Source organism: Cupressus sempervirens, chromosome 1 (genome assembly GCF_028749045.1).
Source record: "Cupressus sempervirens isolate cs-2001-9-10 chromosome 1, ASM2874904v1, whole genome shotgun sequence".
Lineage (NCBI taxonomy): Eukaryota > Viridiplantae > Streptophyta > Pinopsida > Cupressales > Cupressaceae > Cupressus > Cupressus sempervirens.
In genome coordinates this window covers 139566566-139710744 of record NC_143118.1, presented here as the reverse complement: position 1 = coordinate 139710744, position 144179 = coordinate 139566566, and the positions used below count along the sequence as shown (strand labels likewise).

At 34.9% G+C, this 144179-nt stretch overlaps 1 protein-coding gene across 1 annotated transcript; it reads left to right on the top strand.

The window, feature by feature from the left end:
• Positions 1-24515: 24515 nt before the first annotated feature.
• On the top strand, positions 24516-100666 carry LOC149576574 (two-component response regulator ORR21-like). Its single transcript, XM_089817922.1, has 6 exons — positions 24516-25153; positions 66383-66535; positions 66659-67060; positions 67385-67461; positions 98115-99512; positions 99981-100666. The coding sequence occupies exons 1-6, from the start codon at positions 24916-24918 to the stop codon at positions 100056-100058; spliced, it is 2346 nt and encodes a 781-aa protein (XP_089674048.1). The 5' UTR covers positions 24516-24915; the 3' UTR covers positions 100059-100666.
• The last annotated feature ends 43513 nt before the right edge of the window (positions 100667-144179 follow it).

The window sequence follows — 144179 nt, the reverse complement described above, 5'->3', positions numbered from 1 at the left end:
AGAGTCTACAACTTCTTAGGATGAGGATAAATTAGATTTTAGGAAATAAATAAAGTTTTATTTATTTCAAGGGTTTGGGTTGAGGAGATATTTATTAAAACTTTTTTAATAAACATGAGGATTAATATTTAATCTTAATTAAATATTTTGAGTTGGGATTAGGGGTAAGAAATGATGGGATTAGCCTCTAATCAAAATGAAAAAAGGATTAGAAGATTTTGGAAGAGGTTAGTGGTCTTAAGGAAATTGGCCAAGTTTTGGGCAAAAAATAAATTTTTTATTTATTTTGGATTTTTTGGTCATTGTATTAATTAAATAATTAAGAAATAAGGAAATAATGTTTAAATAAGATTTAAACATTTTTGGAAGGGATTCCTTAATTAAATATTTTAAATTAAGATAAAGGGATTTAATGTCATAAAAATAAATAAATTAATTAATTAATAAATGATGATGTCATCAGGAATTTTTTCAGAAAATAAAAATACTTTATTTTCTAAAGGATTTAGGTGTCTACATAGATTATTTCTCAGTTCGATCTTGGATCACATAATAGCTTCACAAACTTCACATATATCGCTTTCACAAAAGTTTGCATACAATTGATCAACATAATTTCTCCAAGATAGCACACTTAAATTCACAAGATGTCCTTTGCATAAATACCATGCCTTTACATAAATTTGTTACAAGGTTGGCTAAGACCACAATATACTTTTCCAAATTAGAGTAAACATCTAGGACGTTGATCCTAATTGGACAAGTAATTATTTTGTAAACAAAATAATTCCTTTCCTTTAGTTTCACTATCTTGTTTTATTGGTAAAACATGAATATCTCTTTTTCGTACAGTCTGTACTAACTTTTTAGGTTATACACATCGTCATCAACATGTATACTATCTCCATCTAACTTAGCTAGTCATAATATGACATCAGCAACAAGTTACAAACAAAACAATACATTGTTGTATACCAAATTCATACTTAGACAATTTCTGAGTACCAAAAGCTAAGCATCTTTATTTTTGAGCTTTCCTGTAAGAGTGTACATCATGTGTTGCCATAAATGACAACAATTACATATCCTCATTAGCCAATTTTCAACAATTTTAATAAATCTTTTACTATTATGAGCTAGAGAATCCTCTTTTATTGCAGGAGCTTGAGGGGCTATAGAATATGAGGTGAGGAATACCTCTACAACTAGAGTTTGAGGAGAAAAATGAGAAATAAAAATATCAATTCTAGATACAACAATATGATTCACCACTAGATCTATTAAATTTATTTTCGGAGTAGGCTTTATATCCTCACAGAGCATTGCTTGCGGAGTAGAGGGAGTCACCTCCTTTATCTCCTAGTTTTTAACAACTTTCCCTTCCTCAACGATGGGCTCTAAAAGATCTCCCGCCACACCTCCTCTAGGAGAGGATGACCTATTTGAAATAATAAAACCTCCTCCCTCTAGGTTAATGGAGATATCAAAATCCAAACAAGAAAAGGGCAACCCATGTGATTTTAGAGATGTAAAGTCTTTGCAATTAATTACATTTCATTCAGCGGGGCGGTTGCCATGTGATTTTATCATAAATCCTACAAGAGAAGATCTTTGGGTCTAGGTAGCATAGAGAATTATTTTTGATAATGCTTATCTTTTTTAAATTAATTTTAGAGAATATCATTTCTATTAAGAGTTTATCATTGTTGGTTGAGATGAAATCATCCTCAAACCCTTTAAATATACCCAAGGAATTACCAATTTATCTGATAAAGGAGCTTTGTATTAATTCAATCAGAACATCTTTTCACATCACCCATTAAATTACTTTAATATGATCAAAAAACACAAGGATCAAAATTTGGTTCCCACCTTATGCATTTTAAATGATAACCTTCCAAAAAAATTGGATCTCCATGCAATAGTTTTTTACTTAGTTTGATTAAGAAATCTAAGAAAACATTGTTTTTAAGGAAATAAATTCTAACTTAGTTCTTGAAGGTGGATTTGAGCCAATCCTGAACTAGGGTTCCAAAGGAGTCTTAATCACTCCATTTGGAAAGAAGACCATTGGATTGAAAGTAATCCCATAATCCATTAATAGAAATGTCATTGATAATTAAGGTTTCAGGTTCTTCAGGGGACATCCCAGAAACCCTAGTGGGATTAATTCTAATATCAGCCTCCAAAACTATTGAAGGGCTCTAAAGATCTGTAATCATATGTTGTAGAGGGGGAGTTGATGGAGAGCCATGATAAAACCTAGGGGGGGCAAGAGGAACTGTATTTGCACCTGAAGCTATGTAAGATGAACTAATTGGGAGAACCCAGATTCATTTATTAGAAGAAAATCCCTTAGGTTTTTCAAAATAGGTTGTCATTCGCTTGATCCTTCTCCCTTTTGTGATGAGATTCATTAAATCCATGGCCAACATATTTAGATGAAGAGTAGGGGAAGCTTCGCTCCATTAACATAGCAAAAGGATTCACGGTTTCAAAATGAATCGAGGATCCAAAATTTAAGGCCATAGACCTAGGAAATGGAAGACAACCATTCGAAGGAACCAAAAAGGCATCAACCCTAACCGCATAAGCTCTTTGAAATCGCATGTCAGAAGTAGAGGATCTTCACCGAGCAGAGGATCTTCGCCAAGCCATTAGTAATACCAAATAGATTATTAATATAAGACAATAAAATTATATATATAATATATATTCTATTTATTAAAATTTATTATAAATAAATATTAAATGATATAATATTATTTAAATAAAAATTGAATTAAATAATTATATTTGAAAAGTTATAATATTAAACTATTTTAAAAGTAATAATGAAATAAAATCTTATAATTCTTGTATGATGGTAATGAAACGTTTAAGCAATATAGTTTAAAATAATAAGAAATATCATTATTTCTTATTTTAAATATTAATTAAATTGAGCAAATAAATATGAGCTATTATTATTATTATTATAGATATAACAATACAAACCTAGAGCATTTAGAATATTCTAGACCCTATGCTTTGAACCCAATTTGCATCTCTCTCTCACACACACACACCATTACCCACACACATATAGACTCTCTCTCTCTCTCTCTCTCTCTCTACATCCTCTCTCTCTCTCTCTCTCTCTCTCTCTCTCTCTCTCTCTCTCTCTCTACATCCTTACTCTCCCTCACTATATATTTATCTCTTCTATCTATATCCATCCATCCATCCTCCTCTCCCTCTTTATCTCTATGTCTCATTTTCTTCTCATAATTTTAAGGTATTTTTCTAATAATGTTTGGATCCCTATAAGTGGACGCATAGTTGATTTGAAACCATCAATTTTAAATTAATAATTTAGCTACATAAATAATACCATTTTCTTAATGATCTATTAATTTTCCTCGAGTATTCACAAATATCACGTCTAAAAATAGACCACAATTTCCCTAATTGACCTTCCATACCTCTTTCGGATACCCATTTCACCATGGTATGATTGCTAGTTATATAAAATCCTCTCTTTTTACTTTCCAAAGAGTTATGTGAAAGACAACAAAGCCTCACTTTATGATGAATTTGTGGTGTATAATCCTCATTGTGAGGCCTCGCCCCGACCCATCCTAGCATCAATGGTACATTATTATTTTGATACTCATGACTCGATATGTTAGAACATTATTTGATGCACTGAACATTATTATGCTATTTATGATGTGTGATGCTTTACTTTTAGATATTTGATTTCGTCATTTAATGCTTTATGAACATGTGCGATGATGAAGTGAATGAATGCAAAACTAACATTTTAATTATGCAATTGTAACAGTCGAAAATATGAGTAGAATTATATAAATAATTGATTATTAGAAAAATGGATGTTTTAATTTATATGATTTTTCTGATACGTAAATTACATCATGCATGTGATTTCTTGAACCTACTGATGTGTGCAATGAGTGTGTAGCATATGTAGCCGGGAAATCTAATGGAAAGATGAAACTAAAACCCCTTGTTAATTGGTGCTATTTTTGCATTGTTTTTCTTTGAAGGTTGTTATTTGGTCTTACTATTCTCCTAGCTTTTAATTGTTCCTATTAAGTCTTTAAGGCCTAAAATCATTAAATTTAAGTGCCCTATGGATAAGGGTATGGGTGGGGAGTACTTTCCACCCCCTTAGCCTCCTTGTTTGACTTTTAGGGTCACTCAAAAACCTTATTTTTGGTTGATTGCGAAAATTGATTGTCTCCTCCATGGGTTGGTGACTCAAACTCCATCTTGAGTTTGCTTGAAGTCTAGTTGAGTTAAGGATCATACTTAGAAGATTTTGGAGTAGTTTTGGGGTTGTTACCCAATCTCTAGTTTTAGAAAAAGTTTGAAGATTGAAAGAAGAAAAGGGAAAAGCTCTTCTCAACTTACCATTTTACCATAACTCTTTGTGAAAGTAGGATTTCTTTACTCATTTGATTTTGTTCTTCATGTTGTTCATGCTTGAATCTTGCATAAAGTATTGTGTTGTTCTTGTTTTTCCTTGCTTGTGTGTTGGGATGGATTTGGAGGGACTTTTGCTTGTTCTTGATGCATTCTTATGCTTGTCTTGATGATTTGTTTTTGAGGAGATTTCATGGGGATTGTTTTGGCATTACTCACCGTTGGATAGGGAAGAAGTGGCCATGTACGGGGTAGGGCCTTAGTTGGACCTCAATGGTGAAGAGTCTCCTTTCATGGTGAGAGGAGGGAAAGAGGGTGGGGTGTATGGGCCCCTACTTGTCATCACATGCCTTGTTTGATATTGTGAATTCTTGAATATGGAAAGGAATGAAAATCCTTGTGGTATTAGCCTCGAAAGGGCCTTGTAGAAGAACATAAGTTCTTGAAGTTTTAGCCCCGAAAGGGCTATGTTATGGAATGGTGATTGACATCTCCCATTGGAAAAATCCACCTCCCCCCTAGTCAGGTTCTATGCTTGGACCTATTGTGTAAAATTGGGTTGGGGTGTATGCTTAAAATTGCTCTTGATGTTGTGATGTTCACCCCGGGTCAGCTCTTGTCTTCTCCTTGTATTTCCTTGAAGTTTTGAAGGTATTGAAAAATAGTACTTGTGAAGGATTTTGAAGAGATTTCATTTGAATTGTAATATTATGTAAAATGTATTTGAATTTTGATGTATTGGCAAAGACAACGGGTTTTCTTACTGGTTCTTTCCCGATGGAGCCTTGAACCAGGATGAATAATAGAGAAAGAAAAAGGTTACGAAAATCTCCTTGCATTACTCTTATGTGATTCCAAATTTTGCATATGTATGTGAGAAAATAGAATGATAGATAATGTCTTGAATTATGAATTTTCAAGTTTTCAATTATGTTAATGAGAAGCTATTTGATATGATGAAGTTTCCAATTCGATGTTTGAGCATTAAGATGAAATAAAAATCCTACATTGTGATCACAAAGTTATCACTTTCATTGTTAAGTTTCATTATGAACAAAATCAATTTGATCAAGAGATTATGTATTTCCTTGAATTCAAAAAAAGGAACATACACCTTGATGTATGATGAATAGATAAAACATAAATTATAAGATGAAAGACAAAAATATAACCCTATGCACAACCTTAGATTATGATACTTGTTAAAGAAATCTATGTTGTCATTAGGCTAGAATGCATTCTTAAGATAAAAATAAATATATAGCAAAAAAAATTATGCCAACACTCAGAAAATTGGCTCCAAGGAAAAATGTGCATCTCTAGGAGTGAAAAACCTCTCTGGAAAATGTATGAGAAAATTTTTAATCCCCCCCAAGTCACAGAGAATATTCTCTCTCTGATTCTCTTGAGACACTTTTGTGTTATTTAAAAATAAAATAAAATAAAATAAAGTAATGAAAATATTTTTTAAAAAACATATATATATATATATATATATATGCAAATATCCTTTCTCCACCAAACAAACTTTATGTTATAACTCATCCTCCATTTTCGGTTAGTTTAAATGTTAATATATTAAATTGTATGTTATTTTTATTATTGTTAGTTATCATTTTTGTTTAGTTTGTATCATTTAAAGTTTTCTTTAATTTAAGTTTAGTTTTAGATTAGTGTGGTTAAATGATATAGTATTAATAAAGTTATGTTAATAATTGTTAATATAGGATTTGTTTTAACTTGTTGAGTTAGTATTTCTATAGAGAGTTTAGAATAATGTTAGTATTAAGTTTAGTTATGTTAGATGTTAGTGTTGTAGTTAGTGATATTTTGTTTGTTTTTATAAATGTATTAGAGTATTTGGATTAGCATGTTTTTAGTTTCAAGTTAGAAGGTTGGATGTTAGAAGGGGTTAAATATTGTCTATGTTTTTAATTAAGTTCTTAAGTTAATTAGTTTAGTTTAGTTGTTTTTTGTTAGTTTTAAATCAAGCTAGTTTAAATCGTAGTTAGCACCAGTATTTAATTTGTTGTTAGTTAAGTCTTATGTATAATTAATTTTGTTTTTATGTTTTCATTATCATTTAATTAGTGTAATTTAGTTCTAGTATAATGAAATTTTAGTTAGCTTCATTAATTGAAGTAATATGCTTTGTTTTAGTAAACGTTAATATTACTAATTGTTTTAAAATGTTACGTTAATCTTAGTTAGTCTTGTTAAGCTAGATCTTTGTTTTAAAGTTGTTAGAATTTTAATGGGTACATTTGTAATCAGGAATTAATATTAGCTAGTTTTGTATATTAATTTTAGTTAAAGTCTTAAACCTAATTAAGTTTTATCTTGGTCGTAATTTTAAGTTTTTTTATTTGTTTAGTAAAGTGTAGTTAGAGACATTCTTTTGAAATCGATAAATGTTACACTCATAATTAATGTTTAGTAGGAATTAGATTAAATGTAAATTTAGTTTATTTGTTAAGAAAGTTAATCATTATATTGTAAACATAGTAGGTTAAGTTAGTCTACTAAGATAATGCAATTTGTTTTGCGTAGTTAAATTTAAGACTAATCTATATTGTTGTTTAAATGATGTCAATACATATCGTTGAAATCTTGATGTAATAACGAACTAAATGTTGATACCAATTTAATAACGAGAATTTAACTGTATCAATGTATCTCTTCTCATGATTATAAATTTAAGATGAACGTAGTTGGTGCATTCTTACAAATCAAACTCTTAAACCTTTGGGAACCTTATTATTATTTATTATTTAAAAAAAAAAAAAATTGTGTGCATTTTTGCCCTTATATTTTTGGGCATGACACTCATCAAGTGTTCTCATCCATCATCTATTATAATAACCTCATACTTGATCATGTACCTATTTCCTCACAAATCTCATCGTTAATTGCTCACAACCTCATCAAAAATTATACATAGAATCAATGTGTGTGTGTGCGCGCGCGCGCGCGTGCTATTACATAATTAATTATGTCGTACAAAATACATTTAGATTCTATATATAATTTCTTATCAGCGTATCCTTAAAACTTTGTTAAATGCAAGAGCTAATAAGTAATACTTTTCAAAACTTCTACTCAAAAAATTACTATTATGATTTTTTTAAAATTGTGATAACTTCATTTGCTTATTCAAACTTTGCTTTAAAACATGTCAATTTTGTTAGAAAATCAAGTGAATGGAAGTAGAAGGTTAAACTAAGGGCCTTCTTAAAAAACATAGAATGGAGGGCATTCAAAGCAAGACATTTAGCTTAAGGTTGTTTGCTCGAAAGTACTTTGAAGACCATTTCCCAAGAGTATTTTGACATTCAACCATTGAAATGTGAGATAAAGCATCTAAAAAACAAGCACCCTTTCATTTGAACCTTATTTTTTATTCGATTTTTTCTTCTAAGAATAATTTTTTTGTCTCATCCAACAAGTGAAATACCTTTATATTCTTCCACTTTCGAATTATAAATTTGTGCCAATTGCTCAAGAATAAAAAATAAAAAATAAGATTATTTTTTATTTCTAAAATATTTACCTCTAGCTTTGACGAGTTCTCTAATTATATGAATGGTCTATTAAAATACATGTTTGTAGATTTGGTACAATTTCATGACTACGATCTAGTACTCTAAACTCGCCTAGCCTATTAAAATTAATAACAATATTTATTTATCCTACGCGTGCCCTATTCCTACTCATGATAGGAAACTATCATCTAAAGTTGAAACCCACCCATTGGATTCTAAGATACTTTTGACATCTAACATATTAAATTCATCCTTCCAAAGTTCTTCTGACCTATACAACTTATTGTCGTATTCAATTTTTTAATGTTCAATTGTTAACATTAAAAAATTATTATTAACATTTTTATGTACCATGAGGAATATTTGTCACCTGTCCTCATGTTTTTTTTGGAATCATTCATTGTAAAGTAAAGTTACATTATTCCATGAATCCTAGTGCCTAGCTAATGCAATTTAAAATTAGCACGAAATGGACAACATGACCATGTGAGTACTTTCTCCCATATACTAATTCCTTGATGCTTGAAAAAGATGTCACAAGCACACATTTTGACACATAATTGGTTTACATATAAGCTTGAAGTGAAAAGGCCAAGAACTTGTGATATGAGTGGGCCTTTATAGAGGAAGATACATCACTGTCATTAATTAATCCAACATTATCTCTTTACTTTGCCAAATTGTTGGCCAATCCACAATAGCCATGGAAGGCAATAATCTAGAAAAACAAAACACAAGCAAATATTGTCTCATGTTTAATCTTTTCCACTTGCCCATGTTGTCTTTTCTTTGAGATTGGCCTCAAAACAACAAATCATTTCACTTTCCTCAAGTCCACACACAAGGAAATCAAATGTAAGCCATTTGCTCTCGTCGTGAAAGTGAATTTTCATGCATGATCCCAAGAAGAGCAACTCTCCTCTTAGCAATTGCCTTATGGAGATTCCAAAGAGAGTTAGTAGTCCCTTTCACAAAGAGATCAATAAGGATAAAATCAATAATTAATCATAATCTTGAGTCGTGTTATGAAAATGTCCTTTACCCATTTTGTTTTGGTTTGTTTTTAATTAAAAAATATGATATATAGTTATTTGATATTTATAATTTAGATTAATAGTTTATTTAGATTGAAGCAACTAACTACCATTAATTTGGATATAGCAAAGTTAAGTTGGTAAGTGGATAATAATTTTAATAATTATATGAAAGGAATTAGTTGTTTATTTGAAAAAAAAAAGTAATAATCTTATTGGTTGGAATATTGGAATTGATTGGACTAAAAATTTATTTGGTAAAATAGAAAGTTTGACTAAAGAAGTCAATACTTTTTGGTGGTTGTTAGTTCTTAAAATTATATGATAAGCATGGATTTACAAGCATGGAAAGAAATGTCAAGAGAGGTAAGGGTGCTTGTCTAGTTTACTAAGAGACAACTTTAAATGTTGTCTCGCAAATCATTAACACCACACATATCTTGACAAGAAAGTTTGAAAAGCTTCTAGAGGAAGGTATGATAATAGTCAATACATCTGAGACTCTCTGTGACCAAACATGGGGGAATGACAAGGAAGAAAATCAACCATTTCTTCAAGGCCTCCTAAAGCTTGTCAACAAATACAACAAAAGAGAACCAAAAGAGGAGCAAAACAAAAAGCCTAAAAAAATTAAGAAAGACCAAAAAATTTCACTAATGAAGGAGTAATTGATAACTAGGATATATTTTTCACAACAAATCAAATTGTGATATTGCTAGCAAGATTCAAATGTCTATTTTGTTGTCAAACTAATTGACCATGTTTCATGTATAGTTGTTAACAATAATCCATCTCTCATGAGAATGAATGAAACACTTAGTATTTATTGCATCTGGATGATGCTCATAGACAAGAAGCATTGCAGCTTCCCTAGAGGTCACCCATCCCAATTTTATTCCAACTCAAGCATGCTTAACCACAAAGCTTCCTCCAAGGTTAGGCCCAATTTTCTTGCAACTCTATTTACATGTTGATTGTGAGGAAGTTAGATCCAATGTGGACCTAATTATTTATAAAGAACCAAACGATCTAGATGAAGTGGAGTTTTTAGTGAAAGAAAGAACTTATAGTTTGTTGTCTCTATATGCTTTTTGGACATTCAAGTGTGTGGTCATGTTGGTGTAAATATAGAAATAGCAATAAAGCCCTCATTGTATATTATAATTTTGGATATTTGGTGGTGTGATAAAACCATTTTTTTTGTTTTTGTACCCTGTTTTGTAAGAACAAATGGATGGTTTATGGTGCAAACATGATTAGAGAGACTTCAAAGAGATCAATCCAACCATGCAACAAGAGTCACACAACAAAAACAACAATGAAAAAAATGAGAGATATGCAAGATCGACCTTCTTATTGTCAAATAATCAATTACAATGGGCCTATAACATGCAGTAATACATTCTAGGAAAACAAGGTTGATTATAATTCAAAAATCTATTGCTATCCTTTGGTCTATGATATAATTTGATGCTATCAATCTCACATTGTCTAGAGTTATCAATTACAAGCCTTATAAAGACTTTATAACACACAGTCAACCAAAATCAAATTACATTCTACAAGAATCTGAAAAATATGTTACAATGTAGAGCATGACCTAAATAACATAGGTCTCGTCATGTGATCCATGAAATTCATTATGATCCAGGATACAAGTCCACACATGATCCAAGAACATTGAGATACGCACCAACACATTTTACTGGTCAAGAAATAGTTTGGCAAGATCAAAAAACACAAACTAGTCAAGAAATTGTGAAGAACATAAGTGATATAAAGGAACCATTATAACTTAAATGTGTCACATCCAAATATGGTGCAAGTTTGGGAAATGATCCAAGACCAAGTCCAAAGAACATTCCTAGTTGCACAATAACTAACTCAAAGAATTGAAAGATCACTACAAGAAATACTACAATTGTACAAACAAGAAAGTAAAGAACAAATATATTTTTGGTTGATGCAATATTGCCAAGAACCCAAGATTCTCCTACACTAGTTTAATCTTGTGTATGATAAGTTCAAAAATAATTATAATAGAATTATCTCTAGCATGAAAATTTGATATGTTATAACAAAGACTTCCAAATGTGGTTTTGTCTTTGATGGTAGACGGATTGTAAGAACTATTAGTATTTGTGAACACATTTAAGAATTTGTCGAGTTACTAACAACAAATTATTCTAGGTCAAATCCCTAGATGGACCAACATTTTACCTTATGCATATAACTGAAGATAACATACATAAACATGGAGGTGATTTATTTGTGGATGATGTTTATTCTACATGGGAGCTTCACTCAGTAAACTTGGGTCATATCATGTACATATATGACATACTAAATAATACTCCTATCTTAAAAAACTATTGCTCCAAACTCCTTTTCTATCACCCTCTGTAATACTCATTGCCCTACCCTCTGTAATATAAGAAATATATTTCTTTATTTTTTTTCCATTTAGACCCCCAATATGAACACACGTGATAGCACATTGCCCCATAAGTGAAGCTCTTGTCTAATTCCAATGTTTTTCCCTTAGAAATTCGATATCTAACATAATTTCCTTAACCAATTATGTGGATTAATTACACAAATGAATGTATTTGAGTGCGAAAATAGAACATCAACTTGTAAAAATGTGTGCCAAGTTGGTTCATAATAACTAATGGGAATGGATAACAATTCTGGAAATAATTTCAAATTTTACATTTTAGGTTTAATCTTAGTGGTGTGGAAGTAGTGTTTGTATCACCAAAAATATTTAATTTTAGTTGTTTATTTGTTTGGAAGTGGCCATTCATACTAAATACAACTTATTCCCTATAGTAAACTCAAATATGAATGGAAACTTGTAAAAATAATTATATTATAAAAGCATGTTTTAATAAGTTATAATTTTCTTGTGACTATAATGAATAAAGAAAAACATCATTTTGTTTTTGATAAAAAGAAGCAAGAGGGTATTGGCCCATGGTACAAACAACATACACTAGACATTTTTAAATAGCACATTAGCATCACCTAGTGTTAGTCATCAAGTAAAACCAGCAAATTAGGTCTACCTTTGTCAAAACAAAGGTCAAATTACGACAAAACCACTAACCCCAGTTTGCATTGTTAAATATCATCATGAGACAAGCCCCCATTCTAGCTACATTCTTTAACCAAAAATAAGAAAAAAGGACTTGGGTGCACCATTTAAAACTAATAGCAAACACACAGTCATAGGAAGAAAAAAGAGAGAGGGAGAGATATGCTCATCCTCAAAATGCCTAGTAACCAAACTCACGCAACAGATAGCTTGTCCTCCTTTCACCATCATAGCCAAAGGTCTAAGGCCAACATGACTACTAGTTCATATCAACATTCCCAAAGATCTTTTGCCTCATTGCATACTCCCTTGTCACCTCAATGGCAAAGGGATCCACCTTAGAAGAAGAAAGGAGAGGAAAGCTCACAAGACCAATGCTGGGAAAGTGATACTTTTAAACATCAACACTATCACTAGTGGTAACCCAAATACCTTCTCCTTCAATATGGATCACCTCCACCACCAATATGACTAGCTTGAACTCCACCTCTATAGGAGACAATCCCACCATCACAAAAATCACAAAGGATGCAAACAACAAACTCCAAGCCCACCACTTGGGTAAGCACATATTTATTGTAAACAAGAGGCATAAGGAAGCCTTTTGAACAAGGAACAAATATCCCTATAAAGGGGGAAACCAAGCCTAAATCAAAGGCTCAAAGGCACATAAACACCAATTAAACAACTCAACACCCTTTCTCAATAGAAATATGGGTTTCTTCTCATAATTTGGCCAATCATCTAGACCACACCAACTAAAATAGAAAATCATAGGGATGTCCAAGCACATTGCAACCTTACCCTCCAATGAAATGGGGGTAGCAATGTCACTTCTAGTCCCATCAAACTTAGCCCCACAAAGTTGTTTACCAACATATACATAGTCCCAAAAAACTTGGGCACTCCAAGTCCTTCCCATACTAGTCACATAGATAATCAACAAAATAACAAAACAACACTGCTAGCATCTGCTCCAAATTAGTAAGTGAATCCCAATATGATTTGTATCAATGAAAGAGGGAGAAAATCCCTTTGTTGACTTCCATATTTTTTTATCCCAAGCAATAAAAGAGTCACCCAAAAAATTGGACACAATGATCCTCCAAAGAGCAAGGCACATTCCAAACCCAACCATAGAAGTGTCAAACAAGATACCTTGAGTATGTATCATTGGGGAATGATTGAACACCTATCAAACATTCACCACAATCTTTTGCAAAGAAGTGTTATTCGTAGTTAATATTGAGCCATGGGTAGAGCTCAGGGTCCAAACCCTAATAAAATTTGTAGGCATTTGCCCAACCCAATCACTAAAATGTTTGAACTAGGAAAAAAACCAACCAACGTAGAGACCCTGGGAGAATCCCTTGCCACACCACTTCGCATCGGCTAAAGACAACTCCCAGCCAGGACACTCCCTAATGACCAGAGTCAAAGGAAATAATGTGCTATAGCAATAAGGACCGAAGGAAAGCACATCCAACACTATCAGGAATAAAATGTCATTTTGTTACTCTATTAAATCAATGAGAGTTTATTTATGGTTTTTTTGATCCTCTAGTTATGACTACTTTTAGATGATTGAAAGTATGATGTTAACATGCATAGAAGTAATGTCAGAGTTTCAAGGATTAACCTCACACTAACTTGCAACTAAGCAAATAAAAACTTTAAATATAGAATGAGGTGATTGACAGACATTTCCCAGGGTTGATATCAACACTGGAAATATCAAATTCATTCTCTCACCTTGTTGAGTGTCCCTAACTAGATTATTTTCTTTTTGAATCCACTACATTTTATCTTCCATCTTTTATAAAATCCAACACATTATCAATAACATCAATGTTGTTTGAGAGCAAAATAATATTTCTAGGGCATCCAGGGCACTCTTTTCTTGACTTGGACTTTGAAATGCCTATGTATGTATTGAGTGGCCATATATTTTCATGCTCAAATATTGGGGTCTGAGTTTGTTTGCAAGTAATCAAAGATTTCTTTTTGAAATCTTCAACTTTATTTTAATTAATGTTAAAGATTCTAAAAGAATTAGCCTTTTCTTCTCCATCAAGCATGGTTGCCTTCTTGGCCCTTTCTTGAATATTTTTTCCACAAAAATAATTGGTTATATTTTGATACACAAAGCATTTATTGGCTTGATTAATGACATTTACCTTCCTTCTTTGTCTCGCACACTTTATTGGATGACTCTTTTCTCATTTTAACACATTACAAAAGCCTTTCAAAGAGGTAATATTATGTTTAGAAATGTTTTGCCTCACTTGAAGGTCCAATTTATAATGTGAGGAGATTCAATAATTTAAACAATACTCTTTCTCATATCTTATTAGTCAATGAACTTTTAATGAAAATGGAATAACAAAGGTGAGATGTTCAAATTAAATAGTATCCCCTTTGTATTTACACCTTTTTTCACTATAACTTGTGTCATTCAATGGATAGAAAAAACATTGATTTTTTTAATGTGTATTTTTTTCTCTTGTAAGAAAATTTATGATTTGCATGAAAGTCTTAAGTATACATGTTTCTTTTTCTTCTTTTTGACTCCTAATCTACTTACGATAGGTTGTCAAAGTTATCATGGGATTTTATTTGGGCTAAAAATAGTCTTCTAATTTTCATTAGGTATGAGAATCATTTATGTGACTCGAAAAAATCAAGCACTATATGCCAAAAGCACAACAAGTTCTTCAAATATATTGCATTGAAGTGCACACTTCTTATGTCAAATAATGTTTGAAAGTATTAGTTTCCATTCTCTTTTTTTCAAAAATGCTCTTGTCCAAATTTAATACTTGTGTGTGACTTAAATAAATTTGAAACATTTCATCAATGACCATAATTTGTAACAACTCTTCATTATTAAGACTTCTAGTTTTCCATAGATACTCTTATGACTACAACTATTAAACAATTCTATAAAACCATCCTCACTATTGTGGATATCTCTCTTAGAGAGAAGACATAATGACCCACTTTGTAATAAAAATTGTATCTTGTTTCTTTATATCTATATTCATTTCTTTACACACAAGATCTCATACTTAATATTATGTTACATAAGTTGGGGATTTGGCCTTTATCGACTTGGTAGAAAAATTGGTGATGAAATTATGATATCAAATATTATAACATTAATACAAGCCTTCTATATAGAGTTTGTGGTCCTTTTCCCTACTCTTGCTATAATTAACTAGCAATGGGGGCATAAAACTTATCCATTTATTTTTTCAAAGTATGGGGAGTTTGGTAGGCCAATCCCGAGCCCAAGACAACACATGTTCTTTTGTTTTTGCAAAAATAGGGGTTACCTTTAGGTGAAAATTTCTCCACTTGGGCAATTCACACCTTGATTGTTGACAAATTGAAACTTCCATGCTCATATTTTTCATATGTTTCCATGCTAAAATGATGTTAAATTGGATCCATAACTTGTCCTCTCCTTTTCATCTATATTCCTGTATCAGTTTTTTTAATGGTCAAAACTACTTGACCTAATTATTTTTCTAATCTTTCAAAATTATTATTCTTTTTCAACTTTTTCAACTTATAACATTTTATTTATTTATTGATGACATCAATTGTATTTTTTTCTCTAATCAAGAAAGTGAACATGGTTTCTTTTGTGTGCTTACATATTTAGGCATAGGCCATGAAGTTTTCTCTTAAATTTCAATATTTATAGGATTTTCTCAGTCACCAATATAGGTATTGGTTGGTTCCCATATTGGCAATCTATAGATCAACCTATTTCTATCTTACACAAGTATATGCGCTCTCATAGTAGGAGCCACTTCTCACTATTTTCTATCCATAGATGAAATTGGTTTATGTCTCCATGTGACAATGCTTACAGATATAGTCAAAATGATATTGCAAACATGGTTTTTAATACATTGCTAATTCAATATAAAGCTTCTTGACATGGGCCTAAATTTGCAAGTACACCATATTTTTGCATTTATAAGATTTTCCCAACCTCTAGTAGAGCACCCATAGTAGTTGTATGTTGGAATATTGGTTTGATGATGATATGTTACATTCATGACTAAGTTTGTCATTGATGTCAACATAGCATGTTTGATGTCTTCTGTGGTATCTAACAGAAGAACAAGGAAATATCAAGTTGGTACAAATGACTAGTTGAGCATGATAACCACTCAAGGTTGTGGGAGGTACTTATGAGTATCTGACATATGCAGATAATGTCAGAAGTAAAAAGGATAAGTCTAGAAGAAGTTATGAAAGTTTTGGTGATGTCTGTTTTGAGATAGAGTTTACAGAGGCATGTTCTGGTAAACCTATTATATCTCTTAGCAGAGTTGATATCTTGAGGATCAAGGTTGAGGACATGGAGAAGACATGTTGAGGATGATGTGGCTAAGCTCGCTCGTCATAATATTGCATGTACAAAAAGTTATTCAAGTTGCAGGGCAAAAGATTAAGGTTATTGCTAAGTGTAACATGTTCTTAATGTGGTCCTATAATAATTAATTGAGAAGGTCTAACAACCGACTCAGGGATTTTTTTTTATGGACTCAGTATAAAGGAAGAGCATTTTCCTTTATCATTGTATCAAATGAATGTAATGTGAATTAATGATAAGCAGTAGAGAATGTGAAATGCGAAGTTGAGCAAAGCAGTGCGGAAGTGAAGGAAACTTCATTGCCGAGGTTTTATTGAGCGATTTGAGCCTTGGTATTTGGATCCAAGGTTCATGACCTGGTCTACAAGGTCAGCCAGTGATTGGTCTAGTTGACAAGACAGAGGAAAAAAGAAAATAACAATAAATTACTCGTTTGAGTAGTGAGCTCTTCTTGTAGTTGAAATTGCATGTTTTAGCAATGGGCTCTTCTTGTATGCATTACACCATAACTCCTAATAGGGTTGGCACAACTCCTAATAGGGTTGGAATCTCCTAACAGGGATTCAAAGTCTCCTAACAAGGACTCATTATACTAAATGTTGTAATAGACTCCTAACAGGGTCCATCCTCTAACAAGGAATATTTATATTAGTACATCATCTTGTGGGCATAATTCCCACTAGGGTTTTCCCTCTGATCAAGAGTTTCCTTAATCAAAATATCTGTTGTAATTATCTATGTGCATCTTTGTATGGTTGTTGTTTACTTTGGTTGAATGGTTAAGTTTGTTTAAAGAAGATAAATGTTTTAATTGTTAGATAAATGATTCACCCACCCAACCCCACCCCCTCCCCCCTCTCAGTTATCTTGGTGGACTATTGTTTCTAACAATTGGTTTCAGAGCTAAAGGCCCTTGAAGAAAAAGTTTAACAACTTTGGGAGATCCATGGCAAAGATGTTCAAGAAAGATAGTCTGAAGTTTGATGGAACAAACTATGATAGTTGGAAGGAAAAGATGAAGACACATTTGTTGTGTATGGGTCTGAGATATTGGATCTTGACAAAATCAGCGAAGACAATCATTGAAGAAAAGGATTTGAAAAGTTGCTCCAAGACGGAAAGAGATCTTTTCATGTGTGACATGAGAGCTAGAGAAGCACTATTGATTGTACTTCTTGAAATTGAGTACAATTAGGTAAAATCACTTGCTACTTCACATTTGATTTGGAAAGCTTTGGAAAATAGTTTTGAAGCTAATGAACACTCTAAGAAGTTGAGGCTACAAAATTAGATTTGTGCATTTCAAGATACTAAGATGATGGAAGATGAATCTATAAGAACATGTATAGGCATAATATCAGAAATTACTGTAGGTATTAAAACTCAAGGAGGAACTAAAGATGATGATGAAGTTATATGGAAGATATTGAAGACTCTTACACCACCATTCAAATCAGCAGTTCAGATGATACAGTTGTTGCTATCTTGTACCAAAGATTTCACCAAGGAAACATTGCTTAGAAGACTTGAAGTAGTTGAAAATGAACTTAGACAATCTGGAGAGTTGACCAAAATAGAGATAGCTTTCAGTGTCTTAAGTATTTGACCTAACTTATCAAGGAGCACAAATGCTAGAGGAGAATTTGCTAGCAATAGTAGATCTAAAGAAGATAAAAAGATTAATGAAGCAGTAGTCCTTTTGGTAAGAAGAGAAAAACTAGGTAAGAAAACCTTTAAATGTTGGACTTATGGTCATTATGCATCTAAGTGTCCTAAAAGGGAGAAAAAGTATAAGGGAAATCATAAGCCTAGAAAAGATAGAGATTGTTTGTATGCAAATGAAGATTATGATTCTGATGAACAAGAATTAAGTGCTAGTGATGATGAAATTGGATTTGTGGCAATTAAAGAAGAAATTCCAGAAAAGGTAGCTTTGGTATCACAGGTTGAGAAGAAATCTAATTGGATAATTGATAGTGATTGTTCACATCATATGACTGGTGACATGAACAAATCTGTTGACTTCAAAAGTTAGGATGGAGGAATTGTCAAAATTGGAAACAATGCAACATGTCAAGTTAAAGGTATTGGATCTATAACTCTTGATGGTAAAACTAATACTGAAGATGTATACTTTGTTGATGGTTTAAAGCACAATCTTTTGAGTGTTGGAAAACTAGTAGACAAAGGTTATCAGTTGTAGTTTAGAGAAAAGACATGCATAATGAGAGATAAAGATGGAAAGGTAATTGGAACAGGAACCTAATCTAGAGGTAATGTATTTTAGTTGAACCCTACTGAAGTGACATGTTTGGTTGCAAAGGTAGATGACAATTGGTTATGGCATGAGAGATTATGTCATATAAACTTTGATAGTATTGTGAGGACTAGTAAAGTGTTTGATGTTAGAGATTTGTTGAAGATTGTAAAGCTTATTAACATAACTTGCAAGGAGTGTGTTTTGGCAAAGCATAACAGAACTTCTTTTCCCAGCAAGAAGTTTACCACTACAACAAAGCTGGAGATTGTACACATAGATCTCAACAGTCTTACAAAGACTAGAGGATTCTATTGCAAAAGGTATTTTATGATTCTAGTTGATGATTTTTCTAGAATGTGGGTTGCATTTCTTAAAGAGAAATCTGAGATATTTGACAAGTTTAAGATCTTCAAGAATATACTTGAGAATGAATCTGGTATGAAGATTAAATGTTTAAAATTAGATAGAGGAGGAGAATTCACTTTGAATGAGTTTAACATGTTTTGTGAGGAAAATGGAATTAAAAGACAACTATCAACTCCAAGAACCCCTGAATAGAATGGCGTTGCAAAAAGAAGGAACAAGTCTATTACAAAAGCTGCAAGAGCTATGTTAGCAGAAAATGATGTATCCAAGACATTTTGTAGAGAAGCTGTGAATATAGCAGTCTACACTATGAACAAAGTGCAAGTCAGGAACAACACAAACAAGACACCTTATGAACTATGGTTTGGTCACTCACCTACAATTAAGTATTTCAAAATATTTGGAAGTAAGTGTTACATAAAGAGAGATGATGATATTGGTAAGTTTGATACTGGAAGTGATGAAGGTATGTTTCTTGGTTGTTCATTGAAAAGCAAGGCTTATAGATGTTATAATTAGAGAACTAAGACTATTATGGAAAGTGCAAATGTGAGAATTGATGAAAAGTTTAGAATACAAGAGAGAATAGTTGATTACAATTCAGATGATGATGTTGTTACTAAGCTAGGGAATGATGAGGTATTTCTTGAGACTAACAATGATTTGCATAATGAAGGAGAGCCAAGGCAGGGACAATGCTCGGAACCTTCAGTAGAACCAAGAGTTGAGATAGCAACTCCTACTTCAAGAAAGAACATGATAAAGAATCACCCATCCAAACAGATCATCAGAAGCAAAGACAAAGGTGTGATGACAAGGAGCATAGTGAATAAAGAACTATGCTTGATATCTCAAGTTGAACCTAAGAATGCAAATGAAGCATGGAAAGATGATTATTGGAAACAAGCTACAAAAGTGAAATTGGATCAGATAGAAAAGAATGGAACATGGAAATTGGTCCCTAGACCAACAGACAAGAATGTGATAGGAACCAAATGGGTATCCAGGAACAAGATGAATGAGCAAGGATAAGTTGTAAGAAACAAAGCAAGATTGGTATGTAAAGGTTACTCACAACAAGAAGGAATAGATTATGAAGAGACTTATGCTCTAGTGGATAGAATAGAAGCAATAAGATTATTCTTAGCCTATGTAGCACAAAAAAAATTCAAAGTATATCAGATGGATGTCAAGTCAACATTTTTGAATGGAGAACTTGAAGAAGAGGTACACTTTGAGTAGCCTGAAGGGTGTCCTTTAACAGATGACAAGGACATAGTATGTAGATTGATGTAAGCATTCTATGGATTAAAGCAAGCAATTAGAAGATGAAAGCATTCTATGGATTAAAGCAAGCACCTAGAACCTGGTATGCAAGGTTGGACAAGCATTTGACAAAACTTGGATATAGCAAAGTTATGGCATATATATAGTAATCTGTATTGGAAAGAAATTGATGATGGTTTAAGGATTTTGGTAATATTTGTTGATGACATTATATTTGGAGGAAATGATGAAGAAAGCAAGAAGTTTGTAGAAAAAATGACAAAGAATTTGAAATGAGTACGATAGGAGAGATGAAATATTTGCTAGGATTGCAAATAGAAAGGAACAAAGAAGGAATCTTTATTTCTCAGACTAAGTACTTGAAGGATTTACTGAAAAGGTTTGGTTTGGAAACATGTAAACCCATTGGAACACCTATGGTAACTGGACACAAGTTATCTACAAAGGATGAGACACCTACTGGTTGAACATAAGAAGTACAGATCTATGATCGGAGGATTGCAATATTTGACTCACACAAGGTCAGATATAGCAAATGTAGTTGGAATTGTTGCAAGATTCTAGGTTGATCCCAGAGAAGCACATTATGTAGCACTAAAAAAGATATTTTTATATCTGAAAGGAACTTCAGAATTTGGATTATGGTATGATAGATCTAATGATTTGACTCTAAATGCTTATACTATGCAGATTGGGCAGGCAATATGGATGACAAAAAGAGCACCAGTGGAGGAGCTTTCTTTCTTGGAGGAAGATATGGGTCTTGGTTAAGCAAGAAGTAAGATTGTACATCTCAAAGTACAACAGAAGTAGAGTATGTTGCAGCAACAAATAATTGCAATCAAGTTATTTGGATGAAGGAGATGTTGAAGAATATAAGGATAGAAATCAGTGAACCTGTTGTTAAACATTGTGACAATACAAGCATGGTGAATATGTCTAAGAATCCAGTGTTGCATTTGAAGACTAAGCACATTTCTATTAAGTATCATATGTTGAGAGAAAAATTTGCAGAAAAAGAAATCAGGTTGGAGTATGTGAGCGCAAAAGAGTAGATTGTAGATATATTCACTAAGCCTCTTCCCAAAGAGACTTTTGAGTATTTGTGAGGTACGCTTGGGGTTATGCCCCTTCCTACATCAGAGTAGAAGATGCAAGAATGCATTAGTCTAGGGTAACAAAACACTATTGCTTGTCTAGACTGGATGTTGATGCTTCCTGTATGGGGGAGTATTTGTGATGGACAATGTCATCTAGGACTCTTGTTGATATTGTTGTGAACAGTGCCTTTTGACACTCGAGCTGAATAAGTATCAGTTGTTGCAAAGTTTGATGCAAAGATATTGGTTGTAGAAACCTTTGACATTGATGTCAATGGGGGAGAAGTTTGGCATGAAAAACATTATGCTAAATAAGGGAGAAGTATTGCAAAAAAAACATTATACTAAAAGTTTGGCAGTATGCTGAGGAAGATGTTTGGCATAAGCATAGTATGCAGAATAACAGTTTGGTATTGAGCACATTGAGGTATATCAATGGGGGAGTATGATTGATGAAGAAGATTTGAAGATGAACAGTCTTTTTTTGGTATTCTTGGAACTAGATATTTTTCATCTATGTTTCCATCAATGCCAAAGGGGGAGATTGTTGGAAGATTGGTTTGATGATGATATGTTACATTCATGACTGAGTTATCATTGATGTCAATATAGCATATTTGATGTCTTTTGTGGTATCTGACAGAAGAACAAGGAAAGATCAAGTTGGTATGGACAGCTAGTTGAGCATGATAACCACCTGAGGTTATTGGAGGTACTTCTGAGTATCTGGTATATGCAGTTAACATCAAAAGAAGAAAGGATAAGTCTAGAAAAAGTTATGAAAGTCTAGTGATGTTTGTTCTGAGATAGAGTTTATAGAGGTATGTTTAGGTAAACTTGTTTTATCTCTTAGCAAAGTTGATATCTTGAGGATTGAGGTTGAGGACATGGAGAAGACATGTTGAGGATGACATGGCTAAGCTTGCTCGTGATAATATTGTGTGTACGAAAAGTTATTCAAGTTGCAAGGCAAAAGATTAAGGTTATCGCTAAGTGTAACGTGTTCTTAATGTGGTCCTATAATAATTAATTGAGAAGGTCTAATAGCTGACACATGGAAATATTTTATGGACTCAGTATAAAGGAAGAGCATTTTCTTTTATCATTGTATCGAATGAATGTAATGTGAATTAATGATAAGTAGTAGAGAGTGCGGAATGTGAAGTTGAGTAGAGCAGTGCAGAAGTGAAGGAAACTTCATTGCCGAGGTTTTGTTGAGTGATCCAAGGTTTAGTATTTGGAAAGAGGTTCGTAACCTGGTTTACAAGGTTAGACAATGATTGGTCCAGTTGACAAGACAGAAGAAAGGACAGAGAAAAGAAGAAAATAATAGTAAATTACTTGTTTGAGTAGTGAGTTCTTCTTGTAGTTGAAATTGCATGTTTGAGCAGTGGGCTCTTCTTGCATACATTACACCACAACTCCTAATAGGGATTCAAAGTCTCCTAATAGGGACTCATTGTACTAAATGTTGTAATAGACTCCTAACAGGGTCCATCTTCTAACAAGGAATATTTATATTGGTACATCATCTTGTGGGCATCATTCCCACTAGGATTTTCCCTTTGATCAAGGGTTTTCCTAGTCAACATGTATGATGTAATTATCTATGTGCATCTTTGTATGGTTGCTGTTTACTTTGGTTGAATGGTTAAGTTTGTTTAAAGAAGATAAATGATTTAATTGTTATATAACTGATTCACCCCACCTCTTAGTTATCTTGGTGGACTATTGTTTCTAACATTGTAATTATGGTTTCTCTTGATAACAATCCCCTCCCTTTTTCATATGAAGCCATATTAATTTCTCACCACTTTTTTGCAACAATAAGATTGATTTCGAATGTGGCTAAACTCCACAAAAAATGACACCCTTTACAATTTCTAAAATCCTCAAAAACACATAATATTTTTATGAGAATTTTAGTAACTAAATCTTCATAATCTACATCCTCATTTTGTTAAAACACAAAAATAAGATGAAAAGCATTGTATTTGCAAATTTGAAGATTTTAACAATGCTATTTTGTGATATTGAAGATGACCTCATCTAAAATGAGATGTTATTGTTACTTTAGTAATAGGAACATGAAATATCAAATATGGTCTTGATCATCTACCTAATAAACACTAAAAAAAGATACTAATGAGTGAAGATCCCCCTCCACCATCCTTGACACTCAAATTTGTTATTATTTATATTCTACACTTTTTAATTATTAGTATGCTGAATAATTTGATATTTTGATCTGACTTAACGAGATATCGTCTTTTCACTATAAACTTTTTAACTATTCTTCAAATTAGTATAATATATTATACTTCAAATTAGTATGATGTATTAAGAATTTAAAAAGGAAACTATCATTTATCGGAGCTTTCATCGAATCCTATTTTAGTTTTGCATGATAAAACATCCATATAAGAAAAGTTACATTGAAAATAGGTTATGACCTTATCTAAAATGAGATGTTATTGATACTTTAGTAATAAGAATACAAGCTATCAAAGATGGTCTTGATCATCTAGTTAATAAACACTAAAAAAATACTAGAGAGTAAAGATCCCCCTCCACCATCCTAAACACTTAAACTTGTTATTATTATTTATATTCTACACTTTTTAACTATTAGTATGTTGAATAATTTGATGTTTTAATGTGACCCTAAGGAGACTGTCTTTTCACTATAAACTTTTTAACTGTACTTCAAATTAGTATAATATATTATACTTCAAATAAGGATAATGTATTAAGAATATAAGAAAGAAACCAGCATTTATCGGAGCTTTCCCCGAATCCATAATAATGGGGAAGAAAAGATATCCCAACAATTACGAAACAATTCTTCAGATGTAGGCATGCTATATTTAGCGTGCCCCTATAATACAAACCGCCGCGTTGAAAACAACACCTAACATAGAATATAGTGTTGTTTTAATAGTTAATATTAAAATCAATAATTTTAAAATTTTTTTTTGACTAAGTACGTCACTAACATTCCCTTGTTACCTGTGAACGGGGGCAGAGCATATTATCTTAGTTGATATCGAATCTCAACTCAATTGGTTGGTTGTTTTTATGTGCATGTAAATGCTGGGGATTCCTTGTTTTTTGGATTTTTTTTTTACTGCTCTCTGGTGGAATGACGAGAGGAGTGGGAGAAAGAAAGAAACCTGGCATTTGGGCAAGGCAAGGATTCCTTTTTTTCCTTCACATTTCTTGTATTTTCCACCTCAACAACATTCACTCTCATTATTGCCATCCCAAATATGGACTGCAAACCTTCCATTTTTAGCTAAAATCTCCCTTTCTCTTCTTCATCTGTAATTCTTCATTTATTTCCTTTTTGATTTTCTACAATGAAATTGATTTCCTTGCTGGAAAAGGATAAGACCAGAAAACTGTAGGATAATGGCGACAGTGCAGAATATGCAACATTCCAGTATGAGCACCGCAAACAATTTTCATTCGGACGGTCGTAACCCGGGCGGTTTGGTCGAGACGAGAGGCTTTGTTGAACGGAGCGGTTTAAATGCCGAAAGCAGTACTCCGAATCAATTTCCTGCAGGGTTGCGAGTTTTGGTCGTTGACGATGATCTTACTTGCCTGAAGATTATTGAAAAAATGCTTCGAAAGTGCCTCTATGAAGGTACCTTACACAAACTGACAATCTTTTTCTGAAGCTTTCGTTGGTTTTTCTTTTTTTAATGGTATATGAAAATCATTTTCAGTTATCAAATATGCTTGTCTTTTGTTTGCAATTTTCGATACATATTGTTTTGTAGTCAATTCCTTATCTTGAACTTATTTTTACAAAAAAATATTAAGACAAATTTTTGATTCATCTAAGGCCTAGATTCAATTTTTCCCCGAAACTCGTTTTTATAAAATCAGCTCTTGCATGGCAACCTGGAAACTAGGAAGATAGTTCAGTATAGCGGATTTAGCTTTGAAAAATAGAAAACCAGCATTGGACATCGATCTATTTTGAAGCTGCAAGTTCTAACACTACATAAGAGCAATGTCAAGAGTGATTCTTTCAGATATAATAAGCGATTCAACTATTCTCCATACATTTAATCTTCCACTCTTTCAACATAACATACAAGGGGCTCTTCAATCACTTATTCCTTTTTGCTTTGTAAATCTTTGCTTCTGTTATAATCAATGCAGGCTAAGTTTTAATCACATTATGAGTATTTGAATTGTAGCTGAATTATTTACTTATGCAAACTTTTTTTGGCCGGTAACATTTTAACCTTAAAAGATAGGGTGAATGGAAATTAGTTTAAAAGTGTATCATAATAGGTTCCAGTTTTCAGTACAGATACCATGGGTTTGATCTTGGGTGTAGTAGTTTTTTTTTAAAAAGCAAAAGTGGCAAGCCACTGATATTAAAATATAATAAAAACTGGCAGAGGAAAGAACCAGAAAAGAAAACCTCCAATCCTCATGAAATACAAAGAAAATTTGATGTCTGAAATGAAACTAGGCTAAGGAAGGAGCTTTTAATGGCCTTACAATTTAAAACAAGAGCTCCAAACAAGTAGTGCCACCTCAAATCTACATACAAGTGCTTAATATATCACCCAGAGAACCCACCCATTGTTTGTATAACCTCAGATCTCAACACCACAGCCAATTTGCATCAACGACTGATATTCTCACCATTGAAAGAACCAACTAAAGTTTGCATAAGGTAATTATGCCTGCGATTCTCGAAGAGTAAGGACTGGGAGTGAATTACAATCTCAATATCATCATAGTCAGCTCCATAGAGGTAGTGTGCTTCTATAACCTCAATACCCTTATTGAACAGGGTAGCAGAGTCAATTGTAATCTTTTTCCATCAGTCAATCTATGAATGCTCCTCCAGAAGCTGTTAGAGTGATACGGCGCAGGGTACCTACTGGCAAGCCTTGAATACGCTGAAATGTTTGTGCTCAAGTGGCAACACAAAGGGACCTCCAGCAATTAAAGTCTCCATATTAGCAAGTGCTATGTCTTTCCCTTCTTCTGTTGCAGCAACAGTTGGCTACAGTAAGAGACTTAATGGAGAACAAGGGTTTTATACTATGAAATAGGGCTGCTTGCTATGCAATGCTGAAACCACATATTCTACATACAATCTTTTAACCATGATACACATCCGTCCAAGTACAGCAATTTCCAAGATTTGCATCAGTAAAGGGAATCTCCATATTTTATCAAAGTAACATATTCTTTAGCATCTTTTACTTTCCTAGAAACCCAATCTCTCTTCCCTTGAGACCTATCCCTAAGGATATCAGCAGCTCAAGAAATGACCAGGACTACGAACAATCTGGTCAAACATACTCTTTGTTGAGCAAAACACTATATTTTTTTGGAACATTGTACTACGGCTAATCTGTTCCAATCTTCTCTTTTGTCCATTGGAATTACTACCTCTATGTACTGTGCAATGTTCTATATAGTGAAGTTGTTTGTGTGAATTTATTTTGTCTCCTGATTGAAAAGTATCACTGCATGTGTATAAGCATTAAGACAGGTACTCTCAAGCAATGACATTTTGCCAGATTTGATCCATCATTAGTAATGAAGAGGCATTCGGAACTTCAGAGTGCATGTGCCCAAGTTGGTTTGAGTGCTCACACTCCTCGGAAGTATTAAGTACTGTGGGATTGATTCAGTGCCTTGGTTTGATGAAATTCAAGTCAAGCTATATGCTCCACCAAAATGCTCACTGAAGCAAGGACCTATCTATTCTGCATGTAGTAAGGCTGATTCTCTTATTCTGCATTGTGCTGGTTGCAATGCTTCAACTAGTGAGAATCTTTAAGTTAATTAGCAGATAAGAGGGTTTGATTGGTCCAGTACTAAGCAATAGGCTGCTATTAATTTCTTTTATATACTCTTTACAGTGTAAATTTTGAGTCAGGGACAGAGAAAAATATGAGAATCTGTCTTTTGGCACCCACAGAATTGCATTTATCTGTCTAGATGGGCCATTGTCTAGTGGTAAGACAAGAACAATTTCCATAATACTACCTTGACTGATTAGGCAGGTTACCAGCAGGAGTAGGCTAGGTGCAAATTGTGAATTTTTCAACAGTAGAAACCCTCAGATTGCAGCTTCTTAGAGTAAATATTTCTTGAGATTGACAGTGGGATATGCGTGCATAATGTTTCTTGTTTACCTGACAATAAAAAACAAGTTTGCATTAGGCCAAATTGTAGTGTATATTATGAGTGAACGACTGAGGGCTTCCCATTAATTATGTAAAATACTGATTACAATGGTTGCTTCTGTTTTAGCTACTTCCATATTTATACATCATGACCATTGCTTAAATGGATTGCTACGCTGATAAGAAAATGGATTTTACTCAACCAGCAATGGAATCTTTATAACTTCTGTTGAAGTGTTTGGGAAAGCAGCTACACATTTGGTGAGTTCATACCTGTCAAACTGAATTTTGTTGATGAAAGCATGGAGGACCTTTATGCTGCTAACATAGCATAGCAGGGACTTTGCCGGTTCTTTACATTTCAGCTGTCATATCTAATGCAAGGCATATTTTGTTAAAGGTCACAAACATTGGAGCAGAAGGAAAAATCAACAATTTATACAGCTCAAGTCTAGGTTTAAACTGTAAACTATGTTCTTAGAGTATGGATTTTAGTGTTTGTACTTTATTTCCCCATTTTCTAATTGTAAAATAAAGAATGAGCTGTTACTAAGCATTTTTATGTGACCCAAATCTCGCCGATCTGGAAATAAGTTTCAGGATATAAGTCTTGAATCTTTTTGGTCTGTCAACCTTTTGTGGTCTATCAACCTTCTGCAGTTCTTATATTGCCTCTTCTGTGGCATTAAGATGGCTTTGCAATACCATTTTGATATCTGTAACATTCCTTTTTTGATTGCCATAAGATTAAGCAACTGTCGACTAGGTATATTGTTAGTAGTTAGGTGTGGCAGTTAGAATGATTGCAGTCAACGAATTTCTCACTAGTTTTGTATAAGTAGGGTACTACAATTATACCCAGCTTTTTGATTGTCTGTTCCTTCAGTTATGTGCTGTTTACTTAGGTGTAAGTTTTTTAAAGTTACATACTGTTTAGTTAGGAGTTTGCAGTCAGTCGTCACCCAAGATATAGGGAATTGACTCATTATTAACAAACAATATACATAGGATTGATTCCTACAATTGGTGGATCACCCAGGCTAAGAGTACTATAAGCACCACTGGGAATAATAGATGGATGTCGATATTGTGCAATAAAAAACTGTTTTGATCTTTAATGTTAGTTTCTTAGCTATAGAATTTCTTAGTGACTGGGATGAAAATCCAAAGATACAGTGAGCAGTCCGGGAATGAAACCCTCCAGCAGCCATCAGCATATCAGACATACAGCAACATCAGTAAAGCAGGACGTAGGAAGAATATTGTATGTTCTCTTTACAAGATATCAGGGAGAATAAACTTAGGGATTCAGCCATTATCATCAGAAGGACAGCAGGGTTCAGTCTGGGTATGTAGGCTTCAGTCAGCATCCTTGTTTCATTCTGGAACTTGTTTGTAGGCTAAATGTGCAGTGAGTTATGTTGAACAATGCTTTGTTTTTATTGACCGTCAGAAATAATAATTGAGTCTTGTGCAATAATGTAATTAGATTTGTTGGCATTATTTTCTCTATGTTTAAGTTGGAATATATCATTAGTACCAGAGCTGTGGTCCTGCCAGCCTGTGAAACACCAAAAGAATAAAAATCAGAAATCACAACAAGAAAAACCAGAAACACCAAAATTTTCACCAAATTTAGTTCATGTCAGAAAGTGACAAGGAAATGAGGTATTAGCACAGAGAACAGAGAAAGAGAAGATGTTAAACGACGATAAGATATATAAGATAGATAAGATAAGATAAATTTATTGATGTCCAACAAGAGACTAACAAAAGGTCCAAGGGACTGAAAACTTAGAAACAGGGAAACACAACCCGGTAAGAGCACCAAATGGTGTCCGGGTAAGAGCAAACAAGAAAGCAACGAAAGGGAACAACAAAAGAAGGATGCTACTGTGATTCTTAAATATGGGGAGCACCAGCTCACTGAGTTGCTCATTCAGAACCAGCGTGCTAAGGAGGCCTATCAGGGTACTATACCACTGGGGAATGGTACACAAGTAGTGTCTAGTTCTGCAGAAATATATTGGACCATTCCAGAAAATTCTTTCATAGGTGTAGGTTTACCTAGGGTACATTCTTGCTAAAAAAGAAGTCCTGATGCAAGACAAAGATATTAAGAATCGGCGCACGGAATATTTTGATGCTCTTCATGCAGAATATAGGGCAAAGAGTGCCAAATTTAGGGAAACTATTTCTTTTATGGTTTTTTGCACACAATCTCATACCAGAACACAAAATGCAACTAAACCCCTTTTGAGTAGGCCTCATAAAGACATTCAAAACAAATTGAGAAAGCTTACTTTCCACTTGTTTGATGGATCCAATAAAACTTTAGATTTATTTCAGATGCATAAAGTGAACACATATTTTTCATTGAGCCTGATGTATGCGTTGGAGACAATGAAATTCACAGTCCTTTATGTTGAACAAATTGAATATGAATGGTGGTACCATGACGTAGTTACACATGTGCATAGTCACATCATTACATATGAGGAGTTTTATTCATGCCCCTTCCAACTTAAAGTTGGTTTGTTGTGCTCACATTAAATAAAGGCATTTTTTTAACACCACATATGTATAAATTTATTTAATAATTAAAGTAAAATATATTAAATAAAATTAACATTCAAATTTGAATTTGGCTGTTAGTTCTGGGCCCATGAGAGCTGAGATATGAGCAATTATTTATGCCAGTCCTTCGTCATTTTGGGCACCATCATAATCATTTGTTATTTGCTATGGTATACTGGTATTTCCAACTGATTTATAGAGAGGCAAAACCCCTCATTTGCAGACTTGCAGTAATGCTTGTAATCAACAATTAGGTTGCAACTCTGAGTTTGGCAGCACATTCATGTGGAGAAGCAGGCAAGCTTCTAGAGAATAAGGTTTCTGTCATTGACAAAATTGCAATTGCAAAGACCAGCTTAGATGTTGGCAGACAAACTTACAATTAATCCATGGTATACAATCTCAAAGATGAGTGAATATTCAAGGTTATGGATATCCATGGAATTAGATTCTTGTCATTCTAATCACCATCTCAATTGTTGGCAGGACGACAGAACCAGCTAAGGCGAGTTTGAACAGTCAAGAACCCAGGTCTAGTTGACCAAAAGAGGAAACATGTCTAACCAAACTGCTATTAGGTAGCGCTGTTTAAGACTTTCTCACATTTTTAAATGATCGCTGGTCTATCCGGATGACAGGTTTTTCACATGCATCACTAGAGGTTTAAGATTCAGCTTTCTGTAGATTTAGGGTTTCATCTCTTAAATCTAAGGATAAACATTAATAGAAAGGTATTTCTAGAAATTTAAAGGCACCAACTCTGCCTAAACATCCAGTCACATTTCATAGACACCCATGACAAATTAGATTACACAACAAGAGGTTTCTAGAGGCTGCTAATTGACCAGGTCACTACTTGTCCATATCTAGATATCTATAATCTTCTCAAAAGCAATGAATTTCCTTCTCACCTTGTGCCAGGTTTATAATTGTTTTGCGCTAGAGTTGAATTAATCATTATCTAGAAATTAGTAAGTTGTAGCAAACAGAAAATTGTTTGGTTGTCACCATGGTTTATGATTTGATGACTAACTTGCTAATTTCCGTTTGAGCCTTGTCACGTCAAAGTATCAAAGCACTAAGGATATTGAATTGACCTAAGTGTTGACTATGTCAAAAGCTTGAACTATTAGTGAAGGGTGCTCTTGGTGATAATGGCGAGGTTTTCATCCCATCATAGCACCATAGTAGATGAATCCTATGTGGACATGTGACTATTCACCCCACCATTGGGTTTGGGGTCAGCTCACTAGAACGACAACGTAATGTTTGCCGGGGTTTAACCAAGAGTACCATAGGCTGACTACTCTTTGTAGGGTTCTAACTCAAGGCCTCAACTCTGATCCCAAGCTAAGCGACCACTATGCCAAAAATTAGAATTTCCAGTGAATGGCACCCATTAATGTTATAGGTGATTTTTTTCTCTCACTACAGTGCCACCACTAGTGAACCCCCTCATGAACACATGGGTGTTGGTGCTATTATTTGGTTTGAGTGCATTCTCGCCAACAAAATGAAGAAACTTTCAATGGCTTTTAGATAGGGGCATCACATTTTGTAAGAGTATGATATTAGATTTTAGAGGCAAGATTTTGACAAGAATTTCAAAGAATTTGCAAAATTATGGCACTATAGTTCAACGGAGTCTTATGTGGCTGATTTTAAGACAATAGCAGTAATGGTTCTTGAAATTTGCAGAAGCATCTAACTTTTCTTTTCATGAAAAGGTTGAAAGAACCTCTTATAGGGCTAGTTAAAACTCTACAACTTAATTTGTTGCATGCTTCCATAAAAGTTTCCTAAATTTGGAGACCAAGACACTGATTGGATCTTTCTATTTGTCAATGTTTAGAGGATCATTCCAGCTGCAACAACAACTGAGCAACAAAAATCTTAGCGTAAACCTTTCTTGCAAAAACTAGGGGTTCAACTCAATGAATTTGGAGGGGTAGGGCAACATTTTTAAATATCATCAAACAAGAGATATGGTACATAATGAATGAGCATGGAAGCAACTATGCTTTAGCTATAAAGAACATGGAATCTAACATGTAGATGTTTGGAAGAAGGTGTATTTAGATGATGAGGGAGAGCCTTGACTATGTGCAAATGCACATAGTGTGGAGGATGAGGTCCCACTAACATGTATATTAACTAATGGTCTAGAATCACTTGTAAATTGATTGTGGCCAATTGCAATTTTTTTTTATCAGGAACACCATTACTCCTTTGTTAGGAGCATCGATGTACAATTCCTTTTGAGTTCGCAAAAAGTTTGAAGAAAAGCACACAATAATAGTCATTGGTGGAGGAACATAATTTTATTGATCAATGTGAGAACATATGTTTGATTGAAATTAGTAGTAACAAATGGCTATTTATTGATTTGCAAGCAAGCGATTTGATAGTTGCCAGTTCTGTGGATGTCACACAATGATGCATGACTTATATGTCATTCCGCTTGGAGGAGCTCATATGGGATTGGGTGCTTGCCAATTACAATCATTGGATGAGTCCACTTAAAACTACCAAATAATGACACTTATCTCTGTGGAGCAAGAGCAAGGTCATCAAGGTGATGACAAGTGCTTTCATACAAGAGGAACTTTTGAGATAGGGTCAAGCAAGTTAAATCACACTATCTCCGCCATTAAAGGCATTACCTCTAGGTACAAAGGGCTATGGTATGGATGAGCATTCTCCAAATACTAGAATTTTGTTGGACAAATATGCTTCAAATTAGAGTATATGCTTCTAGGACATTCAAGAGACAAAATATCCTAACACACTATTGAGTTGGGATAGGGACAAGGCTTGTAATCGTTGCCCCTAATCACCATCCTTGTGCCTTCAAAGATGTAGAGAGGACTTTCAAGGAACTATTGAAATCAGCATACATTAGACCTTGTTCGAGTCCTTTTGGATCCTTAGTAGTGTTGGTGACAAAATGATGTAATATTGAGGGTGTATATACAAGGCTTTGAATAAAAATAGATCAAGAATAGATACTCCATACTTGGTATTGATGAATTTTATGTCGCAACATACAACATAAAAGTTGATTTGCAGTTTGGTTGTCACTAGACGAGTAAAATCACAAAGCCATTCAAGATTGCTTTTCGATGTCATTGTGGGGATTGAGTTTTGGTGATGCCTTTTGGACTGACCAATGTGTTGGGTGGATATTTTGCAACTGATAGTTTGTTAAAATTCAATCGCAAAATAGGTAGACCAGCCACAATGTATGAGACAAAGTCTCTCCTCCCTTAAAGGTAAGACTCCCCCTTCTCAGCGTTCCTTGGATCAACTCAAGGTAAGCAAGAAGTTAGGAGATTTTGAAAGGGTATTACCAATATTCTTTCCTCTTAACTTTTAGGAAAGAATCCACTAACCCGCAAAGCGAATAGTGGCAAGATGAAATCTCTAACTACACTTCTATCTAAAAGTTGAATGTAATGCCCCACCAAGGGATCCAAAAGAATTAACCTTAAGTTTTACTAAGTTTGCCAAACTTTTTTTTTTAAACAAGAAAGATAATCATACACATCAAACACATAGTAGTGGAAGCAATAACATACAATCAAATAAACCATACATAGCAGGTTACATTCCTTAAGGATCCCATGACGTTGAATTACATTTAAATTTAATCTAATACTATGTTTAACAACTATCACATCCACATAAAAGAATAATTATAAACTCCAATGTCCATTTAATATACATTTGTTCCAAATGCCTCTTGGCAAATTAATTCGGAATGCTCAATCATCCACTGTACATGTCATAGTGTATGAAAGGCTAAAAGAATATACATATGAAGAAATATAAATACAACATCCTCCTCGGATCCATTATACAAGTACAATAAAATAAATGAAACCATCCACCATACATGATACATCCATCCATCATAAAATATATAAACATCCAAGATGTAATACAACTATCCATCATAAAACACAACTAACTAAGTGCGCAATTCCTCCCAATCGTCAATAGCATCATTAGACCATCGTGGGCCCTAGCCATCCCCCGCGCGTAATATCTCAAGCAACTGATCAGATCATCGGTACTATCGTAATAGGGATGTCACTACTAAAACATGCTACAACATATGCATAAAGAAATCTAACATACTAATTATCAACATAAGGAAATGCATCAATAAATAACATCATCTAAACATGATAAACAAACATCCCAAGAAACTCTAGCCACGGTGACTATGGACGAATCTCAATGGTAAGAGTGAAAAAGCATTACCACCCGATCGTGTGGAGCCTAAATGGCCCACTCCCACCGCGCTGAGGAGATAGTCTCAAATCCCAAACAGGATATCAAATCACACATCACAAGTACTCTCTAAGTCTAGGAAATCCTAAAAGTATACTAACTCAAAGGTACCAACACATAGATCGACATTTAGACCCAGAGGCACACTAGACACGTAGGAAACCTACTATGTAAGCGGGCAAGTGTCATCGCACGAATCATGTAGGAGTTACCCTGGCAATTAGCTTAGGGCTCTAGGGTCCCTGATCCCTATGCGGCCACTAATATCCTCTCGTATTGACGAGGCATACTACGGAATGCAAGGTCGTAACCAAGGGTTCTCTCTACTCCCATCCTAGTCTGTACTAGCACTCGAGGCATGGGTGAGAACATACAATTAACTCTTATTAGGTTCATTTAAGTTAGTATTTAGTGTAATGTTTTCACTTATTAAAACAACTTATAATGAGTTCCCTTGACAGCCACTTAGGGCCCTGTCCCCCATTGCAAGCCACTTCCCGACACTACATATAGATTACCTACCCTAGGCTCATAAATCACAAAACCAAGAATCATAATAAAACCACCTCAATCCTGTACAAGTGATTGGAAAGCATCATAAATATAATCATAATAATCACATCAGTTCTCTACGAGCAATTGAAAAGCATCAAATGATAAATCACAATATCCATCAGTTCTCCAACGAGCAACCGGAAAGTATCCCAAAGTAAATCACAATATCCATTGGTTTTCAATGGGCAACCAGAAAGTATCCCAATAATAATACTGATTGAAGACTCCAAAATGGTCAAGTCAAACATGTCACAACATGACATCATCAAGAACAAATCATTCAAAACACCTTAGTCCTCTCAAAGCGACTGGAAAGCAAATCAAATATAATTGATCGAGACTGAAAAATGGTTAAGTCAGGTATCTCATATACATACACCTCAGCTTCACACAAGAAGACTGGAAAGCAATAACAAGCAGTAAATATAACCATATCATAGAGTAAACCATCACATTACCATGGTTGGGTATAAAAAGATCGAGATCAAAAAACATCATAACATCACAAACACACAACCCCCGAGCCTCTAGTAACAACCTGAACTGGTCAACATCTAATCAACCCCAAAAACCCCCAAAGCATAGATAGTACATAGAAAACATCATAGTCTCACAGTTGGTTCGATTTGAAAACAAATAGTTTTGAGTTAAACAGTATGGTTTAAGTTTTCAGTGTTTGTGTTCAAGTAAATAGTCTCATAGTTCAACCATGCAATTAACCCATTCTTATTTTTAAATAATTCACAAAGTTACCCCTATTGATAAAGTCAATCTCCTAAAAGAATAATCTAGAGTAGTCATTTATTTAAATTATAAAAATAACCATTAATGATTTTAAATAAGCTAATTACAATTTTATTAAAATCAATATTATTAATTGTTAACAACAATGATTAAATTTACAACCTCATTAATAACTTTCATTGTTAATAAATCTTAAATAAATCATATTCAATTAATTAAAACTAAACTATTTTTGAATTAAAAATAACTATATTTAAATGCATTACAACAATAAAACTTTATTAATAAATATTATAATAATTAAGAATTATTCAAATCATATTAATAATATTATTATTAATAATTAACAATAATATTAAACTTTTTAATAAATATATTTTAATCAATTATTAAAATATTTAATAAAATTCAATTCAATAAATAATATTCAAAAAAACTAACGTGCATTACACAAAAATCAATTCACTGTACGAATCATGCGTTTTTATTTTAATTAAAAAGAAGGGGGCGCTTTTAAAAAAAAGCCGCTGACCCTTTGTTAGCCGTGCGGCCTCTTGACAGGGTGCCGCAGGCTTTATAATAAAGGTCGTGCAGCCCCCTGCGTTAGCAAGACCGCCGGCAATAAAGGTAGGTTGGGGTAAGATTTATTATATTTATATTTTTAAATTTGTTTTTAATTAAAACATTAAAACAATTTCCACCCCCCCCAAAATGTGTAAAAAGATATATATCATTTTATTTTATTATTTTAAATTTTATTTTTAATAAAATTCGTTCCCACAACAATCTCCCTATTACAAATAATCTTATATATATATATATATTTAAAAAAAAAATATTTTCAACATTAATCTGATAGAGAAAATCCAACTAATCGAATTTTCTGTTAAATTTTTCTTTTAATTTTGAAACCCTTCCTGACTTAATTTTGATTTTCTAAAATCTACAAAACGAGGTTTCTTTTACTATATTTTGAATCTCCATGAACACACAAGGATATTAACATACATTCAGTAACCTACAATATTGAAATATTCACAAGTTCACCATAGAGAAATTCGGATCTATAATCCACAGTCAGGAAGAAGACAGAATAACGAAATTAACTGTGCAAATTTAAAACATAAGAATCTACCTGGATTCTGATGCTAAGATCGCAACGCCCAGAATATTTGCGAGAGAATTCACTCCTATCCAAGAACTTCTCTCTAAGATTTTTCTCAAATTTCCCCTTTCAAATTCGTTTCAAAATTTGCTTCCAAAATTTTCGTCAAAATTCCTCCCCCTCGAAAATGAACCTTCAAATGGTGATAAAGAGTTCTCTCCTCAAATCGGGGCACTAATTGTGCATTCACCTGAGAGGACTCCTTGCTCACAAGACTCAATCTCCAAATTAACTTTTATTAATCTTTTCTCTATCTTTTCCATGCACGTTAAATTGAATTATTAGATTACTTTATTTACTTTTCACTTGACTTCAATTTTAATTAATTTATTAATTTTAATCCCATGCACACTTTATGCAAATTAAAATATCTTTATTAAGTTCACTGGTTTTATCTTTTTAATTAATTTCTCATATTTTTAACTCGTGCATAAATAATGTGATCTTTAAACTTTTAAATAATTTAATATCTTTTCACTTTTTAATTTATTTTAGAAACTTAATTGATAAAATATTTATTAACTCAAATAACAATAATACTTAGCATTTATTAAAAAATGGACTCTAAATATATTATTATTAAATAAAATAAATATTATCACGTTCTAAATTTATACTTATAACTTTTATCTTCAAATTTAATTATTTTTATTTAATTAATTTCTCAATTAATTAAATATAATTAAATATTAAAATATCATAATAATTTTCCATTAAATTAAATCATTAATTAAATCTTTTAATTAGACTTAATTAATAGAAAATCACCAAAGACTCATAAAACAACATACGAAAACCCATCATAGCAAAACACATACAAACTCAAACTAAAGGGTTATAATCACGAATTAATGTCATTCGATGCATTCAGAGGGTACCCAATTCAGATATTTGTCCTAACTTTCAATTAGGACAAATGGCTTAAAGGGTTGGGATTTGGACTTAAGAATTTATCTCCCCTCTTTTACCATTGAGATAATGCGATAGGGTACGCTTATCCTGGGAATTTAGGTAAGTCGATACCCGGTACCTGCAAACTGCATAAAATCCACGCATGTACAATCACAATATTATAAGCTAAACAAGCAATGGCAGGAAGTGGTGCATCGTGTAGATCCCCACTAGCAGGTGACTACGACTCCCTTCCTTAACCACATAAAAAACGCCATACATAAAGAAAACAAACACGCACACCATACACATGCAAGTATGGGGTAAGTATCCATAAGAAAACACGTAGAATAAACCATCTAACTAATCATTATCAATAGTTGAAAACACTGTAATAATCATAATGCATACATGAAGTATAAAGTACTAAGTAATCTCATCATATAATCAATTGAATCTGAAACAATACTGATAAATCTCTAAACAATACTACTAATCATAAGCATAAAATTGGCCTAACAGAGTTTGGCAGTGATAACAGAAATGTGAACTAGGGGCAGGCACTACACTGAAAACTGTGATACCAATAAACCAACACTACTCAAAGGCTAGTTGAAAGCATATCGGTTTGGCCCTAAGCTTGGTTTTAATCTATTCTATAAGAATAATCTTTAATATTGGGGCTCAAAGACCTCCAGAAGTAAATAATTCTAACTATTTTGTGAATTGAGAAAGTAATACAAGCTACAATCAAAGCTCTTGGTCTATGTATCACCACAATCTTTCATAGTCAAAGCTTCGAATTTGATTATTTCTTAACTCTTTATGCTCGATTATTTAAACCATACAATAATAGCATGAAGACAAAGAAAACAAATGCAAATTATAGTCAAAGCTTCCAATTTGCACTCATCACAATTGCACTCAATCAAAGTTTAGCTCCGATTGTTTCTTTGTATTCACATTTCATCCAAAATAGTACTGCACAATCTAAGTTATGCTTGCACAATTTCTTGAGAGCTTTCTTGCATACAAAATAAAAATGTTTTATACAATGAGAGAGATGCTCCTTTTATAGGAAAGGAAGTGAGAAAAAGGAGGAAAAAGTGGGAGCAACTCAACCAACTTTGACCCGGTTAAACTAGGTGAGAGAAATGAATTACATGTAATAAGGATATGCAATCGAATTACATGTAATTACATCTTATGCAATTCATTCGCTCCAATAACAAACATGAAAACTAAAGAAGGAAGAAGATGAAAGAAAGTTGAAACAATCCTAGGGATTCTTCTAAAGGGCCTTGTACTTGGCAATGTAATCATGCACTGTAGGAAGATTTGAGATTTCCATTGTCTTTGATATAGCTTCAATTTTGACTGTATCAGCATATGCTGATTTTACAACCTTGTAATTTGATGAAAGAGAATCCCATAGGCGCTTTGCTATTGATTTGTATGCAGCAAACCTCTTCATCATGTGTGATCCAAACTCTTCAGAATCAAGATTAGCATTTACTCTGCTTGTGTATTATGAGGTTATTTCTTGCTCTGTGACCAGGTTGTCATGTTCAGTAAGGACATTACATCCCATTTGTTCCAAATTGCACATGATCTCTGTTTCAATTGATTAACAATCTTCTAAGGCTACCTGCAATTGTATTAGAAGTTTTCCCAGTGTCTCTTCTTTGTGACCCATGAGTCCTTGACATCCGTAGAACATTTCTGAAGATGGAACAACTTCACATGCAATCATGCCATCTAAATCAGCATTAGTCATTTGGTTCCAATCACCGAAGATTTCTTTTAAGGTATCAACTTCTTGATTCAAAGAAGCAATGAGGTCATGTAACATTTCTTCAACGCCTTTGATACGTTCAAGAACTTTGACCGCATATTTGATGGCCTGAACTCCTTAAGAGACAACTTCTCCAAACCAAGACTTTGTTGCTTCAATTATCCATTTTTGTCAAGGTGTTTGAGATGTGGTGACTGCATGCTGTGAAGATTGCTAGTGAATGACCTCATTTAGACGAGTAACTTCTTGCTTAAGCATATTCTTCTTCTCCCACAGCTCATGATTTCTTTTTGACACATTGGTAAGTGCATCTTGAGCATCTTGCAGACTCAATGTTGATTGTTTGCCAAGTTCAATTTTGGTGAACTTGTAATCTGAATGGTTAATTTCTTCAGCTGGTTTGTCTATCAAAGGTTCAATAATTTCTACAAACTTAGTCTTTTTAGAATCCACCACAATCCTTGAAACAATATTGTCTTTGAAAGATTTAGACTTATTTTTCTTAATAGGAAGGTTATCCAGAGGTACGACAACCTTTCTTCTCTTCATAGTGATTTTGCGCAACCATGCAGACAAACTAAAACCCTCATCTGTTGAAATAGGGATAGTGGCCACTATAGACATTGATCTTGATTGTATTTTTGTTGTGACCGTGCATGCTTTAGTTTGCACGACTGAATTCATGGGTGCTTGATGAGAAGATTCTGTCATGAACAATTCGAAGCCAGTCATTGAGGTATCAAGTTGAGAAACTTGACCTTTTGTGGGAGTTGGGAAATCTTCAAATACATTTCCCAAATTCTCATACTGCTCAGTTGTGAGAATAGGAGGGGTTGCCAGAGAGATGGGGAGTGCCAACATGTTCACTTATGAAGCGGGGATGGTATATGTAACAACTGTGGAGAATGAATCCACATCATTGTCTATATCATCCAAAAAGGGTGTTTCTTGAATGGATGGACCTTGAGTGTTTGTTGGTTGCGGAGAGATGATCAAAATGTCTCCTTCCTCTTCATCTTCCTCATCATAATCTTCTTCAGATTTGTCCTCAAATTCTTGAGCCTGCAAAGGTGCTTAAGAAGATTCTTGAATTGATTTTGATCCCTTTCCACCTATTAGCTTAAACTTGAGAGATTTAGCTGGAACTGAGGAAGATGCACCATCTTTGCTTGTAATCTCCACCCGAGATGTCTTTCCAATTGGTCCAAAATGATCACAATCTACCTTGAGCTTAGGATGTAATCTCCTGAGGCGATTGATTTTCAGTCACTTGTTATTATTTGCCAAGATGGATTCAAATTTGTCAAAGATAGAAGCACTTTCTTTTTGTTGCCATTGTATGGGAAAAGGATATTGCTTATCAGAACTAGCCTGATGATATTATGGATCAAGAATGTTGCCATCATCTTTAACCTAAAAATTGGGAGGGATCTCAATCATGTTAAGATCAACGATTTGTTGCAATGTGAGCCTGCAATAATCCATCTTTATGATATCTAGCTCTATGCGCAAGTCAATCCATATGTCCTCTATGTAATGAACATGGGTGAACACTCTTTTGATTTTTGAATGCATTCCTTGGTAGTAAAAATCTAACCTAGCTTTGAATTTCTTCAATCTGATAAGCTGGAGTATTGCCTTCATAGTTTTCACCTTGTAGACTGAATTGATCATATATTGAACAATCACCAAGGGCTTGGCTGTTGTGATACTGAATCCTGGCCTGTGCTGAGTATTCTGATATGTTTGCACCTCCATGAGCTGTTTGGCTAACTCCATCAGAAGATTTTATCGGTAGCATATCTTGGCAAGGTATATGGTTCTCCTTTGAAATAACCAACACTCAAATAAGTGTAAGTTAGAAACTGCAAAAAGCTGCAACTATATTGATTTACCCTATTCCCTGCTTCATCGGAGTCTCTTCCGATTATCAGTTGTTTATCAAATTCACCCCTGAAATGTCCAAAAAGTGCATCTTGGACTCTTCTATAGTGATATTTGCTCTATATCAATGTGATTTGATCATAATAGTTCCAAATTGGAACTTGAAGCTGATCTCTTTTAGTGGAAAGTCTTGAAAAGGATCCCATAGACGCAACAATGTAAACTAGGTACTAGTTCATGCGAAATGGTGCTAACATTCCTACATTATGCAAATTGTGCTCAGAGGTGTAATGATAAGCTCTCCCTAGAAGCTGGGTTCGTTGTTATCAAAGATTTGAAAGATGAACTTGTACATCCATGGTTCAAAGTCACTAGACTCTTTGAGGCCGCATATTCTACTAAGGAGAGTAATCAAATCCTTACATTCTAACTTGAAATTAGATTTGTGAATTGTCTTGGGCTATCTCAAAAAGTTACTTATTTTGACAGCCAACCAATATGCATTCATATACCTTTGATAATCTGACTTCTTCTCATTCCCTAACTCTAGAGACGTCTCTTTTGACAGATCTACACACTCTGCACTCTGAGGAACTCGAAAAATCTGTTCAATAACCTTTGGATCTAGGCTGATGATGACGTTACCATTGTAAATGATTATAGGATCTCAAATAGAGAGATGCAAATATCTTCCTTTGACTTTGCTGATATAGTATTAACAAGATAATACATATGTTCTTTTTTGAATCTGAATTAGATTACAATTCAAAGCAGTGGTAATATTTTTTTCTTGATTCTTGGTATCAAATCGATTGTATATATATCGACTGTTTATTGTATTCTGAATGTAGTTATCGCTGGAGAAGGAGAGAACATTGCCGTTTGTATTGATGATCCTCTTCATCCAGCGATTGCATAATATAGGAGAGTTAAGGAGTCATGTTCCCGTAAGGACATGACTCTATGTGGCCAAAGGCCACGCAGGGTCATGGCCCTATGGGTTCATGAACTATTTATTGAGAATGCCGATTGGTTTAGTAAACCAATATAAAGAACAATTGTTAGCAACCGTAAACTTAAAGGTTAAGTATAGATATGCTTTAGTAAACACATAACAATGATTAATTATATATATTTGTGTGTGTGTGTGTAGAAATCACAAAATCATATACTTAAAATATATAGTGTTCTTCACTTCTACTGAAGCTACACTTTTAACACTCCCTCTTAGCAAGGGAGAAGTGAAATATCAAAGATTTCTTATGGACTCAAAAAATTGATATCAATATTAATGATATCCACTCAAAGAACAAATTATCCGACTTTAACAATCTGAAATAGTGACTTGTCAAATAACTATAACCTCAATGTTATGAACACTATCATAACATGTATTATGATCTCCGACACTTCGGATCAACAAATATATTCATCATAATACGTTCGTTATCAATGACTTCCAGCATATTCGGAACAATAACATGATAATAGGCCGATCATTTGTAAGATCGTCACCTTACAATGATTACCTTCTGAATATAAATGTCTATGAAAGATCGTCATCTTTCATTATATATCTGATGCAACTATTCAATTAGAAGCATAAACACAAAATAAAATTGAAACTCAAATTCAATATTCAAAATTACAATTTGATCATACCAAGTTTTCCCTTGAAATATTCCAATTTAACCTTGGCAAGAGGTTTGGTAAGAACATCCGCTGTTTGCTCATTTGTACTTATGTACTCTAGTTTGATAACATCTCGATCTACCATGTCCCTAATATAATGATAAGGTATCTCAATATGCTTAGATCGATTGTGGAAAACTAGATTTGTTGAAAGCTTGATGCAACTTTGATTATTGCAGTGAATGATAGTTGGCTTCAAAGGGTTCTTGAACAACCCAACTAACAACTTCTGTAACCATACTACTTCTCTGGCTCCCATGGACGGGGCTATATATTCTGCTTCAGTGGAGCTTAAGGCAACTGAAGATTGTTTCTTGCTAAACCAAGAAATCATTGCAGATCCAAGGTTGAAACATCCTGTAGTACTCTTATGTTCAATAGAGTTGCCAACCAAGTCAAAATTTGAATATCCATGAAGATTGATTTCAACTTGATCATATTTTAGTCCTATACCAATTAAACCTCTTAGGTATTGTAAGACGTGCTTAGCTGCCATAAGATGTATCTTCTTTGGTTCACACATGAATTGACTTAATGTATTAGTTGCATAACAAATATCGGGATGAGTATTAATCAAGTACATTAGTGATCCGATGATCTACCTATAGTAAATAGGTTTAGTAGGTTCAGATTCAAATCCGTCATTCTTCAGATTGTGTAAGTTAGCTTTCATTGGAGTAGTAATAGGTTTACAATCCATCATTCCAAACTTAGTCAAAATATCAATAGTGTATTTTCCTTGATTTAAGAAAATGTAGTCCTCCTTTTGCTAGACTTCTAGACCTAGGAAGTAATGAAGAAGTCCGAGGTCTTTCATAACAAATTCTGCTATTAGTTCCTATTTGCATTTAGCCATAAAATGTTCTTCACCTGTTATTAGCAAGTTATCAACATATAATATAAGAATAATCATATCATCTCCATTTATTTTAAAGTAAATGGTAGGGTCAACTTCATCCTTGGAATACCCTAATTTTGTGAGATAGCTGTCTATTATTTCATACCATGCCTTGGGTGCTTGTTTAAGGCCATATATTGCTTTCTTTAATTTACACACATGAGAGTTTTTGTTATGAGTGATAAATCCTTCTGGTTGTCAATATATTCTTCTTCTTCAATTTCACCATTTAGGAATGCTGTTTTGACATCCATTTGATGTATCTTCCATCCTTTTGGATGATTCAATTGCTATGATAGTTCTAACAGATGTGTACCAGACGACTGGAGCAAATGTTTCTTCATAATCAATTCCTTTCTTCTGTGGGAATCTGTGAGCTACAAATTTGGCTTGTATTTTTCAATGTTGCCGTTAGGTGCATGCTTGATTTTGTATAGCCATTTAGAAGAGACAACTGATTTGTTCTTTGGTCTAGGTACAACATCCCACACATCATTTTTTAGTATTGATTGATATTTTTCAATCATTGCATTTTTCCAAGATTTGCTTGATAAGACTTCTTCGACATTTGAAGGCTTTGTTCTGATGAGTTCAGAGAGTAGTGCTACATAGCATGATTGATTTCTTGTTCTCTTGCTTTCTTTGAATACAAAGGTTGTATATGATTTTCATCTATCATTTTTCTAGCCCAAAGTAGTCCCTTTTTGTTGTTAGAATTTTCAATATTCTCTGAATTTGGAATAATAGGTGTAGTATGTTTAGTATCATTAAATGGGCTAAAGCAAAGGAGAAAAGAGCAAAGGGACAAGCAGGCTTTAGACCGAAACACTCCACTTGTAATAGTCCCAAGTGCAGAGGCTTGGTGATGACTAACTTGATGGCCGTACAAAAGCTTAAAGTGGGGGGCCGTACGGTGTGAAGGTCACAGTAATGGTTGTACGAAAGTTGTATTATGGCCGTATGATGGAAGGTTGGGCAGAGTGTATGGTTCAGAAGGCTGTACAGCGATCAAATGGGCCGTATAGTGGTCAAGGATGACCGTACAGTGGTCTATGCTAGTGTACGATAGAGGAGGGAATGGTGTACGGTGGTGGTGGAGTTGATAGTTGTACGAGAAGGAGAAGGCCATACAATGGGGTGGACTGACTAGGTCGTACAGTGCTGAGATGGCCGTACGATGTACTAATGAGGATTGTACTAAGGCAATACGGTATGTTTGGAAAGGAATGCCTGTAGTGAGGGCTGTATTGGTGGTGTCCCGAGTTGAAGGCAAATGGAGAGGGGCGGACGGATGGTGTAACACAGAGAATTTAAATGCAAATAAACAAGAGATTGAATTAACCAATACAACAGAGAATTGATCAAATTAAACAGTGTTTTCTCCAATTTGCAATAATTCGCAATATGATGGTGCTCCGATTTGCCAGATCTGAGCAAATTATCACAGGCGACGGAATAGGGTGAGGGTTGAATCCCACCGAAATCGGAATAGCCAAGTGGGGAAGATCTTTCACTTCTGAAATGGCGAACAACAGAGAATCCCAATTGGAATTCGCAATACAAAGAAATAATCTAGGATTCAGGATTCAGGACACCCAGTGCAAACCACTTTATTAAAGAGTGTAGGAAGGTAAGATCCAAGAACCGAAGCACCAAGGTTAAAAAGTTCTACTTGGAAACCCTCTTCATCTGCTGCTCTGCTGCATCTCAAAGATCTGATGGCCTCCATAAAACTAGAGTAGGTGAACAAGCGGTAGTAAAGAGGTGGAGTGTAGTGGAGAGGTGGCTGCCTAGGAATGTCGTAAAGTGTAGTGATATGGGAGGTCAAAGAGTGGTAGTCGAGAGTGGAGGATGGGGGGGAGCAATTAGGGAAAAGGGTACGCCAAAAGATCTGGGGATTCTGAATAAGCGTGGAGCAAGGGGTTTTGCATTGAATGGAGGCAAAAGAATGTTTCTTGCGACAAAGAAAACGAAGGTACAAAACTGCCCAAGAATGTCGTAAAGCGTAGTGATATGGGAGGTCAGAGAGTGGTAGTTGAGAGTGGAGGATGGGGGGTAGTAACGAGGGAAAAGGGTACGACAAAAGGTCTAGGGATTTTGAATAAGCGTGGAGCAAAGGGTTCTACATTGAATGGAGGCAAGAGAACATTTCTTGCGACAAAGAAAACAGAGGTACAAAAGGCATTTAAAAATGAGGCAAGAGATTCCACTGATAAAAAAATTGTATGTTGCTTCTTTGTGAGTGGTATTCTATTCAACTTGGTGAGTTCACAATATTGGAAGGAGATCATGATAGCAATAAATATGCACCTTTTGGTTATACAGGTCTAGGATTTGAAAAGGTGTACACCACCTTATTGGAAAATGAGAGAAAATCTATAGAGGCCCAATTAGATATTCTCGGGTTCAAATTGATGTGTCTATTGTTTTTGATAGATGGAAAATTGCAAAAACCATCCGTTGATCAATGTTATTATTGTGTCCCCCAAAGGGCAATGTTTTTGAGGGCGATTGATTGTGAGGAGGAAGTGAAAGATGCAGAGTTCGTTTCAAGGATTCTCATTGATTCCATGGATTCAGTGGGTTTTGATAATGTTGTCCAATTAATTATGGACAATGCAAAAGTTTGTAGGGATGTGGGTGCTTTGGTAGAGGCTAGATATTAACACATTTTTTGGAAATAGTGCAGCATACACGCGCAATTTGGTGATTCAAGCAATTGGCACCCAAATAGAATGGGTGAAAGAATTACGAGGATGAGGAGGTTTAGATGTTTGTGAAAAACCACAATATGTCACAAGAAATTTTCTGAGCTTTTTTGAGATTGGGATTATTGAAGGTAAATTTTTGAAATGTAATTTATTTAGTTTCAATTATCATTTATGTCATGTTTTGCATAATTGAATAAAATATTTCTTGTGTTGTTTATATATTTGAAATGTGTTATTAACTTACTATTAACATATTCTTTGGTGGCTGAAATCCGGGCTGCTTTCACACAATCGTTCTGAGACATCTTGTGAAGGTGAAAGAGGTGTTGGCGTAGATAGTATTAGCAACCCATGGGTTGTCTGGAAGCAATGAAATACAGTGAGGGCCCAAAAGGTGAAGGCATTGATCTTAGATGATGATTGGTGGGCTCGTATGGATTATGTATTGGAACTCTTATGCTTCAATTTGTTGACATAGATGAACCATGCTTGGGGGATGCCTATCATAGAATGGACACAATGTTGGAGAAAATAAAGTCGGTTAGTTATAATACATTCCTCTATTCTTGTTTATTGAGAGAAATTGACTTTCACATAACTTAAATCAAAATAACTTACATGAACATCATTTGATATCCCAGGTAATACAAAGGAGAGAGAATGATCTTGAGAACACCTTTTACAAAAGGGTGGAAGCACTTGTTAGAACAAGATGACCACACCTTTGCACCTTCTAGCATATGCTCTATCTCCTAGTTACTATAGCACAAAAGTAGTTGTGATTCTAGGTTGAGTGACACCATATGGAGAATTTGAAGTTGCGAAAGGGTACAAGAAGGCACTTGGTAGAGTCTTTAGTGATCTAGAGGTGGGGGAATCTGTTAGGAAAGAATTTGGATTGTTTATTTCAGAAAAAGGTCTAACGATTGCTATCAATGACCAAAGCAGATTGGATGCTATTATGTGGTGGTCCTTCATGGTCAAGATTTTATGTACCTCCGATCTTTTGCAAATAAGATCCTCTCATAAGGAAGTTTTTAAATTTTTTTGTCTTTTTCGGCCACTTGAATAGCAGAATTTAACGTGTACCATTCTTGAATTTATCTTGTATTTTTAATTTTTAATTTTGTTGATTTTTTCTCAAGGTTGCAAGCTTTTCTACATACTCCTTTATCCACTCAGTGAATCACAAAAGAAGCTAAAGACTTGGTATATATTCATTCTAATCTGTGTCTCATAGCACTTGGTGCATCTAGTGCTACTAGAACTGGTTTGGGTTCTAATGATGATGATGATCTACTTGCAGCTGCTGAAAATGCCATAGATGATGATTATTTTGATAATCCCTTTGATGATTGATGAACATTTAACATTGAATCATGTATCAAACTTTCATGAACTACATTCTCATTTTGTAAGTTGGTAATTCAATGTAATGAATAGCATTAGAATTGTGTTTTTAATGTTTATTGTTGGCATTTGACATTGATCAATGATCAAGCATCAAAGCATGAAACGATTTATTGTACAATTTTGTATATCTCATACATATGTACGCTCGTGTATATGTATATATGTACGTACCCGTACGTACCACCATGCAAAAGAAACAAATTCATGTACCCATGTATGACATTCTCGTATCCAAACCCACCCTTGAACCCGAACTAGTAACTTGGTTAAAATGTGAAAAATCCTAATGAAAATCAATTTGCCTTTTTTAAAATGCATAAAATATAGATGGAAATAGCATTTCTCCACTTAAAATGATGAAAATATGGATGGAAATAGATTTTTCCCAATATAAATGATGAAAATCTAGATAGAAATAGAATTTTCCGAGTTAAGATGATGAAAATCCGATTGGAGGTAGAATTCCCCCACTTTGAAGAGATATCTATGATGAGAAAACTAATATTGAAGGTAGAATTCCCCCACTTTGAAGAGATATCTATCATGAAAAAACTAAGTGTTGGATAAAGTGAAGAGTCCAGATGCGATGCAATTTTCACCTTGAACTTTGAATTGTTTTATAGTAATTACGTTGTCTAGATTGGTATGGATTTTCCCGTTTGTCTCGATGAAGATTTTTCCACTTTCTTCAACATTTAGAAAATTTTTGAGCTCCAAAGTCAAGAAATCCAAATGGAGTATGGAATTCCCCTTTGTCTAGATGAACATAAAAATCCCTCAAATCTAGATGGAGGTCAGTCTTTTCCTTTTGCAAGCAATTGAAGATGAGTGAATTTTTTTAAAGGATGGGGATCAAATCTTCGCAGTTGTGGGAAAATCAAGATAAATTGGTTAAGTATAAAATTGACATAGAAAAGTAATGCAATCCTCACCAAGGTTGATTCCCCTTAATAAAATAAACTGAAAATTAATAAAATAATGTTTGCAGGAGTTTCTAGGTGGCTTGTTTTAATCCCACATTGGTTGTGTTGGTGAACTCCAACCCACATTTACTTTGAACGAGCATGCAACAAGAATGAGAGAATACAAGGGATTGATTTAGGGGTGAAAGGTGGTGAAGCCAAAAGCTAGAAGGCTGAAAAGAAATCACCGAGCTATGAGAAGGCTAAAAATTGATCCAAGGAAGTGAGAAAGAGGCATCGACCATTGTCCTGAAATCTGATGACTGATTGCTGATGTAAAATCCGTGTTTTATCTTAGCCTTCAAGGAAGAAATTTACAGGGTGAGATGACAAAAAAAGCAAGTCTATTCAGATTTTATTCTGAAGATTTTCTCCAAGAAAGGCAGATTTTTGCAAATGTCCTTGGATTTTTCTCATTCATCAAGCTATACCAAATCTGACTTCATGGGCCTTTGCAAAGAAAAAGCTTAGGTTATAACACCTTTTTAGTGACATCAAAGGACTGTAAGTGTGTGTCCTTGGACCAAAATCTAAAATTTTCTCAATATGGGGCGATTTGTTTTTGAAAAACCATAGAGAATTCCTTTTACTCCCTTTGAGTTATGGTCAATTGATTCACGTACAAAGTAAATAGAAATACTCACACAATATTATAAGAAGCATAACAATGTAGAATAGGAATCATACACACAAAATTGGTAGAATGATAAGCTTTATTCCATGTAATGTCATATCAACAGTAACCTATTCTTGGTGCCAGACTTAGATTTATAAAGTACCCAACCGTTGGTTGTGTCTTCCAACCTTCGGTTCCTACAACTGCCCAAGAACTAACTTCCATTACATTGCCATTACTAATAAAACATTATTCCCACTAACCAAACTGCGGCTAACAATTCCCATGCTCTTAAACCAATTCAAACTTGGTTGCAGATTGATTGCAAGGTTGATATCCGATTTTTAGGACTGCTTAGAGGCATAAAAGAGGCTGAAACATGTAAGTTTCAGACTAAGTTTGAAAATTCCACCATGAGTTTCGATTTTTTGCCAAAATTATGAGTTTATTCTCAGTCCCCAAGACTGACTGATCTTTATTGCAGACTTGTTGGAGAGTTAGAATGCCAATTATAAGGCCAAGAGGGGTTTGAAACAATGTTTGTCTTCAGAATTAAGTCTGAAACTACCTAAATAGGGGTGATTTTTAGAAAAAAATCCTATAAAGCGCCAACTTACTAAATCACTATAATGGTTGTTGCTGAGTGTTTAGTGGGCATTCTTGCTCGAAAGACACCAAGTTTGAGTGTCAAAATCATCTGGAGAGGTGACTTTCAGAGGTTGTCCTCAGAAGTTTGAATTTCATCATGGTAAAATAGATCTACTATCGTGATTGGTTTGCAATTTAATTTCTAATTCATATGGAAAACTTAAATGATTTTTTAAAGTGAATTTGATGAGGTGTTAGGACTGATTTCTTTGATAATAGAGTCTGATTTTGTCATCTTAAAGGCCAAGTTTGTCCAGTTTTAGTGTCTTAAGACTAATTGAACTCTATATTCCATTTGCATCCTTTGAAGATAAAATTTTCAAAGCCTTTGAGTCGTGTTTGTTGATTCAATTGAAAGTCTAGGGGTCTGAAATTTATTATTTTGATTAAGTCCTTTAAATCATAGTGACTTTGAGCTTTAAGAAGGATATAGAGGAAGGTAAAGGAATAGCAGCGAGGAATATGTTGATTACAAAGCTATCAAATATAATTTATGTTGTGTCCTCGATGATCTCTAAGTTGACGAACATCACAGTTACAAACATGGAACACCTAAACATAAGGTGAATTTAGAGAAGGAAGTTTGGTACTAAGGACCATTTACCTATAGAAATGGTAGTCAACATAATGAAGAGTAGCCTCTACCATGTAGGTGGATTTCTACCTGTGATTTAGTGCAATTAACTTATGGTGGAATGCAAGGAATTATGATTTAGATAGCAGGACAATAAAAGTTAAAGGAAAGGTTTTGACATTCCTAAATGAGGAGGCAGTGAGAAAGACCTTTAAGATTCCATATTATCCTTTAAGATTCCATATTATCCAAGGATGCAGATCAGGATTAGGGAAGAGGCTTCAGCATTGTATGAGAATAAACTCGAGGCATGCATGGATATTAGCAATAAGAATTGGATTAGTGAACCGAGAGAATGTCATTCTAAGTTACCTAAGAAGTTTTTAAGTGAGGATTTCAGGGATAAGCACAATGATATGATTTTGAAGTCCAAGGTGCTTTCTTTTAGACTTGGATGTTTCATTTCATTGAGGATATAGTTTCAGGAGCTGTAGCTATAGGAAAGTGAATGATATTTTTGCCATGAACATCACACGCACATACACACTTCATGGTGAGACTATATAGGAGGTTATCCATGGAGGCTATGGCTTTGATTGAAAAGTATGGATATTGGTACATCCAATTTCCCACTTTTACTTACATCAGAATCCAAGGATTTTCTTCAAATGCTTACAAACTTCCTAAGTATCCTACAAATAAGATGGGCTTAGTAGAGGTGTTTAGACAATTTTCAGAGTTTGATTATATGCAGAAAGATAAGCATATATAAGGAATGTCTTCCTCTATGACATTGGGGAAGATGCTTGAGGCATGTCCATTACAAGAGATAGAGACAATCAATACAAAGTTACAATTCTATCAGCTTTGGGTATAGAAGACAAGGAAGGAGTTTGATCCATTTGAAAAAAATCTACACTCGTAAGGTAAGGAGATATAGACATATGATAAACACTAAGGACTATAGGGAAAATTAAATGGATAAATATGCTATGAGGAGAAAGATGTTGTCCAAGATGTCATTGGACTTAATGCAGAAGTGTGACATTTTCCCTATTCTTGATTAGGTAAGAGATGATCCCCACTATGACTGAGAAATAAAAGCCAATCCGTCCACCTAATTGGTCATAAATTGATGGACTTTCAGATTTGGGCATGTTGATGAGGGAGGTGGTAGATATTTTAAAAACATGGGTTGACAATTAGATGTACAAGTTAAGGAACCAAGGTGTTACCTCATGTATTGAAGGATGTAAAATGAGGAGTCTTTCTCAAAAGGAGATGAAAGAATCATCGGTACTTTAGGATTACATAATCAGGATGAAGGACAAATCTAATAAACAAAAAGGGACGATGTGGTAAAGGCATCTCAAGCAGCAAGTGAAAGTACTATTAATAAGGAATTGAAAGTAAAAGGCACAAGCTCACCACATCCACTCCATACCAGTTCTTCATTGATAAGTGAAGTGGAAATGCAGAATAAGAAACAGAGTCCAAAACAAGGAGATACAAAGATTTTACCATAGGAGGATCAAGGGGCAGCATTTTACATTCAAACAATGCAACAAGGAATAGAGATATTGCTTGCATCTCTTGTGTAGTTGCTAGTTAATTTGTGAGATGATATGAGACAGCCTAGTCTCAATGCGTAAGAAATTGATGGTGAGATCATTTTGGCATTTAAGGGACTTAATGAGCATGAACAACTTGATGATGGAACAAATTGGTCCTTAGTTCGTAATTGGTTAAAGGAGCATATGAAGAAGAAAAGAAGAGCAGAGGACATACTCCCATGTATGAGATTGATGCATTCTTTAACTTGATTGGTAAGGGGAAAGAACCTAAGCAAGAAAATAAAATCTATAATATTACTAGGGAGGCATTTGGATCTCGCACTTTGCATATGGTTGTCCCAGTTGGTGACAAGACTCTAGATGAGATCACTTTAACTGACTACTGCATCACTTCATTCGACATCGGGCAAACTACAAAGAAACAAAATTTCAAGTATTAAGGGGTATTAAAAATGCCATTGAAAAAAGGATAGAACTTCAAAAGAAGAAAGATGAGCTCAACTTGGAAATATATGCTGAAGGAATACATAAACAGGTATATGAATCCATTAGGACATGAGAGTGCATCACTTGTTCCATATGGCCCTACTTCTTGGAATTTGCATGGTACTTATGATGCAATGAGAGACACTTATCGAGAGATAAAGGAATGGGCAAATGATACTGGGAAACGAGTAGAAGATTTCCTTGCTAGGATGGTTCAGGCATATGAGAAGATCATAGTAGTAATGAATAAGGTTCAAGGATTGGAGGAGACGTGGAAATAATTCCAGCCAATTGAAGACAAGATATTCCTTGTCTTAGGGCATTGAAGAGTATCCCTACTTCAGGTCTAATTTGAGTAATTGATAAAAGAGGTGCATGACTTTGGTCATTGGTATCTTTCATTGGTCATGATGAAGTCTACATTTGAGCGTGCATAGTTTAATTTCTTACTATTCCGGGTGAATTACTTGATTTCGACATTTGATGCTTCGAGTGAATTAGATTTGGAGAAGTTGGAAGAAAAGTTGGAATAGTCTACTTCAGAGACATGGACTGTATTGAGAAGAGTTAGTTGAATGGATTTATCTCCATTACGTTTTTCAAAAGTGATCTAAAGAGACAAACATCGGGTTGGGACAACATATTGGATACCTATTTGGAGAAGTTGGAAGTTATTGTGTTACACCATAGTAACTTTCCCAATATTGTCATGGATTAACTTAGTTCTATTCTGGTCAAGCTCATTGAGTTTGCTAGAAGGGAGAAGGAAAAGGGGGTGCATCTCTTGGATGATGAATTGTACAATGATTAGGTGACTTTCCTTTCTCTTATTGGTCCTCAAGCCTTCAATTTTCTCATTGGCTCATTTTATGGCTCTTCATTCTCATTGGCTTTATGTGGTTGCCCTAATTAGGGTTTGTAATGGATGAATTTGGGCTATTGATTTGTATTTTAACCTTGTTCATTCAGTGTAATTGGGGCTCCTATACAAACCCTACTCATTTGTAAAAGAGAATTGTTGTTAATATACTGCCAAATTTGCTCTCTTCTTCATTGTTGTGTTTTACATGGTGAATAATTATGATTATTTGGAGTATTGCATGTTGATCTAAATTTCTCACTTAGAATAGATTTGATTTGAAGTATTTTTTTAGAGTTTTCTCTAAGCGATTTAGTGGACAAGAGTATTGTGAATGCATCCTTTCTCGACTTGATCATAGACTAAACCACTAGATGCTTATTAGTTATAAGTTTGCCTTGCAGTTGGTTGAATGACATTTGTATGCACTTAACTTCAATCTTTATTTGCTCTTTGCTCTTTGATTTGCATCTATAGAGGGGATTAAGAAATGGTAATTGAGTTGAACATCATTTGTATACACTTTAGAAGCTTGCACCAAGTGAGTGGAGTCAATGACAAGATTGCATCTAGCATAGTCCAAGGACATTCACTCTTTCTTGCATCATTAGGTAGAAGTAGAAGTAGTTTAGATTTGCTAGTTTAAGTTAGATTGCATTTCAAAAATTGGAAGTCAAAGAGTATTTTCATTGCACATTGTGAAATCATATCATTGAAAGTCTAGTTGACAAAATCTTAGTGAACAACATAGGTCCCTTCGTGATAACTAACATATCACATTATTATCACTGAGTGAGTATCCACCATTAAGAAGGAACCTTGGAGTCACCTTATGATCTTTAATTGTAGTCTAAGCATAATTGTTCTCTCTATCTAAGAGAGGATTCGATATTCGGTGTTTCATCTTGAAACATTGAGTGTTCCATTTTATATGTTGTAAGGGAACAAAAATCACATCAACCATACCCATACCCTTGGGACAGGTACTGTGTACTGGTACATGTACCCAAGTATTGTGAACTATCTGGGTACTTAGTGGAGAGCATCATAGCTAAGAACCTTGATTAAGATTTCAGGATTTTGCTTCAGTTTTTTATTTGCGTATCAGCTTTTTGTTTATCAAGTTTATTTCAATATGTAATCACTAATCCGTTTGAAACTTTGATACAATGATTGTATTACATTTCAATTTGTACTTAATCTTCAAAGTTAATTTTTGATAGTGAACTTAATCACTGTTCTTGTTTTGAAAACTGAATGTCATTATATTTTTCAGATTTTCTATGAAATATTAAATTATATATTAAAAAAATTGACATACCAAAAGTACCCATGTCTCCTATTTGGGAAAAATAGTCGCACTTGTACACATTTCCAAAGTATCGAGTAACCTCGTCTTTGTGCGATGTTGGTCTTTGCCCTTCCAATTTGTAGCCCGCATTGGAGGGTTTTTGTTTCCTCAGCTAAGATTTGGGTTTCTGTCCAAACTCAATAAGAGCATGAAAGTGTTTTTCTCCTTCCAATTCTCATGAATCTGGAAGAGACTTCTTCTATCGAATTTGCATGATACTACCTTGAATTCAAAACTGATAACTTGATGCATTTGCTAGGTTATTGCTGATTAATAATTGTTGATGGATTGACATGTCAATCCTTAAATACTTAATAAAATGATTGCTGCTTAATCCGATTTTCTGAATTATATTTATTACTGGATGAGTTATACTTGAATATTAAATTCTTAGTTGATTTTTCAATGACACTCTTGTCAAATGCATTTTCCTCTTCTTTTTATCTTCAAATGAGAGGAACTCGCACCTCTTTTTTAACATTGCCTTGCAAGAGACACTTTTCCAAGTTAAGCACTGTCTTTGCATTGCCCTCTTTATATCTTCCAATGAGAGGAAGGCAACCTCTCCATTAACATTGCCTTCCGCACACTTTCACGTTAAGCACTGCTTTGAAGTGTTCTTAATTTATTTTAATTGTATTTCTTTTAGTATGGCTGGCCATAATGTCCATTAGATTATTTTTAATTGACTCTCTTTATTAAACTCTTGTATCTTTAATCCAGCCACCCAGGACATAATCTGAGGGGTTTTTAACTTTGGTGGGGGCATGACACAATGTGGGTCAATCTGTGACCAGAAACTTTCATTTGGTCAAGCATAGAATCAATGCACACATACACCACTCTAAGTCTAGGTTCATCGTCATCCCCATATTAATCACTTCGAAGATTGGAGTAATAATGGGGACAATATATTTGCATCACCCCCAAAAACACCACTGTTACTCTCTTCCTTCACCCTCTTCCCCTGCTTTGTCTTGGACTTGAGCTTCTAGATCCAATTTGTTGTCATCACTAGTAATTGTATTGGTTACTATAACTCTGGCATCCTCTCCAAGAGAATGAAATACAATGCATATCTTGTCTGTATGGATTTCAAGAGTTCTTTCTTATAGAAGGCCCTAAACAATGCATTTGAATTGTAGTGGTCTCAGATAAATGTCTGCACATCTTTAGCATCATTAACAATTGTTCTGGTAAAACCAAATTTTCCCTTGTCCTTGAGTGTGTCATTTGGTATGCATACAAGGAGCTTGCAAAATATGTTTATAAGCTTCCTCAATAAACTTCCATACAATTTTGCACACGTGTTGCATCCATCACTGCTCAGATCACATATTTCAGCCCAACCTCCTGTGTAGCATCTTGACTGAAACTAAAAATTGGCATCCAATTAATACCCTAAATGCAATGTCCCCTAATTGGGTTTAGTCTCAGTTATTACCAAATTAACATAGATTTGATATTTATATCCCACATTAAGTGATATCAGACATTTGAAGTTAAAAGAACTATTCATTTAATGAGATTTAGTTATTTGAACATTCCTTAACACTCATATCCAACCTTTTTATTATTTCACTTCAAGGTGGAAGGAGTAGGTTTTTACAATTTTGCCTAGATACCAACTGCAATGGGTTCCATGAAAGTTAACAGATCCAACCCCTTTAACTTTTTGTGGGAATATGCCTACAAGGTGCTTCGGGTCACTGATCCCTACCCTATTTTGGGACAGATAGCCATTGCTTGGATTTACACAAGCCCCTCCTTGGAAACATTATAATCTTCCCTGCTTAAGCCAAATAGTAAGTGTGTCTTGAGTATATAATATAACTGATATAATTCTGCTATTATCCTTATTAATAGATAAATATGTGATATATATTAGACCCTCTAAGGTTCCTTATTATCATTAGGATTCAGATATATCCTTCTGTAAACCAGTAATAATCTCATAGAGTTACAGCATAGTTTTCTGTCACACAATGCTTACCAGCATTATAAATGATTTATTTCTTTCCTTGTCTCTTCCTTACAAAGAGTAGTAAATATTTTTTATCATTTCCAAAACAAAAGTCGGAAGGTATCACATCATTTTCTTTTTAATTTCTTTCCTACTGCTATATCTGATTAATACTTTATTTGCCTGTGTTGTCTTCAATTATTGGTTATAGCAAGAGAATTACTATGTCTGATCTAGTCTTGAAGGATGTGCAATATGATGGCTGTGTTTGATTACAATCTGAGTAACATATGCCATTGATTTGTCAAGAGGCATTGTGCTCAAAAGAGCAGATATAATACTGGATATGTGAATAAGAAGAAATGCCCAATGATGCTGAATGGGGTTGGAGAGATATTAGTTTTATATCTCCAAAATTGAATGGATGGCATCCTTCGATAATTGATAAGACAGTCCTCCATAACTACTAGTTTACAAGGAATACCAATTACATTTAGATTATAATTTATTAACAATTCTATTAAGTTTTAACATGGATTAATATAATTATAATATTGATTATATAAATCTTCTGAACTACATCAGGATTATCTTCCCAATCGGTCACATTGTAATTATAGTTGTTTATCCTTGAATAGATAGTTTATCATTTTAAAATTAAATATTATTTATTTCTTCTTTTTCTGATTATTACTTAATTATATATTATTAAATTCTATATCTGAATACGCACATCACACTGAATAATCAAAAACCCCAAGAAAATAAGGTTACTCTGTACATGTAATCATGATAATGACGAGTGAGTGATGCCTAATATCCATCCACTCATCCATGACTATGCTGCATCCACTTATGATCCAAGATTCCTTTTCCTTTCTCCATTAAAATTCTATTCTAAGAATGCTTCTTATGCAAGAATGACCCTCAATTTACTCTTTATATGCTGCTCTTTCCCATGATAACCACACCATGACCTCCTCCAATTGCAAATTTAATAAATCTCCAAGTGGATTTGTAGCGTCACTTGTCGGACCTCATTTCCACTTAGCCTTTTCTGCCCTCGAAGTAGAAGAAACTAGAATATGTTCGAATGGCCTTTCCTAAGTAGCAGAAGCAGAACCTTATCAATGATTACCCCTCAACCTTACTGATAAAGAAGCAGATGTAGGTGCATTTTCTTCACTACTGCTTCATAACTTACTTATCTCAGCTCTATAGTTTAGTGTTTTTTCCAACCTCACATATATCTATACCATTGGCTCAGATATGAAGGAGGTGGACATTTACTGTAGTATGTTACCCTCAAATTCAAGCTTACAAACGTGGCTCTTCCTCAACCTAGTGGCTCAAATGCTTTATTTTTTATTTGCAACTCAGTTGTAAGATGCCTTAGAGGGGCCTTAGGAGCAAAGGGATCCTTAGCATATTTTGCAGCATTTGTAAAGGGGAAGTAAGATTTGCACTCCCATTGGAACTAATGGTTTCACCCCCCCTACTTTTGTACTTTCATCAGGTGCCTAAATAGATTCAGTTTCAATTTTAACTTGTTGAGGACCATCCTCATCCTCACTTATATTGTGAGAACTCATTGAAACATTGCAATAGACAATATAAAATTGGTCAGTGTACAATTTTAAAATGAAAATTCAAACTATGCATAGTGAAGGGATTAGGACACAATTTCTTTTTATCTTCCTTTCTGCGCTCACACGAAGTGCAGAAGCAGAGGGTAAACAACGAGGGATCCTTGTTCTTAAGCTTTGCCAAACAAGGATTTCACTTTTGTTTATATTACATTATGTCACGTGAAGTGCAGAAACAGATGATAGACAAAAGTTGTAATCCTAAGTTGACAAAAATAAAAAGTACTGCAGCTTATTGTTATATAATAAAACATAAAAATTGATCATGACTAATTAATATTATTCATTCGCAAAGCTAAAGTAATGAATTTAAAATTTGCAACAATGTTAACAAGTATTAATAATGAAAGAAGCCAATAATTTTTTTTTAAAAACCAAGTCATGGAATAACAAATTATTTTTAAAACCAAGTCATGGAATTACTAGAAGCGTACCTTGAGGCTTGAATAATGCTTTCAATCTTTTGTTTCAATGGTGGATTGGTGTCACTCTTCCTCTTCCTCAATCATAATGCATTCACTGCTGCTTCTTGTTAAACTTTTTGAGCAAGTTGAAATGAGGCTTGAAGGCCTGCTTGTATGTTTTTTAGAGTCTTTTGGATTGTTGAAGATTGTAGCTGTGATATAAATCTTTATCTCTGATTTTATGTAATAGAAATATGACTGTTATGGTCATCTTCAGCTGAAGAAGACATTTGTGATAATAATTGAGATAATATTATATAAAGAGACGTGTCATGCGTCATGCAAAGAAGCATGCTTATGGAAATACGAAGAGTTTTATATTTGGAAATTGAAGAGACCTTCAGTTGTGTAATGAAGAGTCTCTCTATTCTTTATATATATTTATTATTGTATCAAGTGAAAAGTTGTACTTGAACATTTTTCTTTATCAATAAAAGTGATATTTTTGTTGTGTGGCTGGGGTTTTCCCTTCAAGTGGAAGTGTTTTCCTAGGATAATCTTGTGTGTCTTTTGTATCTATTTTGTTCTTCCTTATTTTTGTTTATCAAATTTCTAGGCCAAACCTTAACATGGTATCAGAGCCAGGTTTGATTACAGCAATGAAGTCAGTCTCTTTTCTTTTTGTATATTTGATGAAAATTGGATTTGTGTTAAATTTATGCAGCTGCAAGTAGAGATCAATTACTTGCAGCTATTCTTAATTTCAAGTACCATTTGAGCCTTCACAATTTTGTTATTGTGGCTCAAGAAGGCATCTTCTTTTCTTGCTACACTATTGATGGAGTTAGTTCTTGTATTTAGATGGGTCTCTATGGGGACCATCTTTGTTATTCTTTGATCATATTTCTGAGACTTGTCTTCAGTGGAAGTTACCACTAAGTTTTGTAATGTCATTGTTCAAGTTGAATCCTTATCTGTGATTACCATTTGTTTCTTTTATTTTGGATGCCTCTTTCAAGGTGGTTGTGTCATAACATCACATTGTATTTTCTTCATGGATGAGGTGGCTCGAGTCTATACTTGTGACATCTTTCTTGCCGATGATATGGATGTTTATGAGCATCATTGGGTACTAAGGTTGTGTGAAATTCTATGTTTGTCGATAACCCTCAAGCTGGGTGTGTCTTCACTATTATAGAGATTCTTTGTGTAACTGCCATCTGTCCAAGCTGTACAATGATTGGAAATTTGGAGAGCAAAAGTCTTATTTCTTATTTCTTTTGGTATTCGAGAATCATCAGTGATTGGGTCTACAATATGTGTCTGGAAGAAGATGAGAGTGTACTTCAACTTGTGTAGTCTAACATAAAGAAAATCCCATTTTTAAAGCATTATGGGTGGGTACGCCTGAGGAAGTAGATTTCATCTTTGTCCCATTCTTTGTGAGTTGTATGAAGTCCTTGCCTACATGGAAAGCTTCCAATGGCTAGGAACATGTCTTTTCTCTTAGATTCGAGTGACATAGTCCATGTATCAAGAACTGTTAACTCTGGAATATTGACCATGTCTAGTCAAGAATTGTGAAGTTATTTGGCTTCATGTATGCAAATGTGCTATAATTGGAGAGTCAATAACATGTCATTGTAAATCTTGTTGGCAATATGTTTCCTTGCTCATTCATACGAATCCTAGCATCGTGCATTCTTGTTTTGCTTGTTGACATGTCTCATCTGTCATGTGCTCTCCTATGTTGTTGGCATTAGTGTCTTCTTTGGGTAGATGTATGCCTTGTGAATATCTATCACATAGAGAGCATTTTAAATTGGTGACCATCTATGCAACTACTAAGGAATCGAAGAGAATAAATGCATTGTTTCAATGATCTGCAAAGTAGGACTCAGTATGATTGGAATTCTGAGGAAACAAGACAATAAGGAGATAAGTATTGTGTGATACTGAATTCTGGTTATAACACTAGGAATAGTGTTTGGCTTTTAGAATTGATCTCTATATAATGAGTTATTAATTAATCTCTCTTGATTGTAGGACAGATTAGGAAGCAATGAGATAGTCAGAAATTATATGCAAAGCAATACAAATTGTATGGGGATAGTGCTTTCTTTGGGTTGTATTAATGGTGCATATCTTCTTTAAAAGAGAAAGATCATGATATTCAGAGTGATATGTTCAGCTTCAAAGGGAGGTTACATCAACTATCTTAGTGTGGCGATCAAAGCCCTCCCTGCTGAGAGGAAGTCTCTGCCCAAGGTGAAGTTCTCTTATTTTAGAGACAAGTTAGGAATTGTAGAACCTGAGACTCTTGTTAGAAAGTAGTCTTAAGTGATTTTCTTTCTTGTTGATTATGAGTTCTTATTCGTGTAAAGTTGTAACGACAACTATGATAACTCTTTCACTTATGAGGGAAGTCATAATGAACATCATGTTGAGAGAGTCCATGATGCCATCACGTTGAGAGAGTTTGAGATGTTAGTTGGCTGTGATCCTTTTTGGCCTATCATGTTGAGTGATTCCATGATTTTTTTTGACTATTAATAATTTGTTCGTTTATCATGATGTTGAGAGAGTCCATGACTGATAAATTTAGGGATTACTATATTTGCTAAGAGGGAAAGCCCTTGGACCATCCTTTTGAGTAGGCATGGTGGAAGTCATGTGTGTGACTCCATGACTTTAATTTCTTATAAAGTAACTATGGTGAATTATGTTATGTTGAGATAACATGTTGGAAAATTATCATTAGCATCTTTGGTTGCAGCTATGTGTGCTTGCCTTACTAAAGACCTTTCTTGCTAAGAGGGAGTGCTGAAGATTGTAGCTGCAATAGAGATCTTTATCTTCGATTTTATCTAATAGAAATATGACTACTATGGTCATCTTTAGTTGAAGAAGACATTTGTGGTAATAATTGAGATAATATTATATAAAGAAACATATGTCATGCGTCATGTGGCATGCGAAGAGGCATGTGGAAAGCCCTTGGACATCCGCATGTCTCAAAGATATATCCATCTCACAAATTGAGGGATGGTAGGGTTGGGGTGGGGGATGGTAAGGTTGGGAGGGGCCTTGTCCCATGGTACATGATTAATATATTAACAAACAATTAACATTGAATTGATTTCCAAATTTGTTAGATTGTCCAAGTTGAAGTATTATTGGCAACATTGGGAATCATAGATAGAGATCCCTATTTTGAAATAATTTTTTTTATTTTATTTTAGTTTTAAACTATGAAATTTCTTAGTGTGTCAGTTGAAAATCCACACATACAGTCAACTGAGGAAACCCTCCAATAGCCATCAACATTTCGGAGGTACTGCAGCATGCTAAAATGGGAAATGGAAATAGGCTAGAGGTCTTCTTTGTGACTCCATTTCCAAAAAAGTGATATAATAAACAATTCGGGTTTGGATAGAGTTATTGCAGATAATTGAGAATGAGAGATTTTTTTTCAATTATTAACATACATTTTAAGTTTAGGACAATCACACATGTGTGCTATTACAACAAATCATGAGTGTAATCATATAACCGAATACAATATGAAAAAACGTATCACCCTATTACCGTCTTAAAACATAATACTTTAGTTAATGGACACAGTTTCTTTTAAGTAAAGAAACAACTTAATAAACAATGAAAACCATGAATGCTAGCGTGGAGTAGTGTACTCTCTCAACAAGGGGAAGGTGATTATTAACTGAACAAGTAAGATTAGTGCGCTTAAATGAACTATTCAACACCTTCAATTACATAATAATAGGGAGATTGACTATGACAAGATAAAGGGCGAATCTATTAATCTTTTCTCATTTAGTTTAAATTATTTTCAGCCGATCAGAAATAAGAATGATTGGGCCTTTCTTTGAACATTGATAATGGTCTCTGGGCAACTTAGTACAATCAATTGTAGGTGGAAAGTGTTGGGCATTAGGATGATGAAAAGAGAACTCAACTATTAGGACAAGAGACTCCTAAGGGGTTTGTTCATCTACTTGACAGGTTGGGTTGAGGGGAAACTATCAGTAGCAGCAAAGGCAAATACTTAAATGTGTTCACATGGAATAGTTGATAATGGATTGGTTCAGGGATTGATGCTACAAATACTTCTTTGGTATTATTTTCATAGTATGGGCAGAGTCCACTTGCATGAATGCTTGTGAAGCCAATCAAATCATTTATGTAGATCTAAGGAGAATGATTTTGCTTTGTCATTATCAGAATGTCAACTAATCCAGCCAGCTGCCAATTTTTTTAAACTCATTTTAAGTCTTAGGTCCAGGAAAAACATCCGTGAAATTATGAATAGCGGTGTTTTTTTCAGCATCCAAAAGCTACTTAATCTTATCCAAGGAAAATTTTATCTTACGGGTGTCTTCCATTCTTTTGTTGTTGATCTTATGATTGTTCTTTGGATGGTGTTGGACGAGTTCGGGCAAGTTGTCCTTTCAGACTTGTTTTCTGTAATGCTCCCCATCTTTTAGACCGTCAATGGTGTTCTTAGCTTTTCATTCTTCAAAGGCTGAATGGAGAAATAAATTAAATTAAAGTCAAAAAATAAATAAATCTAAAGGTGACTTCATATTTAATTAATTTAAGTTTCTAGAAGCACAATTAATTATTGTATTGGAAAGGGGGAAGCTTCTAGAGAGTGCATTTTCCAGAAATACACCTAATTATTGTATTGGAAAGGGGGAAGCTTCTAGAGAGAGCAATTAAATAATATTTTATTTCCTTCTAGAAGGGTGAAGGAAAAGAATAAATAGAGGCAAGAGCTTCATTGTTAAGCATCCGATTATTCTCAATTGCATTTGATATAAACTTGGGAGAAGAAACTAAAAGTTTCTGATTTCAGTTAGCCATTGGAGAGCATCATTTCTTTAGTGTTGCGACCATTTGACGTGGTGAAATATCCATTGAATTTGGCATTCAAGAGAGCTTCATTTTGGAGTTCTATTTGTGCTTAAATTGGAGAATACATTGATCGCTGGCTGCTGCAGTGCCGTGAATAGTACCCGCGCTACAGTACTTGGCTTGATTATGATTGCAATTTCATCTCCTTCATTGGGCAATTTGTATATCAGGTTCTACAATCAATTTGCATCATTTAAATTGGTCATTTGGCATTGTAAAGGTGGCTGTCATAAGCAGTTGTAGATGCACATTTTATATTAGATTTATAATGTCATTTCTACTAAATTTTTTTGGGGTTGCAAAGCCTCTTAGCCTTGGAATATTATGTTAAGCATTGAATTAGAAAATATCTCACTAAAGAAGTGATAAGTTGTAGGTTTATATATTTGATGTAATGTGCATTTTTATATCTTCCATGATTGACATAATAGTATGCATGCCAAGTGTTTGACAAAATACCAATTGGCTGTTAGTGCACATTTTTTCATTTAGAATTCATCTATATCATTTGAAAAGCCAAAAGAGAATTGCATATGCATTTAGTTCTTTTCTTAGATATAGTATTAATCAATTATAGGATTTTAGATTCCCTTTGATATCATTTCAAGCAAGCATAATTAGTTTGAAACTCAAAAACAACAAGCATAGAGATCGTATTGCAAGTGTTTGACAATTTTCCTTGATCTACAAATCAACAAGTTGAGATACGGAGTGACAAAGGATATAACAGCAGTATTAGAGCTTGCTTGCAAAGTGTTTGACGAAATGTCAAACAACTAAATTATAAAAGAATTTGGTGTTTGTTGAAGTTATAACCAGTTGGGGTTATTATAGTGGTATCAGAGTTTGCTTGCAAAGTGTTCGACAAAATGTCAAGCAATTGAATTTGAGAAGGATTTGGTGTTTCACGAAGTTATAACCGGTTGGGGTTATTACATTTTCTCTTAGCTGGGCTTTCTCAAAGTGAGGGATAACTTCTTTCACTTGTGGCATGGAAGAGCTGTTTTGGATGGTGGTGGATGCATTAAAGTAGCGTCCTAGAGAATGAGGTGCATGAGAAGAATTGATTCATCACTTTTGCTATTTTATATCTTATCAACTCAGCCATTTCTTAGCTACAAGTTGAAGATATTGTCTGCTGCACTCACACTGCCTCCTTTGCTATTTTTTCTTTAGAAGTTTCAAGGAAAAACTAACATTTTGTTTAATAATTCTAAGATGCGACATGAGGCATGACAGTTGCATATGTATCTAATGACATCTATGATAGTTGAACTGTCTTATTTGTTATCTTTTCTCTAGAAATTCCAAAGAAAAAAGTGACATTCTGAGATGCGACATGAGGCATCACTGTTGCAAACCTTATTAATCGTGTCTATTAAGTATGATGCTTTGTTAGAAGACATGATAAGCAGTATTGCAGTAAGGAAATTCCTCTAAGTAGCATGATCAGGCAGGTGCAATGCAAAATCTTGTGTTTCTTCATTTTTTATTATTAGATACTTTCACTTAGAGCAATGCATAAAGAAATTATATAGAATCTCTTTTGATCTGCATATGTCTTTGTTTTCTTGATGTCAACAACTGCTTTTAAATCCTCTTGGAAGTCATGCTCTTACTTTCCAATTGTTGGCTTTACGTTATGTTTATCAAGGTGATATGGTTTGCTTAGTATTTTTTCCCTGATATATTTGTACAAAGGGGATGTTGTTTAATTAGCGTTGTCATTTTCAATGAATCTAATATTTAGGTGTGATAAGTTTCTTTGTTATTTGCTTTTTCACTTTAATATTCTTACGTAATTAGTACCATCTGCTAGTTTAAACAGTAAAAGTGCCTTATTTGCAAAAAAGAAAACCTTTGGTAATTTTCAAATTAGGTTAATCAATGAAAATTTTGTTCGTTTCAGACAAAACCTTATAAAGTTGCTTCAAGTTTAAAATATTAATCTTGCCTTTATTCTGAGAATCTAGGCAACATTTCTTGTATCAACCAAACCAACTTAACCATTTTGTATTATTTCACTTTTTGGGGCCTGTACTTAATGATTGTTGTGCTATGCTCCGCAGTTACAACATGTTCTCGGGCAACTGTTGCACTATCAATGCTCCGAGAGAGAAAGGGTAGCTTTGACCTGGTCATTAGTGATGTATATATGCCTGACATGGATGGCTTCAAACTCCTCGAACATGTTGGATTGGAGATGGATCTTCCTGTCATCAGTAAAAATCTAATGCCAGACATTTTCATTTAGACACCAAAAGTTATATTAGCATTATTATGTCAAGTATTAATGGATTCAAATGTTCATCATCTTAGTTTTTTTTTGGGTGTTTTGTTTGCAGTGATGTCAGCAGATGGACAAACAAGTGTAGTAATGAAAGGAATCAAACATGGTGCATGTGACTACTTACTAAAGCCTGTACGCATTGAGGAGCTAAAAAATATATGGCAACATATAATCAGGAAGAAGAAAAATGGGATAAAGGAATTGGAGACCTCTGGAAGTGTTGACAACAGTGACAAGCTTATAAAGGGTTCGGAAGACGCTGAGTATGCATCCTCAGTGAATGAAGGTACAGAGTGTAATTCAAAAACATCAAAAAGAAGAAAGGAACCCAGGGAAGAGGAGGATGATTTTGATCAGGACAATGATGATCCTACATCCCTAAAGAAACCAAGGGTAGTCTGGTCTGTGGAGCTCCATCAACAATTTGTTAGTGCTGTAAATCAGCTTGGCATTGACAGTAAGAAAACTAATTTTAAATAATTTGTTTCTACTCTCTACAATTCATTTGAACATAAAAAGATCTCACAGCTGTCGGTGAAGTGTTCTAGTTTTACATAAATCTGTTTTCTTGTGTTGCTGTTTATTCTAATAATTTGCTAAAGTCTTGGATGAAAGAATCTATATGGAATTTTCTGTGTGTATATGCAAAAACATTTTACTATTTCTTGATGATAAATTGGTATTAATGGATGAACTTTCTTCAAAGTTCCAATATATTTGGAGTAATATGTGAAATTTTAGCAGATGGTTATTGAGAACACAATAATTGTAATGGATGCAGAGGCTGTTCCAAAGAGGATTCTTGAGATGATGAATGTTCAGGGACTTACAAGGGAGAATGTTGCAAGCCACCTTCAGGTAATGGTTTTTGATGGATTTTATGATTTTCCCCACATAGTCCAGTGTATTTGACCCGCCTTCTTCTATATAATTAGGGATTTCCAAACTAATAGCCACAATAAATTAATAATTAATTACACTCACACAATGGAAAATAGCATTAACACATATCAACTGTAAAAAACCCTGCTGGTTTTGATCAACTTATTGAACTTGGACTAGCAGTAATTTAGTCAAACAGTTGTCATAAGAATGAAAATGCTAAGCAAGGTTACTACTGTTATACCACTGCAGATTTTCCCTTTTTGGTTTTCACTATAGAAATTGATTCACTAAACAAGCATTTTAGCAAACAGTTGAGAGACACCTGAACTTGATCAGTCAACAGTACTGACATAGTGCAGATTTAACTATTGTTTTCCAAAAGATGATGGCCACTTAACAGTTGGATGCAATAATTTCGGAACTCTTGTATAGATATAAAACATAAATGAAGATTGTAATACAAACAGGCTGAGGAGATTTAATCAAATATTATATTCCTCTCAAACAAGAACAACTATGTGTTAAGAGACTGCAAAATACATACGTATTGGTCGAGTTGAATGTTGGTTACAACAGACCTGGTTTCCAGCTAGTAAATGCCGACTATTTGAGGAGAGAGTCCAATCTGGCGTTGCTGCAAGAGGCCACTGTTAGACCTTCTAGAACCTAGCCGTAGTCATCTCCAGCTCACATGTACTGTTCTTCCCATCACATACAATCTGTTACCTCAGTCAAGAGGAAGTCCCGTGCAACGTATCTACTGTAGAATCTGCACCTAGCGCCAATCGCTCTTGTCAAGTCCTCTGTTAACACCTACTGTGGAATGTTGCGAAGGTGGAGACCAACTGTGATACAGACCCGTGAGAATGGTAGGTTGGGTTCATGCTTAAGACTCATCCTGTGCTCGGATGTGGAATGCTCACTCTCCGCCTGCCCAGTACTCACGCCTGCTGTATAACCTGTATGTTGTTAACTCAGACAATCACCTTCAGTATCTGATTTCCTTCCTCCTGCGGTAGAGATTCCTAGCTCACTTCAGATGTCCACTGCACAATCTGAATCCTTAGTCCAAAATGAAAAATGAGTCATTGGGTTTACGTCCAGTCTCAATCCTTTCTCAAGGGTTTTCCCCCTCAAGAAATAGCCAAATCACATTAAAGCAACCTTTTGGAATTTCCAATAACATAACTTTCCAAATATTCGTTGTGTGAATCCCAATGCAAAAGGCTTCCTTTTATCACCTCGAAGTGTGGGGAGATACAAACAACTGAACAGTGTGGGATAAAAGACTATTTTGTCTTTTAGTCATTTAAGTCAATTTATCCTAAAGTGACTTTAAATAATAAAGTACTTTACATTTCAATCCACTAAAATAAAGTGACTAAAACCTTAGGATTTCCCATTTAAATCTCCTCAGCTAAAACCCAAACTCTTGTGACTGGCTGGCATCCTAAAAACATATGCCATTAGCCTATCTAGATGGAAAGATAGACCAACTGGGCACCATTAAGGCTAGCGCGGAGAAGGCGACATTACAGTCCTCCCTTCCTTGGATTGCCTACCCTCAAGCAATCTCAATGCCATATGCTGTAAGATTGACTCACTTCCCCAAGTAGCATCTTCATAAGGTAAATCCTTTCAGCAAATCAGACATTCCTTGATGGCCCTATTATGCAGCTTCCTCTCTTTCACCTCTATCACCTCTACTGGAACTAGTACAAGCTTCCCTTCCTCATCGAGCGGAGGTAACTCCATGGATGGTACTGTATGCTGGCCAATCGCCTTCTTGAGGCATGAAACGTGGAGCACGATATGAATTCTGCTGCCCTCAGGTAAACCTAGCTCATAGGGGACCTTACCAAGCCTCCTAGTAATGCGACATGGGCCAAAAAATTTGGGCTGTAGTTTTTGAGACCCACTCTTCTTCAAGGAACTCTGCCCATATGGTTGGAGATGAAGATAAACCACGTCACCCAACTCAAAACTCTTCTCAGTCCGACGGCGATCAGTGTACATTTTTTTGCTGATTTTGGGCCTGTAGAATGTTCTCCCGAAGAGATCTAAGGATATTCTGTTGACCCTGTATCCAATCCCTTGCTAGAGGTGCCCTGCTATCCTGCAAAGCCAAGTCTACGAATGACAGGGGTTCACTGCCATAGAGAGCATGAAATGGAGACATCTGAATGGACATGTGGTAGGAAGAGTTGTAACAATACTCTCCTAAATACAACCACTCAACCCAGTCTCTCTGCTGTCCTGCTACATAGCTTTGGAGATAACCTTCTACCCATTTATTAACTACCTCAGTCTGTCCATCTGTCTAGGGGTGATAATTTGTGCTGGGTGTCAATTTCGTATTGGTCAATCTGAACAGTTCCTACCAGAAAGTGCTAAGGAACTTGCTATCCTTGTCGCTCACAATGGTGCGAGGAAGACTGTGCAACTAAAAAACCTCCCAAAGAATAATTCAGCCACTTGCGAGGCTGACCAATTTGCAGCTATGGCAAAGAAGTGAGCAAACTTCGTTAATCTATCCACCACCACAAAAATAGAATCCCTGCCTTGCACCTTAGGCAATCCTGTAATAAATCCATGGAAATACTCTCCCATTTTTGCGCTGGAATGGGGAGAGGCTGTAATAACCCGGCTGGAAACTCATGCTTTGATTTGTTCTACTGACAAGTCTGACACTTCTTGATATGCTGGAGGACATCGTCCTTGAGGCCTTTCCATGAAAATCTTTCCCTAATCTGTCTGTAGGTTTTGAAGAACCCTGGGTGACCAGGTAATGGGGCATCATGTAGAATTTCCATAATTTTTTGTTTGAGTTTAAACTTGGTTATGAGGTAAATCCGATCCTTGTAGAAAATCACATCATCCATTACCTTATATCGGCTGTCCTCAAGCTGTCCATCCATAATTTGGCATGCTTGAGTATTCTTAGAATACTCAACCAACAACTGAGACTTCCAATCTGCTGAAATTTCAGATATAACACAACATTCCGCTATTGAGGGTCTCCTGGAAAGTGCATCAACAACTACATTGTTCTAACCTTTGACGTACTCAATGTCAAAATCATATACCTGAATCTTGCTGATCCATTTTTTTTGTCTCTCATTAAGATCCTTCTATTCTAGGAAGTAGCGCAAACTATTGTGATCTGTACTAACTGTGAATTTGCCCCCCACTAGTTACTCTTTGAATTTGGCTAGAGCTTGCATAATAGCCAACATCTCCTTATCATAAGTGGAGTACAATCTCTCGCTATCCTTGAGCTTCCTGCTCTCATAAGCAATCGAATGCCTATCCTGCATGAGCACTGCACCAATACCACTCCTTGAAGCATCACACTCCAGAACAAATGGTTGAGAGAAATCTGGTAGTGCCAAGACTGGGCATTTCCTCATCACCTGTTTGAGCCTATCAAAGGTCTCCTCTGCCTCAGCTATCTATCTGAAAGCCCCTTTCTATGTAAGGTCGGTGAGGGGGGCCGCTATCTGAGAGAAACCCTTAGCGAACCTCCTGTTGTAAGAGCAAAGACCTATGAAGCCTCTCAAGTCTGATACATTCCTCGGTGGTGGCCAATCTAGGATTACCTGAATCTTTTCTTGTGTTACCTCACTTTTCACCTTGTAACCATTTTGCAAAAGTGGAGAATTTTGTGTCATAGTAAAGCCTAGGTATGTCCGAGTCTAGTTTTAAGTTCCCTTAGGTGGAAAGAGTCTCCATCGGATTTTTCATCTTTCACTTCCCCCACATTTCATAGCCGGGTGGTTTTCCTTTATGTTGTGAGTCTTACAGGTAGCTTAGTATCTAATTCAATGGAGATTCTTGCAATATGCAAAAATTATTCACAAAATTGAGCTTGCTTGCAGCTTACCATATTTTCCATGAAAAGAAGAAGCTTGCGGAAAATTGAACTTTGCCTTCTCCTCGGCGGGTTTTTAACCCATGAAGGCGATTCCCCACGAAGAGCACCAAATGATGCATATGGGTTACAATGAGAGGAAGGTAAAGTGCTTTCTGATGGATTCCTGTTGCCTTTATGATTATCCGCCTTAATAGGTATTAAAGACTCGTTATAGCTCTCAGAATTCTCTTTGGCGGAAAAACGAAAATTGACTTCTCCTTGGCGGGTTTTCAACCCATGAACTTTGTTTTTCGCAAGAGGCAATTTTAGAAGGAAATAAACGAAAGGTGGGCCCCTAACGAAGTTTTAGACTCCTTATGGACATCTCCAAACTCAAAGGAAGAAATAAGTTGAAAGGTAGAGGTGGAAAGGAGGCTTGGGCGGAGAAATGAAAATTGTCTTCTCCTCAGGAGGTTTTCAACCCATGAGGACGATTTTCTGCATTCAAAAGAAAATTATGTTTGTAAGTGAATTGGACCCACATTTTGCATGCAAAATACTCCAAGAGGATAATGGAAACAGTCCAATTGTCGCGGGAAAGATCTATTAGGTAGGTTTTGATCTGGCGGATATTATCTTACATAGTACTCTGTTCATAACTTCCTGAGACTTAATGGGAAACGGGAAAGTAAGTGTGAAAGGATGGAAAGTTACCGTTGGGCCAACGAAACAGTGAAAGGACATCAAGTTATCCGTTAAGAACCTCGCATTTACTATTTCAACGGATTTATCCTTTAATTCATTCGTGTGGCACGAATCCTGAAGATCAACGGGTGAATTGAGACTCCTACATAGATGGAAACATAACAGTTATTCAAACTACTGCTCTTTCTTGAACTGTTATTTTGTTAAATTGCACAACTTTTTCAAATAGCCAGTATTTGCAAATTCAATATCATGTTCTTCTAGATTCAAAATTCAATTCATTTCATTCTCAGACAGAATGGCAACCAGGTTTGCGGGTTTTGATGGGCTGAATGGAATCAAGTCCACATTGTAAAATTTCATGGATACTTCACTCCGTTTTTATGATATGCAAGATTTTCAAAAGAGGGTGAAATCGGAGCCGATTCATCCCATAACTGAGAAGCTCCGAGGATTTGGGGTAGTGGAAGCAGCTGGTTTCTCGGTGGCAGTCTAAGCTTCGGAATTAATTTATGAATGCATAAATCAGTACAATCCGGATACCAAGCAGATCATATTACCTGATGATACAGTGTTGATCTCCATTGATAGACAAATAGTGGTGAATTGCCTACGAATTCTAGAGTGAGAGGAGTTTTTAGACTTGACAATTGGTGGAGCCATCTTTGAGTTCTCCGCAAAGAAGATGGTTTGGAGAAAGGAGATTATGCAAACATGGTTTCAGAAGCCGCAGAGCGCCAAGAGTAAGGTCCCTAAGACCCTTTTTGGTACCAATCTCAAACTCGAGATTGTAGACATTCTGGTTCTCCTGCACAGACTGAAAGGTAAGGTAGAAGCTCTAAATTTCGTTGAACAATATTTCTTTTTGGTACAAGTTATCTATTTAGATACTCAATATATTGACTGGGTTCATGAGGTAAGTGAGAATCTTTCCAATGCTCTCAGCGTCACGAAGTTCTACAACACCTTCTATATGTCTTCTTTTTTTATTTAAATACTAGCTTCTCTACAATTATGGCCGGGCCTCCCAAGGGTAGAAAATTTTCCTGATGATGTGAAGTCTTATGAGTTCTATCTATGTTTGTAGTTGGAAAACAGTTATGCTGAATATACAAGGGTTAATGATGCGTTTACAATGAGAATTTGCAGGGAGCTTCAAGGATGCTCGGAGAGGAGATTTAGTCAAGAAGCAATGGCAGCAATTAGTCAGTTTGGAAGCTATTTTATCTAGTTCTCATCTTTCTCTTATTTACGTCTTGTAGTTTTTGATGGATTCCCCTTGAAGTTGCCGAGGTACCCGAGCGACATGATCGTGCCGATCAAGATAGTGAGGCAAGCTATCCAAGTGAATGTGCTAAGCGGGAGTTTGAAGAAGAAGGGATATGAGTTCCCTATGAAGGTGGGAGCTTTCAACTGTGAGTCACGTTCAGATGCAAAGAACATGCTGAAAGCCTTTGAGATGAAATACAAATTGGGGATGTACAAGGGCCTAAGACCCATGTTTTACCCAAATGGGTATGCACGGGAAGTGTTGCAGATTGGGAGTGTGATTAAGCATATCACCATGGTCGAAGACTACTGGGCGGATTGTAAAGATGAATTTAAAAGTCGGGACCGTGCTTTCGCCAGATTAACAGTTGATCAAGTTAAAATGTATCAAGTCAACCTTAATGTTGAAGGAATCGAAGATGATGGGCAGAATATGTCTAGTAGTAGATATTTGACAAAGATAAGAAATACCCCTATTAGTTCAAAGCCTTATCAAGATGCTGGGGATGATTTAGATATTATGATGGCCTAAATTGTTAAAAGAACCGGAAAGTGGGTAGAGTGGACTATAGCGAGAAGAAGCTGAAGTAAGAGCACACCCACTCAAGCTCCTCCAGCATCTCCTCCTACCTCCTCACAAGCTGATACATCAGGTGTGACCCTTGCTATCACTCAAGGACCAGCTCAACCGGTGGGTGGAGGTGATCAACCTCCAGACAAGAACATCCATTTGACAAAAACTTGTCAAGATGGCTCTTCTCCAATAATTGGTACTCAATCAAAAGCTGAGAAGAAAACAGAGGAGCCTAAAAACAGTATTGTCACTCCAGTTCCTTTACCTCATGGTAGCCCTATTCCAACCACGAATGCTACACTTCTCCAGCCAAGTAGCCCTCAAGTGCAAGTAGTAGATTTGGGAGATGGAGGAAGCAGTGATAGTGAGTCCACTGAATCAGAAGAAGCGGTTAAGAAGACTGCAGAAACAAAGAAAGGCCAAGAGTCTTCGAAGCTTGTCTCTCAAGCTCAAAAGAATCCATTCTCCTCGACCGCGAAAGCAATTACTCCGGTTAAGAGGAAAATGTTCAGTATAGATTCAATCGGGATAGCTTCTAAGGTGATAGGCACTAATTCTTGGTTGGAGGACACTCTGGAGAGAAAGAGAAAGAGGAAGGATGAAGGTGCTCCCAGTAAGGATACCTTATCTCTTGCAGTTTGCTTTGGATCTGCATTGAGTAAGGTCAATAAGTAGAAGACCTTGTCTATTCTGGGACAAGATCCAGAAACAGGGCACCTAACAATGGAGATTGCAAAACCCACCAAAGATGGGAGAATCAAAGATATGTCTTCCAATGATTTTACTCTGCATTTAGTAGATCTTGGGGAAGCTAGACATGATACCAAGGTCAGCTTATGGAAGTCAACCAACGAAGTAATTGAGGGACAGTTGGAGAGCCTCAAATAGTCAAAGGTTAGGATGAAGGTAGAGATAGAAGAGCTGAATAGATTTATTCGACAATTGGTCACTCTATTGGCAAGTATCTCCGGAATGCCAATAACAAGTAATCCTACTACTGCCGAAGTTCAAGCCCTTATCTCTCAGCTTCAGGAAGATAGGCATTTTGGCCAGATTGGTAAAGAATGGAGTAACAAGCTTAAATCAGAGGGGCTCTCTATTATAGAACAAATCGGAAATGTTATCTTAAGACTAGAAATAGAGAAAGATAACATTTCATCTAATAGGAATACCCTGGCTGCGGAGAGGACTAAAAGTGATGATTGTGTGTCCCTGTTGAAGATGATTATTCAAATGAAGTCAAAGGAAGCTGTCGAAGCTAAAATTTTGCCCAAAGGAGATGAGCCTCTATTCGAGTGGTTGCAAAGCATGCAGTTCAAGTCAGAAATGATCTTGGAGGCAGAGAAAGGTCTAAAAGAGACTGAAGAGAAGGTAAAGAAAGATCAAGATAGAGACTATGAACTTCTAAAGGGATTACACACAGATTCATAGACTAGTGGGCAAGGAAAACAAGTAATTGGAGTCACTATCATGCAAAATAATTTCTCCACTTTTATAGATAGCCCGACAAGCATATCTTTAGGGCACCAGAATAGAGTGGCCGAACTTCAGAGACTTGGCGGATTCATAGATGTAGCTATGGAGGAACTGCAAGATAGACTAAATGCTGTCAAAGATTTGGCTAGGGAACACTCTAGATGGCTCTTGAGATATACTAATGTGCATGTATAGAGACATGAAGAGCTGATTCCAATTATTGTTGCCGCCAAGGCCTATAGGGCAAAGTTAGAAAAAGGAAAGAAGGCAAAGTGATTCATATTCTGCCCTTTCCATTTTTATTTTGTAATCTTTGTAATGGACAACCTGGCTCTTTGCCATTTGTCAGTTTTGAGAAGATGAACTAGTTAAGCTTCCTTTGTAATCGTCATCTCGAAATCTTATATGTATGATAACGAAAGATAAATAAAGGGTCGGCAAATTTTTGGTATGAAAGACTTGAAGATGTAGAGTCAATTGCATGGTATTTTTGTATCAATCATTTTCTGTTCCATTAAAAATAGTTTTGTTAGTTTGTTGTTTCTCTTTAATTGGAATTGAAGCGAGGGATAAACAGAGTTTTACTTCCCCTATTTAAATATAGTGAGTTGAACGTGATATGAACTGTCACTTTAAATTTGAAGAGATCCATTAGATTTTTCATTCAATTTAATCTTCTCCATTCATTAGTTCCTAGATAGATTAATTAATCTCAGTGCATATTAGTTATGAATTCATAAGATGTGTGAAGTCGTTAGATTTGAATAACTCTCAAAGCGTTAATTTTCGCCTAAGTTGAATTGTGCATAGGTTTTAACTTAGTTTTCCCTCTCTTGTTCTTTGGTTAAGAACATACCCTGTTTTAGAGTTAGGAATAAACAAAATTCATTGCAAACTCAAAATAGGGAGCTATACCTAACAATTCAGAGGAAAGTAAATCTTCAAGAGGTCACTTTCCAAACTGTTGTAAATAGAATTTGTTCATAGATTAGGGCATTTGTGAGTCAGAACTGGAAAGAACAAATCTATTTACCGACATCTTGATGCACCTTCACCCCATCTGCACCAATCACGTGACCAAGGTAGAGGATCTCGGTCAATCTGAACTCACATTTGGATTCTTTTGCAAACAAAGAGTGCTCCTCCATGATACTGAGTACCTCATCTAGATGCTGCAAGTGCTCTTCCCAAGTTCTGCTGAAAATCAATATGTCATCAAAAAATACTAATACACTTTTCCGCAGCTGCTTACGAAAAATGTGATTCATACATGATTGAAATGTAGCTGGCGCATTAGTGAGTCCAAATGGCATAACCAAGAACTCATAGTGACCATAATGACATCGGAAGGTTGTCTTATGCACATCCTCCTTGCAAACCCATATCTGATGGTACCTTAATCTAAGATCTATCTTTGAAAAGTAAACCGCCCCATGTAACTCATCCAATAGCTCATCAATGCGAGGGATTGGGTACTTGTTTTTGATGGTCCTCTCGTTGAGGGCATGGTAATCAATACACATGCGTAGATTGCCATCCTTCTTCACTAATACAACTGAAGAAGCAAAGGGGCTGGAGCTAGGCGTGATGTGTCCCACGTCTAGAAGCTCCTTAATTGTCTTTTCTATCTCCTCCTTATAATGTCTCGGATGATGATAAGGTGTTGTGATGACGGGTTTGGTCCCCTCCTCGAACTCAATGATATGTTCGAACCCTCTGTCTGGGGGAATACCTGGAGGTATGTCCCCAAAAACCCTCTAGTGCTTATCAAGCACTGGCTGAATGTCAATGTGAAGCTGTTGTCTTGAGTCTAAGGTAGCCTTAGAGGAAATGAACAGTGTGCTGCCCACTCCATGTCGTCATACCTCATAATGACCTCCATCCTGTGGGCTGAAATCAACCTGGGCTCCCCTTCCGTCATAGCCTTGAGGATCACCTGTTGCCCATCCTGTAAGAACTCCAACTGCATCTTCTCGTGATCACCCGTATATATGCCCATAATCTGTAACCACTATCTCCCCAACATGGCATCTAATCCATCTAAATCCACCACATAAAAATCTGCCTCAAGAAGGAAATCATCAAAATGAATCGGAAGTCCTAACACCTTCCTTGCACATTTCAACCTCTCACCTCCTGCCACTCTAACCTCAAATTTAGGTATGTCGTCAGTCTATAACCTCCTCTTGGTAACCCATCGTGAGCTTATGAAGTTATGGGAGGCACCTGTATCCAAGAGAGATAATATGCCGTCCTCTAACAATTCCTTTCAAATGAAAGGGGTGTCTCGTGGGATCGCTAGAAAGTGATGCTATGATAGGAGGCTGCCCCTGTATACCTTCCTTCTTCCTCCCTCTAGGTGGTCGATCCTCCTTCTCCTCCTCATCACTGCCATCAACATTGCTGCCCTCCTGCTGCTCATCCTCCTCCTTTGAAAGCACCTCTACATAATGTATCTTGCCTTTGCCAAGGCATCTACGATCCGGTGTCCACGGCTCTCTGCAAGTGAAGCATAGCTTCTTCCTCCTGAGTTCATTCTGTGTCTTAAAGTCCATCCTGAGAGGTGTAGCCTTATGCTGGTTTTTGTTCTTTTGGAAGAAGTGGTCCCCTTATATGTCTTCTTAGGAGGTTGTAATATTGAAGAGGGTGACTCTAGCTCGTGTGCAATCTTAATAGCATCATTCAGAGTGTTTGGTTTAAGTACCTTAACCAAACCTCTATATCTATCTTGTAAACCCTCGGTGAACAACATTACCTTACGCTGTTCTATCATGTTAGGAACCATCACTGAGATCCGCTGAAACTCGTCAATGAAATCATCTAGAGATCCGCCCTGTCGTAGCTATGCCAAATCCTTGTAATAGACCTCTATATCCTTCCTGTCAAAGCGAGTAATCAGCTTAGAGCTGAAAGTCTTATATGATGTAATGAGACCATGATCCTGGGTAACCTACCTGTGGTGCCACGAATCATAAGCCGCTCCCTCTAAGTGCATCATAGAAAATCTGATGGCTTCTGTCTCTGACATAGGTTTAAGTGTTAGGTACATGTCTAGCTTGTGAATCCAAGCTCTCGCAGATGTCTTACTACTGCCATCAAAAGTAGGGGGAGAATTTGTTCGTAGCATGCTTTAAGTCTTTGTTTGGTGCTCTAGGCCTCCTAGCCTGCTACTTTCTATCTGACTCCCTTTTCTAATTTAGATATTGGACAAAGGACATATTTTGTTTAATAGGATCAGGAAACAAATCCCATTCATCATACATTGCCATAACATTGTTCAGTAGTAAATTTGGTGATGCTAGTGGTGCTGCCTCTTCTCTACATTAAAAACTGGCATTAAAGGTCAGTCAGTCTTTTGTGTGGGAGCCCTAATAGCTTGGGGTGATCCAGCTACACTACTACCACCACTGTGATGGCTCGGAGCTCTCCTATTAACAAGGGCTAATTGCTATATGTTAACTGCAAGTTGCTGAAGAGCATCAACTATGTTATTCTGCCCATCTCTAATAGCTCACAATGTTTCCCTTACTTCCCTGTCCAGTTCAGTTTCATTGCGTGCCATTTGAATGTTGTTTACCTGTTCTACCTATTCAAAATAATCAACCTATTTAGTTTGTTCAACTTGTTCACTTGTTCCAAAAATCAATTCCTCATCCACTGAATAACTATCCTTAATATCAATTTGTTCAAAAGACCCTACTTGTTCCGATCGGAGGTGACTAAAATTATAAAGTTTTTTCCTCATACCCTGCTGTCATTTTACTTCTTGTTTAACCCACAAGATGGCAAGACCTATAGCTCTGATACCACTGTAAGAAACTCTGTTGGTTTTGATCAACTAAGCGAACTTGGACTACCAGTAATTTGGTCAAATAGTTGTCATAAGAATGAAAAAGCTAAGCAAGGTTACTACTGTTATACCACTGCAAATTTTCCCTTTTTCGCTTTCCCTATAGAAATTGATTCACTAAACAAGCATTTTAGCAAACAGTTGAGAGACACAGAGACACCTAAACTTGATTAGTCAACAGTACCAATGTAGTGCAGATTTAACTATTGTTTTACAAAAGATGACGACCACTTAACAGTTGGATGCAATAATTTCGGAACTCTCATACAGAGATAAAACATAAATGAAGATTGTAATACAAATAGGCTGAGGAGATTTAATCAAATATTATATTCCTCTCAAACAAGAACAACTATGCGTTAAGAGACTGCAAAATACATACGTATTGATCGAGTTGAATGTTGGTTACAATAAACTTGGTTTCCAGCTAGTAAATGCCGAGTATTCGAGGAGAGAGTCCAATCTGGCGTTGCTGCAAGAGGCCATTGTTAGACCTTCTAGAACCTCGCTGTAGTCATCTCCAATTCACATGTACTATTCTTCCCATCACATACAACCTGTTACCTCAGTCGAGAGGAATTCCCGTGCAATGTATCTACTTAGAATCTGCACCTAGCGCCAATTGCTCTTGTCAACTCCTCTGTTAACACCTGCTATGGAATGTTGCTAAGGTGGAGACCAACTGTGATACAAACCCTTGATAATGGTAGGTTGGGTTCACGCTTAAGATTCACCTTGTTCTCGGAGGTGGAATGCTCACTCTCCGCTTGCCCAGCACTCACGTCTGTTGTATAACCTGTATGTTGTTAACTCAAACAATCACCTTCAGTATTTGATTTCCTTCCTCCTGCAGTAGAGCTTCCTAGCTCACTTCAGATGTCCAATGCACAATCTGAATCCTTAGTCCAGAATGAAATATGAGTCACTGGGTTTACGTCTAGTCTCAATCTTTTCTCAAGGGTTTTCCTCCTCAAGAAATAGCTAAGTCACATTAAAGCAACCTTTTGGAATTTCCAATAACATAACTTTCCAAATATTTATTTTTTGAATCCCAATGCAAAAGGCTTCCTTTTATCACCTTGAAGTGTGGGGAGATACAAACAACTGAACAATGTGGGATAAAAAACTATTTCGTCTTTTAGTCATTTAAGTCAATTTGTCCTAAAGTGACCTTAAATAATAAAGTACTATACATTTCAATCCAATAAAATGAAGTGACTAAAACCTTAGGATTTCCCATTTAAATCTCCTCAACTGAAACCCAAATTCTTGTGACTTGTTGGCATCCTAAAAACATATGCCATTAGCCTATTTGGATGGAAAGATAGACCAACTAGGCGCCATTAAGGCTAGCGCGGAGAAGGGGACATTACATCAACCAACACACAACACTAGCACAGTAATGCTGAAAAATGAGTTTTTTACCAATCAACAAAAAATTGCATCACGTCCGTAGGTATTGCCTTGAACCCTTGAGGCAGTCTCAATATAATGAGGACTTGAAACCTTACAATAATCTTGACATCAAGGCCTTAACAGGCTTTGTTACTGCAGGATCTTGATTGGACTTGATGCAATATACTGCTAGAACTGCAAAAATTAAAACAAGAACTTGCTATACACATAACCCCTCTAAACTAGGAACTATATTATTGGGTGATGCAAAATTGCTTGATTACTGAGAGTCTGGTGCATCAGACACCCTAGGTTAATCATTTGTCAACTTAGTGCTCCCAAATAAAGACTGAGTTGTATAACACACTCTTTTGATTAGTGATCTTACTCAATGTTACCCTTAACACTTGTACAGGCTCTATGGACGAAGGTTACCCTTACTTGAGCATGCTCTAACCTTAGCCAAAATTTGGGTGTTTCTTCCCCTCATCTTTTGGATCTCTATCTATCATATTGTAACCACCTACTCCAAGTATTTCTTTATCATTTCCTCTAATTATACAATTCCTTCAATCTTTATGTAGCCACTTTTCTCCAATGCTTAGTTGTCACTTTTCTTGAGGCAATTTGTAGGATAAATCCCAACAAATTTTCTGCTAGTGTATACTTGCTCTGGTGCCCTTCTTCACTCTCAACCTTCTATTTCATGGTTCAAACTTTGTCATCTGCAACCAGTTCAGGTTCCGCACCTGTTACTTCTTTCACTGTCTGTGAAGGAACTACTGACTCCTATTCAACAACCAGTAACATCTAACATTCTCAGGTTCTTCCTTTTTCTACTCCTCCTCAGTTTCCCTTCCTCTATGTTCCTCTTAAGAATAATCTCTGTCACTGCCTTTACTCCCATAGCAACATATTCTGTAGTACAATTTCATTACAAGCTCATCAAGGTATCCTTATCTACTATCCTTTTCACCTATGGGACTTCTCTGATCACTTGGACGTATTGAACTTCAACTTGTACATCCTTCATATGACAACCCATGGTTGCTGCATGTGCAACCAAACCCTCTTTGTCCTTTATCTTTGTGGCGAGTGTCTATCCACCATGTACCATTCATCTTCACTTGAAAGTTGAAACGTCATCTCTTTCTCTCTCTCTTTTCTGCATCTATTGCACAATCCCTTTTAACCTCTTTCAGGTTTCATTACATCTGTTTGCTCTGTTGTAAACTTAGTCCATACCTTCTTACATGAGTTTTCACGATTACTATTTTCTTCTTTTCTTTAACTAGTTGCTTATGTTTCTACTACTTCGCTCCACACACTTGGCACCATCCCAAAGTATCCTTTTGGTGTACTCATCCATGCTGCAATCGTATCCACCGTACTCTTCATGTCCTCTAAAGGAATTGTTCTTTCTTCCAACTATGTTTTCTCCCACTTCATGGATCACCTCAGTCATGGGCTGTTTCCATTTTGTTTTCTTTGAGCCAACATGGCCCCAAGTTAACCTACCTCCAAGAGTTCCTCCATTGCCTCACCAATTATGGGTTGTTCCAAGCATTTTTGCTTGTGTCTGCTTCTCGAAACAAAATGGAGTCATTTGCTCATCAATGATTTTGTTCACGACGCCTCTCATGGCACTATTCCTTTCAAATGCATTATTCTACATCTTTTTTTCTTCCTCTCTCAATTCCTTCTGAGGACAGATCTCTGTTATATCTTCTAGATCAACCACTTGCACTGCCTTATCCTCGTTTATGAGGATTCCTTCTTCGTTAAGGGATTGTACAGAGTGCTCCTTTTGAACAGCTGAAGTCAATGAAGCCTCAAGTCTCCTTCTTAAATGAAGAGATACACTCTGCAACTTCTGCTGTTGATTTTTTAACACTCTTTCTACCCTGGCATCTTGCACTACCACCAGCGCATCCAGCTAACAACTTTTTTCTTTCTTTGCTGCACTCTCTATCTTATCTGTTGTCTCTCCAGTCATTTTCCTCTTTGTTGTGAACCCTATTGATTAGTAGCACCTCAAATCCTTCCTTAATCATTAGACTTTGTTTCAACAGATCACTTCGTTCCTACGAGTGAATTCTCCCTTCACCATTTTCTAAGTCTTTTTCTGTCACCAATGTTTGCTTAATGGAAACATTTTGAAGACAATACTTCTTTTAAACCTCTCCTCTAGATACCTGTGTACTTACCTCTGTTTCTTCATTCCCACCTATGAGGACACTTCCTCAAGTTTGTAATATTATCTTTTTTTCCTTAAATAATTGCTTGTTGCCATAGGAAACTCCTCTTCAGAATTTGATAGTGGTTATCTTACTTTACATCTATTGGAATAGCCTGCAGTACCGCTTTTTGGTGCTCACTAATCATTTATGGAATCTTTATCTGGATTTGGTTACAATTCTCACGAAGCGCCTCTGTAACGACCTTTCTTTGCTATCTTCTCAGCCTTATTTTCTGTGTTGATCTCTGTGTGGGATATCTAATCTAGACATCATATTCTCTATGTTTTCCATTTGTGGCTTCAAGATCTCTGTTCAGTTACATTGGAAACTCCAAGCTCGCCTCTAATAGTTAGCCTTCTAGTTAGCATATTGACAACAGGTCATATAAACCTATGATTGTAACTATAGATTCATAGACTACACAATTTAACCGTTTGAGGACATCAGGGTCACCCGCATGTATATGTCACCTCACGGTGACGCTTATCTCTATACTTTACATTCACTACTTGCAGATTGCTTCATTCGACACTTTCAAATTTCCTCACAATCAATGCTTTTAGCTGCACACTCTTCTCCCAATTCACGTTAGCAGGAAGTGTGTTTACTTGGTAACCATTTGATGCTGTCATGGATGGAGGACATAATTAAGGGATGTCTAAACATTCACTCCTAACATCCAACTCCATTCACACAACAAAAAAATCGATAAAGCATATCAGTCAACAATAAGTGGCACTGTAATGCTTAGAAATGAATTCTTTTATTAATCAATAGAAAATTATATCAAGTCACTTGACTCTATATTGAAGTCTTGAAGCCTTTTGGCAATCACAATCACTGAGGCATTGAAGCCTTACGATAATATGAACATCAAACCTTGAAATCATGCAAAATTCACTTATTCTCTGATCAGGTTCAGGCTTCCACATGAGCCTTCTTTAGTTTGTACACTTGCTTAGACTGAAGATTTTCAATGACTGCTGCCTTTTTGGTTCCTACTACAATGGTATGTATGGATGACTATCTAGCATTACCATTGCATAACCCAATGAGGTACATTTATTTTTTGTACAAATTGAAATTCACTGCTGTATGCTCTTAATTTTGTGGCTAATTAGGTCTACTCATGGTCGAGGCCATACTATAATTATCCATCAAGGATAATGCTTTCTGCAAAGGGCCAAGGCCCGAAACACACATTTCAGCACCTTGAAAAATGCTTTCTAGTTGGTCAACCTTCTACATGCCAAGGAAGAGGGATATAAGGCTATAGAAAAAGTATTCAAACTTCTGAATTCTTGTGCCCTTCTTTAATGCAGACTCCAGACTCCCAGAGTATAAACTAAAGAATTCACTAAGATGAAGTACATGTCAATATGTTGTCATTGATGTCAAAGGTTGACGACCAAAGTCATTTAAATATTCAGAGAATTGGATTGAGCTGCTTGAGCTGCTTATCAACTGCCTACTTGTCTATTTCCTTGCCATGTCATCTGCTATGTCACCTGTTGAATATTCTAAAATGAGATGTTGATCAAATTAGGTGAATCGGTCTTTATTTATTTTGTGATGATTTTTACCATTAGTAATTTCAATGCTCTGAGAAGAGTCAACACCTTATCTCATACATATATGGTGCATTTAAATTGATAGCCGCTGAAGGGGATTTGATGTTTTAATGCAGCTGGGTGTTATCAAGAAAAAAAGCAAGTGGATATCTTTTAGAGCTTGCGATGTATAAATAAAGGAAGTCGAGCATCAGTCGCATTCTTTTGCCGAGTCATTTGCTGCTTAAAAATTTTTGGCAGGTCGTATTTTGGAGGCATTCACTTTTTCTAAAGTTCCAATTTTTTTTCCAGATAGATACAATAAATAGAACTGAGTGTTTTCTAAGAGGGGTTGTGTGCTGTATCGTGCATGTGACTAATAAGAGGGAGTTATGTCTTTAAAGAACTGGATCTGGGCATTGTTTTGAAGGATGGGTGCTCTATCAATGCTGTGATAAAAAACTGGAGTTGCACATGTTCAGTGGAGAAAACTTATCATATGTGTGGCTGCAAAGTAGGAGTTATTCTTTAAAAAACATTCTTCCGCTGTTTTTTTTGAGAAAAAAAAAGAGATCGAATTGATAATCTTTGCTGGGTGTTTGTGAAGAAAAGGGCAAGCCAAGTGTTGTTGGGTGTTTTGTGAAGAAGGGAATTCGCGTGTTGCTAGGCAAAACTCCTAGTTTCGGCTACCACATTTGGAATTCTTAGTCGTTGTGTGATATCTTTGAGGACTTATGCTTTTTCATAATAGCTGTGTGATGCAAATACGTTATTGACTTGTATCTTGGAGGTCTGGTCTGCATATCCATCGAGTTGTGTGCTGGTTGCTTCAACCTTTCCTATAGTGTATGGCCCCTGTTATTGGTGTGAGTTATGGGGTTTGTTCTTCAGTGAATCTTAAAATAATTTGTTCATGCTTGGTGTTGTATGCAAAAAGCTAGTTAACAAGCTACAGCAATAAGGACGAATCTCAAATTTTGAAGTTGTTATATGAAGATGGTATGCTGTTCCAGTATGACAGATGAAGTCTGAGACTCAATGAACATTTACAGTTGGTTTTAGCAGTGCTATAGGTGTGTGTGTGCAAATAAAAGGTTTCAAAGATATTTGTCTAATTGTCTAAATTCAAGTGCATTTTCAGAGTCTATGAGTTGGTTCCCATACTGGAGTTGGTGCTCTCTGTGAGTTGGTGCTTACTTTTGTAATTTGGGTTGGTGCCTTTTTTTTGCTAATAATTTTTTTGTATGCCACGTGTTTTCACCCAAAAAGATTTTACATGAGAATTTGGTGTTAATGCCTTGATGGATAGTCCCGTTAAGTTTTTATGTGGCTTCATCATTCACGTTCTTAAAAGTTTAAAGATCTAAAAACTTCATTCACTCCCCCCTCAGTATAATTCGCATACTCTTTAATTGGTATCAGAGCCAGGTTACCTTAAAAAATAAAGCTTAAAATCTTTGAGGCAGATCCTTATAGTATGCATGAATCCTCTTGAAGGTCTTTCTATAAACAAAGTACCCTTATTTGATGGCTCCAATTATGCCTTGGTGTGTTCGAATGTGATTCTAACTTATGTCCCTTGGTTTTGATGTTTTGGAACAGTTTGGTATCCAGTTATACAAATCCCCTTCAAATCCTCCAACAAATGCTAATGGGAAGAGGGCTTTTGAATGCAATGCAAAAACTATGAATGCAATCTTATGTGGCTTAACAGAGATTTAATAAGTAAAGGTCATACATTGTGATACCACTTGTGACATTTGGGAGAAACTAAAAAATACATATGAAGGAGATGCCAAGGTTATAAAGGCCAAGCTTAAAACTATAAGATGCAGTTTGAAAGTCTCAGGATGCGGGAAGAAGAGAATATTGTTGCTCATTTTTGGTTGATGAAGTTGTAAATTCATTTAAGGGCCTAGGTGACAAGGTTGAAGATAATGCCGTAGTTTAGAAAATCTTAAGATCTCTACCTTTGAGATTTGATGCAAATGTTTCAGCAATAGAAGAGATGGCTGATCTTGACAAGCTTCACGGCATTTCAACAGCCTATGAGATGAGGACAACTACTGATTCATCATCTGAATGGGAGACGTCCTTTAAAGCCTTTTTAATGACCCCTCATCTATTCTGCTGTACTCTGACCTAGAAAACATAAACTTAACATAAGTTAGGTTTAGAATAGGAAATTTACCAGCAAATTCTTTCTAAATAAGTGAAGCTTGACTTCCCTGCATGCCCCCACAGAGGTACATATACATAGATTGCATGCTCAATATACAATTTAGTTGAAATATTATTCCCGAGTTCATAAATCCTAACATTACAATAAAGTATAACATATTAATTATGAATTGCCTCATATTTTTTAAAAGTTCATATTGGATGGTTCTGTCTTTCCTATCTTTAGTAGCCTTAGTTGAGGATGGTGGATTTAGTGTGCTAAGATGCTTGACACAGTCTGCAACAGGGCTCCCTCAAGATTGTACCTACCTCGGGACCTTCTGTTTTAGTGACTGAATTTACTCAGCCTCTTCCTACACATTCCCCCTATTCTACTAAGGCAAAAATATGAAAACTGGACTTGTGGACTGAACTATAACTGCATATTACTGATTTTCTGGAAATATAAATGTTTGTCTAATTTATATGAAGTTATTGTTTTGATTACAGTCGAATTCGATTAATAGTTATAGATTAATTTTCCAGTTTTTGCAGCTTGGCATGTATTAGATACTGTATTTCATTTTTATCTTCTTGCGTTCCTTTACACAGTACATTGCAACATGATGATAGAAAGAAGTATCCACTGATTTGTTTATTCCAGAAGATTGAATACATACCAATTTAATAATTTATTTATGGCAGCAGCAATAGTAACCAGTGATCTCCAATAAGAGGTGAATGGGAAGCAGGAAACACTATTGGCTTTGATATACCATACATAACTAGGTATCTGTTCTGTGTGATATATTTGTAATAGATAAAGACTATTAAAGAGTGTCTCCTTTTTATATGTGTCAAGGAATCAGTTCAGATCTCCTTATATACATTTTTGGACATCTGTAAATAGACATGGTGGTCATTTCTCATTACAATACTCAGGATTAGTTGATTTTGCTACATTGGTGAATATAGCCTTGATCGATAATCTTTGACCATTGACCACTCCATGGTCACTATGTGCTTGTTTTCTCACCCTTCGTTGACTACTCTATTAATGTTTACCATACAGGGTAAGAAACACATGTAGTATGACACGATTCAATGCAGAACTGATACTTTATTCATATATGCACTTAATGATTACAATCCGAATACAATGACTATAATGATCACAATGATTACAATGATTATTCCAAAGTCCATCTCGGACGTGTACATATACCTTTTCGAATGGGTGACTCAAGTGTCACACACCTGTTCAGATACTACTCTACTTGTCGGCTACACTATACATTTTACCGACTACATCATTTCCCCCAAAAGGAAAAGTCGTCTCCAGAGGACAATTACAAAATATCCGAGAGAGATTAACAAAACGGAATACATTAACTGACTAACTACAACAAGATAAATCTGTTTCTATCACACCACTTTCACATTTGTCCTGTGCCTGCACCAAACTGGTCTCCAAACCACGTTGCATCTGTAGCTTCTGCTAACACAATACTGTCTCCTTAGTCAAGCTGACCTTGATAGCCACTTGTGCTGCCAACTTTGGGTACATTGAGCTAAGTGTTGTTGTACTGCCTTCAACTGGATGATCAACTCCTCCCGAGCTCTCTATGCATCCACCAAACAGCTTCACATCCAACACCTACTCCTAGGGCCTCAGAGCGTATCACCCCTCTCAAAAGGCTTGCTCCGATGATCTTTCCACCTCTGGCACACTATGCCTGCAGCAGTTCCAGGTCTCATCAACTGGTCACACTTCCCATGATTGATAGCTCGCACTGACTGGGGGTCTAGGGGGCATTGCCCCCAGTGGGGTCGAGGGGCAACGCCCCCGCCACCAAGACAAAAGTAGCACTCTCAAACCCACACAAAACTCCATGGAACACATCATTTTTGTCATTTTCGTCTGATTCCACTCTTTCTGGCAACTACTTATGTTTTACTACCTGCTTCTATCTTTCCCTTCCCTTTGGCATCATGCATTACTCATTCTGAATTGTTTCAATCTGTCGTCTTTTCTTTTAAATTTTTTTAGAAAACCTCTTGCTTCTTGAAGAGTACGGCTCCTTCTTGTGATGGTACAGCTTGGCTTCCTCTCTGATTGGCTATACGGATTGTTTTTCTTCTGCACTGTACCTTCCTTCAATTCTTTCCCAGGTGTGCTGTATGGTTTCCTTTGCTACTATGAAATAATTTTAACTCTTTACACCCTTATGGCTTTTCTATCCTCTCTTCCTGTCTCAATGTACGACATCCGTATGGCTCTTAGATTTTATATTTTACATACTGTATGATCAGATACCGTACGGCCAATTCTAGCACTCTCTTGCTGTATGGCCCTCCTCCCTGCTAATTTTCGTGCAATCTCAAATTCCGTACGGCTCAGTTTTATGTCTCTCAATCCCGTACGGTGCCCAGACTTCTGAATTGCCAATTTACTTTCACTTTATGGTGACCAAATCCCTTCTGCTCTTATCGTACGGTCCCAGAATTTGATTTGACAATGTGACCAATTTCTCCTTTGTCCTCGTATGGCTGTACGGTTCTTAATTTATGATAGCCTTACCACCCGTACAGGCTTTAAACCTTATTGCTAATCTTGCCTTTCACTTACGATTTGATCACATGGCATCTCTTCACCTTCATCGCACGGCTCAATCGTTTCACCTTCATCCGTACCCAAACTTATGTTTGCTTCCTTGTTTTTGTTCCGTATGGTAACATAAGGATGGCTTTGCCTCTGTACGGTGCCTTAATATACCTCCAAGGTTTCCGTTCGGTGTTTTAACCTCTTCTTTCAATACTTATTTTGAATGTTGTTTACATATTATGACCTAAAGGCCATATGGCAGACCCTGTTCCTTCATATTTTACTACTTAATTACTTTTAAAATTAAAGATTATTACTTGCCACAACTTCAATATTTTATTACTTATTAAACATATATACATTATTTACAGACGTTTCTTCTTTCCTCAGCTGTTTGTCGGCGGGGGACCATTTCTTTCATGGTATATTTTTAACTTCGATCTATTTACTGCATCTGGTATTTCTTTTCCATCCAGTGTCCATAATTTAATTGCTCCGTTATAGCCAACTTCTCGTATCTTGTATGGTCTGACCCATTTAACTTTGAACTTCCCAAGTCTGATTTCATTCCGTCTGTTATACTTCAATACTAACTGGCCCGGTTGAAAGTTGTTTAATTTTAAGTGCTTATCATGCCATGCCTTCCGCCGGTTTTGTGAAACTTCCGTGGCCCCTACTGCATAGTTCTTATTCATTCGGTACAGTTGCTTCCGTACAGGTACTGTACCTTCAATCAATGGTATCCGGTGAACACATAGCTCCGTTGGCACTCCTTTTAAGTCTTTAGATGTCCAAGCAAAAACATCCTTGTACTCCATGAATATTTTGAATGCTGTTGCCTTTAACACTGGATTCCAATCATCTCCTACCAAAATGTTTTTCGGATTTTCTCCATCACCCAATTTCATTGTTTTCACCGTAGGCTCTTTGTACTTCATCAGTTTATCTTTACTGAACGTATGGGCTAGTGTTTCATCCACATGTGCTTCTCCCTGCTTCAGTTCATTGTACTCCTTCGGGAACTCATTGCTTGCTTTTTCTTCCCCGATACTCAACATGTTGTAGCTTGGAAAGACCTCGTAATCTTCCATTTGCCAGTGTAGCAGTCCATTTACCGAATCTAGGTCGTCATTAGTTGATCCTCCTAATCTCAACACCCCTTCTTCATCTGTTTCCATCCTCTTTTTCCTTTCGTCGTCACTCTCGCCTTCGCCTTCTGAGTCCGACGACGCTGCTTCTTCTCCTACCATTTTTGTATGCAAATCAATTATGAATCTCCTGTCTCCTTTCTCCATGGACAGGGTGTTCCTTTTCCAATCATGTTTTACCTTAGCTTGCACCAACCACCCCGCCCCAAGATGGCATCGTACCCTCTTCTCTTCAGTGGGATGACCACAAAATCCAGTAAAAAGGGTTGTGTCCCAATTGTTACCGGCTGTGCCATTAGAGTTCCCAATGGCTTTATCCTGTACTGATCTGCTGTGAGTAATTGGAAAGTAGGCGGCCATGGTGTTGGTTGTCCAAGCTTTTTCTAAATATCTTCCGGTAGCACGTTCACCCCTGATCCTCCATCTACAATTGTATCCGTTAGCACAGTACCCAGAATGCCCATCTCCACCACTGCCGGGTGTCTACTTCTCGTAAGTGCCACCAACATCGGGTCTGTTGCTGCCGCCGTTGTTTCCTTACTATCTTTTGCTTCCTCCGTCACTCTCGGTGATGGCATCATGTTTATAATGGCCGAACGCAACTGTGGCATCGTTAGAAGGTCATTCAGTTTAATAGGCACTTCTGTTTGCATTCTCTGTTTCACCATGTTTTGTTTTGCCAAGTTTCTTTTTGATGTTTCGGCAGTGTCCTTTAGTTGTAACTTCTCTGCTTTCATTTGCTTTTCTATCTCTGTTCGGGCTTTTTTTAACCTCTCCTTCTCTTCTTCCGCATTCAGATATTTTATTTTCCTCGCCTGTTCCCGTGTGATCGCCAGTACCTTCTCATCACACGTTTCAATACTTAATAGATTTACGCCTTGCTTTGGACATTTTGAATCTTCATGGTCCCTTGGACCACACCATCTGCACATTAGCTGTGGCGTCTCCTTTGTAGTACAGTCCCTCGCGAAGTGACCCCAAAGATTGCATGCCCAGCACTGTATCATCGGCCGTCCGCTCGCATCCTACTGTATTCTACTCCAGCCTCTGTTGTTATTGTTTCCACCCCTTCCGTGTCTATTATAATTGCGATATCCACCCGAAGTTGCATCTTTTCTTGTCTTATTGTTGTTGTTGGATGCTTCCTGCGTTAGTAACACTTGCTGGTGTGCTTTTGCTTTCATGTTAAATGGGCACTCCTTCAGTGAATGTCCCGCTACCTGGCATATGTCACAAAACTGCTTCTTTGGGCATGAACCCTTTGTATGGTCATCCTCCTTGCAATTTGTGCACCACAGTTCTCCCTTCACTATGTCTAGATTCTTTTTCAAATTCTTGAATTCTTTCATCATCCAAAGCATGTCTTTCTGCAATGCTTTCACCTTCTTGTTCGATTCCTCATCACTACTGCTACTTTCCGAGGATGAAGCATCTGAATTAGAGGATTTATGCTTTTTCTTCTTACTCGTCTTTTGTTCACTTTCTAAATCCATTGCACGAGTATACACATCGATGTATGATGATGGTGGTACAATCTTCATCTTCTTTTTCAGAGCCGGCCGTAGCCCCTCCACAAACCACCATTTTTTCAAACCATCTGCTGGTTGACTTTCCATCTTTCCAACCAGTTCTTTCAGTGGCCTGGCATAGGCCCAGACTATTTCATTCTTTCCTTGTTTAGTACTATATATCTTGGCCACTATTTCATTGTCGTCTCGAAGCAATTTGAATTCTGCTATAAATTCTTTTTTAACATTCTCCCACGTATTGAGTTTTTGAGGACTGGTATCGTGTAATGACCCTCTCTATAAAGGCCACAGAAACCCTCAAACTGAACTTAGGAATTTTGTCAAACACTTGGCGTGTAACAGTAACAATATTCAGAATATGGTAATTTCAGATTTGATACTTTCAGAATATAATCACAGAATTACATTATATATAAAACCATTGAACTATATTTCAATTACAATGCCATAAATTCTGAAATTATTTTATTACCAATTCTGGTCTGATTATTACAATGACTGTATGACAGCAAATTTACCCAAAAATTGACATATATTTCAGAATGCAAGAACCTGGTTTGAAGAACTATGGAAGAACACCACGTTTTGCTGCAGATCGTTGATGAAGACCTCCAACCGCACCCCCAAACTATCCTTAATTTGTTGCTGCTGCCCAAACTAGCAGGGCCGTACCAGGCTGTACCTGTACGGCTGCTGAAATAAAATAATATTAGGGTTTTGGGACCCCCAAATGCAAGGAAAATGGGCGCCTAGGGTTAGGTAGTAACCCTGTAAAACCATAAAAAATAACTCCAAGGGGTTGAGGAGATATGAGCAATTATGTGGTTCCGAACCCTGCTTTGCCAATTCTGAAGATGCACTTATTCTGTCTTCAAACTCTTGTCAAATGCTTCTCCAATGATAGGGCAAATCTGAAATCCTTATTCCAACCAAAAACAAACCCTAACAATGAATTCTCAATAAGCTCCAATGAGATGGCTGAATACCAACTCCAATTATGCAACAATTCAGGTGATATTTCACACCCTCAAAGTCGCCAATCCAAGGGAGTGATTCGTTCCCAAAGATCGAATAATTTGCAGATCCAAAGTCCACAAATGTCTTCACAATGAAGAAGTAGAAGAGTTCTCCAATCCAAGCATGTCCAAATGAGAGGCCCAGCCCTCTATTTATTCACTTTTCTAAGAAGTTGCTAGAACTTCTAGAAACATCCTTTATAATTTCTCATTATAATGCACTTTTTTTATAATAAAGTAATTTTATAAAATAAAAAATGCAACTCAAATTAAAATTATAACATGTGGGCCCCAATATCACATAATGATAAAATATAACCTCTTAACACTTCTTCAAGAGCAAGATATGACTATCTGATCCGCAGAATTGACTCTCTTTCCACACCATTTGCCTACGAGAGTCTGTAATAGGCAAATCCATGATCAATGCCATGTCGAACTAAAGAGGGGACATTACATATCGGAAAACCAATCTATCGCCACACCCCTCAGGGTCGTTGGGAACTGTTTGACCCAATCGTCTTCATCCGTCATGCCATTTTCCATCCATATGGTTTCACACGTTCTACAATGTCGGATAGGGTCTGCTGTACCATCACCATGAAACTTGGGTAATTTTTCTTTAGGACCTGCCATCGCTACTTTCCTTTGATTTTGAGGTACTTGTGTACCCGCACTATTCTAAGCTCCCGCGCTGTTTTGAGCTCCTGTGCTATTCTGCACTCCCGCGCTGTTCTGCATTGTCTGGTGAAAGGTCTTGAAGCAATGTTCTATTCTTCGCCTGTATCTGTTCGTCCGGTGTATCAAGAATGAAGAGATCACTCCATGCTCGTGCTCTCTTGGCACTCCGAGCTGTGTGAGTTGCTTCCCTTCCGTTCGGACACTCTCCCTTTGTTTCCTCCACCAAATTTAAGTGTTGTCGAGTCTCCTCCAGCAATTCCTTGGCACTCCTTAGCCTACTAGGTGAGTGCACTCCCTCCGTTTGTGCCTCTTCACTCCTTTAGTGCCCCTCGGCAATTTGCTGAAGTCTCTACCTACGTTCTGCTTGCTGTGCTAAAATTAAAATTTCTTGTGCTGTACGTGGTTCATCCTTATCTTTCACTTTGTTCCTATCCTTGTTAAGCAAATTCGGCATTAATCTTCATATCATTGTTTCGTTCTAGGTCCGTCTGGCAATGGTGCCAAATGTTTACCGTATAGGGTAAGAAACACATGTAGTATAACATGATTCAACGCAAAACTGATACTTTATTCATATATGCACTTAATGATTACAATCCAAATACAATGACTACAATGATCACAATGATTACAATGATTATTCCGAAGTCCATCTCGGACGTGTACATATACCTTTTCGAAGGGGTGACTCAAGCATCATGCACCTGTTTGGATACTACTCTACCCGTCGACTACACTATACATTTTATTGACTACAATTAAGTCGATAACAATCACTATATGATGTTCATATATTATTTCTTGAAACATTAAACAATTCTTGGAAATGTATCGTTAGATCATTAGTTGGAATAGTATTTTATTTCTTAACATCTTTGTTTGATAGAGTGATTTATATATTTATTAATAACATGATTACTATAAATTTTGTAATCCATGATATCACTTTTGTTTGGAGCTTTGAACCAGTGGTGTCACATTTGGGGGACCCCATCCCTGAGTTTATTACATGTTACGTATTTGAGGCATTAACACCTCTCATATTTATCTCATGTTGTAGCATTGTTGGATCCTTATGTCTCCTCTCTTTATTGCTTCAGACTCCTTATACCTCTCTCTGTACTGCCAGATGGTAGTGTCACGCCCTCCATGTAACTCCCTGCGTGACGTCCACTTTATCTCTCCAATCATCGATGCCCATCTTATACTTCCTAACGACTCCTACTCACCACAATGGTAGCACACAACCTCATACCTCCCATCAATGCTGCCCATGTGGAACTCCTTATATCTCTTGAGAGTAACAGCTGCCAACTAGACCCCTTTATCTCTCCATGTCATGCACGTTGGCCCACCTTGTTTCTCCACTATGCCTGATGGGAAAATTCACCATTGAGCAGTCACAACCATCAGGGAACCCTGCATGTAAGTTGCAGTACCTTTGGTAGAGTGGTCGACCTCACGATGCCTGTTTGTCTCCCGAATCCGCCTTCACTGTGCGTTGTTGAAGTTCATTTGAACCTGCAGGGAATCAACCAAATGGCCTCTGCTTTCAACAAATTGCAGTGACCGCTGCACTGCAAGGTGAACCCTTTAAAATATTTATTTATTTTTAACATTGATTGTTTAACTAATTACATTTGATTAATAATTTTGACTAACATATTTACTCGTGAGGAAATAATGATATATTTAAAAGCAATGTGTATCTGGAACAATTTATACATGCATTAAAAATATATATATGAAGATAAGGAACATGTGTCTAATGAGAGTTATGATGGAGAAACTGATTTTGAAGAGGTACACTTCATTAGAAAGTTAAAAAAGGGTTTCAGCAAATATAAAGGCAAGCTGCCTTTCAAGTGTTTCAACTTTGGCAAGGTAGGACATTTTGCAGCCAAATGTCAATATGAGAAGAGTGAGGATAGCTACTCATTGATGATAGTGAAAGAAATACATGGGAAAGGACAAGAGGACTCTGAATTTTGAAAGGAGTCGCTATTTTAAGGAAGAAAAACAACAATCTTGGAATGCTACCCTGAAGATCATACATTAGAGTGTGCACCATGAGTTTGACATGTATTGTGTCAGCTAAGATTGCTATGTCCTGAGCCTCCTGCTGCACGCACTGGTGATCTGAGATTGCCTGCGTGTGAACCAAATCCTTCGTCAACTGATCTTCTCAGTTTTCTTCTTTGCTGTCAGTCACTAGTATCTCTTGCCTCATAGGTTATGTTCTGTCTTCCTTGCTGGTAGACCTCCACTTCCTGCCACTCTTCTTTAGCTGGCACTTCGATTTAGCTTAATGGTGGGCTTTGAGACTCTCCAATGATTTTGCGCAACTGTCGTCGCCTCACTGAGCTCTTTGATTCAGAGAGATCTTCTCATTGATGCTTCTCCTCTCTCTTCTTTTGTCTCTCTCTTAGTATGTCTCCTGTCCTTGTTTGGCAGAAGAGCCATTAGTTAGTGGAATTTCTGGAGGTATGGCATTTGTTTGTGTTATGCTACTCCCTTCAGTTCCTGTCCCCGTATTGTTGTAGTCTCTATTGTTTGCGGTGTTTCCACTTCCTCGCCTCTCACCGTTCTTGGAATTTGATCAAGTTGCGAGCCAACAATCTTGGAAGGATTGCCAGAAGATCATACATTGGAGTGTGCACCATGAGTTTGACACGTATCTTGTTAGCTGGGACCTCTATCTCCTGAACCTCCTAGTGCACGTATTGGTCAACTGAGATTGCCCACACGTGAACCAATCCTTCATCGACTGATCTTCTCGGGTTTCTTCCTTGTTGGCCTCAGCATCACTGTTAGTCAGTAGTATTTGTTGATCGAAGGTGCAGCCAAATATTCTGCCATCCTACCTATTTGTCTTTCCTCACTCCTCCAGGTTGGATCAGGCAACGACTCCAAAATATTTACAAAATATTTACTTCCTATAGGGTTCCTAGTTTATGCATAGTGTAAGATGTAGCCAGAACATGAATAAACAATAATTCAACATGAACACAATGCACATGATATTGGCAGAATCATATCACTTTTATTCCATGTTGCATCCGTACCAAAAAGCAACCCATTCTCAGTGCTAGTTTACATATATAAAGCACCCTACAATTGGTTGAGCATACCAGCAGTCGATTCCTACAACTCTCCATGAACTATCTATAATTACATTGCCATAGCAACCAAAAACATAAAGTATTATTATTAATGGCTAAACTATGGCTAATAACTTCTAGATGACGGTGGCGAAGGCTTGTTCACTTTTCTTTTGATGTCTTCTCCCTTATCACTCAATTGCTTCCTTATTTTTGCCTACACATGTTTTCATATTTTGCATAGCCGTCGAGATGCTATGGTTTGCGTTGTTCCTCATTTTGGCTTGAAGTCAGACAACGGTGATTGCTGTAGTTGATATCTTAATCATATCCACTTCCATGGTGAGAGTTATTGATACTTCATGTCTAGTTGGTATTTTAATCATATTCACTTTCATTATGTTAACTCGATGGTCATGAGATGGTTTTTATTATTCTAGGGTATTTATTATGTTGTTGGTATCTAAAGTCAGATGGAGTAGTTATTGGGCAGCTATTCTGTAACACTACCTCACTTGGTAATGAATAGATCTTGATCTTTGAAGGGGGGATCTTTTATCGGAATCGACAAAGAGGAGTTATCGAGAGCTTTCTGTTTTGAAGAATAGCTACTCCATTTAAGATATCTTGTAAACTTTTCATCTGATGAAAGAGGTCTATCTTTTTGAAAGCTTTTCTTGTAGATTCTTAGGTTTATTTCTATTGGGTTATATTAGATGTTGGATTTTGAAACAGCCACTCTCATTTTGATCTCTGTGTCATTCCTCTTTGCAGTGTTTTTGTTTTTAAATTTTTGTGTAATTAAATAATTCATAGATTTGCTGATCTTTGTCTGTATCTACACAATCTCGTATATTCTGCCACTTGTAAATTTCCTACAGGTTTAAAATTAAGAAAGACCTCTTGTGATAATAGAGAGACTTAGTTGACATGCTACCGTTAATTGTTATATACCAAATTTGTGAATAATGATTATGTTCATTACTGCTACCATATTTGTGAGTCATGGAATCGACTGTTCAAATTTTATTTCTATCAAGTTACCTAGCTTATTTAGTTACTTTATTTTGGAAAATCAATTGCATGTAACGGAAAGAGGAAATATGAACTAGTTGATTGCAACATGGTCCTGATTTAAGGAGAAACCATGCACCTGAATGAATAATTTATCCTTTTTTGGTGGATGTTTTTACTGGCAGACGATGATAGTTGTATTAGTTTTGCAAGTTGATTATTTTTAAGTTCTGTTTAGATGTGCAAAATGGGGTTGTAAATTATGTTGAATTTCGTGAAAGAGTTTCTTAATTATTTCTCTGCCATTGGCAGATGACAGTTATATTTTTTTTTGCCAAATTGATTATTTAGTCTTCCAATGTTGTGTGGTTAAGGGCTTGTTCTATCTGGATGTGTTACTAGGGTTTGTTAATCATATTGAATTTTTGGAAAGAATTTCTTACACAATTTTCCTGTTCAGAAATATAGACTTTATCTTAGGAGGTTGAGTGGGGTGGCACAACAGCAAAGTGGATTAAATTCTTCCTTTGGAGGAAATACAGAGATCAATTTTGGTTCAGTGGGTTCTGGAAGGATCGACCTACAAACACTAGAAGCATCAGGGCAAATATCACCGCAAAATTTGATGGCATTACAAGCAGGAGTTTTTGGAAAACTAAATGCAAAGAATGGTTTGGGAATTCCTGGAGAAGCATTCTGCTTACCGGCTTCACTTCAGGGCCTAGATTCTAATTCTTTTAACAGTGTAAGGTTTGGCCAACCACTAATGAACGGCCAGGGTAATTTACTTCATGGTTATTCTACTGGTTTTCAGTTGAAACAAAATAATCGGCTACAAACTCAAATTTCTTCATTTGGGAATGTGGACTTACTGGAGAATGACACGTCTTCAGGCCACTCATTGGTACCAAGGCAGCTTGCAACAGGTACTGTAATTCCTGGAGATCTGGGCCAGGTGTGTGGGGCTGATAATAATGTAGGTCTGAATCTATACAACAATGCAATAATGATAAAATTATTACAACAACAACAGCAAGAGCAGCTGCAGCAGCAAGAACTATGTCAACAGGTTCAGATACCCGCAGCAATGTCACATCAACCTGATGGACAATTGCAAGGAAGACATGTTTTAAATTTTCCATCAGCAAATCTCTTAGGTCAACGGGCACTTTCAAATCCTATATCCGCAGTAGGAAGTGCTGATAGCATTCATGGTAATAGCCTAACTGGCACTAACTTAGATCAATTAAATCCAACATCACTACCAGAACATGGATTTCCAGCAAATACATCTAATGCATATTTTGGAACTGATCAGATGCCAGTTACTGATTACAAGAATCATAGCTTTCATGCATTGCCAGGGAACAGTGTTCGTTTGCCAAGCAATCTTGCTACATCTGCTCCATTGTCGGTTCAGGCTGAAGTTGCATTGAGTTTACCAGGAATGAAGAACCCTCTGGGAACACCAGAATTTTTCAATCCCCAAACTCTAGGAAGCTCTAGTTTAACTTTTTGTGCATCCAATGGTCTTGCTTCTGCTGTGAACCAAAGCAACACACATGGTTGGCAAGTTCCAAATTTTACTGGGAATCAAGATCTCAGTCAAATAGTGACCCCAACCCAGAGTGCACGGTACAGTGAATCTTCCTCTGTAACCCAGGGATTGAATCTTCTTGGGATACATTGTCATATGCAAGCCACAAATGTTGGATTTGCAGGGAGAGGATCGAATGTTTCCCACAAACTCCGGTCAGATGCTGGTCATACGAGGGCTGTCAATGATGCGGCCTGTCAAAGTGAACAGTCAACGGCTGATAGTGGGCCAAAATATAAGGACAATGCATCTTTTTTGACGGTAAGTTGACAAAACTAGATGGCATGTTCAATTCATAGAAGTTGTGTACATAATCTTCCCTTAGATTTCTGTTCTGTTTAAACTTTAAACAATTGGTGTTCTATTGTTTCTTTGTATGAATCTGAGAATATGTATTATTTGACTGACCATATCCTGCTACCTCTACTTAATAGTTGAAAAGTTTCTGATGTGGTCCATTGTAATTCTTCTTGTTTCTTTTATGGAAAAACACATTGCCTATTTAGTTATTTTATTTGCTGGAAAACAATATTACTGTACAGTGAGGCTTACCAGACAATATGTACCTAGATATGCCCATTCTTTGAAATTTGGAAAAGCTAACGACCTTATTGAATTTGGCAATGAAAATTGTTTGGGAAATCACAAACTGTGCTGTTTGTGCTTTTGGTTTGTTTCCTGTGCAATTACATATCTAACTAATTTGGACATTAAATATTGGGATTGCAGAAACATGAGAAGACCAAATCTGAAGAAGATGCGTTCAGTATGGATGGTTATCAATTAGATGATGTTCATGTGAAATAGATGATTTTTTGATTCATTTTCAGTAGAAAACTTAAAGGTGGGAAAAGCGACGTAGTTGAGTATACAGTTGTTACGAGATGTCAATAAAAATGATCTCTCTTTGCTCCTGAATTTCAGAGCCCTCTAATTGCTCTTTGACCAGACAAAAGTTTATCAATTTACTATAGAGTTTCGCATGTTGCTAACTGTACATGAGTTTCACATCTTTTATTTTGAACCTTGTTCAGAAAAATCCCTCTTCAGAAAAATTTATATGGAAAATCCAGCTTGGAGATTAAGCTCCATAGATTAGCCATGTGGAGATTATTTTACCCTTCTCAGAAAAAATTGTTCTCCAGACTAAAATAAATATTCAGTTTTTTTGGGACAAGAACAGACCTGTAGTTCAGGTATTATCTTACTTTGCATCTAATGTCTGCAAACTGTAGTTACAATTTGACTATTTGACATTTTCTCAATGTGGGATACTTCAAGAAATGGACAGGGAGTAAAGGGAGGTCTCCTTGTACATACATGCAGCAAATAATGGAATTTTTCACAGCGAGAAAGCTGAATTCTTTTCCATGATAACTATTTAATTTATATGACAAAAGGGCTCAATTCAGAAATATTATTTTATTTCACACTATTCAACGTGAAACATGCTTTAAACCTGCCACAGAGATAATTCTGGGGTGACTATTGACTTGTTTCTTTCTGGGTTTGTAACTTTGTACAAACAGATCTTATTTATTAGTCTATTTACTAACTAATATCTAAAGAAAAACTTAAAACAATTTTTAATGTCACAAAGGGGATTTTGGTCTTTACACGTGGGCATTATAAGCTAATATGGCTGCCTTTAGTTAAGAACTGAAGAGTCTTCCTGTTCATTCTATACACTATTACACATTTTTTATTCAGGATGATCACTTGTGCTCATTTAATAGATTTTAATATTTCCTTGTAACGTTCTTGTTTGAGTTTCAGTATGATGGCTCAATGTTGTACTAGTTGTAACTTGTAAGGTTTCTTCATGATGGAGAAAAACTTACACAATTTGCTAGAATGACATGTTGTGATGGAAATTTAGGTTCCGATGTAGATGATTGTTCAATGTACTTTATGTAACAAGTTGACAACTCAGTTGCACAATTGGGACTCTACAATTCATTTTACACTAAGATTTATAGGTCGAATTCCCAATATAAAAAATCAGGACTTCTAGAGTGTATGTGGTTGTGTTCTCTGTATAAGGCTTGAGTTTTGCTAGCGCTATGCATGAAAACATTGACCAACAATGCAAGACACATAGTCAATCTGTTTTGATATTAATCACTAATGTTTGAGAGTCTTCTTAGAGCCATGTCTATTAAAGTCTACTAAGATGTGTGAATCAAATATGCACAATGTAATTGATCCATATCCATTGAAAATAGAATCAGCAGACTTCTAGAATGTATGTGATCATGTTTTCTGTGTAAGAGTTGCTTGTTCTACGCACTAGAGCAATCTGGCCAACAGTGCAAGATATGCAGACACAATCTGCATTTATAATAAAATTATAATGTATACTGTTTGGGAGTTTTTTTCTATAGCCGCTTAAGAGTTGACATGTGGAATAGTGGAAATTTATCTAATTCTTTTAAGCAGAAAGTATTGATTGTTTCTTAGTGGCTGGGAATACTACAGGGCTCTTCAACATTTATTCTATGAAAATTGCCATTGAAGAGTTAAAATAACTACTTTTTGTGGTATTTGTGATAATAGTGATGGCTTGCATTATTAAAGGTTGAACATGGCTTTGAATCAAGATGTTTCTGTGCTACTACTTTATTGCAAACTGGGCATTCTATGAAAGGATGGCATAGCACGTCAATAAATTAGAGTTTTGTCTTCATATTTACAATCCATAGCAATGAAGGGATGTCTTGATAATCATAATATCCACAATTGTTTGACTTTGGTAATCTTGTTTCCCTTGCTTTGGAGTTTTTATGGGCATTGCAGAGCAACTGCACAAAATAGGAGAGTTTGGATGGCGTAATATGTCCATGTTTTCTAAAAGATATTAAGAAATTGATGATGGTGTGGACCATATATGTCACGTTGATGTCATTGTGTTGCATGTCATCGAAGTATTAGATCCTCCTAAATCACTCCATTTTCCTTCAAAAGCATGTTTACCTGTGCATTAAGCAGCAAAAATGATGTCAAAGCATTTGTATAATCTAACTGTCAGTCCATCTCTTATTTGAGAAGTAAGCTTTGAAAGTATTGAAAGAGTTCTCTATAAATCCTTGGGGTGTCTAACTTCGACATTAATTACTTGATACGATTATGCTGGGGTATGTTGTAATTAGGATGTTTTTGCGAGCCAAAATGCCTCTGCAACATATGTTGTAAATTGGTAAAAGAAGCAAACAGACAACATTTGCCTTTGTCCTTTTTTCTTCTATGTATGTGCATAGTAGGGGCTTGGAATTGAGGAGGCCTTCTTAAGCACCTCAGAAGAGCCCTATCACGAGGATTACCAGAAAGTTGATGTTATGTTGACCCCATGTTGAGGGGGTTGGATCATTGTGGTAGGGTCAATATGAGTCTTTACCTTGCGGATGAAGCTAACCTCTGTCATCACTGTGAAGAACATGTTGGAGCTAATATTAATTGTATCATAACAATTTATCTTTTTAACTTTTGTTATATAATATATTGCATACAAGTTATTCCACTGGAAGGCAACTACCATCTATTGATTATAACAATGAATATATATTTTTTGAATTATTTATGGAAAGAATATCATCAAGATAAAGTGTCGTGGTAAATGGTAGAAGAGTATCATTCCTTATCCTCATGAATTTTGCAGATTGGTTAATGGGAAATGCGTAACCATTCAAATAGATAATTCTCTGGTACAAGTGATTTACGATAATTTTTCTCAAGTATTTTATACCATAGTATTGGTAAAAGACGTCTTGAATTATGCAAAGAGGATAGCAGTTTGTCCCATTGATTTTGTCTATAACTAAATGGTAAACATGACCAACATGTCATCCTTATCTGTCGCAAGCATATTTAGGTCTCTATATAATGAAGAGCTGGATTTAATACACATCCTTGAATGGATGAATAAAACATTTTAATAACATTTGCAAGGCCGAAGCATCCAATGGGATCCCCTAAAATAGCTCACGCCCCACAGTAGAGTGCCGGAATCTTAAATTTTTTGAAACATATTCTTTAAATTTTTTCTTCGATAGTGAATATTGATCACAAGGCTTGCCGCCCTAATTAGCTGAAATTGTGCACTCCCAAAATATTCTCATAGCTAGAGTGAATATGCCACACTCCATGATAAAGTGTGCTCTCTCCACTACCATGTTGCAAAATAAACATATTTTATGTTCCAATTCTTCCTTAGATATAATCTATCTGTACATTTCACACCTCAAATGGCAGTAGCTAGTCTTAAGTTGCATTGTAAGCATTTTTGCTCTCTTTTTAATATTTGTTCCTATGTATACTATCTCCTCATGATCTCCTATGGGGTTCTATTCTTTAATATAGTAGGGCTTTTTTTGTGCTCATTTTGTTTTTTACCATATGCACTCTTGAATTTATTTCACATATTTTTATTATTTGTTCATTGTTATCCAAACATTCGTGCATATTAACATTTCTCTTTTCATCTATTTGATGTTTTGCTTCTTCCAGGTGTTATTTCTTCTATCTAGTTTTTCTTCCATGATCAACTTGACCAGCATTGTTTTTGCATGAGTTTTGTTTAGATAGCTCAACAACTAAACCATTGCTGAAGCCCTAAAGGGAAGATGTTTTTTTCTGCCAATAAGATCTCATAAGGAACAATAACTTTAATTTTAAGGCTGTTGACGATTAAATACTTTTGGGTCCTCTTTACTTGCCTCTATAATTAATCTAATTTGTTGTTGCCCCCAAATCTCTACTTGTCTTTATTTGTTTTTGTAAGGGAATAAATCCCACCCTATCAAAAAAGATATTTAAACAAAGAAGAATAGTTATCCATATAATCAATTTATACATATGGATTCGGGTTAGTATTAAGTAAAATACTAAATTAATTTTAGAATTTAAACAAATATAGATGGGGTACTTAGTTTAGTTTTTATGATAAAATATGGTGTCACAAAATCATTGTCTACCGATATGTGCAAACATTTTCTACAACAAATCAAATTGTGAGATTGCTATTAGACCTCAACTGTGTAGTCTTTGGGTAAAACTCATTGACCCATGTTCAATGAGTGGTGATTTACAAAAGAAATATCACAATTAGATTACTTGTGGAAAATATCTCCTACTTACTAATTGATTAGCTAAAGGGGCTCTATAATGAATTGTTTATAAGACTAAACATTTCATTGAAGGTTTTGCAAATGTGATAGTAGGCTAAGTGGGTTTAATCTTGGAGGAATCACCATGGTTAAGAATAATGAATGATTAAGTATTACATTTGTTCTCATGCGAAATTAGTTCTTGTGAACCACTACTCATGAACATGGGTCAATTGAGTTCGACAAAAAATTGGATAGTACATCCTAGTAGCAATATCATAATTTGATTTTATGAAGGTTTTGCAAATGGTGTAGGAAGCCAAGTGACTTTATGTTGGAAGAACTCCATGGTTAAGCATCTGTGGATCAAAGTCATATTGGGATGGATCACCTTCTAAGAAGGCCCAATGCTTCATTTCTTTGAGCATCACCTCAATGCACTACGTACTGCAAATGTTCCATCATTATCATGAGATGGGTTTATGTGAACCACTACTCATGTAACATGGATCAAAGAGTTCAACTAAAAAACTAAATAGTTGAATCTTGATAACCATATCAATGTTTGACTTGTTGTGGAAAATATCTTGTACTTAATAATAAATGGTCTAAAGGGGCTCTTTAATGAATGTTTACAAGGCACAACACTTATTGAAGGTCTTGAAAAGGGGTAGGAAGAAAAGTATTTTTAGCCTTAGGGGAAACTCCATGGTTAGGTGTGTTTGAGTTGGAGTTGCACCTAGGGTGGGCTACCTTTTAGGAAGGCCCAATGCTTCATCTCCACGAGCGTCACATAGATTTAATGAGCGCTAAGTGTTCCATTTATTCTCATGAGATTTCAGTTCTTGTAAACCACTACCCATGAAACATGGGTCAATGAGTTTCACTAAAAAATAACACAGTTGAATCCTAATGACAATATCATAATTCTCTTTAGTGCTAGAATTTTAGAGTTTGGTTAAATGAACATTATAGAATTTGCAAATTGACTATGCAATATAGTGGTCAAATCTTATGTTTGTGCCCCTATTTTCAATGCCCCTGGAAATCAACTAAAATATATTTGAACTTGAACTCATAGAATAATTTAACAAAAAATTAATAATTATGATTTTCTTGCTTTAGTCTTTCGATATTGGAATCCTAGTAAGTCTTTGTGGTGTTTGTATTCACCCTTGGGAAATTTGATAAATTGTAATGGCCATGATATTCTTAATGATATCCTTAGAAGGATTCACTTAATAGCCACAAAATAATGACCAAGGATATCAAGCAAGGATGCAATATGTCTAAGATGATAATACAATGTTGATGTAATAAGATTTTATTTGGCAATATCACAATTCTCTTTAGTGTTAGAATTTTAAAGTTTGGTCAAATGAATATTATAGAATTTGCAAATCGACATGCAATATAGTGGTCAAATCTTATGTTTGTGGTCCTACTTTCAATGCCCCTGGAAATTACCTCAAATATTTTGAACTTGAACTCGTAGGATAAATTAACAAAAAATTAATAATTATGATTTGCTTGCTTTGGTCTTTCGATATTGCAATCCTAGTAAGTCTTTGTGGTGTTTGCACACCCTTGGGGAATCAGTTAAATTGTAATGGACATGTTATTCTTAATCACACCCTTAGAAGGATTCACTTAATGGTAACAAAACAATCACCAAGGATATCGAGCAAGGATGCAATATGTCTAGGATGATAATACAATGATGATGTAATAAGATTTTGTTGAATTAAGTTTTATTTTTTCATAAATATTTGTCCACCTTTAATAAGAATGAATGTATTAAACTTTAAATATAACACCCTTGTGTGTACTTTGAAATAATTTATATTTCTCTATGTTCATAACACAAAGGAAGAGGGTAAAACATGGGCTTAACTTAAAAACAAATAAATAAATCAAGTTGTAAATGTTTAGGACTCAAAATTGTGATTGTGGAAATGACTCATTTCCATAATTAAATTAGTGTGATAAAGAGCTACATGTGGAAATTAGATCTAGGTCTTGCAAAGGAGTAATGATGGAAACAAACTAGGATAACATTATCTACCAACTTTTGTGTAAAATAGACCATCTTGCATAATATTTGATGCATAAGAAGACAAAATATTTTTGTGTCAAACATAAGGGGAAAAACATAAACGTACAATTTTCACCAAAACATTTTACTCTTACTCTGAGCTATATGTGAATGTGCATTAGAATGTCTTTCAAAGTAGAATGAAACAGTCCAAAGGGAAATTAAACATGTTTGTCACTTGAAGGATACATACCTACTTAGAATTTGTAGATATGAATGCCAATCACATGTTCTCTTTGTAATAAGCATTTCATAGAAAACCTAAAAAAAAGCAATAAATAACATCTAGCACACAATGAAGATAAAAACTAAATACAACTTGCTTTGAAAGAACTATCTATAAGAATGATAAAAGTAAAAATGGTAAAGGTACGAGATTCCATCTTTGAAGAAATTGAAAGGGATTTTAATGTGTGGAATGTAAAAGTACTATGACCAAATGGATAAGTTCCTAGAGGACTAAAATGCAAACATTCTACCTATTTAATAATATTTTGTTTAGGATTATAAAATAGTCAGAAATGACAGCTTAATGGAAATCATATGTGCCCCTTACAAGTGGTTGCATATGAAGGATGCAAGGAATTGACAATTTGGACATTCAAGGATATCATATTAAGGCATAATAAATATATTGCATTCATTTCCTAGATAACATCATGTAAGGAACGATAAATGGGTCAGACACTAGGAATGAAATAAGCATGTAAGTTCATGAAGTCAAGGGAGTAAAATTGCCCTAGCATTTCCCTTAGAATTAAGACAACACAAGCAAAAATATATAAAGATGAAGCGTATAGGAACAATTAATTGGTTTGAGTTCTTCATTATTACTCAGTTTTACATTAGATGTTTTTTGGTTTATCTACATTAGAACTAGTAATGAAAGGTCTTAACTAATTGAACCAACATTTACCGTGTAATTCATTTTAAACATTTAAAATTTATGGATTCAAGCCACCAAGCTAAAAAACTCTCCAAATAATACCATTATTATAAGTTTTCTTTAGCTATCTCTAATATGTTCAGAAGGTTATACAATGCATTAACTCTTTTTCATTAAGTGTTCCAATCTCTTATAGTCTTTGTTTTCTATATGCAATATCATTATTTTTGCCACAAAATAATTAATGTATAATGAAGGAATCTCTTTCTCAAGAGGCATATTGACCTAAATACTAGAAAAAATAATAACAGTTTGTGTATCTAGTCGAAGTACATATTAGTTTGGTAAGGTTATAATGGAAGAACAAGATATGAACACCAATTACTACAATGTTTATCAACCATTCTTTTCCAGGTTTGTTCAATGGTATTATAATGACCTATGTTTGATCATATCTATGCACAACAAGTGGTATAAAAGAATTTTTTTCTAATTTCTATCACTTCTTTTAAAAAGATGCATCATTATTTGTGGCAATACTAGATGGAAAACTAAATCTTCATGAAAGAACAAATTATAGATGTCATATTTTTAAAGGGATGACCTTGACCCATAATGAAAAAACCATATTAGTCACAATAGAATCATTCAATTTGAAGAAGCTAAGAGTCTAAGACCATCTTAACTATCACATGTTTCCCCCTTGTGCAAAATATCTAAGGCAAGGTAGGTGAAATTCATGAGTAGGTGCATATTTAGATTGATATATGTTTGATATGTTGAATATCGTTGAACAAATTCATATGAATCTTTCTTCCTTATACTCCAGTAACATGTGTAATTCTTTCTAGACTAACAATATACTATTAACACAATCACCTCATATGTTCCCATATGTATCTTGAAGAGCATTCAGTTCTCTGGATCACCAATCTATCTTAAGTAATAAACCATTATACTAATAGTTGTAAATTATAGCTATCACAAAAAAGAAGAAGAAGTAACCTACAACAAATACATATTTTTAAATAAAAATAAGTGGGGAATTTATTCATAAAAAAGGAGATGTATCCAAAAACCATTTCTATTTTGTCAATATAGCACAAACTAAAAAAAAGTTGTCAAGCTTGTATGATCATTTACTACAAATGCAATAACACTTCCATTGTTATTGGTGTCTTCCAAATGCAGATTTGGAGACTCATAAATATGAGAGGAGGAAACATGTCTCTATGGTTAATCATCATTAGTTGATATATCAATAATATAATATACTATGTGCATGTATATTTGAAGTCTATTGGGAAAGTAAGATACTCGAGGGGGGGGGGGGGGGGGGGGGGTGTGTGTGGGTGGTGTGGGTGGTGAATATAGATCTATAAAAATTTAACCCCTAAAACAAATATCAAATCTGATATCTTTCAACTTAAACCCTTATCTCAACAGTATCATAAATCACATAAACATTTATTGCAATGATGTATCCTATCTAACAACTAATCACATCAATGAAATATGAAAGTAAATGATCAACACATAACACAAAGATTTTGGTTACATAGAAACCCTCCAAGGTGAAGGTAAAATTGGGGTGGGGATGCCACTCACAAATATGCACTACTACACCAATAAAGTTTTCCTGTTAGGGATACAATTTTGATCACTTCTAATGATCTACCCTATGAGGGGTCTACCCTATTAAGAGCTTATTCAGTCTACTTTTATTAAATGATTTAAAACTTACAACCAATTTAACACTCTGTTAGGAGATTTACAAAGGCTTGTTAGGACCATTTGGTTAAGAGATTTACCCTAAAACACTTGCTAGAATGTATCAACAAATGATCCTTCAGTTTTCACTTAACATGGTGATTACAAATCTCCTCTTTCCAATCTCTAATATGATATTTCTATATTATGTGCTTCATTGCTCTGCTTAGTTGCTCTATCCGATTCTCCTTCAAACTTTTCTTGTAGCTTCCAAAATTAGCTTCTCTTGCACATATCTAAAATTAGGGCTTAGATCCATCTTTTATAATCATGTGTAGAAGTTTCTATATCAAAATCAACAACCCAGATTCTTCACTTTTGCCACTTAAACTTTCCATTTTTCTAATTGGTTGATCACTATGTAGAAGAATTAATGACCTTCAAAAAGATATGTAATCATCTCCTTAAATGACTCTACGATCATTAAATCATGCATTAAGTTGGCTAAAAATGATTTACCTCAGTGTTTGTGTAATTTGTTGGTAAACAGATTGGTTCTTTTTAATTTAACTCTCAAATGCCCAAATCTGAAAGAACAACCAAATACCAACAGTTGGATAATCTATCTTCACGTTGATAGATTTCCTCTGAATTGAAAGGTACAACTCCCTTATCAGATGATATTCAATGAATTTACTAGTTCCTGAACTAATTGGGTAAGTTCTTAACCCGAGAACAGAAGAGGAAAACCAAGCTAGTCCTAGACATAACTAACTCAGGCAGAGAATTCAATTCTACACCTAGCCAACCCCAGGAATTCACACTTCCTATGACTCCCCGGCATTGGTAATGCAATGTGAATGCTATGTATGCAAGTGCAATGGAAAATGAAATGAAAGAGAGTGTTAAATAATCCCAATTCTTGTAATAGGAATGTCTGCAAATACTCTGATCTACAACCCATCCATTACTCAACACAAGATGGAAGATGATGCCCAAAATTGAAAATAACAATACTCTAATTGATTATAATCAAAGGAAAAATAACTAAATGCTCTGATTCAGAATAAAACCCTTGTTGCTTTGAACATCACAAATAAAAATACTCAGATTTTATTTGCTCACAACTTATGGTAAATCTATTACAAAAGCTCGAACTCTTAACATGCATAATGAAAATGCAAAAAACTAAACTAAGTTCCTGCCCCCTACTCCAGCGCTCTGTCTCTCGTAGAAAAGAAGAACCCCTTCAATGGAAAAGATTTTACAATAAATACATTCTCCAACAACCGTTTGGTTTCTTCAAGTGACTTTTTAGTTCTGTAACCGATCTTGTCTCTTCGACTTCTCATATTTTTCCTTTTGAAAACTGATATTCTTATTAACTTTTAAAGTTAATAATGATATATATTAACATATTTAAATTATATTTTAACAGTTGACATTTAAATATGTTAAATCAATATCCAAAATCTTTCCTTCATTGAGTGGACAGCAAAATAAATAGTTCTGCTAAGTAAAAATGGGCCATTTTTCGTGGGGCATATCTTTTTATTCCACCGTTGGATCAAGCTCATTTTTGGATATGTTCTTCCAAACTTAGTTTTCTGCATTCTGGCTAAAGAGATCAAAAAAATAATCAGCGAGTCAAAAGATATGAGCTGCTTAATGCTGGTCTATATGGCTGTTGCAAAATCAGAATTGATAAAATAAAATTTCCAGCCACTCTTCTTTCAATGCTCTATAATCCATATGTCTTCAATCCGCAAGAATGTTATCTTCCATGCTTACAATGTTAATTCTCTGCTAAAATTTGGGAGAAATTCTCTAGAATGCTTATAGTGAAAATCTAATTTTTGTCTTCTCCCTTTTGTGGACAATTGAACTTTGACTGCGAAAGGCACAGTGAAAAATGAATTTTCCATTTCCATGTAGTGGGCACAATTTTGATGTTGATTGATTTACAAATTATTTTTCTGGAGTAATCTTGATGCTAGACCCCATATACCTTCATTGTGGATTGAGATTTGCCTTTTCTCTCCTCATGTGGAAAATTGGACTTTGCTTGCGAAAGTCATAGCAAAAAATGAATTTTTCGCTACGTATTTTTCCTTTTGCTGGAAAATGAAATAAGTGCTTCTCCAATGAAAAATTAGAAAATGATTGCAAAAGGCGTAGTGGAAAATGAGTTTTCCACTCCACTCCATTTTTCCTTTGGTGGAAAATCCCAAGCTGACTACTCCATTGAGGAAAATTCAAAAAGTGCTTCTCCAATGGAAAATTAGAAAATGACTGCAAAAGGCGTAGAGGAAAATCCCAAGTTGATTACTCCATTGCTAAAAATTAGAAAATGACTGTGAAATTTGTAGTCGAAAATGAGTTTTCCACTACACTTCATTTTTCCTTTGGTGGAAAATCCCAAGTTGACTACTCCATTGCGGAAAATTCAAAAAGTGCTTCTCCATGGTGGAAAAATGAACTTTGACTTCTATTTGCTTCCACATTTGCATATCTGGACCCAGAAATAATTCAATCCTTCATAGAAACTTTGTTAAGCATACTGGGAACAATTTTTGGGAAATTCTTTATGGGAGGCAACTTTAAAAGTTTTTAAAATGGTGTACTGAAAGTACACCTACATAATTCCAAGCAAATATACCAAAAACAACTTGCTCGACACATGAACACTTTGACGCTTAGTTAAAAGTGATGTCCATGCTATCCCTCGACTTCTATCTATTCGACACAAACTGTATGACTCAGCATGAATTGATGTTGGATAACTTAGCTTATATAATATTTTGATCAACTCAAAATGTATAGAATTACTCAACGACCATAGAATTGCTCGGTACTAATTACAAAATTTGGCTTCAACTGAAATATGAACAAGTCCTATATACCTCAACCTTGGTAAGATGGCTTGGTCTAGTGATGATTGACTGAATTTTCCATAGGAATGACTAAGTGTTTGACACTAATAAACAACAAGACTTAGGGATCAATAATCTCCCCCTTTGACATTAGTGGCAAAAACACTTCATCATGATCCAACATTACATCCAAAACTGAAAATAGTACTCCCTCTTTGACTATGACTTGGTCTTCATAAAAACTTCAATATGTACAACATATATACATGACTTCTATCATACTTGGGCTTCAAAATGAGTATACATGACAAAAAATTCAAAGAATCATACCTTTGATCATTATTCATTTCCATTTATATTTCCCCATTGTTTCTATTACTCATGGTTGCTGGGATGATGGGGTCAAACCATATTTAACTAAAAAAGGTTTGTGAATATGTATTATCATTGCCAATGCATTATCCCAAATCGATTTGACAAATTCCAAAATATGAATTTTGATTTCTAGGTGAGTAGCTAGATCAACCAAACTATTAGCATGAGATGTATGTGAATCCCTTTTAGCCATTTCTTTGCTAATGATAACTCTCTCTACATAACTTTGAAATGAGGTATCACCATTGATTGAATATAAATAAGTTTTGCTCGCATCCTTCCATTGGTGGCTTGTAATTCAACCAATCTCCCTTGGGCAAATATCAATCTATTATAATGAATAGAACTTGAACTTGCGCAAGTGTTCAAAGAATGTCCAGTAGATTTCAAATCTAATTGAAACTTCTCAATTTGATTCTAATATCTTGAGTAAATCTTGGTACATCACATAATGTTTTATACAAAGTTTGGATATTCATTACAACTCTCTCTAAAGTACTTACAAGATTAGAAAGTTCAACTTGCCTTATGGCAATTTAAGTTGACACTTTCTCCAAAACTTTCTTCTCAAATGTTTTCCTAGACCATTACATGAGCTTATCATTAGCCTCAATATCATCATCATTATTCACCTTTACCATAATAATAACTAATTGGGCCATTATTGGGGCTTTTTTATCAACATCTTTGATATCATAAGCATTAATAAAGATATCTTTAATCTCTTGTAGTATCCATTTCTATTGAGACGCCCTTCTCATTTCTTCTTTCTCGTTCTTCCTGGCCAATATGTCTGGCAAGATTTGCATTCACTCACGAGTTAAGTGATCAATGCCATACTTGGGAATCACTATGACTTCATCAAGTGCTACAAGCTTCCTAGGTGACCTAACCTTCTTCTTAGACTCTAGGGTGCTGCTACTCGACAATGCTAACTATATAGAGTGTAATGAGACATCCACACATGATCCTTTCTCTTCCTCTTCTTTCTTCTTCTCCTGACTCTATTCCCTAGTCCTTGCATCACTTGGTGAGACTACCTTCTTTTTTCCCTTGGCAAGAGGTCCCGAGACTTGTGGTCTTATTTCACTAGTAGCAGAATTACCTACTTGAGCGTTTATCTCATCAGTATGACCTTCTATAGTTTGATCTTCCTTAGCATGCTCTCCATATCTTTTCTCTTCAATAGACGACACACTCTATTCCTTGACATCTATAACATGTGTTTTTTGTTGTAATTGCACATCGTAATCAATAGTAACTATCATAATAACTAGATTGGTGGTGTCCACTAGAGTGGACCTTTTATAGATTTAAGAGCTTTCTACTCTTTTTCTGACTTGGTAGACACTAATTTTTTTGGCTCTTTGAGAGCTATAGTCACATTGGGATAAGTAGTAGCAAGGGTTTCATCCTCAATGATGACCATCTTTGTTTGGTGTGCCTTTTCTAGAGCCATTTTCTCTACTATTTCTACTAATTGTTCCACATCATTGTAGATGTCTTCTTTGTTTTCCAATTCAACTCTATCATCTTCCTTTTCTTCATTTCCATTGTTGGCATTAACCCAAAATTTTTCTTTTGGAAAATTTTACTTTCCTAAACAACATCTTCAATTCTATTTCTCAAAATTTTATATGCCCTTGTCTTAGGCACAAATTTCTTCACAAATCCTTTCATAGCTATAGCCATATGATGCTTCCCTAAATCTAGCATAACTTAAGGCAATGTAGCCTCTCTCATTTGTCTCTCAGTAGTTAATGCCCATTTCCATTTTGCATCAATTTTATTGTATAATTCTTCAGGAAATTCCTTAGCTAGTTCTATTATTGTGTATTTAAAATTTACCATCATGTCCAAAAAAACCCTATTCAACTTTTTCTTTATCACCTTTATCCAAAGTATCACACTTTACACATTTAAAGCCAGTTACGCCTACTGAACTTCTAATGTTTTCGCATACCTTTTCAATGTCCTGAGGATCTGTCCTTGGTACTATCCAAAATTTCTGAGGTCATCAGATTCAATCCTCTTGGCTTCCTCCTCCTCCTCATTAGGTTTAATAACAAGTTTTCTCCTTGACCTTTTATTTTGCTAACCTTGCTTAGTCTCTTTGGTTTCAGATGTCCTCTCCTTTGGATTCTTTCCCTTAGCCAACTTGATTATCTTTACTAGTCCTTTCTTTGGCTTGACAGCTACAAGGTTTGCTTCCTTAGATCCTTGTCTAGGGACTCTCCTTGGTGTAGAAGTGGGTGGTGTAGCTACTTTATTTAGGCTCTTTTTCACCTTAGGATCAACAATTATAATCTTTTTACCTTTTTTTTCCCAAGGCTCAACAACAACCAACTCTTTTTTTTTAGCTTCATCTTCTTCCTTGTCATCACTTTCATTGCCATCATCTTCTTCTTTACCTTCTATGATTTGCAGTGGTGATTCTTCAAGATTACCTTTAAAGTCTTGGATCATTTTCTTCCTCTTCTTGTCCATCTTAGGGACTTTTTTTGCATCATCATTTTGATCTTTGCAGTTTCATATGTGTCGAATGGCTTGATGCTCTCATCAATTTCCTCTTCCAATAGTGCTATAATAGCAACAAACACTTCAACAATGTTGACTTCATAGTGCATAGGCCTTAGCCATGCCACCCTCGATATTATTGCTTGTACATAAGTATAGTCAATATCAACCATAAAGCATATGTGATCATAATATTGACCAATAACTAATTTAGGTATCCTAAACCTATTCTTCATTTTTTTTTGATATCATGAAAACATCCATCCAAAAATGTTTCAAAATTGTCACCTAGTTGTTCAATATATTCGTTTATCTACTCAGTCATAGGTCTAGCCTTATCCCAAATTACATCTAAAATCGTGGGTAAGGAGTTTCAAACATAAAAGAATATACATAATATAAGTGAGCCAAACTTACATGAGGTGTTCTTGGATTTGCTGATGGCTCCAAGGTTTTTTGTAAGCTATATCAGTTGTAGCTTGGTCAAATAGTAGCTATGGTCCTTCTTGACCAATTTATATCCCATGTTAGCTGCTACAAAAAGAATATTGTTTAGTCAGCTCGAATGATAGAACTTATATGCAATCACTCTTACTACAAACTCAATGATTGGATCTTCAATTAAATCAATAGACATCCCTCAACCATTCCACCTTACCTTAGTGAGGTCTTCAATTACATTTCTTTCTTGACAACAAACAATCTTCACTCGATCAAGAGTAGGGTAACTGGTTACATGATGTATGATGGGTTTTGTATTTTAACTGGCCCGTCCTCTAGCCATAACTTTATATCATGCAACTTGCTCAATTTTTTAAAAATCCATTCAACCTTGAATACCTTGGGGAACACTAGGGCACAAGTTAACCCTTTCTCTTTTGACATTATAGTCATGTTTGTTATTAGTGATACATACTTATTTAGATTGTAAGTATCCAAGTGTATTGTATAGTTAACCAAGCATTTCAATCTTTATCGAGTTCTACAGTTGCTACTGAATCCAAAGGGAAATATTTAGTTTGCGCTGAGCAATTTATTCCATAATGGTGATCAACAATGTAAACTGAGCTTCATAAGGTTTACTAAGTTCCTCAGTGCAAACTGAGTTATGCAGTGCTTACCGAGTTCATAGTTACAATAATGTGAATCCAGTGTTGATTGAGCTACTCAATCTTAACCAAGTGATTCAATTTATATTGAGCTCATAGTGATAGCATTTACCAAGCCATGCAGTATGAATCAAGTGATTCAATTTATATGCCGAGTTTCACAAGTATTCACTGAGTCACTAGTGTAGACTGAGTTCAGACTACTTGGAAGTGATCAATATGGACTGAGCTTCTATGTCTACCAAATACATGGTGATGCCAAGCATTGACTATGGATGCTAAGTATTAGAACCTCACCGAGCTAGTCTTCAGAACCCAAGTTTCTGCAGTTTGGGCCAACTTTGTGCATTTTGTGTAAACTTGTAATATAACCAACTTTGTTGATTTGTAAATTGGATTGGTATATATGTAATGTATTGTATCTCATCCAAAATATAGTTTGGAAGTAATGTAACAAGAAGAGAAGAGCAGAAATGCAAAATACAAGGCTACAAGCAGTATAAGGAGCAACATATATTTATCTATCACAACAAGGTGATCATTACACTCAAAGGAATCTCATTAAACAAACCAAGTTATAGATTAGAGATCAACCACTGTTTCATCATAGCACGTGGATCAGTTAAATCCTTTCACAAGGTAGACTTAACAGTTTTTTGTAAATCTCTTTGCCAAGTGCATACTTTATTGTATGTTTGTAAATCCTTTTGCAAGGTGGACTTAGTAGTCCTTATAGCTCCTAACAGGGTAGATCATTAGAAGTGATCATTGTAAGCCTTAACAGGCCAACTTTATACTGTAGTACTAAAGCTTGTGGGTCTCATCCCCACCGCAGTTTTACTTTCTATTTGGAAGGTTTCTAGGTCACCAATGTTTTTAGTTTCTCATGCATGCAATTAGATCAAATTACACATGAAGGATTAATTGGTAAAATAAGGATTAATTTTTCTTAGTTACTGATTCACCCCTCCCCTCTCAGTAACTTAGCCTATCATATATATTTCCAACATTCTTCAAAACCACTTTGTTTTCCTCCTTTAGTACTCCATTCTCACACAGCTTTTCATATGTGTTTCTCAATTCAAAATTACCGATTTCACCAATTTTGCACATATAGAATGAGTTTACATCATGCACCATGATAACACAGGGTGGAATCGAAGACAATGCTCCTGATGAATCTCTAGTCATCACAATCTTTTGACATGCCTTGTATTTTGGAGGAGGGTATAGATCATTATGCACAATATGAACATTACTACCCTTCAATGCCTCCTTCTCACTTATGGATGCAGATGATACCATTTGCAAACTAGGGTTTGAACTTCAAACAATTTCAAAAAATTAATCAATTTGGTTCAAAGGAAAATTTGTACACTTACACTCTTTGGCCGATGACATGCACTAGACTCTATTTACAATTCACACAAACTCGCTCTAAAATCACCTTGATATCACTCTCCAAACACCTTGATATTGCTTTGCAAGTTCTTAATTGTTGGGTGAATGAAAAAAGTACTAAAAAATTGATTAAACAACTTCAATTGGTCAAAATGCTTTTTCATTTAATACTTCATACTTTTATTAGGTGGATGCAAAATGCATGAAAACTATCTCGACTTGCATAAGACAACTTGACCTTTATACTTCCATTCATTGGCTTAGTCAATACATCAACTCAGTCGATAAAATGCTTAGTTCACACTATAACTCAGTCTACTGACATTGATACTAATGCTTGACATCAACTATTCTCCAACTTTGTATACATGCTCTTTGCTCAGTTCACACTTTAGATATGTTCTAATGCATCTCACCTCATGAAAATATGTACTTAACTACATCACATGTTAGGAACTAACATGTAATATATCATTTAAAATACAGTTCCTCACATACCTTATTTACTTAATTTGAAATTATGTGATCATCTGATCCATTGGATTGGGTGATCTTGGCTTCACTAGTTCCACTGCTACTTGTTTATTCCTTCTTCCTCCATGTTTGATTCATTTAGTTTCTTTTCTATTCTACATCAACAATATTTTTACCTTTTTTTTACTCATTGCTAGGTGCTGGTGCTCGGGTCCTGCAATTTCTGCTCAAATTTCCAATCTTATGACAACTATAGAAACCTGTATTTCTATTCATAAAACTCTTGGATTTGCCTTTGAAATGTGTCATAATACAATTTTCTATAATATCATCACATTCACCACATAAGTGACAATTGTCCCATGTGTTGTAATCCCAATTGTAAGAGTTACCTTGCTTAAGTGCATTTCCTTGCTTCTTGGGTGTCCAATTAGGTTTTTCCTTTGATCTCCATTCTTGTGCTCCATGTCCATACTTCTAAAAATTATAGAAATATCCTTCAAATCTAGGTGTAATTGGTGTATTGTTATCGTTGGTTATACATTCATGTTCTTGATGTCCTTTCTTCTTACATTAAAAAAATGTCCATTGAATTTGGGCTTAGGGTTTTTCTTACCAATCTTTCTTTTGTAAGTATTTGTTGGATGTCTCAATTTTTCGAAATGATAAAATGTAGGTTTTTTGTTCTTTGTCTTTGGATTCATCTGTTATCCACTTTTTGATGATTATCCTTCCTCAGTAGATGATAGGTGCTCGACATAGCCTAGTCCAAATGTGTCATGGGGTTTTCTCTATGACCTCATCAAATTTTCATAGTATCTCACAAATTCTTTGAGTTTATTCAACCTTTCAATGAATTACTTTTCAAATCTCAACTCATTCCTCAAATGATCATTCTTCGATCTTAGATTTGCAATCTTCACATATTTCCTATTAAGTTCTTGATTTGCATTTAGCAATTGATTGAGCATATCAAATTTCTTGTGTGTGAGTTTTTGCACATCAAATGTCCTTTCATTAAGTCTTGTAGCCATTTAATTTTTTCCTTCATTAGCCATTATCTTATCTTCCTCAACTTTCTTTTTACCTTTGTTTTACTCATTGCTAGGTGCTGGTGCTCGGGTCCTGCAATTTCTGCTCAAATTTGTAAGTATTTGTTGGATGTCTCAATTTTTCGCAATGATAAAATGTAGGTTTGTTGTTCTTTGGCTTTGGATTCATTTTTTATCCACTTTTTGATGATTATCCTTCCTCAGTAGATGATAGGTGCTCGACATAGCCTAGTCCAAATGTGTCATGGGGTTTTCTCTATGACCTCATCAAATTTTCATAGTATCTCACAAATTCTTTGAGTTTATTCAACCTTTCAATGAATTACTTTTCAAATCTCAACTCATTCCTCAAATGACCATTCTTCGATCTTAGATTTGCAATCTTCACATATTTCCTATTAAGTTCTTGATTTGCGTTTAGCAATTGATTGAGCATATCAAATTTCTTGTGTGTGAGTTTTTGCACATCAAATGTCCTTTCATTAAGTATTGTAGCCATTTACTTTTTTCCTTCATTAGCCATTATCTTATCTTCCTCAACTTTCTTTTTCTATTTGGTCACTTCACAAAGTCTTACTGATTGTATTTCATGTTCCTTCTTTAGTCCTTTGATCTCATCATTTAGTGTATTGTTCCTCTTGAATAGATCTACTATTGCTACATCACTTTCACTAGAATTTCCATCATTAGGTAGACCTTCAGTGTCTTCCTCTTGGTATTGTGTATCATTCTACTAAATTTCCATATCCTTCCTTCTTTTCAAGGATTTCTTTAGTTCCTCTCTTATTGCTTCAAGTTGTTGTAGTACAAGTTGTATATCAAGCTTCTGATTTTCAATGATCTTTCCTAGTTTGTAAGCCTCCATCTCCAAGATCTAGGTGGGGGGGGGGGGGGGTGTTGAATCAAGAATATAAAATTTTTAGACAAATATAAATATGATATCTTTCATGTTAAACCCTTATCTCGACAATATCATAAATCATATAAAAATTTACCATAATGTTGTATTCGATCTAACAACTAAACACATCAATGAAATATGAAAGTAAATGATCAACATATAAAACATAGATTTTGGTTACTCATAAACCCTCCAAGATGAAGGTAAAATTGGAGTAGGGATGACACCCACAAATCTTCATTACTATAGCAATAAAATTCTCCTATTTAGGCTACAATTTTGATCTCTTATGATGATTTACCCTTTGAGGGGTTTTCCCTATTAAGAGCTTACAAAAATCATTCAATCTACCTTGATTAAGGGGTTTAAAATTTACAACTAAGCAAGCACCATGTTAGGAGATTTGCAAAGGTCTATTAGGACCACTCTATTAAGAGATATACATTAAAAAACTTGCTAGAATGTATTAGTACTTGATCCTTTAGTTTGCACTTAATATGTTGATTACAGATCTCCTCTTTCCAATGTCCAATCTTATCTCTAACCTGATATTTCTATATTATGTTCTTCATTTCTCTGCTTGGTCGCTCTATTTGATTCTCCTTCAAAATTCACTTGTATCTTCCAAACTTAGCTTCTCTCACTTAAATCTAAAATTAGGGCTTAGATCCTTCTTTTATAATCATGTGTAGAAGTTTCTACATCAAAATCAACAATCTAGATCCTTCACTTTTGTCACTTAAACTTTCCATTTTTCTAATTGGTTGATCGCTATGCATAGTGGTTAATGAACTTCAAAAATTATGTAATCATCTCCTTAAATGACTCTACACTCATTAAATCATGCATTAAGTCATCTAAAAATAATTTACCTCAGTGTTTGTTCAATTGCAAACAAATATACCAAAACTGGCTTGCTCAACACACGAACACCCTAACACTCGATTAAAATTGATATCCATCATGTCCCTCAACTTCTATATGCCTAGCACAAATTGTATGACTCTACATGAACTGACTCTAGATAATCATCTTATATAGTATTCTAATCAATTTGACATGTGCAGAAGTACTCGATGGCCATAGACTTGTTTGGTACAAATTACAAAACTTGGCTTCAACTAAATATGAATGACTTGTTCATTTTATATATATATATATATATATATATATATATATATATATATATATATATAAATGAGGATTTACCACCAACAATGTATCTCATGATTGAATCAATCTGACTGATGCTACAAACTTAACACATCCTCTTATTTAGGGAGGATTTTTATAGAACACATTATGCTCTCAAGTATATGAAGAGATATCATCTTAATATGATATTCCTGGAATGACATATTTAAGGATATCAACATATATCAATCAACTTAGATGTTATCTTTCAATATAATTTGAAGTATATTTCAACAAGAAATATCAATCATATGATATTCACCATACTTATATATTCTTTTGGTACGTTCACTAGCATCAAATCCTTGATGATTACCAAAGGAATATGTAATATCCTAGTAGGATATAAGTTATTTGATTCTAACATTTGGAACAACTTAATGAAGTTGATCAGATAACTTGTAATCAAACATGTCATGAACTCTATCATGACAAGTATCATGATCTCCAACACTCTAGGACAACAAATTAATGTAGTTTCATCATTGTAAGTTCATTATCATGACTACCGATACTCTGGGACAACAACTTAATGTTGTATGTCATGATAACATGTCAAGCTATTGAAAAGATCATCACCTTAAAATAGAAACCCTCCATGTGTGTGTGCGTGTGTGTGTTTCATCTTAAAATGGAAGCATTTCCATGTTAAGAGTGCTTACCCCTCTGAGTAAGTGGTCTAGCGTCATCTCAAGTGCCTTGAATGGGTCTAATTTGGATGGACCTACCTGTTTTCGCCCTGTTCTACTTCTCTCTCTCTCTCTCTCTCTCTCTCTCTCTCTCTCTCTCTCTCTCTCTCTCTCTCTCTCTCTCTCTCTCTCTCTCTCTCTCTCTCTCTCTCTCTCTCTCTTTCTCTCTCTCTCTCTCCAACCTATTTCTGAAAAATTTCTTTGTAAAGTTGAGGAATTTGACTTTCTAGGTTAAGGACAACCTCAACCCTGACCTAGGGCAGGATCAACCTCATCCCTGACCTTGGGTCCATTTTTTATTTTTCTAGGAGTTTTGGGACATTGAGCTTTAAAAAGTTTCTTTTTCCCACTTCCGGGTTAACTATTCCAGGTTTCAAAATGGTAGACTCTTAAATTAAATTAAAATTAGGTCCATTTATAAGGGTTAAGGTTAATTGGGATTTAATGCTCACACGTCGGCCTTCTCTAGGAGTTTGTTCCCTAGATCTCTATATAAGGAACTCTTCTTCCCTCATTTTGACATCCACCTACTATGAAGTTTATGCACACAAGAGATATCGAACAAATAATTATTCTATAAAGTGAACGTCTTCTATCTATTAAGCATTCAAGTGTTCAAGCATCCAATTTATCAAGGAGGTCCATTGTTAGCCATTGAAGGATTCAATCTCTATGGAGCCCTCTTGTTTTTAGATTTCCCCATCCACATTCATTCAAGCCTTCTTCTATGCAAAGATGCATTCAAGATTGGTGTTGAAGATCTAATGTCATCGATTTGAGACATCCTACATACATTGCTACATTCATTTTGAGCATCTATAATTGTGGATTCAAGGATTTAAATGCTCCACAAGGATTTAAATATAAGCAAGGTGAATAGTTCCAGTTACTTTGTTTATACATATTGCAATTTCAATTACATTTCAAGGTTGATTCCAAACTAGGGTTTGACGAAGGCAAACCACCCATCCAAACAAACAAACCATTTTTCTTGCAGATACAGGTGTGGAACAGTAAATTGAAGAGCATATTTGGATAACCTTTTCGTCAAACTTGTGAGATCCATAAACAAAAATTTTGTTGGGGTAGTGCAAGTTAGGGTCAACTTTTTCAGGGTACAATTTTGCCTCGGGGTAAGATTGTGCCCCGCTATTAAGATCAAGGTCGACCTCCCTTCAAAAAGGACAAAAGTTTTTTGGGTTTTCTCTATCTTGACATTTCTAGTCTAGAACAAGTTGCAGAGATCCCCAAAACTATACATAGACACCAGAAATCAGCATTTTCCATAATTATTCTACTTCAAGGTTAGTATTTTTGTTTTATCTATTTCAAGATTTAAGAACATACTTCTCAAATAGGAAGACCATAGGATCTCCTTTCTCCTTATTTTCTATTACATGATCCATTTGTGCATTGATCACTTTCTTGTTCTTTTAATCAATTTGGATAATTTCTATTGGAAATTAGGGTTGAGGATAGGTCTTATTTTCACCCTATTCATTTTGGTGAACCCGAAAACCTTACCCTCTTTTCTTTTGTGGAATTAGATGCCCTATTATGTTTTGCGGTGTTAAATTTCATTTCATATTTGTTAGGTCTTTTCTTTCATTAATATTAGATTTAGTTTGTGCTCTTGTATTTTAAAATTCAAAAATACACCAAAAAAAAACAAAAAAAATATTGTAATTTTTTTTTCAAAATTTCAAAATACAAAAATATTTATTCTTTACGTTTTCTTAGTTTAGTTAATTTACATTGCATAGGTTTATGATCTTTATTACTTCTAATCTTAGGGATAGACGCAGTCATAGACTTATGGATACCTTTTAGCCTGAGCCTTCTTCTCCCTTAGGATTCTAGATGAGACTTTGATTCATTCTGATTCTAATCCTATTATGGGGAGAAACTCTTCTCATTCATCTCATGATGAGGATGATGCTTTAAGAGTTCCTCCTAAACAAGTCCAAAAACTTTCAAATGAACTTGATAAAATGGGTAACTAGATTCTTCAAGACAACCATAATCAAGATTCTATTCAAGCTATAGAGGCTCTTAAGAAAGTTGCTAGTTCTCCTATTTCTTCTCATGATTCTATAATTATTAGTTTGGTTCAAACTATGTCATTTTTACAACAACAAATTGCATCTTTAACTCAAAACAAGTTTAGTATTCCTATGTGTGACCCTGTTCATCATGTTAAAATATTTCAAATCCTTTTTAGTGATTATGCTCATGATCATAGGATTTTAGCTAAGTTGTTTGCTCAAAAATTTTGTGACAAGGCTTTACAATGGTTTTTTTTACTTTTCTCCTTATTCAATTAATTCATTTCCTCAACTTGCTAATGCTTATATTCGACAATTTCAAAATAACATTGGCTCACAAGCGTCTTTGATTGATTTGATGCATTGTAAACAAAATTCTAAAGAAAAATTGACTAAATTTATTGGTAGATTTAAGAATTTGCATGCTCAAATTTTGTATCCTATTCCTGATATTGATATTCAACATATGTTTATTTTAAATTTGCAAAAGGTTATTAGAGATAAGATTTCGCTTACTGAATTTACTTCTTTTCAACAACTTTGTACATTGCTTCATCATTGTCAATTACAAGTGAGTCAATTTGAGAGCACCACTCCAATGGCTCCTGTTCCTATTGATAAAAGTGATGCTACTCCTAATCCAAATAAAGTTCAAAAATTCAACAACTATGTCAAGATAAATAAACAAGAAAATGTAGTTGCTAATCAAGTTGTTGCATCTCAAAATGCCACTTCTGCAACCACTACTTTTTGATTGAATCGTATGTTTACTCCTCTCTTTGAAACTTTATATTCTATTATGAATAGGTTGTTAACTCCTAATATGCTTACTTTACCTCCTATTCAACCTCTTTTACTTGCTACAATGGCATCTAAATTTTTTGATCCAAAATCTTTTTGTCAATTACATCGTCAGAATGGTCATGATAAAGAGAAATTTTATTCTTTAAAACATAAAGTTCATGACTTAATTGATTCTAATGCTTTATTTGTTGCTAATTTTGATGGAAGTGGGAATAAATATATTTCTCCTAATCAAAATCTAAAAATCTATATGAATCCCTTACCTACACATGATACTAATACTATTGTTCATCCATCTTCTATGGATATTGTGTATGATTCAAAGATGGATGATCTTAATCATGGTGTTAATCAAGTAGAGAATGTGGTTCAATATGTATCTCCACCTCAGTCTCAACCTCTACTTCAATCTCAAATTTCTGCTCCACCTCAACTGAAATTTGAGCCTAAATTGAAGCCTCAACTTAAACCTCGACAACAACCTAAGACAAAATGACCTTGGGAACTTTTGATTACTTTTGATGATTCTAATACTATTAAAGCTCTTGATGGTCCCTTTTATATTTATGCTAAGATTTTCGAGATAGCCACTTGTGGTTGTCTTGTTGATTTTACCTTCTTAGTTAATGTGATTACAAAAGAAAATGTTTTTACAAAAGGAATGCAATGTGATTTTTATGATACATTTGATGTATGGATTCAAACTCGTATGGTTTTCTTTATCCATCATTTGGTTCTATTGATTACCAGTTGAACTTTGTGGAAAAATTGTGAATACTACCTTTGTTGTTGTTCCTACTTCTGATCAGTTTCAAGTTAAGCTTGGCTTACCATGGTTAAATACCATGTATTTTTTTGCTTCACCTATTCATAAATGTCTTAAATTTGTTTATGATGATGAAATGAAGAAAATTAATCATAGTTTATATCATACTTCTAGGCCCAGGGATTTTGCTACTATTGACATCTTTTGGCCTTCATTACCTAATTCATGTCCTTTTTGACTTGATCATCTTTTCCATTCATATCAAACCTATAAGCATCGTAAGATTCTCAAGTTAAGTTTACCTCCTATGGATCTTAACTGTGGTCTTTTTCCTACACCATACCTCCTTTATAGGGCTTCTACATCTGTTAATCAAGCCCCTCCTGTTGCTTGTCAATTTCTTAATAATCCTATAGAACGCATGAAGGATCTAGTAATTGTTCCTCCTAGTTCTCAGCACATTTCAAGTAAGACAAAATATAATCGATCTGCTAAAAAACATCATAAAAAGTGTCATGCTCAATATAAAGTTTGTAATTATTTTATTAATTTTTTTACCTTCTTTGGATACAACTATGCATGATGTGTTAGAAGAAGTTGTTGCTAATAATGATTTTAAGCTGCATGTTTTTGATGATTCTATACATATCTTAGATCCTATTTCGATTAATCTAGATGAAGAAGATACTCTTAATGATGTTGATGATGTTAATGATTAATATGAAACTATTGACATTAAAATTGATTTACCTAATATGCTTCCCTCACAATTAATAATTACACCTAGTATTGAACATTTTATTTCTCATGAGGATCCTTGTTTAGAACTGGCTATCATTCCTACTGTGTTGGATATACTCCCTCTTGCGAGTTACCTACCTTCCCTAAATGATATACAATGAGATGGGGAGAGTAGGTGGTGTTCTTGATTGGCTAGTCCTTCATGGTAGCCTTTTTTGTGTTTGTATGTTGCACTATGCTTCTCCCATAATATGTTTGCTAAAAGTTGTTAGATGCTTTTATACAATCTTTGTTGCTTTGTTAGTGCAAGGTGATAAAAGAATCAAACCTGTTGTACTATTCCTCTATATGTATCTCTATTCTTCCATATGTTGTTGCATGTTATGTTGTACTTGTGCTATTGCTTGTACATGTTTCCTTGTGTAATCTGCTTGGATTTGCAACTTGGTAGAACTAATTCTTTTTGGTCTCCAAGTCATAGTTTGAAAAGATCCTTCATCATATCTCTTATGTGATCTTTCCTCCTTTGTGATCATAGTTCTACTTTCTTTTGGGAATGATGTCAATTTATTTGCAATATTATCATATATATATATATATATATATATATATATATATATATATATATATATATATATATATATATATATATATATATATATATATATATATATATATATATATATATATATATATATATATATATATATATATATATATATATATATATATATATATATATATATATATATATATAAAGTCTTATGATCATAATGACCCCATAGTAGGTAGATCCCTTCTGTGTTCTATGTTTGTTTATGTACTATTTCCCTTGATTTTTCTTCATCTGGGGGCATCTCAAAATGGAAACATAATTAGTGGAGTTGTTTATGTTTCTGTCAAAGTCATTGCTCCTGTTAGAGTGTTAGCAATGACTTTAACATGGGTGCATACACTTTGCTCACTTATTGCACACACACACTTTTCTATATATATATATATATATATATATATATATATATATTTCAAGTTACATTTTCTCCCTTTTCGGATTTATGACTAATCCTTAAAGCATAGATTTATATTTTAGGATCTCTTGATCCCAGTCGTTTCAAATATATTTTTGATCCCTTAAGGTCGAAGGTGTCCTTAAGATTGGATCTCTTTTTGTTTTTTTAACTCTTATAGAATAAAATATTCTTAAGGGTAAATCCTTGGTGGGTTGACTAGTGAGTAGCCACATTCACTAGGTGGTTCAATTCCATCTTTCTACTTGCACAGTTTCCTTGTGTGGTTTACAATGGGACATAAATTCTCATTGGGCGAGATAATCACACTCTTTTTCTTTTCTCTTTTTCTAGAGATGTCTCTCTTATTTTGATCTTAGAATTGACAAATACATAAGTCTCTGGGGGCTTGAGAATCTCTTTGTCCCTTTGATTTTAATTAGATTATCTTTTCATTACAATCTACTTTACCAAGAGTTTGCATCGAGTCTATACTCTTGCTAAAGTGGGGGCTAAATGTATCATCTTAAAATGGAAGCACTTCCATGTTAAGAGTGTTTAGCCCTCCAACTAATTGGTCTTGGGTCATGTCAAGTGCCTCGAATGGGTTTTTGCGTGGATTTGGTTGCTTTCCCCCTATTATGCTTCTCTCTCTATTTCTAGTATATTTCTGATAACTTTCTCTATGAAATTGGGGACTTTGACTTTCTGGGTCAAGGAAAACCTCAACCTTGACCTAGGTCAAGGGAGACCTTGACCCTAACCTAGGGTAGGCTGACCTCGTCCCTAACCCTAGGTCCAATTTTCAATTTCTAGGAGTTTTGAAACATCAGGCTTTGGAAAGTTTCTTTTTCCCATATCTAGGTTAGCCATTTTCGATTTCAAAATGGTAGACTCTTAAATTATATTTAATCTAGGTCCATTTTTAAGGGTTAAGGTCAATTAATATTTAATGCTCCCATGTCGGCCTTCTCTAGGAGTTTGTCCCATAGATCTCTAAATAAGGAAGCCTTCTTCCCTCATTTTGACATCCACCTACTATGAATTTTATGCACACTAGATATATCGAACAAACAATTATTCTATGAAGTGAAGATATTCTATCTATCAAGAATTCAAGTGTCCAAGCATCCAATTTATCAAGGAGGTCCATTGTTAGCCATTGAAGGATTCAATCTCTATGGAGCCCTCTTATTTTCAAATTTCTCCATCCACATTCATTCAAGCCTTCTTCTATGCAAAGATACATTCAAGATTTGTGTTTAAGATCTAATGTCATTGATTTGAGACATCCTACATACATTTCTACATTCATTTGGAGCATCTGTAATTGTGGGTTCAAGGATTTGAATCCTCCACAAGGATTTCAATATAAACAAGGTGAATATCTCCATTTACTTTGTTTATACATATTGTAATTTCAATTACATTTCAAGGTTGATTCCAAATTGGGGTTTGACCAAGGAAAAACCCCCATCTAAACAAATTAATCAATTTTCTTGTAGATACATGAGTGGAACAAGGAATTGAAGAGTATATTTGGATACCCTTTTCATCGAATTTGCGAGATCCATGAATTTTTTTTTGTCAAAGTAGTGTAAGTCAAGGTTGAATTTTCAAGGTACAATTGTGCCTTGGGGTAAGATTGTGCCCCGCTATCAGGGTCAAGGTTGACCTCCCTTCAAAATGACAATTTTTTTGGATTTTCTCTATCTTGACATTTCCAATCTAGAACAAGTTGCAAAGATCCTTGGAATTGTACATAGACACCATAAATCAACATTTTCCAGAATTATTCTACTTCAAGGTTAGTATTTGTCTTTTATCTATTTCAAGATTTAAGCACATATTTCTCAAATAGGAAGACCATAGAATTTCCTTTCTCCTTATTTTCCATTACATGATCCATTTGTGCATTGATCACTTTCTTGTGTTTAATCAATTTGGATCATTTCTATTAGAAATTAGGGTTGAGGATAGGTCCTATTTTCACCCTATTCAATATATGTATATGTATATGTATATGTGTGTGTGTGTGTGTGTATACATATACATATAAATACACACACACACACACACACACACACACACACACACACACACACACATCTCATTGAAAGATCACCACCTTTCATGTTATAATCCACATATGCAAAATAGTAACCACCATGAACCAAGTTAGAGGGTAGAACAAGGGCTTTCACTTCAAGTTCTCTCTCACTGAGGAGAATGCATTACAAGGAATTTCACTTAGAACTTCTCTCTCATATATAAGATATCATTTACAAGGGATTGCACCTCAAAATTTTCCCTCTGAACAATGATCCTTAGGATGTCAGGTCCTATAGTTCCTCCCTTAGAGGCTCTCTTAACCCAAGGATGTCTGTCAGGCTATCTCTGAATCTGATATCGATCTTTTGAACTTTTGGTAGTAAGGTGTGTCATGCTTGCATAGTTCAACAAGTATCTTCATAACACAAGGCCTTCTAGCCTACATACATTCAAACTTTATCAACATGATCAAGACCATCAAAAGTTTTATTGAAGTGTGTAAAGTACCATCATCCTTTTTCTACAAGAACATTGCTAGACACAAAGGAAAAGATTAAGGAAAATAACTATGTATAATATTGTTACACTTATATTATTCTTTGCTCTTAAGGTCAATTATTTTGTCCAGGTAAAAGTTGAAGTTGAAGTTTCCTAAGTTCAACTTCAAGTTCAAGTTTTGTCCGAGGTCATAAAAAGGTTGTAGTCTTTATGATAATAGTATTTGAGTCGATAATATGTGAAACTTGAACTTGAACTTGAATGTTCCTAAGTTCAACTTCAAGTTGAAGGTCTAACTGATGGAATATTTTGGTCATATAACTAACTCTCTAAAGGTAAATTCCTTTAAAGATCATTAGACTCGAGCCTTTGAAAAAATTGAAAGGCAACATCCCAAGTTCAAGTTGAATTTGAACTTGAACCAAAGATTTGAAAGTTCAACTTCAACTTCAAGTTCGAATCCAACTCCAAGATCAAGTTTCAATTTTTAGAAGTCTCAGTTCAAGCTCAAAATGCAAGATCACAAGTGCAGATTCAAAGGATAGGTGACTCAAAGTTCATTACTACTCATATTATAGTTATAGTTTTGAAAATGCAAAGTTCATGGTTCAAGGTCCATGAATTCAACTCAAGAATTAGAGTTCAGATTTGAAAGCCATATCAAATGTTGCAAATGTGTGATCCAAAGTTCCCAAATATCTATTTTGTATCAAACTAATCTTTCCCCTCTTTTTTGGTAAAATTGCATATTAATTTTCCATATGAAGCTTGTGTTCAAGAACATCAATAAATGAGGAAGGACATTTGAAGTTCATAATAGGAATCTGTAATGTCCCCACTATTAGGGTTAGTTTGAGACTAGTAATTCCTGCAAAATAATGGTTAGAATCACAAAAATAAAAAAACTAACTATATTACTCTACCCACTAATTTATCCTCAATCTTAAGGATGTCTCTATGTCAGGATTCTTAGCTCATAGCTACCTCACTGTCATCTTGGGGGCACACCTCTTAAGATTCTTCTTGGATGGGTATCCTCTATCCAAGGCCAACAACATATGCATATGTTTGACAACATCAAAATATTTTGGTACATTGATTAACGGTCGTGGTAGAAAATGGAGATCTTAAATATCTCACATGCTCCATGCTACGATATCAACACTTGGCAATGGAAGACAATGCAGATCTTAAATATCTCCCATGCTCCATGCTACAATATTGACACTCAGCCATGGAAGACAATAGAGATCTTAAATATCTCATATGTTCCATGCTACGAGTATCATTGATAATCATGGTATTAATGTAGTGCCTCTCCCATTTGACTTTTGTAAGTCATCCTGATGGATGCAACCTTGCTGATCTTTTGTTATGATGGGATCATGATTGTGATCCTGAGTGGTCTACATTATTGAGGTGTTTGGATTTATGTTTCTATATCAGTTGCTTTGATTATGCTTTTGAATGATCTATGAGATTATGATTTGATTTTTGGTTGACTGAGGTTTGTGCTAGTGCTTACTAGGATTAATGTGGTATCATGAGGTTGTTTTGTGATTACCCTAAGATGTGTGCAGAGATTGCACTATGTACTATTACCATGCTACACTGGACTAGGTTCCTGTAGCAGTGGGTAGTCATGTTTATGACTGTGTTTGCTTATGTGTTTTAAGTGCCTTATTAATGTTGTTTAAATAGTCATTATTAAATGCTTATGTAGTTAAATGGATTGTTCATGTTGGATTCTTTGGTTATGTATTTCTGACATTTACCTTGTTATATTTTGATCTATGAGATATCTGTTACTTATGTGATGCTTTATATTTGAGACAACTTGAGGGTTAGAGGTTACACTTTGATTTCAGTATCATAGATTTTAGACTACTATGTTGTTTAGTTAATCATATTGCATGATGATGCCATTTTGAGATGACGGTGTGTTTTATGATGATATCTGGTTTTCTGGTATTTGGGCACACCTCTAATTGTGTTAGGTGATGGATTTAATGCTATGGTTATTTACTTCATTCCTACATTGTTATGCTTTATGCAAACGTGATTGATGTAAATAGATTATTTGAATATAATTAAATAAATGGTTAAATTAGGTGATTTAATGCATTTATTGTTTCGACTATGTTATTTAATGCAATTGCACTTGATCAGGTTGTTTAGTGTGCATGATTTATATCCCTGGTAGTGGCACATGGAGTTAGTGATTCAACTTTCATATTTTACCAATGTCATCCTTGTATGGTTGATGTATCCTTAATTAAATGTTTAATTTAAACCTTTTGGTGATTATTAAATCCAAATTCATTTGCATTATGTGATTAGACCAGTAAGCGTGTTTGTGCATTTAGAGGTTCACATTGTCGTGAAAGTTATTAAGGAGATTTCTATGTTTTTGGGTTTTCGGGCTTTTTAATTGTTTTATTTTAATTTCTAGCAGCTTTGCCATAGATGAATTCTTATTTATAGGAATAGCTTATTTTTGTTTGGGTCGATTCAAAGTTTAACTAGGTTGGTTGGTTATTTTCCCTAATCGATTATTCACTCTACAAGTGAATAAATATCCAAAAAAGAATTTAATTCCTCACTTCTCACTTTTGAATTAGAAAGTTGGAGAGTAAAACCCAAAATCCTCTTCATGAGGATTTGTTGTCTTATTTTTTGTGGGAGCTACGGGCGTGGGATCGTCATGAGGTTGAGCTCATTGGATCTAGCTCGGGGAAACCTTGGATTACCGCGATTTTCAGCCAATTTTGCGGGCTTTTTATTTTTTGGTTTAGATTCTCATTTTGCCCTTTGGCTGTGAGGTAGGGCTTTCCTATTTTATTATTTTTGCTCCATTTCTACTTTTGTTTTTGGTAGCCATTTGTTTGGAGGTTCAGAACTAGTGTTCCCCTTCATTTTTGTATGCTAGTTCTACCCGGTTGGGCAGGTACAAACATTTCCTTATTTTTTGAAATGAGGGTTTGAGATTTTACACCGTTATGCTGGCCATTTTTGCATATGGTGTTCAATTCCATTCATTTTTGGATTTTTGGGGTTTTTGTGCCCAAAGGCCAAATGGGTTTTAATTTTGAAGTTTTCCAAATTTTGGGGTTTTTACCTCATTTTGCATGCCATCCTATTTTCTCGAGTTTTCTCGACACAATGTGGGTCGTGGACTTTGGATATTAGTCAGACCACTATTGCACTTTTATGTTGCATTGGGATGCATGTTGCATCCGTACTCTCGACATTGTGTTCGGTCGAGTGATTTTATACCTGGTATTATTGTTTCTTTTTGACCTTTGCTTTTGTTTCATGAGTGCTAGGATTCGTGTAGAATCCATACTCTCAAATTGAGGCTGGTTCAGTAAGTTCATTATGTTTAGTCTTGTTGCATCATTGGGATTCATGTAGAATCCATACTCTCAGATTGAGGCCGGTTGAGTGATTTCATGATGTATGGTTTTATTGGCTTGGGATTCATGTAGAATCCGTCCTTCTTGTGTTGCTTTTAGTTGGGTGTTTTCTTTGCATTGTGTTTTCATTCTTATCCTTGTGTTGTGATCTTCATGATGGTGGTGCGCCACACACGAGTACATATGTGTACATTTGTCACGTGACTTGTGAGGCCCGATCTTCTGTGATACTTTCAAAAGTTATGATCATTGCTGTTGGGATGGGAGTATGCATGCCCACGGGCACTTGTCGTAGGATGAGCATGGGTAGGGTAGGGTAGGATATGGAGGGGGCTTCTATCTCGTAGCTTGGTGACCTCAGCCCCATAGGGTTGGCAGAGGAAGTTTTAAATAAGTGATAATTAAAGAAAATGTGTGTGCGGGGCCCTCCTTTGAGGAGTTGAAATGCACGATCTGAGCTTGGGCTTGTTGATGCCAAGCAACTCTCCATGATGTCAGCCCCTACTTAGTAGCCTATTGAGTGTCTAACCAGGACCTATACTCCTTGCATTGTCTTAAGTTCTTGGTTAGAACCATCATACTATTTGGCGTGAGTGTTAGCCTTGGATGTTGTGCTTTATGTGTGTTTGTGGTTGGATCTTTATCTCCATCAACACGGTGAGTGTGGACCTATGGGTTTTACATGGTTGGGAGGCATAGCTACCTTCACCACTGTTAGGGACCAATGTACAGAGACGATCTTTTGTCCTAGTGCGACCGTTGCTAGATGATTTCACTTGGTACTTTAGGTTCTAGAGTATGCTTTCTTGTGATTTATGCTTTCATTGGAATGCTTGAATATCATGTTTAGATGATGTTATTTTATTTGACGCATTCCCATATTATGATGTTTAACATATGATTAGATGATGTGAATTGTTGTAGTAGCATATCTATTGCTTATTGATGTTTAGCATGTGCTAGGTGATGTTATCTATTGTAGGATTATCTTATGCTTTTCTACTAGCATGTTAGATTTTTTAATGCTTATATTGTTGCATGTTTTAGTAGTGACATCCTTATTACGACAGTACTGACGATTTGGTTGGTGGCTTGGGATGTTATGCATGGGGGATGGCTACGATCCATGATGGTCTTATGATGCTATTGATGGTTGGGAGGAACCGTGTACTTAATTTGGTTATTTTATTATTTTGATATTATCTCTGTACATTGTGATGTTGCTTTCAATTCATTGTGATGTTCCTTTTGTTCTTTCCCTTCATTGCATGCTTTAGATGGTTAGATTTTGGCTTTCTGTCATTCTGTTTGTCGAGTGGTTTTGCCTCGAGATGTGGATCTGGTACTCCCCAGTGTGGAGGTTTTTTAATCTTTGTTTTAGCTTGTTATTTTTCCTTAAAGTTTTCTTTCTTTTTCCCTGGGCGATCATGTGTCAGCATGGTGCGATACAATACAGTGTCGGATGCCCATTTGAGGAATGTTGTACGATACTTTAAAGTATCACACACCCTTAGAAGAAATGTCATACGATACACTTCCTGTATCGCACGCCCTTTGGAGGAGTATCACCCAACCCCTAATTGTGTTGCCCTCCTTCTGGAGAAATGTCATGCGACACTGGTAAAGTATCGCACAGTGCTGATAAAGTGTCGCACGATTTTTATGAAACTTGCATGGGTGGGCAGCGGGAACTTTTCGATCCATTCCAAACTTTTTAGGGATGGTTCGAGGTACCCTCTTACGTGTTCTTCAATCCCTTGGTGTTGCTTTTGGATTTCCATTGTGTGTGTTTCTGTAGTTAGTCTCTTGGGGTTTAAAATATATCGTTTAAGTATAAGTTGACAACTTATACTTAAGATATATTTTAATATATGCAACGAATCTTTTGAGATAGGTTTCAGACCTCTCGGAGATAAGTTAAAGATTCTAAAATTTTTTAGGGCTTTAGAAATTCAGACTTAGCCAATTTTTAGGCCTTCAAGATTTTAGGCTTAGCAAAATTTTAGGTTTCTGCATTCTACCCCAACTTGGTGTTTTGTTGATGAGTGGTCATTTCTTGAGCCCTCATCTTGTGCATTGTCGTTGTTGGCTTGTTTGTGTGTGTCAGTTTGGTAGTGGCGTTTGAAGATTCGTTGGTTGCTAGGATTGTGGTGAAGTCTTTTGTTGTGATCATTGTGATCCCTGTATGATGTTGTCATGTGCATTCATACTTGTAAAAAAAAAATTCTTGGCTTGTATTTCATCCTTGTTTCTAAGGATCTCCAGGCAGGGTATTACAATTAACCTCATAGGTTAACACAATATTATCCATAATTATGATTCCTTAATATAAATAAAAATATAAACATAATTAAAAAAATATAATCTATAAACATACCTTTCTTACCTTCCTCTTTTCCAATAGTCACAACCTTTCATAATACAAATCATTTTCAAAAAGTCACTTCCTTATTTTCTTCATGATATTACTTTCCTCTTCGATTTTTCCTTTTTGAACTCCTCTCTTCTCCTCTTCCTTTTTTTACCTCTCTAAAATAAACTTTCCTCTCTTTTATATCTTAATTTTAAGGAATCATGTCTATTTGTTAAATCTCTCTTGACTTTTCATTAGATTTAGTTAATTTATATTATTCTATGTTATATTATTTATTTACTTACATATTTGTGTTTATTATTATTTATTATGAGATTCTATTTAGAAAGTTAACATACTTTCTACAATATTGTCTCTTATATTTAATTTCATTTCTTTATTTACTTTTTGATTTTTTTTTATTATTATTTAAAATATCATAGTAAATATTATTTCATTAATAATATAGATAAAATAATTATTATTTCTTAAATTAATAAATATAACTTTATTATCATTATTTATTTAATAATATTTTGTTATTTAATTATTATTAAAATTCGATCTTAAAATAGGGATATGACAGTCCACCCTTCCTCAAATTGCTTGTCCTCAAGCAATTATATAACTTTTTCTCTTGAGTTGAAATTTATATTTCTTTTAATCCAAATTCTTAAGTTGCTATCATGGATATGTTTGAATAATTTCTAATAGTCATTAAATTTCTACATTTGTCTTTCATATAAATTATTTTTCTAAATCCCCTTTAACCCTATAGGAAGGGAAGATCATGCTCTGATACCACTATAATGTCCCCACTAATATTAGGGTTAGTTTGAGACCAGTAATTCCTGCAAAATAATGGTTAGAATCACAAAAATAACAAAACTAACTATACTACTCTACCCACTAATTTAACCCCAATCTTAAGGATGTCTCTAAGTCGAGCTTCTTAGCTCATAGCTACCTTACCGTCATCCTAGGAGCATGCCCCTTAAGATTCTTCTTGGAGGAGCATCCTCTATCCAAGGCCAACAACATATACATATGTTTGACAACATCAGAATATTTTAGTATGTCAATTATCGGCCATGACAGACAATGAAGATCTTGAATATCTCACATGCTCCATGCTATGATATCGACACTTGGCCATGGAAGACAATGGAGATCTTAAATATGTCACATGCTCCATGCTATGATATTGACACTCAGCCATGGAAGACAATAGAGATCCTAAATATCTCACATGTTCCATGTTATGAGTATCATTGATAATCATGGCATTAACCTTTTAGGTAAACACAATATTATCCACAATTATGATTCATTAATATAAATAAATACATAAACATAATTAAAAAAATATAATCCATAAACATACCTTTCTTAACTTCCTCTTTTCCAATAGTCACAAGCTTTCATAATACAAATCTTTTTCAAAAAGTCACTTCCTTATTTTCTTCATGATATTACTTTCCTCTTCCATTTTTCCTTTTTGAACTCCTCTCTTCTCCTCTTTCTTGTTTTACCTCTCTAAAATAAACTTTCCTCTCTTTTATATCTTAATTCTAAGGAGTCATGTCTATTTGTTAAATCTCTCTTGACTTTTCATTAGATTTAGTTACTTTATATTATTCTATTTTATATTATTTATTTACTTACATATTTTTGTTTATTATTATTTATTATTAGATTCTATTTAGAAAGTTAACATACTTTCTACAATATTGTCTCTTATATTTAATTTAATTTCTTTATTTACTTTTTGAATTTTTTTAAAAAAATTATTTAAAATATCATACTAAATATTATTTCATTAATAATATAGATTAAATAATAATAATTTCCTATTTTTATAAATATAAATTTATTATCATTATTTATTTAATAACATTTTATTATTTAATTATTATTAAAATTCTATCTTAAAATAGGGATATGACACCAATGGATGTTATGAAATGGTTTCATTAAAAAAATTGAGGTCAGATTCATGATTATCATGGCACGATCGGTATAGAATCAACATTGGAACTACAATGTTAGCTTTCCTATTTGCATGTGGGAAAGTTGAAGTTGAAGTTGAATCTTAGGTTCAGTTCAACTTCAAGTTTGAAGTTCAAAATCAGGTCAGTTGAACTTCAAGTTCAGAATTTGAAAGGCCATTTTGTTATGCATAAAATACAAAGCAGATGTGATGTTATAAGTTGCTCAAAAGTCCAAGATCCAAGGCTAGAAGAGGGTGGTGGATAATGATGTGTACAACAAGGAAACTCTGTGATTCATGTACAGGTATTGGTGTATATATTGTTATAAGTTTTAATATAGCCTGTAACCATAGATTTCTTTTAGCATAAAAAATATTAGTCACAATGTAGGAGGCATAACTTTTAGCTCCACAATTGGATTTTATTGAATTTTGGATATGTTTTCCAAAATCAAAATTTCTAAATCTGCACTAAAGTGAACTTCAAAATTTGGCCAAGGTCAAAAGTTATAATGGACTATATGTAGGTATGTTAACATACCAAAAAATACAAATGTGCTACAGTTAAAAAAATAGTCATGTTGCAAGAGCCACAACTTTTAAGCCAACCATTGGATTGAGTTAAATTTTGAATATGTTTGAAGAAACCTAATTATCTAAATTATCTCCAAGCCATTTTGTAAAATTCAACTAAGATTGAAAGTTATAACTGTTTAAGTGTAGTAGTATATAAATTACCAATGACTATCACTAAGATAAAAACAATGATTATTTTAGAAAAAGCTAAGAGACATGATAAAGAGTAGATTTGAATGATGACTCAACATAGTAGTGATAGGTGTCCATAAGAAGAAACTTGGAGGAATGTAAGCAATATCATAATGTTTTATTAAACATTATGTTTGTCCTTGATACATTACCCTTCCTCACTAATAGATAATAGAATACAAAATTCTATTTAAAAATCATATGACGACAGAACAAGTGGGTAAATATTTGGAGATGCGAGTAGTTTCAAGAAACAGTTATTCAAACTGAAATAGAATCGATAGAAGGAGAAGATAAATAGACCACAAAATGATGGGTGGATGGTTCTTTTTTTTTCTAGTCTACAAGCTCTACAACTGCTATAGGAAAAGGGAGTTCTAATTTGTAATATGAAAGGGAGAGTTGTTTTATTTTTTGTAGACTGATTGTAATGGAGGGATGGAATAATACTGTTGTTATTTTGTTATGCTTCTGAAATAAAAGAAATATGCATGTGTTTGATCCTATGGTTTGTGCATTCATATTCTAGTTTTAAAAGGATCTTGTGGTCTTTTATTTCTTGTTTTAGATACAGTCCTACATTATTACATCAGATACGTGATGTATGTAATCTTATGGTCCACATACTTGTATTTTGCATAATGATATTTGCAACTCTTCATGTCTCTTCTATAATGCAGAAAGTCAAATAGGTGATCATAGGGTTATTTATTTGCTTTCTCTCTTTAGGTGTTAATCTAATAATTGCATTTATTTCATATTGATGGATGAATGTCAGAAAACCCTTCGTATCTTTAGGTTAAAGACATAATCAGTTTGTCACATTCATTGCATATCTTTTATGAGGGAGTTGTACCTCTCAATTCAGAAGAAGATTATCAATGAAATCATAATCTATTCAATTGTTAGTATATTTTGTTCTTCTTTTAAAGCATATTGAGTCATTGTTTGCATTTCTATTCAAAGGAAAAAATTGTTTACTAATATATATATATATATATATATGAATGAGAGAGAGAGAGACTACAATGAGAAATACTCAAGGATAAGAAATACTCATCTGCAATTCAAGGTCCATTAAATAAAAAATTATTTGAGAATAGAATATCTCCCTTCTAAATATGGTTTGAGTGGGAATGTAACAAAGATTCTACTACATATTGATATGAATGATGGGGATTCTTTTATTAATGAAATTGTTAGTTGTGGGAGAGCTCCCAGAATAGTAGTTGTTTATATCGATTTAGTTAAGGTCATCCCAAATGCTATTTAGTTGTCTTAAATTAGCATCCTTGTATGGAGTGATTGCTCATAAATAAATGATTTGAGGGTTTCTAGTGTTGATTGTAAAGTACTCTAAAACTATTGATTGTACACATTATGATTTGTTGCTCCCTTATTTTTTTCTCAGCTATGAATGGTTATGATTATAGAAACCTCCTCTACTTCGATATGACTAAAATTCTAATGATTAAGGATTACTAACGATCTTTGTGTGAATATTAGTGTGATGATTTGTTATATGGTGCTAATCATAACTCTAATGCATGTGTTCGTTAATTTTGTTTGTTTGTTTGTTTTCAACGTTGTAACATGTTCTTTTTATTTCTCCATTCTCTTTTTATTAAATGTCCACTTCCGCTATTATATCCTCTGTCTGTCTTTTGTGATGTGCTAGAAAGCTTAATATATCGACATTGGTAAGTAGTTTATTCTCTGTACACTTCCTAGTGTATGGCTTCATTTCTTTATATGTTCTTATTATTGTTTGTGGTTAGTTATGCTCACCTTATTCAATGATTTTCATATCTCGTGAAACTTTTTATTTATTGCCAATCCCTGTCTTGTTTCACTATTTGTCAACACTGAGTTCTATAGAAGATGTGTTGATTTGAATATGTCATTGATATCTTCATATAGATCCTTTCCATTTATAGATTTATTGATCTTCATTTATGATGGTACATTTGTAGTTTGACTCTGATACCATGTTAAGGTTTTATGATTGTTTAATGCAAATGTAATAACACTGCCATTGCTATTGGTGTCTTCCAAATGCAAATTTGAAGACTCATAAATATGAGAGGAGGAGACATGTCTCATGAAGAGACATTTCTTCATGGTTAATCATTATTAGTTAATATATTAATAATATAAATCACCATATATATATATATATATATATATATATATATATATATATATATATATATATATATATATATATATATATATATATATATATATATATATATATATATATATATATAAAAGAATATTTATCTAATTGATGATTTACCATCAACAATGAATCTCATGACCAAATCAATCCGACTAAATCCGACTAAAGCTACAAACTTAACAAAAGTATCGTATGTGGAGTTGATAATTGCAATATGTCCTACCTTATATTTTGGACATCTAGGTCCTAATCACATATGTTAACATGACAAAGGAAAATTCTCCTTTTTAGTGGCTAGTTATCACTTTATGTCTCAAGCATAATATTAAGGTACATTTCATAGTCTTATTCCATCATGTATTCATCTTGGAGGGTCCCCTTTGTAATCACATATCAAATAAAAATAGCGTATAACACACATACCATTAATTATGTTGTACCATTTGAATACCTGATATAACATAATTATTCTCTCAATTTTCTCTTTCATTATTATCTTTAGCCAATATTGCATGGTGTAGAACATTCTATATCGAATCTAACATGGTAGAAAACCTAACAAAATCACTTCTTGTTAGTTTTCTTTGAGAGATAAAGGTTGTAAATATTGGTACAATTTTAGGGATTTTATTTTTGTGTCTTTTTATTGCAAGTCAAAATTGGAGCTTGATGGCGCAAATTTTGTTAGAAAAATAATATATCAACCTTGCATTTGTATAAGGTTACTATTTATAGTAATTTTACAATGAGTATAAATTGGTTTGAAATTTCTCCTAAAGCAATGAATTGGCTAGATAAACATATCCATATTGTTTTGTTGTGAGATCATTTCTAGGTTTTAAGATATTAGAGTTTTCATTTTAAAAAGTTACAATAAAAGTATTGAAATTAATTTTCAAGGTTTTGGAGGCTTGAAAATGGCCTAACAATGTTTGTAACACGTGTGGCATGTTATAGCTTGATAGGGAACATTGTGATATTTTGTTTTGATAAAAATATTATGATTTTTTGTTGCTTGAATAACTCAATAATTAAACATTCAATTTAAAAATATGGCCTCTGGAAGTTGGGTTTCTTAAAATTGTAAGCACAAAAAAGTGTTTAACCCACAAATAAGTTATAAAATGGAGTTACACATGTGTTTTGACACATTGTAGGAATTACATTCGAGATTAAGATGGACCCACCCCCCAGGTGATGCAGGAGCATCTTGCATGGGAAAATTAAATTATTAAAAAAAAAAAGGAGAAAAGAGGAATTTCTATTTTCAAGGTGCATGGGTGGCATAAATAGAAAATAATAAAAATAGTTGTCATTCCATTAATCGAGGTGTGTAGGTGGCATCTTAGAAGTTTGTGGAAAGATCCTTAAATCATGTATTTAATATTTGTTGGGTTCTTAGTTGTATTTGGGTGGGAATTTAATATTTATTTAAAAGTAGTTGTATTTACCTTTTATCCCACATTGGTTGTGTTTGTAATGTCTTGGGTTAGAAGTGCCTATTTAAGCAAGGCTTATTATCATTTGTAATCAAGTTGGAGAAATAGAAGCTCAAGGAGAAGCTCTTCAAGTGTAAGCTCTTGTAGTGAAGCTCTTCGAATGTAATCTCTTGTAAGAAAGCTTGAGAAGTAGAAGCTCTTAGTGAGGAATCTCTCTTATATTGTAAGAATTTGGAGTCCTTTCATTTGGAGGATATTGTAATGAATTTCAAGTATTAATGGAATTTTTATGAAGCATTTTTGTCATCTCTCTATCTCCATATTGTTGCATTTTTGGTTGTGAGTTGGTACGGGTGGTGTGGCCCGTCATCATGGTTTTAGCCCATGTTTTTGTAATACTATTTGGAAATTTTATGTTTTTCATTCCTATATATTAGGTGTTTAAGATGGAGGTTGTTTGTAAAAGTCTATGGAACTAAGTTACCTTTGAATCTCTTCTTTATGAAACTCCTATGAGAAGATCTCTCTACAAATATAGTATATTATATTTTTATTTTTGAATAATATTGAATGGGTTGTGGGGTGTGAGGTTTTTCCCTCAAAAGTGTTTTCTCCATTAAATCATCATGTTGAGGTATGTGTGTTATATATGTACTTTCTTTTAGTTAATTTATTTGTAACTATTGTAAAGATTTGAGAAAGTTTTTTCATAACCCTCTTCTCAAGGTTAGTAAAGGAATTTGTTTTAGTAAATTACCTTCCTACTAATTGAGTAAACTATTAGATTTAGAAGGCTCAAGAAAGTCAATTTTGTCTTTTTTCATTCAAGTTGAACATTAAAGGCCAAACCTATGAGAGCTTGAAGTTGGGAGATGGTTGCTAGATACATGATGTACCTTCCATTTCTTAGGATCTTGGTCCAAAACCAACCTTATCATCATGCTTAGAAGTTCAAAAACCCCCAAAATCAACTATCAATTCATTAAATTCAGGCACTAGCATTTGGAGCTAAGGAGATTATTTTTCTTTACGTCACCATTAATATAATCATATGATTGTACTATCATATATTCAAAAAATTCCCAAAAAGTAGGTTGCAAGTAAAAATATTTTTAATAAAAAAACAATACAATTTTTTTGGCCATTTAGAAGTATTTTGCACAATACCTATGCACAAGATGTAAATCAATGGTCTAAATGCCACCTTATTCTACATGACCCAACATTTATTGGATGTACAATACTTGCAGTTGTAAATAGTTGACAAACTCCTACTAGGCTCATCAAATTCATGCAAATGATTGGTGCATGCTTCTCAATGGACCTATAAACCCATTATCAAATAACTATTATCTCAAAGAATTTCTTTTAATTTTTTTATGAGAGATATATACTTCTTCTTTCATGATGGTGAAAATACATGTACAACTAAGAGCTCTCTATGTTATTTTTTAGCTATTTATCTAAGATCAATTGAAAGTAATAGATTAAATTAAAAACATAACAACATTAAAAATAAGTCTAACTCCATTGTAGTTGTTGTAGGGCATTGATCAATTAACACGTTAGTGGCTATACATGATTATTTACCAGACTTTTGAGTATGCTACAACTTAGGATATACCACTCTTTCTCACAATGTTATTATTTGACCATAACAATCTAAACCAAAGAAAATGAGATTGAGAATTACTCTGCAAAATTAACTAATAATATAAGTATTATCAATAACATCAATCTAAATTAAGAATACCTTAGGTGGCCCTTGCTCGAGTGTTGTAACCAATACTTAATAATGCTTGGACTTAACTCAAAATTTCATCATCAACATTAATGTGTGTGTGTGTGTGTGTGTGTGTACACAAACACATATACATATATACATACATACATATACACATATTTACACAAGTGCGCGCGCGCGCGCGCACACACACACACACACACACACACAAACACACATACATATAAGTTTGTAATAAGCTCATTGATTGAAAAAGAACACTATGACAAAATATATAAACTAATATTTTTATATATTGCTAATAAACCTTCAACTTTGATAAGATCTAGGATTTAAATGAAGCTTGATAATAGGTTTGTATATGATTTGAAATTACTACATAGAAACACTCAATCCTTTATTATAATGAGGATATGAATTATTACTTCTATAATTAATAATAAATATGCAACTTCAATAATTGCAAGGTGTCATAATCTCAATCATCTTGTAATAAATTAAAAACACTTAAAATAGAAAATGTGCAAGAGTATAGAAATGCTATTACAAGCCATTTTATTTATTGTTCTGTAAGTCATCCATGTTCTATGACTGCATTTGTTTTCCATCAATAATATTAACAAAAGTTAACAATATTAACCCCTTATTCTTGATAGTTACACCATGTGAACCTCCACAAAATCTACCTTGTGAGTTGGAAGGACATGATATGAATAGTCATCTTTTGGCTATAGATTTTGTTGCT

Excerpts from the sequence above, each read along its gene's own strand:
- LOC149576574 (XM_089817922.1), top strand. The coding sequence starts at position 24,916 with ATGGCGACAGTGCAGAATATGCAACATTCCAGTATGAGCACCGCAAAC. Across the intron at positions 25,154-66,382 it reads TCGAAAGTGCCTCTATGAAG|TTACAACATGTTCTCGGGCA; the intron begins GTACCTTACACA and ends TATGCTCCGCAG. Across the intron at positions 99,513-99,980 it reads ACAATGCATCTTTTTTGACG|AAACATGAGAAGACCAAATC; the intron begins GTAAGTTGACAA and ends TTGGGATTGCAG.